Source organism: Sorex fumeus, unplaced genomic scaffold, assembly GCF_029834395.1.
Source record: "Sorex fumeus unplaced genomic scaffold, SorFum_2.1 ptg000122l, whole genome shotgun sequence".
Taxonomy (NCBI): Eukaryota; Metazoa; Chordata; class Mammalia; order Eulipotyphla; family Soricidae; genus Sorex; species Sorex fumeus.
In genome coordinates this window covers 10,354,276-10,491,406 of record NW_026606179.1, presented here as the reverse complement: position 1 = coordinate 10,491,406, position 137,131 = coordinate 10,354,276, and the positions used below count along the sequence as shown (strand labels likewise).

General features: G+C 52.9%; 10 protein-coding genes and 2 pseudogenes across 10 annotated transcripts in view; all 12 read right to left on the bottom strand.

The window, feature by feature from the left end:
- Positions 1–3,870, bottom strand: part of LOC130043304 (blarina toxin-like) — a 4,651-nt pseudogene extending 781 nt beyond the window's left edge.
- A 20,713-nt stretch (positions 3,871–24,583) lies between these two features.
- On the bottom strand, positions 24,584–28,501 carry LOC130044124 (blarina toxin-like). Its single transcript, XM_056136720.1, has 5 exons — positions 28,456–28,501; positions 27,065–27,245; positions 25,684–26,006; positions 25,112–25,254; positions 24,584–24,739 (listed from the first exon to the last, which is right to left on the bottom strand). The coding sequence occupies exons 1-5, from the start codon at positions 28,499–28,501 to the stop codon at positions 24,584–24,586; spliced, it is 849 nt and encodes a 282-aa protein (XP_055992695.1).
- Positions 28,502–36,306: 7,805 nt separating this feature from the next.
- Positions 36,307–40,166, bottom strand: LOC130043349 (blarina toxin-like). Its single transcript, XM_056135603.1, has 5 exons — positions 40,121–40,166; positions 38,723–38,903; positions 37,359–37,681; positions 36,837–36,976; positions 36,307–36,462 (listed from the first exon to the last, which is right to left on the bottom strand). Exons 1-5 carry the CDS (start codon positions 40,164–40,166, stop codon positions 36,307–36,309), a joined length of 846 nt encoding a protein of 281 aa, XP_055991578.1.
- Positions 40,167–48,067: 7,901 nt separating this feature from the next.
- Positions 48,068–51,641, bottom strand: LOC130043350 (blarinasin-2-like). The gene is made up of 5 exons (XM_056135604.1): positions 51,596–51,641; positions 50,264–50,438; positions 49,127–49,452; positions 48,580–48,722; positions 48,068–48,223 (listed from the first exon to the last, which is right to left on the bottom strand). The coding sequence occupies exons 1-5, from the start codon at positions 51,639–51,641 to the stop codon at positions 48,068–48,070; spliced, it is 846 nt and encodes a 281-aa protein (XP_055991579.1).
- Positions 51,642–52,140: 499 nt separating this feature from the next.
- On the bottom strand, positions 52,141–53,513 carry KLK15 (kallikrein related peptidase 15). The gene is made up of 4 exons (XM_056135556.1): positions 53,472–53,513; positions 52,899–53,047; positions 52,378–52,615; positions 52,141–52,239 (listed from the first exon to the last, which is right to left on the bottom strand). The coding sequence occupies exons 1-4, from the start codon at positions 53,511–53,513 to the stop codon at positions 52,141–52,143; spliced, it is 528 nt and encodes a 175-aa protein (XP_055991531.1).
- Positions 53,514–63,860: 10,347 nt separating this feature from the next.
- Positions 63,861–67,437, bottom strand: LOC130043354 (blarina toxin-like). The gene is made up of 5 exons (XM_056135607.1): positions 67,392–67,437; positions 66,083–66,257; positions 64,945–65,264; positions 64,393–64,529; positions 63,861–64,016 (listed from the first exon to the last, which is right to left on the bottom strand). The coding sequence occupies exons 1-5, from the start codon at positions 67,435–67,437 to the stop codon at positions 63,861–63,863; spliced, it is 834 nt and encodes a 277-aa protein (XP_055991582.1).
- Positions 67,438–69,277: 1,840 nt separating this feature from the next.
- LOC130043301 (kallikrein-15-like) lies at positions 69,278–76,155 on the bottom strand. The gene is made up of 5 exons (XM_056135555.1): positions 76,082–76,155; positions 71,171–71,281; positions 70,604–70,887; positions 70,346–70,482; positions 69,278–69,430 (listed from the first exon to the last, which is right to left on the bottom strand). The coding sequence occupies exons 1-5, from the start codon at positions 76,153–76,155 to the stop codon at positions 69,278–69,280; spliced, it is 759 nt and encodes a 252-aa protein (XP_055991530.1).
- Positions 76,156–78,908: 2,753 nt separating this feature from the next.
- On the bottom strand, positions 78,909–82,536 carry LOC130043352 (blarina toxin-like). The gene is made up of 5 exons (XM_056135606.1): positions 82,491–82,536; positions 81,182–81,356; positions 80,045–80,364; positions 79,488–79,624; positions 78,909–79,064 (listed from the first exon to the last, which is right to left on the bottom strand). Exons 1-5 carry the CDS (start codon positions 82,534–82,536, stop codon positions 78,909–78,911), a joined length of 834 nt encoding a protein of 277 aa, XP_055991581.1.
- A 1,840-nt stretch (positions 82,537–84,376) lies between these two features.
- LOC130043357 (kallikrein-15-like) lies at positions 84,377–88,584 on the bottom strand. The gene is made up of 5 exons (XM_056135611.1): positions 88,542–88,584; positions 86,294–86,450; positions 85,727–86,010; positions 85,469–85,605; positions 84,377–84,529 (listed from the first exon to the last, which is right to left on the bottom strand). Exons 1-5 carry the CDS (start codon positions 88,582–88,584, stop codon positions 84,377–84,379), a joined length of 774 nt encoding a protein of 257 aa, XP_055991586.1.
- Positions 88,585–96,355: 7,771 nt separating this feature from the next.
- Positions 96,356–99,998, bottom strand: KLK4 (kallikrein related peptidase 4). The gene is made up of 5 exons (XM_056135612.1): positions 99,938–99,998; positions 98,819–98,978; positions 97,567–97,817; positions 97,351–97,487; positions 96,356–96,508 (listed from the first exon to the last, which is right to left on the bottom strand). Exons 1-5 carry the CDS (start codon positions 99,996–99,998, stop codon positions 96,356–96,358), a joined length of 762 nt encoding a protein of 253 aa, XP_055991587.1.
- Positions 99,999–103,928: 3,930 nt separating this feature from the next.
- On the bottom strand, positions 103,929–110,360 carry LOC130043300 (aurora kinase C-like; annotated as a pseudogene).
- Positions 110,361–130,079: 19,719 nt separating this feature from the next.
- The window catches only part of KLK5 (kallikrein related peptidase 5), a 7,064-nt gene continuing 12 nt past the window's right edge, over positions 130,080–137,131 (bottom strand). Inside the window, exons 1-5 of the mRNA XM_056135602.1 lie at positions 137,080–137,131; positions 135,124–135,379; positions 134,290–134,546; positions 134,056–134,189; positions 130,080–130,235 (exon numbers count right to left, since the gene is read on the bottom strand). The exon at positions 137,080–137,131 is cut by the window's right edge and continues 12 nt beyond it. Coding sequence (XP_055991577.1) covers positions 130,080–130,235; positions 134,056–134,189; positions 134,290–134,546; positions 135,124–135,379; positions 137,080–137,131 — 855 coding nt within the window. The remainder of the gene's footprint in view (positions 130,236–134,055; positions 134,190–134,289; positions 134,547–135,123; positions 135,380–137,079) is intronic.

The window sequence follows — 137,131 nt, the reverse complement described above, 5'->3', positions numbered from 1 at the left end:
TGTCTGGATAATTGATGCTCCAGCCGGAGGCATGGCACGTGCTTCCCACTTGGGGCTCATAGGTGGGCAGATCCAGAACTTGCATGGTGTTTGTTAGCTGGGCGGGCACCTCCAGGTGCAGTAGCATGAGGTCATGGCTGTGATCCACATCAATAACATTGCTGAAGTGGATCAAGTTCTCGGTCCAGCTGCTTTTTGGGAGGGTTTCTTGTCTCAGGTTGTAGAGAGGGTGTGGGTATGTACCGCTGACCCAGTTGTGCTGGGATGTGCTTCAATTCTGACCTGGCCCTGGAGCCCCAACCAGACATGGTAATTCCTGGGGAGGGAGAAGGAGCGGATGAGGAGAGAGATGTGAGGGAGACATACGAAGGGTCCTGCAGGGAAGGAAATTGTGTATGTGTGTGTGCCTGCGTGTGTGGGAGGAACAGAGACAGAGACAGAGGAGGAAAGGTGCTGAGTTATGAGGAAGAGAGCACACATGAAAGATGGGAGTGAGAGAAGGTGAAGCACAGGGGCAGAGACAAATGGAACATGAGTGAGGTTGGACAGGTGGGGAGAGACGGGGTGGGGGCTGAGGGAAGGGGGACACAGTCAGCCAGAGCCACAGGAGGGGAGGACGAGTCACAGGGGAGGAGCTGAAGAGACCAAGACAAGGTCTGGAGGACAGATCCAAGTGGGAGAGAGCAGGAGAAACTGAGGTAGAGTGGGGCAGGGGCAGGATGGGCAGCTGGGAAGGATTGTTGAGTGCAGCTGTGTTGGTAGGTGGCCTGATTCCCAGTTCCCACGTCTGATGTCTCCCCTTCTCCTCCAGCCCTGTCCTGTGTCTTGGGTGTGTGTGGGGGGAGGGGTTTCTTCCCTGGGAGGGACCTTGAGTGGTGGGAGAAGTTTCCTCTTTCTCCATGGCAGAGGCAGATACTCAGTAGGACTGGAAGAGAGGTAGTGAGGCAGAGGCCCAGAGAGGTGGACGGGTGTAGGATGACATTGCTTTGTCCTTTCTCCCTTGCCACAAGAAGCTTAGGTTTATTGGGTCACAACCATCAAAGTGCTACCGAGTCACTCCCATTCTTTTGTTTATAACTACTTCTCTATGCTTTCTTCCCCAAACAGTTAATCAGCTTATTCCCGTAATCAGTTTCTGTTAATTTGTAAGGTCAGATCTTTCTAGGACACTGAACTTATATTGTAAGTTAATATTGCCTTTCTCCTTTCCTTATATCTTTTGAATCGTTTACTTTGAAGCAATGTCCTTTTGTATAGACACAAGAAGACAATTAATATTATGCTTTTGTAACTTGGGATTTAATTGGCTTTGAATATTATTCATTCCCGGGCATCTGCTTTCTCAACTTAAGCCTCAGTTGCCCTCACTTCCTAGCACCCCCAAAAGCAGGGTCCTGATGAGGGACTGGATGGAACCAGGGCAAGCGGTAAGCTATGTGCCCTGCCATAGCTTACCTGCCATAGCTACCCTGGCACCGAGATGGCCCTGGCCAAAGCGCCACAATTCTTAACTGTAAGTTAAGAGTTTGATCATGACAAATGCTGTCATGATCCAAAAGTAACGAAGAGACTAGGACCCTGCTAGGGATAGGAAAGACTAATCTGGCCTGAGCACTGTAGTCTGAGATCAGGATGACCCCAGGAGAGCAATTCTATAAGCTTAATGCATCTCTTACTGTGTCCATACAAAATGATTAATATTTGCTCGAGCGGGCCCAGTAACGTCTCCATTAGAGACTTTGTTGTTACTGTGTCTGGCATATCAAATACTCTCGGTAGCTTGCCGGGCTCTCGGAGAGGGGTGGAGGAATTGAACTCGGGTCGGCCATGTTGGCCGCTTGTAAGGCGAACGCCCTACCTCTGTGCTATGTTTATATGTTTGTTGGACAAGAAGAGGAGAAACACACCTATGGAATTCCCTTGGGTGGATGGTCCTGCTGAAAGAGAATCTGTCCTAGAAGCAGCATCCCCTGAGGGGAAGAACTTTAACCCTATTGATTGTGACCACACCTATGTGTAAACTCAGTCCCTCAAGGGGATTTAACTAGACTGTAAGAGTGGGCTGAGGATGAGTGAAGATCAAGAGCAGATCCAGAGTCAGAGCCAGAAGGAGAAAGGGGTTCTAGATCGGGGTCTGAGAGAGAAGGTGAGAGAGAGAGACAGGAGTGAAGGGGGATGAGAATGGAATAAGCGGCATCTGATCAATCAACTGGCTTCACCCTCGCTTCCTCTGCTGTCTGCCCCATGGCCCGAGCCGCCCTGGAACCTGGGCGGCCAGGGGAAAAGCCTTCGGAGCTACCCCCTGGTCTCCCTCTGAGTTTTTTACAGACGGGGAGAGGGAAGGAGACAGAGAGAGGAAAAGGGTCCCTGTTCACACAGGCGAATCCCCCCAGTCAGGCACCAAAAGGAGACATAGCCTCAGACCTACCATCATCCCACCTCCCCCCAGGTATCCTGCCCTCACTCATTCTCCAAGGCAGTGGGCTGCTGTGAGAACCCACTTGGGGTGCACAAGGACACCCGCACACATTGCAATATTCTTGCGGTTGAAGTACAGAGCCACCTACCAGGGCTGGGATGATTTCTCACATTCACAGTTGCTGTTGAGTCCACACTGGCCTTGGCACACGGAACCTATAGCTGGGGGGCAGGGGGGAGTAGAAATATGGGTCAGGGATACAGGGACAGGAGAGGAAGAGGAGGCTGGACTTTGGGGTGAAGGGAAGGGGCCCAGGACCAGGGCTGGGAGTCTGCAGATGTGCATGGGGACTTGGGACTGTGGGTGAGTAGTGAGACAGCCCTGTGAGTATAGCCCGTTTAAAGATCAGAGAGAGAGGAGGCTGGGTCTTGGAGTTGGGTGTTTGAGGTCTTGGTCCGGGATATAGGGGACCCTCCTGTTGAGAAGGGAGATTAGAGAGAGCAGGAAGAAGCTGTTGGAAGTTAGGGGGAGCACTTGGGGTATGACGGGGATCTGGTTGGGCAAGTGATCAAATTTTGGGGGTTCTGGAAAGGATGAAGATTTGGGTAATCTGGAAGGAGCCTGTGGACTGCAAAATTTGAGGTCCTGAATTTGGGCCTGAAGGTGAAGGTATCAGCGGGATCAGAGGATTAGGGAAATCTGGGGTTCCCACTGATATGTATAAAGAAAGGGGTGGCCTAGAAGAGGGATCCTATGAGCCTGTGAGATAATTTTATTTAGGAATGGCATTTTAAGTGGGGTCCCTGGACAGACTACAGATGGAGGTGCTACCCTGAAATCTGTAGAGCCCTATAGGGGATGCATTTCCTGGTCTGGGACCCTGTTCTCACTTGTTGAGTCCTGGGGGAGGTGGGGCAGATCACTGGGCTGGGAAGGAATTTGGGATCCTTGTGTGTTACAGGGAAAATAGTCAGGGAAAGGGTGTTTTCCAGCACCACCCTCCCAGGGTGGGGTCCCTGCTGGCAGCATAGACTGACTGGGAAGTCTGGGAAGGCTTGTGGGGGCATCAGTCAGAATATAGCGTCAATCTGAGAGCTGGCAGTGAATGGGAATCCTCAGAGGAGAAGAACTTGGGGACTCAAAGGACAAGAGTCTTAGAGGGTAGATGAAGTCCCAGTGTATAGTGCCACTGTGGAAGGCTCTGCACAAGAGTTGGGGTTCCCCAGAGAGCCACTGAAGGGAGGGGTCTGCCCCTTGGGCAGAGCAGATGGGTGTAGGTGAATGGGATACAGAAGATGATTATAGTTAAGGAACATTCTATATCTGATATAGAATGCTAGATATTCCCGGAAAGGGGAAAGTGCAGGGATTGGGAACCAGGGTTTCCTCCTACCCTATTGCTCACCAATCCCTAGGAGAATCAGGACCAGGCACAGGAGCAGGGAGCACATGGTGGCAGAGGCATCTGTTTGGGTCAAGCATGTGGCAAACTTGGACTCCCCCTGAGGCTTTAAGATCCCTTCACCCTCAGAGCCTGCCCCTGTCTTGCTGGCACCCAGATGTTTCCTGGCTCCAACTCTGGATTGACCCCCCTTCCCTGCTGTGCCCTGGGAGGCGGGAGATTGCATCTGTGACTTGGCTGGTCCAAATAGGTCCTGGCACCCTACTCGGGGACAGAACCTGCCAGGGAATGTGGGGGATGGCAGTGAGTGGAGCCACAGAGGAGAGTAGAGAAGACCAGTACTCCCATGCCTGACTCCCAAGAGCCCATGTACCTTTAAATACGCTCCCTTCCTTCTGCCGGCACCTTGGGAGGCATCCTTGGTGCTTCCCAGAGATTTCAAGATGCCCCAATTTGTTTACTCTTTCCCCATCCTTGCAATTGAGATATATAGTTTTCCAAATCAACAGCTCCTACTATAATCCAATCCTTGGGACTCTCATTAGCACCACTATAGCACCTCAGTCTGAAAGTGAAGCACATAGTCTCCACAAGTAGTTTCCTAAAACTAAAAATCCAGCGTGGTTCCCTGCATCTTTCCCAATGTCAGGGTTGCAGAGAGTCCTCCCTGCAGTGTTCCCAACACCAGGGATCCCCAAGTTCCAGAGAGCCTGAACTAGCTGTGCTTCCAGGCTAAGACCATCATTCTCCCAAATTCCAGCCCCTTCCTCCTGCTAAGGGAAGATGTAGGTCTTAGGAGCCGGGTTCCTGTGCATTAACAGTATAAAACCTGGGAAACCACACTGGGGGTACCTGGAAGCTCCATAGACTACATTCTGTCATTGTAAACTTGAGGATTCTGCATGTTCTCTCGGATCTTTCAGTCAAATCAAGTGAGACGCATGTCCCTACCTTTGCTGCATGTCAGGAACCTGACTCAAAACCCAAGAGTAATTTGTTTTGTCTGTTCTTTTTTAATTACACCTTATGGTGCTCAATGTTTACTCCTGACTCTGAGCTCAAGGATCACTCCTAGAGGGCTGGTGGGGGGGGTGGTGGGGCTCTCTGCTGTACCCATATTTAAATTTTTTTTCACCATTTAAACATTTTTTTTTTTTTGGTGTTTGGGCCACACCTAGTGGTTCTGAAAATTTACTCCAGGCTTTGAGCTCAGAAATCACTCCTCGTGGGATTGGGGAGCCTTATGAGTGCTGGGGATTGGAGCCTGGTTGGCCATATGCAAGACAAACACCCGACCCACTGGACTGTTGTTCCTACTCATTTTGGCTGTATCCACCTAAGAGTGAATCTTGGAGCAAATGCAGCCTCTGTTTTGTACATTTCTGTGTTCTGGGTCCTTGCTCACTCTGGTGCTCTAAGATCCTGAGTCAGACACAGTCACTATTCTTTAAGAAAAAATTTTAGGGGGTATGGTGCCGCCAGCAGGTCAATCTGTACGTGTGAGGTGAGTGCATCAGCAGCCTGATGGCAACGTCAGACTTTCAGATACCCCAAAATTGCTGCTGTGCCTTTGGCCAGACCCCAAAAACTTGGGGCAAAGTTTACCAAGAAAGTAAACGGCCAAAAGTTAGGTATGTGGGAGATACACCCACAAACCACCTCCGGCTCAGCTATATAATTGGAGGCATGGCCTTTCTGGTTCCTGATCGAACTGCTTAATGGCCATGATCCCAGAGACTCAGAAGTGAATCTTGAAACCCAAAGGCTTTTGGCAGAAATGCGTCCTGTTCCTGCAGTAGGTTACTGGCGCTGGGCCACTCCAGGTGGGAATAGGTTTTGTGCCTTGGTCTGTTCCCCCTGGCGGCCTGGTGACCACCATCCTCCAGAGGCCACTGGACAGTCAGGTTTGGGCCTGCAGTGAGAGACACATGGGGCCTCACCACATGGGGGTGGAGCCGACTCTTTCTCCCCATCCCAACGAGACCCTGAGTCGCCACCTACAAATGGCCTCTCTGGCTCCTGATCAAGTTGATTAATGGCCATAATACCGGAGACTCAGAAACAAATCTTGAAACCCAGTGGCTTTTGGCAGAAGTGCATCTGGACTGAATACAAGGTGGCTGCCGGCTCAGAGCTTATTGGAGAGCCAGGTATGAGCGGCGGTGACGGGGCAACTGCAGTCTCATGGGAAGGGGGGGTGGTACTGACTCATCCTTCACGCCCTACCGAGGTCACGAGTTACCCCCCACAAGTGGCTCTCTGGCATGGCCATGGCTCCAGAGGCAAAAGGACTTAGTCCAGAGCCCAGCAGCTTGCAGAAGAAAAGTGAATAGACCTGTGTTAAACTACAGTGCCATGCCTCCCCAGGAGGGAAAGAGTGTTGCTCCCTTTCGCCTTTTTCCTCCCCCGGCAGCAAGGTGGCCACCACCTCAGAGCTTATTGGAAAGCCAGGTATGAACCGGTGGTGAAGGGGCAACTGCAGTCTCATGGGAAGGGGGACGGTACCGGCACATCCTTCACGCCCTACCGAGGTCATGAGTTGCCCCCTACAAGCGGCTCTCTGGCGCGGCCATGGCTCCAGAGGAAAAGGACTTAGTCCAGAGCCCAGCAGCTCGCAGAAGAAAAGTGAATGGACCATGCATTAAACTATGGTGCCATGCCTCCCCGGGAGGGAAAGGGTGTTGCTCCCTTCCATCTCCCCCCCCCCCCACAGCCCCCGCAGCAAAGTGGCCGCCGCCTCAGAGTTTATAGGAAAGCCAGGAATGAGCCAGCGGTGATGGGGCAACTGTAGTCTCATGGGAAGGGGGGCGGTACCGGCACATCCTTCACGCCCTACCGAGGTCACGAGTTACCCCCCACGAGGGGCTCTCTGGCACAGCCATAACACCAGACACACAAAAACCAATCTTGTAATTATCTGGCTCTTTGCAGAAATCCAGCTGCAATAGGCTGCAATAAGGCTGGAGCAATAGCACAGCTGTAGGGCGTTTGCCTTGCGTGCAGCCAGCCGGCCGAGCTGGGTTCGATTCCTCCACTCCTCTCGGAGAGCCTGGCAAGCTACTGAGAGTATTCAATATGCCAAACACAGTAACAAGAAGTCTCACAATGGAGATGTTACCTGAAAGCTTAGTAACTTTTCCCATGGTGATTCAATAAATAAATATAAAAAGAAAAAAAATAAAATAAATAAAGGTGGAGTTCATGCCCAATTCAATCAGCTAATCAGTGGCTGAATAAATAGCAGTACTCTTACAAAAAATTATTTTGGGTGACATCTGGCAATGCTCAGGTGTTACTCCTAGCTCTGCACTCAGGTATTATGCCTGGTGATGCTTGGAGAACCATATTGTATGCTGGGGATTGAACCTAGATCAGCTATGTGTAAAGCAAGTGCCGTACTCTCTGTACTAACACTTGAGTACTCAGTCACTGTTCTGGTCAGCTCATTTTCTCCTCCCAACATCCAATGATGAGCTTAACAATCTGAGGAGCCCTTCTATCTGAGATGGGGATACTGAGGCTGAGTGAGGTTGGGTCTGAGACTCAAGTTTAGGCACAGCCCTCTGGCCCCTGCTTCAAGCTTTGTCTTGAAGGAACAGGAAGGAGCTGTAAGGGAACCATGCAGTGGTTTGATCAGCCCCCATCTCTGACTCCCGTTAACCCTCACCCACCCCCAGAAGAAACACACAAACTCCTGCAGACAAGTATGTACTAGCGTTTTGTTATCTTGGGGTTCACAGGTGAGTCTGAGCCCCAGGGGTGGTTTTGGACGAGGCGAGTCCTTAGAGAACATCTGGTCTTTGGACAGTTCTGGAGGAGGCCCATTCTTGCCTGGTCAGACATGGGAAGTAGCCACAACACTCAGTTCCTATTCATGGTGTTGTAAGGGTGTAACTGATGCCATGACAGGCAGCAGGAATCAGCAAACTCAGCTAGGCCTCAGGTTCAGTTCCAGGAACTGAAACAGTCTCGGTTTCCCAGCAATGAGACAATGCGTAACTAGCCAACCTGAACCCACCTGAGAAGTTCCTGGGTCCAGTAAGTGGACTCAATCAATCAAAATGCCTCAGAAATTGTCCTGCTAACCTTAAAGAATGAGTAGCTTATGTAACCATAAACTGTTGCCGAAAACTATTGTTTAACTGCTGCCTGACCACTGTTGCCTGACACTGTTATCATAGTGCTTGCTTAACTTTGAAACCTATATAAACTGCTTGCAACTTGGAGTTGGGGTCGCTATCAAGAGACCACTCTGTGGATGAGATAGTTGACCCCAGTTAACTGGAATAAAACTCCTTTTGCCTTTTCATTGACTTGTGTGTGCCTCTGTCCATTTCTTCACTTGAGAATCCATAATCCCGGGTATAAAGTGCCCCTGATCCACTCAGGTAACTCTAGACTGTAGTGTAAATGCTCTTGGTGGTAGTTTTTTATGAAACCTCACCCCAACCACAAGAAACAATACCCTACAGGATGCCCCTACAGATCAGAGGCCCCCGGAATCAACCTCTAGGGGGGAGGAGAAACGTGAGAGGGAATCTTCCCCACTCAGTGCCCCCACCCCCAACCTCATTAATATCACAGTACAGTTCCAAATACACCCCAATTCCATCTGCCCCATTCTCCCCAACACTGCCCCTGGAATGAATCCCTTCTAATTTAACCCAACTTGCCAACCCAGGCCTTCCCCTCAGACCCTCACCCCATCCCAGTTCAAAACCAACCTAGGTTCACACCATCCACTGCCAACACAACAACCCCCTTACCCCATGTCTTTTGCAACTCAAATTAAACCTACTTCATCCTCAATACATCCCTGTTCATCCTTCTATTAGTGGCCCCGTTCATTCTCAGTTCCAAACCCAGCACACAAGCCCTTCCTGCCAGCCTGCCCAAACCCAACCCAGCCCCACCCAACTGAACCCAACCCAACCCAACCCAACCCAACCCAACCCAACCCAACCCAACCCAACCCATCTCTTGGCTGCAGACCGAGGTGCTTGCCCTCATTCTCACTGTTCTTCCTTTTCTAGGCCTAAACTCACCCATGGCATCATTGCTGTGCCAAAGCAAATCAAATACCACTTTCCCCTTACCCCCACTGGTGACCCTGCCCCTATCTTTCATCCATGCTTCCTTGGGCTCTGACCTTGAGGGAGTCTGTGCCTCTTGCCCTCCACCCAGGATGTGCCCTGGGTGATCCTGCTGCACGTCGGAGACAATGCTGATGTCGGCACAGTGCAGCATGTCTGGTAGGCTCCCTGGAGACAACAATGGATGTGGAGTGAACCCCGGACTATCTGGGCCCCTCTCCTTTCTCTGGAGCTCTGCAGCCTGGGTTCCCAGAGATGTGAGATCCAGCTCAATCATCCCACACACCTCTGGATGTGGAGTTTCCTGTGGCCCTGGCCTGCTGCTGGACACCAAACCCCAACTCGAAACCACACAGGCAATGGGTCCAGCCTCTTGCCCTCAGGTGCCAGGAGTACCAAGTCTCACTGCACACAATGGGAGGCTCCCCCACGTGCTTGGTGAACGCCCCCAAGCGGAAAAGCAGCCCTTGCCTGCAGCTCTTTCTTTCTTCCTCAGCGCGGGCGGGGGGGGGGGGGGGGCTCCTGAACCCCTTCCCTGCTACCCACCACCAGACCCCAGACCCTAGGCCCAGCTCCTACCGGGTCTGGCAGTGCGCACGGAACAGCACCCAGCTGGGGGCGATCAGAGAAGCTCCGCAGTTGAAGCGGCCCCGCTCAAAGAGCGCCACCTGCCAGGGCTGGGAGTGCGGCTCACACTTACAACATCACCTTTTCTTGTCTCCCTGGGTCGCTGTGACAGGGGTGAGAGGGATGGTGTGGGTGACTGAGCAGAGGCAACCATGCCCCCCACCCAACGCCACTGGTCTCAACCTGGGTCTCCCTCCACTTTCTTAGAAGGCCCCTGGCTATGGATATCTGTAGGTTTTGGGGTTTGGGATCACACCCAGGGGTGCTGTATGTGTACGATTGTGACCCCCAGCTTGTTGTTGCTCGGGGACCTTGGGGATGGATGGTCTCTGGTGTTGGACGCCAGCATGGCTCATGCTCCACCTCCTTGAGCTATTTACCTGGGACCTCATTTGAAAAAATTAATTTTTTTGATTTTGTTTTCAGGCCACATTTGGGTATGCTCAGGATTTACTCCTAGTTCTAGGCTCATGGATCCCTCCTGGTGGTGCTTGGCTAACCATGAGGGGTGCCAGGGATTAAACTTGTATTGGCTGTGTGCAAATCACGCACCCTTCCTGCTGTACTATATCGTCTGGATCCAAGACTTCTTATTTTTGTTTGCTCTCTGTTTTTGTTTTGGGCTTACTTACTCCTAGCTTTGTACTCAGAGGTCACTCCTGGTGGTATTTGGGAACTATACGTGGTGCTGGAGACTGAACCCAGGTCAGGTATGTGCAGGGCAAGTGGCAGGCGCACAGGTGGCCTGGTGTCAGGTGTCCATCTTTGGGCCTGTCAGCATGACCTTATCTCTTAGCCTTGTGGTACTTCCTTTCAATTTTTGTCATTTGGGAGCGGGGGAGCCGACTCTGACAAACATGCGGTTACTCCTGCCTGGGGCTTGAGCGTTGCTCCTAGAGGTGCTCAGGGGACCTTGCAGGGCCAAGGATTGAGCCGATGTGCATGGATTTCTTCCAGCCCTTTCACCCATTTTCCCTGACCTTTTGGTTAATACTTTCAGTTGTTTCTAGCAGATCATTTTATTAGAGTCCAATATTCCAATGAACATATTTTATGTGTATTTTGGCAACAAAAGCAATTGTTTTATTGGAAAAATGTTCTGCTTTTGACCTTTATTTATATTTTATTATATTTTGATTTTTGTCCACACCCATCAGTGCATAAAGCTTACTCCTGACTCTGTGCTCAAAGATCCCTCTTGGTGGGGCTCAGGGGACCACATGTTGTGCTGGATACTGATCCTTGGTCAGCGCATGCCAGGCAAGCATTTAAGCACTGAACTCTTGCTCCATTCTCTGATGCTGACCTTAGTCCCCGGCCCCTCTCTAGCTGGCACAAATGCTGTTGCGTCTCCTTGGAATTGACCCCAAGCCCTGCACCTCATCCTTAGTTCCAGGACTCTGGGAGGCAGGAAAGTGGTGTCAGAGAACAAGGTGTCCATGGTGGCCTGGAGTCATGACAGAGCATGTAGTTTCACAAGATGATCCCTTAAGTCACTTGTGAGTCACCTACCTCAAGGGGATGCAGCTGCTCAGACTGTCTCACACCCGCAGTCTTGGTTCCAGAGTCAGAACATCACTGTCAAGTGCAGCGTGAATATAGGAACAGGGCTGTGTTCATTTGAAGTCGCAGACAAGCAGGAACACGCCACCCTGTCCTTGGGGGGTGGGGGGACAGCACTGTAAATATACACATTTACTTCCTTAGTTTTGTTTTTTGGGCCACACCTGTGATACTCCAGGGTAACTTGGCTACACTCAAGGGACCCCAACACTGGACATGTCCACAGGGCACAGCCTCCAGAGTGAGGAGGGGACAGTTAGGATCTGGGTGTGTTCCCGCACACATGCACACACGCACCGTCCCTACACCCCCCACCCCGCAAACATCTTCATAGTCCCAGACACAATCATGCATGCAAGGCCTTACCTCAGTCTCATGCCTGCAGAGGGGGCCTGGACAGACAAGGAGAGTGTCCTTCTGTTTGTTTTTTTGGATAGCTCCTGGGACTTACTCCAGGCTTGGTGCTCGGGAATCACTCCTGGTGGGGCGTAAGGAACCATAAAGGATCCTGGGAATCAGACCCATGTCTGCTGCATGCAAGGGGGATAGTAAAAGTAAAAGTAAAGGCCCTCCTGTTGATCATCGACTTGCTCGAGCGGGCCCAGTAATGTCTCCATTGGAGACTTTGTTGTTACTGTGTTTGGCATATCGAATACGTCACAGGGAGCTTGCCAGGCTCTGCCGTGCGGGCGAGATACTCTCGGTAGCTTGCCGGGCTCTCCGAGAGGGGTGGAGGAATCGAACTCGGGTCGGCTGCGTGCAAGGCAAACGCCCTACCGCTGTGCTATCACTCCAGCAGGGGGATGTAGGTTGCAAATGGTTGTTTCTGATCAAACCACAGGGTGCACTGGTGTCGAGGGTGACAAGAGCCAGGGCCTTGAGTGCCATCTTCTCTTGCCCCTTCCCTTCTTGGTTCTCCCTCTTAGTTTTGCTCTTTCAAATGTCCTGTGTCCCAGGAAGTCAGGTTTCAGGCAGCCAAAGCTCATTTAGCAGAAATCTCAGGGCAGAGCTTGACAGGTGGCCTGGTGTCAGGTGTCCATCTTTGGGCCTGTCAGCATGACCTGAACTTGGACACTGATTGGCTTAGCAGAATCACGTGGCTTTGTTTACATCCCTTCACCCTCTCTCTTTCGCAGGGAAGTTGTGGTGGGTAGAGGAGGTATACTATGAAAGACCTTGAATTGGGATTTTGTGACTGGTACCCAGAGGCCATACAGTTCTAAACATGTGACTTTGCTTCTGCTTTCTGGTTAGCTGTTATATATATGCAGTTTGCCAAAACGAAGCAAAGTTTGTCAGGCTCGGAATGTGTTTCTCATTCCCTGTTGCTGGTGACCTGGACACTGGGATGGGGGGGTAGGCTGAAGCACCGGTTTTGGGAGACTCTGGGTCAGGGGGGCAGGGACAAGGCCCAGGCCCAGGGCTGGGGGTTCTCTGGAGATGGGCAGGGGCAGTTTGGACTTTGGGTAAGTGGATAGACAGCACTGTGAGCACAGCCCCTAAGTACTGAGAGAGAGGAGGTTTGGTCTTGGCGTTGGATGTTTGGGGTCTTGGTTTGGGTAGGGGGGACATCCAGGGCTGAGAGAGGATATTTTCAAGAGCAGGAAGAATCCTGACAGGAATTATAAGGAATGTTTGGGGAATGAAGAGGGTCAGGCTTTGGGGGTTCAGAAATGGATGCAGATCTGGCAGTCAGGAAGGAGCCTGCCAATGGGGGAATTTGGGGTCCTGGGATTGGAGCAGAAGATGTCAGTGGAATCAGAGCGTGGGAGATCTTGGGGGTTCCTAGGCAATGTGTGAAGAAGAGGTTGCCTAGGAGAGGGGCTCTATAAGCTAGGAATGAGGTTCTAGGAGGGAGCCCCAGAGTGCACGGGGCTCAGAGGAGGGGGGCTAGTGAGTCCTTCCGGGAGCCTAAAATCTGATAAACCTCACAGGGGGGTTCATTTACTGGTCTGTGTCACTGGATTCACATGTTGAGGTCCCTTGGGGGGCAGCAGGTAAAGGAATAATTTGGTATCCTGGGTGTCCCCTCCAAAGCAGGCCTGCTGAGGAGGGGTTTGGCTGGAAGGATAGAAATTCTCTGAGAGACGGAGCATGAGATCTGGGGTTCTGGCGTTCTTGCTGGGCAAGATGGGGGTTCCAGGGCATGAAATCAGAGGAAGGATATTTTCCTGCTCTGCCACCAGGGGTGGGTGGTGGTGGGTGGTATGGAGGGGAGGAACTGAGGGCTGTGAGCCATATGGAAGGAATCCCGGGATGGATGACTTGGTATCCCAGAGAACGCAGGGCTAAGCAGGGAGATGAAATCCCAGGGTTCAGTGCTGTTGTGCGGTCTCTTGAAAGAATGGGGTTCCCCAGGAATCAACAACAGAGGGATCTGCTTTTTGTGGGTGTGGGTGAGTGGGGCACAGAGCATTCTGGCTGTTCTGGGAAAGAGACAAGGGCAGAGGCTGAGAATCAGGGTCTGCCACACCCCACCCCCAGCTGCTCTCCTGTCTCCGTCAGAGTCAGGGCCAGGCACAGGAGCAGGAAGCGTCCAATCGTGTCTAGCAGGAGACAAGCTTAGAGCTGGGCGGGGAGGCTCCCCTGGGCTTTAAGAACTCTTTTACCCCACAGGGCCTGCCCCTTCCTTGCTGGCACCCAGATGAAGCCTTTGCCGTACTCCTGCTCTGGGACTGGAGACCCCCACCCCCCAAAGCCATGGAGGAGGGAGAGCTTGACACTGGCTTGGCAGGCCCAGGGTGGAATTGCTTGACAACTGGCTGCTTTCCTGGGGCTGCAGGCCAAGAAGGCAGTGCTGGAGCTACCAGGGCCAGTTCCCAGGGACAGAGTCAGCCAGAAAAGGTGGCAGGTGATGGTGAGCAGGAGTTGCAGGAGGAAAGAGTAGAGATCTGGATTCCCAAGACAAAACCTCATGTCTGAACCTCGACTTCACACATATTTATTTCTTTAGTTTTGTTTTTTGGGCTGCACCTGTGATGCTCCAGGTAACTGGGCTTTGCAGTCAAAAATGAGTCCTGGGTGTGCTCTGGGGTCATATGAGATTCTGGAGATCAAACCCGGGCTGACCATGTGCAAGGCAAATGCCCAACCCGATGTACTAACACTCCAGCTCCTCATATGTCTTTAAATACTATTGGTGAGTATACAATACCTTTAAATATTCTCACACCGTTTCCCTGAACCCCCGGGAGCATACTTTGGAGGTTCCAACTTCCCTTTAAAATAGAAGCCTGGGGCCAGAGCGATAGTAAAGTGGGTAGGGCATCTGCCTTGCACGTGGCCGACCTGAGTTCAATCACTGGCATCCCATATGGTCCTCCAAGCACTGCCAGGAGTAATTCCTGAATACAGAGCCAGGAGTAATCCCTGAGAATATCTGTGTGTTACCCAAAAAGCCATAAAACAAAAAGAAGCTGTGGGGCCTGGAGTGATAGTACAGCGGGAAGGGTGTGTTTGTCTTGCACTCTTGCACGTGACTGACCTGGATTTGATTCCTGGCACCCCATATGGTCTCCAAGCACCACCAGGAGTGATCCATGAATGTGAGTATAGAGCCAGGAGTAATCCCTGAGCAACGCTGCGGGTGGCTTCCCAAATAAAAAAAAATGAATGTGACCCGACAAACCAAAAATAAAGAAAGAAAATAGAAGTCCTGAGCTTTCAGAATACCCCAATTCTTGCAACACCCTTTCTGAACTCAGGATCTTGGTATACAAATCAATGGCTTCTCTCATAATTCAATTTTTTTCCTTTTTGGGTCACACCCAGAAATGCATAGGGTTTACTCCTGGTTCATGCACTCAGGAATTACTCCGGGCCATGCTCAGGACCATATGGGATGCTAGGAATTGAACTCAGGTCGGGCTGCGTTCAAAGCAAACGCCCTACCTGCTGTGCTATCACTCCAGCCCCTTATAATACAATCTTGAGGTTCTCATTAGCACAACTGTAGAACTCCAGTCTACGAAAGTGAAGCTCAGGGGTCTCCAGAGACAGTTCTCTAAAAATTCAAATGCAATGTGCTTCTTCTCATTCCTCCAAAATATCAGGGTTGCAAGCAGCCTTCCCGACTGTTTCCTGAGATCTGGGGGTTCCCAAGTCTCAGAGACTCCGGGTCAGTTGTTCCCCAAGGCCAACACCATCTTCTTCACATTGCCCAGCTTAAGTTTGTGCTCAGGACTGACAACAGGCTTAATGCTCTGGGGTCACCCCGGAGGTGCCAGAGATGGAATGTGATGCCAGGGATTGGACCCAGGTCAGCTAAATGCAGGGCCAGAGGCTGACCCACCTCACTAACTCTCCAGAATATGGTCCTTCCTTTCCATTTTATTATTTGGGGGCTGGGACAGACCCTGAAGAGCACAGGGGCTCTTCCTGAGTGAGGCTTGGGGGTCAATCCCGGAGATGTTCAGGGAAACTTGCTGTGACGAGAATCAAGCCCCGGGTGCCTGGATTTCTTCTAACCCTTTGAGCCAATTTCTCTGCCCATTTGGTTCATAATTTTGAGTGGTTGTTAAAGATCATTTTATTGGTGTCCCTCTGTTCCAAGGACAATTTTATATGTCTTTTGGCATTGAGACAAATTGTTTATTTTTAAAAGTACTGCTCTTGACATTTATTCCTTGCACAAGGGCTGCTGCCACCCCCTAGATGTGACTCCTGACTCTGTACCCAAACTTATTTCAGGGACTCTGGGAGAGGGGAAGGGGCACCAGAGAACAAGGTGTTCTCGTGACCTGAGTGGTGGCAGCAGAGGACACAATTTCACACAGATGAACCATCAAAGTGTCCTAGTGGGCCTGGCATGGTGACAGGAGGGGAAAGAACTTCACACAGAGGACACAAAGTGGGAATCATCCTCCTGATATAAACCCCAAGACTGAAATACTCCTCTAGGTAAAATAGTCTAGATTTTAGATACAGATGTGCACCCTGGAAGGAATATTATAGCAGGAAAGATTAGGATAGATGATAGATGTCTTCTGGCTACAAGAAGATATTAGGATAGATGACAGATATCTTCTGGCTTACCTGTGCGCCAGGTAAGCATAGAATAAGACTGTTTAGGGTCTTTTAGATGTCAGGGAAGCACAGGCAAAAGTAGAACAGGAAACTGTCAGGACTTTAAGGGAACCTGCCCATAGTTGAGTAAACTCCCTCAGCCTCTGCTCTTTGTGTACCTACTGAGTGTTGATCTGCTCACTAACTGTTCTTAATGTCTCCCTATGTCAACAGTGACTCACCTGATGGAAGTCTGGTATTATGGGCAGGGGAGCAATACTATACTGTGTAAATGGCAGACCTGGGAGCTCAAGGACAGCTGCCCAGGTGACCTAAGCTTAGCCAGTCAGAGGATGTTTGTCTGTCTCCTTATGTGTTTGTCTCATTCTTTGTGGCTGACCTCCGCTAGATGGAGATCAAAAGTACAAATCTGATTGGCATTAAGCAATATAATCAGGAGTGACCCCAAACATCAAGCAGGAAAAGAAAACTTGAGTACTAGCAGGTGTGCCCCCCCCCCCCAAAAAAAAAGCTTTGACCTAATAAATGCAGAAATACTCCTAATCCAGCCTCCACCCTCCACCAACCACCTCTGCATGCAGCCTATGAACTCAACTCCCAGAGACCCAGGCCTGGGAGGGTCATGTGGGTACAGTCCACTCCCACATTTACCAGGGTCCTTGAAGAGTGGCCCCTGCTAGAGCTGTGCGGGGAATGTAGAGTCAGGAGTGGGAGAGCCTCAGGGAGTCCTTGGTTCCATGAGGGAGGTCAGGGGATTCACAGAGGGAGTGGGAGTAGAAAGAGCAGACCCAGAGGGAGCTCTGACTGGGGCAGGGAACCTTTCAGGGAGAGTTGTAGAGGAAATGGACTCTGAGTCTAAGGGCAAAGACATGAGCGAGCTGGTCCAGGGCCAGGAAGTCAGTAGCCACTCCTGCCTGAAGGTAAGGTTGGGGTGGTCAGAGATAGCACTTGCCTTGTGTACTGTTGCTGTCTCTTTAATGATGTCCTTTGAGTTTCAAAAGAAAGGCATGGTCGTGAGGGAGACTCCAGCATTTGGTGGCCAAGAACTGTTTCCCTGGCCGGTCCATGGCGATGGACGGGTGAAGAACCAGGGGAACGGAGAAATAGGGGAACAGGCTGGTTAGTAATCAGCTTATTTCTCCTCCCCAGTATAGTCGGATCTCTCCCCTTACAGCACAATCATAGTTGTAGTTTTGGTCATAGTCCCAGTCATCATAGTTTCATCATCCTAGTCTCCTTGTAAACCTTGAAGCCCTCTCCCCCTCTTACCCGTTACAGCATATTTATATAGAAATCATGAAGGGTGGGGTACACATAGGTTGGGTTGAACATTGTCAGAAGAGCAAAGGTAAAGCCATTCCTTCAGGGGAAGTTCTAGGGGATTAACTCAAGAACAAAATCTCATCTGAGGGTTCAGCACTCCAGATTACTAGGAAATTCTCTCAAGGGCGAGATTCCATCCAGAGTGTATTGCTTTCTCCTTTCCGCAGCTAGTAATTCATTTAAACAAATCACGAATCACGACCATCCTGTTATTCGTCGATTGCCTCGAGCAGGCCCCAGTAATGTCTCCTTCATTCTAGCCCTGAGATTATATTCAAGGCTCTTTAGGAGAATGGGACCCATCATTGTTACTGGTATTTGGCATATTGGGTACGCCACGGGGAGTTTGCCAGACTCTGCCGTGTGGGCAGGCTACATTCGGTAGCCTGCCAGTTTGTCCAAAGTAGGAATGAGATAATAAGATGTCATAATAAGATGTTGCGCGGCTGCGCGGTTCCGGGAGCTGGCCAAGTCTCTGAGTCTTGGCTGTTGATGGGATTACACAGTGCCAGGGGGCCAGTTGGTGGGTGTGACCCCTGTCTACTGGAATTCGGAGGATCTGGGTGGAGGATGCTCAGCTCCGATCCGAGTAGGCTTGGAGATCTCAGCCCCGGGTCCCACTTGCCTTTGTCCCTCTGCCGGTACCTTCAGGTGTGCGGAGAGTGGTCTCAGCATGGTGGTGGCTGGTCTTGGAGGTCTTCGGCTGCCGGAGCCTTGGTCTGGGCGGGGAGGAAAGCTCAACCCGCTCCCTTCCAAGGGGCCCCGGCGAGGACAGCCAGGCGCGGGGGCAGAAGACTGCACTATTCTCTTCATTTAAACAATCATAGTAAATTTACTTCTTATAACATTTCTATTAATTTTGTATGAACACAGTAAGAGATATATTAAGCTTAAAGGTTAGTTCTTCCTGGGGACATCTCGTTATATATCCCAGACTACAGACCTCAGGGCAGGTTAGTCCTTCCTAACCCCAGCAGGGTCCTTATTCAGTTACTTCTTTTTGGGTCATGAAAGAATTTGTTCCATGACAATGCTCTTAGCTTATTATATTTACGGTGCTTAGCTTGTTCCCTTTCAATGCCAGGGTGATTTACAGCTTGCCCTGGGTCCATCCAGTTCCTTCGTTGAGACCCTGCTTTGGGCATGCTAGGAACTAAGGGCAACTGAGGCTTAAGTCAAGTAAATACGGATGCCCAGGAGTAAATATTATTTTGGAGTCAATTAACTCCCATGTTACAAAGCATATCATGAACTGTCTTTCTGTGTTTACACAAAGAGGACATTGCTAAACCATGCAAATGACATTAAAGGAAAGAGAAAAGCAATATAGGATTATTAGTGCTTGATGGAATTGGATGTGCCACAGAGTCGCTGTTGTGGGAGTAACTCAATAAACCTAAGGCCCCTGTGGGAGAAGCAAGGACACCCCAGTGTTATCCAACATCACCCTGTAGTAGGAACGATGAGCCTTGCACCCCTAAGCACCACATCTGGATCTTCTCAGCACACTGGGGGAGCTCTGAAGCACAGAGCCAGACGCAGCCCCTGAGCACAACCAGGTATGCCCTCTAAACCACAAATGAAACTGGGGCCAGACTTTATTCTGGGGGAGCTAGCAAACCATGAGAATGTTGTGGGAAGGGGACAGGGGACACTCTGGGTGTAAATATGGTAGAGAGCAGGCCCAGTCATGGACATGACTAGCCCGAGACCAGGGGTGAGACCCTAGCACTTCTAGGAAAGCAGAGAGAGACACAGAGGGATAGACAGAGGCAGACAGACAGGTAGACAGACAGATAGGATGAGACAAAGAGACTCTGGGAACAATAGGGAAAGAGGCAGAGTCAGGAGAGTTGGAGGAGGGTCAGTGTGTTCATGGCTGGAGACCAAAGTCCAGGGAAAGGCTGGGGTTAGGTCTGGGAAGACAAGGAGCTTCCACGCAGGTCACTGGGGATGAGGGAGTGTTCTGGGACCACGTGGAAGATGCTGGGTGTTGGGGGTCTGTGATACCATAGAGTTCTGGAACCAGTAGGAAAAGCATCTGGGGGTTGGGAATGAGACTAGAGGAGGTCCAGCAGGGGCAGAAGGGGAACCCTCTCATGATTCATGATTCATTCACTCCTATTTTATCCCCCGACTTTAGCCCAAGTCCTGGTGCCCCCTCTGCAAGGTGGCCTCTCCTTGATGCTTCCCTCCTCCTGGTGAGGTGGGGTGTGGTCAGGAGGACTGGGTGCCCTCCATCACAGGACATCCAAGACTTGCACTGGATCAAAATCCTCCTCCCCTCTAGCCTTCTACAGAATCCCAGACTATCTTGGGGGGAAGCTGGGGCATTCTTCTTTTTTTTTGGTCACACCTGGCAATTCTCAGGGGCTACTCCTGGCTTGGCACTCAGGAATTACTCCTGGAAGTGCTCAGGGGACCATATGGGATGCCAGGGATTGAACGCGGGTCGGCTGTGTGCAAAGCAAACGCCCTCCCCGCTGTCCTATCACTCCAGCCCAAACTGGGGCATTCTGGAGACCTTATGTCCCCTGAGGATTCTTCCAGGCTTGGAATAGAGCTTTGAGGCTTCCCCTTCCTCACTGTGTGGTTGTTAGAGAATGAATCTACCTCTCCAGGCCTTTTTCTACCTTCCTAGTCCATGCTGGAGATATCCCTCTAGATAAAATAATTCCAATTTTAGAATACAAAGTGTTGCCCTGTGCACCCAGGAAAGACTAGAAGAGCTGACAAGTATCCTCAGACAAGTACAGAATAAGACTTTAGGGTCCTTCTGGAGGCAGGGAGGCAAATGCGATTTGGAAGTGACCATTGGTGGAGGAAAGGAACTCTGGTAAAGGGGTTGGTATAAAACATGATATGCCTGGAATCCAAATTAAATAACTGTAGTTTCACGGAGACTAAGTTAAAAAATTAAAGGAAAAAATAATAAATTAACTTCCCTAAAAGACTTTAGGATGTTTCAAATGCAGGAGCACCATGGATAAAAATAGACTAAGAAACTGCTCATAGTTTACTCTGGCAGAAGTGTGTCTTCTGACCGCTGTGTAGAATCCCCAGCCCCTGCTCTCCATGTGCTGTCGTTGATATGCTCACTAACTGTCCTTAATTTGCCTATTGACACTCATTCCCCTGATGTGAGTCTGGTGGGAGTGAGTGAGTGATATTGTATTGGATAAATGGCAGCTGGGGGTTTGCTTTGGGGTAATGCGGGTGAATCCCATTGAGGAATGTGGGGATGGCTTTGAGTTGACTATGACAGACTCAGGTTGATTTTGTGAGAGTATGTGCCCTTTTGAGGGTTGCTCCAGATAAATATTGGGGAAGGCGGTGGGGGGCGATGTCTATTGAGTTGTTCACAGATGTTAGTAGGGTGAATTTGGAGGTGATCTTGAAAAACGTCTGGGGATGACACTCAGGCATTTCCCTCTTTGCCTCAGTTCTCATACACGTGAGTATGGGCCTTCTGTGTCTGGCTCTTGCCCAGAGCTTACTGGTCCTCCATTCTGTCTCATGAATCTCTTTCCTCATGCTCTTCCACTGGTCTAGAAAGGTTGATCTGGCCTCCAGTGTCTTCAGCTTTGCATGGATAAGTACCAGCATAGGTTAAGGGGCACTTCCCCAGTCCCAGCCTCTCTTCTTTTTTTTTTATTTTTTTATAATTTTTTAAATTGAATCACCATGAGAGCAGTTACAAAGCTTTCTGGTTTAAGTCTCGGTTCATACAATGAAACACGCGTACCTTCACCAGTGCCCATTCTCCACCACCAAAAACCCCAGTATACCCCCCAACCCACACCCGCCTCCTACCTGTGGGGCAGATGATTTCCACATTGCTCTCACTCTACTTTGATTATTTCAATATTTTGACACCAGATCCACCATTATTATTTTTTTTATAATTTATTTATTTATTGAATCACTGTGGGAAAAGTTACAAGAGCTTTCAGGTTTAGGTCTCAGTCATGTAAATATCAAACACATTTCCCTTTACCAATACTTATTTTTCACCACGAAGAACCCCAATAGAACCCCACCTCCCACCCCTCCCAATTCCTGTGAGGCAGATGAGTTCTAGTTAACACTCTATCTACTTTGACTCGATTCATTGTTTCGATAAAAGATGCACCATTATTATTTAGAGTTTACGACCCCCCCCCCAAATCAGACATGCTGAAAAAGCGTTGTGAAATGATTTGCTTTCTACAGCTGGGTTTTAAGAATTAAATGATGTCCGCGGCCACGCGGTTTTGGTTTTCTGCTATTTTACTTATTAACCCTGGAAGTATTTCTATTAAAAGTTAGATAGTTAAGAGATTGGTTTCTGTGCTCTGGAGTCGTGGCCGTGCTGGAAAGCCGCTCGTGGGGGGCAACTGGTGACCTCGGTAGGGCGTGAAGGACGGACCGGAACGCCCCCCTTCCCATGAGGCCCCTGCCGCCCCTGACCCAAGGCTCAAACCTGCTGTCCACGAGGCTCCCTGGTGGCCGCCATCTTTCTTTCCAGAGAGGAGAGGGCGAATGGAGCAACACCCTTTCCCCTCCGGGCAGGCACGATGGCGCGGTTTAACACATAGTCCAATAGCTTTTCTGCTCCAAACGGCTGGTTTTCTGCGTTAAGTCCTTGAGCTTCTGGGGCCGTGGCCATGCCGGAGAGCCGCTCGTGGGGGGAAACTGGTGACCTCGGTAGGGCGTGAAGGACGGACCGGAACGCCCCCCTTCCCATGAGGTCCCTGCCGCCCCCACCCCTGGCTCAAACCTGCTGTCCACAAGGCTCCCTGGCGGCCGCCATCTTTCTTTCCAGAGAGGAGAGGGCGAATGGGGCAACACCCTTTCCCCTCCGGGCAGGCATGATGGTGCACAGACCCACCATTATTTGGGATTTTACCCCAACACTCAGATCTGCTGAAAAGGCAACAGTAGACAATTTGTTTTCCATTGCTGGTTATGAATAACATATGATGTCATATGGCTGCAGTTATGGCTGCGCGATATTGAAATTATGAAATTTTAACACTTAAATCTGGAGGGATTTCTGCCAAAACTGCTGGGTTCCGAGATTTGTTCCTGAGTCTCTGGGATCATGACCATTAAACAGCTCAATCAAGAGCCAGAAAGGCCGTTCATGGGCGGCAACTTGGGGTCTTGTTGGGACGGGGAGGAAAGGGCTGGCTCCACCCCCATCCCGTGAGGCCCCACGTGTCTCATCACTCAGGGCCCAAACCTGACTGCCCAGTGGCCTCTGGAGGATGGCAGTCACTGAGCTGCCTAGGGGGATCAGGTGGAGGGACAACACCCTTTCCCCCCTGGGGTGGCCTGGTGACAGTAACCTACTGCGGGGTCCGGACACATTTCTGCCAAAAGCCGCTGGGTTTTGAGATTTGTTTCTGAGTCTCTGGGATCAAGGCCGTTAAGCAGCTTGATCGGGAACCAGAGAGGCCATTCGAGTGCGATGACTGGGGTCTCACTGTGGTGGGGAGGAAAGGGCCAGCTCCACCCCCATCCCGTGAGGCCCCACGTGTCTCCTCCTTGAGGGCCCAAACCTGACTGTCCAATGGCCTCTGAAGGATGGTAGCCACCGAGCCACCTAGGGGGAGCAGGAGGAGGGACAGCACCCTTTGTCCCCTGGGGTGGTCTGATGACAGTAACCTACTGCGGGTCCGGAAGATTTCTGCCAAAAGCCACTGGGTTCCGAGATTTGTTTTTGAGTCTCTGGGATCATGGCCATTAAGCGGCTTGCCAGCCTCTCTCCTTGAGTCTGTTTGTGGCTTGGCAGTTGTGTGTCTCAAATTTTCAGTGTCTTTCTCTGGTGTGTTTGTTTTGAACATCTGTTTAGATCCCTGCTCTTCTTTCTCTCTTGGGTGCTCCCAGCTTTTCTTTCTCTTTTTCAGTAGGGGTGAGTGGGTGACTTTCCATCTGTCGTGTATGTGTGTGTGTGTGTGTGTGTGTGTGTGTGTGTACAGAGTATAGGCTTAGATGTCCTTTCTGTCTCTCTTCTGTGGGGTACAGTGTCCCTGCTAGCCTTATATCCATCTCTCGTCTCTGATTGGTGGCAGATTCTTGATTATCCTCATCCAGTTGCTCTTTGCAATAAATGAACTGTAAAGGCTGGGCTGGAAGCCACAGGCATCCCACATAGTGACCCTGTGCTGGGGCGCTTGCTCCCTGACACTGTGTTGATGAGAAGGGCTTTCTGCAGGAAGAGGGGTGGTCTCTGCAGGGAAGGGTGTGGTTTCAGTGAGGCAGGGGCCAGGGCTTTGGACAAACTTCCAGGAAGATCCTGGGAATGAGACTGAACCTAGGGTGAGTGGCGGGTCTGATGTCCAACCATGCATGCCCAGCCTTCGTCAATCTCCAACTGTTTAAACCACTTGGGCAAGGGACAGAGTGACACTACAGCTGGTAGAGCATATGCCTTGCACGCTGCTGAGTTGGGTTTGAACTCAGGCTGCCCATATGACCCCCCAAGTACTGCCAGGAATGATTCCAGAGGGCAGAGCCAGGAGTAAGCCTGAGCATCGCCAGGTGTGTCCTGCTCCTCCAAATAAATAAATAAATAAATAAATAAATAACTTCCTCAGACATGTGCATCAAAGGAAGGCCATCTACAGAGCTGTGGGCTTGGTGACCACAGTGAGCCCCCATTCAGAGCACTCATAACAGAATCCAGACTGCCCACAGAGGACGATTCAGGAAGCACACCCTGTCCCTGACCAGTCCACTCACTTTCTACACCTCCTCTGTACTCTCCTTTCGGCACCACACCCCGAGCTTCACGGGAAGCTGCTAATGCCCAGTGGGACCCAGCCTGCCCCCATGTGGTGACAAGGAACTCAGGAGGAAGCTCTTCATGGTGCTCCTCAACTTTCAGGCTGCCCAGGAGCTTCCAGGGCTGATGACAAACCCAGTGTCTCAGCTGTTCTCAGGGATCACTCCTGGAGGGATGGGGACCCAATGTGGTACAGGGGATTGAACCCAGGGCAGCCACATGCGAAGGAAGCACTTCTCACTGGACAGTCTCTCTGCCCTAGTATGTGAATCTTGACGTGAATAAGAAGGCCCCGAAACTTAATTTGAATTTGATTTTATTGTGGGTAAGGGGCTAGACTGGGCTGGGTTGGGGTGAGGTATTTAGCTGTGTGTCGCAATGATCTCCCGGATCCAGTTGATGTATGAGAATACTTTAACGTAGACTCCAGGCTTTTTCGGTTGAGCACATGGGGTAGAGCCCCAGGATGCGACTCCTTGAAATACCCCATCACAGATGAGTGGACCCCCGGAGTCACCCTATAGCACAGAGGGGAGTGGGAGGGAGAGGTCAGGAAGGGGGTCGGCTTGCAGAGCCCAGGAGCTCTCAGATGGGGACTCTCGGAGGCCACTGCCAGCAAAGGGGAAATGGAACATTGTCTCTGAGTGAGATTCCAGGAGCGGGGCAGTGGGCAAGTGCTGGCTAGGCTGGAGGGCACTTGTGGATTGGGGAGACAGGTCAGCGGGAAGAGCAGTGGCAGCCTTGTCGGGGACCCCAAGCCCTTCTAGCTGAGCTCCTGCTCACAGCTGTCTCGGTCTTGTGACCACTATGCATTTGAGGAAAAGGGGGATATGGGGACCGTTGGGGGGGTCAGATGCTGACTGGGGTTCCCTGGGGGATGGCAGGCTCACCGTGCAGCTATCCTTGCCGCCCTTCATATATCCAGCACACAGCATGACCTCAGTCATCTTAAACATGTGGACGCGGGAACATACATCATTGGACAGGAGCGTGAGATCCACACACTGGAGCTTCTCAGGACGAATGTTGGAATCTACAAGGCCAGAGAGACACTGTTTTTTTTCTTTTTGGGTCACATTTGGCGATGCTCACGGTTACTCCTGGCTCTGCACTCAGGATTTACTCCTGGCGGTGCTCGGGGGACCATATGGGATGCTGGGGATCGAACCCAGGTCAGCCGCGTGCAAGGCAAACACCCTACCAACAGTTCCATCACTCCAGCCTCCAGTGAGACACTATTTTGACGCTGCTTCCCCACTCTTCTTCCAGACTCAGAGTTCCCGCCACACCCTCACCCCTTCTCTCACCCCCTTTCCTCACCCAATCCCTTCATACTCAGAGGACCTCACTCTGTCCATCCTAAAGCCTTCACGCTGTCCCTAGACCCACAGGCTCTATTGCTTGGCCCCCCACAATCCGGCCCTCCACTTCCTGATTTGCAGAAGGGCTGTCCGTGTCATACTTTCATAGTTTGGATCGATGCTGCCCCAGCCAGAGGCATAACACATGCTCCCCACTTGGGGCTCCTGGGTGGGCAGGTCCAGAACCTGCACTGCAGGCGTTAGCTGAACAGGCTTCTCCAGGCGCAGCAGCATGAGGTCGTGGCTGAAATCCGCTCCAGAGAAGGTCTTATGGTAGTAGGTCCAGTTCATTTTGTTATTCTGCAGGAGGTTCCGGAGAGTCATGTTGTAGAGAGGGTGCGGGAAGCTGGCGCTGACCTGGGCTTCCTGGACTGTGCCATCATTTGAGAAACGGTCGTGAAGCCCCAACAAGACCTTATAATTGCTGAGGAGAGAGGATGGAGGGCAGAGGCAAAAGGCACTGTGAGGGAGACAGGCGAAGAATCTGAAAGAGAAAGCCTGTGGTGGGGGAAAAGAGAGAGAGAGAGAGGGAGAGAGAGAGAGAGACAGAGAGTCAGAGAGACAGAGAGACCGAGAGAGACAGAGCGAGAGAGAGAGAGTAAGAGGGAGAGAGAGACAGAGAGAAAGATGTAGAGAGAGACAGAGAGACGTACAGAGACAGAGAGGGAGGGAGGGAGAAGGAAGACAGATGCAGAGTTAGGAGGAAGAGAGCGCATGTGCAAAGATAAGAGCTAGAGAAAGTGAAGGACAGGGACAGGGACAAAGGGAACACAAGGGAGGATGGATGGGGGAGGGGCCGTGGTGGGTTGGACATGGCAAGTTAGTTAGAATCACAGAGCAAAGGGTTGAAGACGACAATGAGTCACAGAAAAGAAGCAGGGATGAGACCAAGACAGAACCTGACAGAACCAGGCCAGGGAGAACAAGGGAAACGGGTGGAGAAGGTAGACCTGTGGGCCACGGGGAGGAGGTTCTGGGCATAGCTGCAGCTTGCTGGGGGTCAGAGCCTCTACGAGGCAGGTGCCTGGCCCAAAGCTCCCAGCTCTGCCTCCTCTGGAACCATCTTCCCTGTCCTCCCCCATCCCTGTCCAGTGCCCCGGAAGGAATGACCACCCAGGATGGTAGGCTGAGGGGGATGAGAATTCCCATTTCCACACACTCTCTGTGGAGCCTGAGGACACACATGAACCAAAGCAGGGGGAAGTTACTCAGGAGGGCTGTGGGCAGAGGTAGTGAGGTTGAGACCCAGAGAGATGAATGAAATGAAGAAGAAATGAGAGAGAGTGAAGAAATGAGAAGAAGAAATGAGAGAGAGTGCGGGAGAGATGGAGAAAGAGATAGAGAGACAATACACAGGGGCAGAGAGATATGGGATTCCTAGTCACACGGGACAGGAACCCCTACAGCCAGAGCCCCAAAACTGACACAGTCACAAAAGGCACTGTTGTCCCCTGATTCAGCATGTCCCTTGTCCCCACTCACGTCTTTTTGCAGTGGGCTGCTGTGAGCACCCACTGGGGGTGCACGAGGACACCCCCACATATTCCATGGTGCTTGTCCGTGAGGGTCAGAAGTGCCTGCCAGGGCCGGGAATGTTTGTCACATTCCCAACCTCCTATAATCCGGGAATGGATCTGGACACCTGGATGCGGGGGTACAGCGCCTGTGGGGGTAACTCTGGGTTAGGGGTGCCATGGCAGGACAGGGAGAGGGGTCTTGACTGCTGGGCTGGGGGTCTGCATGTGGAACTGAGGTGAGGGCAGACAGTGCTGGGAGCACAGAGCCCCGCCACCACCAAACACGAGGAAGGAAAAGAGGCTGGGTCTTGGGCTTGAGGCTTCGGGGTGTTGGTCTGGGGGAGAAGAGACCCCCAGTGCTAAGTAGGGAGGTTTGGGAGAGCAGGAAGAATCCTTACAGAAAGTAGGGGAGCATATGGAGGAGTGAAGATAAGGTCGGGCACGTGATTGGGCTTTGGGGATTCTGAAAAGAATGCACCCTGGGCCATCAGGATGGGGGAATCTGGGGTTCCATGATTTGTGCCAGAAGGTACCAGCCAGCTCAGTCGGATGGGGAACTTGGGGTTTTGAGCCAATGCATGAAAAGAAAGGGGGGCTGGGGAGCGGGGTCCTATGAGGCAGGTATGGGATTTTCAGAGGGGACCCTGTGCCAGGATTGAAGGTGCTAGGGGTAGGGAAATCAGGAAGTCTTCCTGGGACCCTGATTCTTTCGGGGACTCACAGAAGACTCATTTCCATCTGGGCCTATGGCTTCACATGTTGGGGCCCTGGGGTCTTGTGGTGCAGGACCCCAAGGATGGTGAGGGATTTGGGACCCATGAGTGTCCTCCAAGGAGGTGCAGTTAAAGAGGGATTCAACTGGAGGAAAGATGGAAATTCTCCAGGAGAAGGAGCATGTGGTTTTGGGTTCTGGGAACTTTTGCAGGAGAGAATTTTCTAGATGGGGGGTTCCAGGGGAAAATGACAGAGAAACGATGATTTCCAGACCTCCCAGGATGGGTACCAGCTGATGGCAAGAACCAGACAGCAGTCAGGGAGGACTGGCAGGGCCCTTGGGTGGGGAATGGAGGGTCCAGCTTTAAGCCGGCAGGGGACGGGAGGAGTCCGGGGAGAGGAGGCCTTGGAGATCCTGAGGACAAGGATTAGGAAGGGAACAAAGTCCCAGAATCAATGCCATTTGGGGTGCTCCTAGGAAGAGTCAGGGTCCCCAGAGAGCCAAGGAAAACCCGGGGTCTGCCCCTGGGCAGAGCAGATGGGCGTGGATGAGCAAGGCACAGCATTCGGGCAGTTCCAGGAAGGAGGCAAGGGTAGAGGCTGCGAATCAGCGGCTGCTCCCCCCACCCCCCACCTGCTCACCCGTCCCCACTAGGGTCAGGGCCAGGCACAGGAGCAGGAAGCACATGGTGGCAGTGGCGTCCATCAGTGTCAAGCAGGTGGCAAGCTCGGAGCTGGGCAGGGATCAGCCCCCAGGCTTTAAGAACCTTTACCCCCTCCCCTCCAGGGCCCCTCCCAGTCTTGCCTGAACCCAGATGAAGCCTTGGCCCCCCCTCGGCTTCAGGACTGGAGACACCCCTTCCATCTCCGGTGGAGCATTGCAGGTGGTTCAGCTTTGCACTGTGGCTTGGCTGGTCCAGGCCGGCTGACCTTGACCGCTGGCTTTTTTCCTGGGGCTGCAGGCCAAGTGTGCAGGGCTGGAGCTCCCGGAGATGGGTTCTTGGGGCTGAGGCAGAGCCAGAGAAGGCGGGGAGGGGGCATCTGATGCTGGACCCTAGTCCCCAGCCCGGCAACTCGACAGGTGTGGGAGGTGTCGCACACCTTGTCCTGAGAGGCCCAGGGGACAGCAGGAACCACAGCAGCATGAGGTCGTGGTGGTAGCAGAGAGGTCCGGAGCCCGGGTGCAGGACGTCTGGCGCTGCCGTGTGCACGTGCTCAGATCTGGCGCACTTGTGCAGGGCTCGCCAAGGGCACTCCCAGGAGGCTGAGAGGTGGGGGCGAAGGAGAACACAAAGAGCGAGCTCAGGGCATCCAGGTGGCCCAAAGTCCCTCAGGAACCAAGAGGGACTATTCCAGCTTAGGGCTTGGGAGTCAACCTCGGGGAATAAGGGGATCTTGCGGTGCTCAGGATTGAGCCCCCAGTACCTGAATTCCTTCCCAACCTTTGACTTGTTTTCTTGGCCCTTTTGATTTCTGCTTTTATAAAAAACCCTTCCCTGTCACTAGCTGTCACAAGGGCTATTGCTTCTCTCCAGAACTGACTCTTGGCCCTGTGTCGCCCAACCCCTTACCCTTCAGGGACTCTGGGGGAGGGAAGGAGGCACCAGAAACAAGGCGTTCTAATGGCCTGACCGCTGACAGTCAGAAGGCGCAATTTCACACAGATGAACCATCAAAGTGTCCTGGGACGCTGGCATGGTGACAGAAAGGGGATGTATTCCATACAGAGGACACAAAGACTGAAGACTGAAATATTCCTCTGAATAAAATAGTTCAGCACAGCGGTAGGGCGCTTGCCTTACAAGTGGCCAACATGGCAGACCCGAGTTCGATTCCTCCGCCCCTCTTGGAGAGCCTGGCAAGCTACCCATGACGTACTCGATATACCAAACACAGTAACAACAAATCTCATGATGGAGACGTTACTGGGCCCGCTCAAGCAAATCAACGAACAACGGGAGGACCGTGACCATGAAAATAGTTCACATCATAGAATTCAAAGGGTTTGCAAACATATGCCCTGGTGGGTTTGAGCAATGCTACAGTGGGTAGGGCAGTGCCTTGCATGTGGCCAAGCTGGTTTTGAATCCTAGCACTCCCTGTGTTGCCACGAGCACTGCCAGGAGTAATTCCTGAACATTGTGGGGCATAGCCCTGTAACACACAAACAAACAAACAAACTACCGCAAAACACAACAACCTGCACACAGGGAAGAAAATTAGAGCATGAAAGACAAGGATAGATGACAAATAACTTCTGACTGCAAATGGGCGTTTGAGATGCATAGAATAAGACTGTTTAGTGTCTGTCGGGTGTTGGGTGGTATGGGCAGAAATAGAAGGGAAACTCTCAGTGTTGTATGGTTCAGTCAGAGGCTCAGAGGTGCAGAGACACGACACGTGAGAGGAATGAAGAAGCACAGCGGGCCAAGGCTTGCTCAGGGACCTAGCCCAGCTTTCACAGCCCCCTTTTATTTGATCTCCTATAGTAAACACCTCCATGAAATTTAAGAGAGCAGAAAGGATCAAAATAAAGATTGGGAGGTACAGGATGAGCATGTATCAAACTATACATTTCCCCCCCTGTTTAAGAAGCAAAGAGTTACAATCTCCAGGAAGGGAAGCATGGTCAGTTACAATTTCTGCGGGACGAAAACATAGTCCAGCACTAGGCCCCGCAGGTCATGAATTCCTCACACCTGGGGTCTGTGATAAATAGGAGGGGACATTTACATGTAAAGGTTAGCTAGGTCTGAGGTATGTGGGAAGGGGAGGGCTGCTTCTTTGTACAGAGAACTTGCTGATGCCAGAGAGTGGGCTTGGCCTTTTGTAGATCAGACTCACAAGCTTCAAATGGCCGACTTAGATCAAAGTGGGGTACTGGTTCTGCTTCCTGATTGCAGGGCAGCGTCCAAGGACCCAGTCTCATGATCTGGTTGGGCACCACCATGTCAGGACTTTATATTACAAGGGGCCTGTTGGGTAACATTGCTTTGTCCTTCAAGAAGCTTAGGCTTTATCTGGTTACACCCACCTCAGTGCTCCTGAAGCACTTCCACTTCCATTGTGTTTATCTGTAAACAGTCTTCCCTATGCTCTCCCACCCAGTTAATCAGCTTTCCCCTTAATCAGACTTTGTTAATTTGTAAGATCAGTTTCCCAGAAATCTATGATTTTATATGTATGAGTGAAATATTGCCTTTCTCCTCTCCTTATGCCTTATGAACAGTTTACTTTAAAGTAATATCCTTTTTGTATAGATACAGGAAGACCGTTAACATTATGCTTTGTAATTTAGGATTTGATTGGCCTTGAATATTATTCACTCCTGGGCATCTGCTTTCTCGACTTAAGCCTCAGTTGCCCATAGTTCCTAACACCCCAAAAGCAGGGTCCCGACGAGGGACTGAATGGACCCAGGGCAAGCAGTGAGCTACCCTGGCAGCGAAATGGGCCAGGCCAAAGTGCCACGATTCTTAACTATAAGTTAAGAGTTTGATCATGGACAAATGCTGTCATGATCCAAGGTAACGACAAGACTAGGATCCTGCTAGGGGTGGGAAAGACTATCTGGCCTGAACACCGTAGTCTGAGATCGAGATGGCCCTAGGAGAGCAATTCTATAAGTTTAAGATATTTCTTACTGTATCCATACAAAATGATTTATATAATATTTTATATGCTTGTCGGACAAGGAGAGGAGAGGCACGCCCATGGAATTCTGCTCTAGGGTGGGTCCTCCTGCTAAGGAAGGATCTGTCCTAGGAGCGGTCTTCCCTGAGGCTAAGATTTCTACCCCTGTTCATCTCCACCCCTATTGATTGTGACCACACCTATGTCATTGTCTTCCCGAATTGCTCTTGGAGGGGGATATAGGGACAGTAGATTGGGCAAAAGGGAGGGATAGAGAGACGGAGGAGAAGAGGAAGGAATCAGAATAAACTACGACTAATACCAACCAGCCTGGCCCTCGTTCCTTCCTCCGCCTGACCATCGCCATCGACCTCTCCGGGGTGGTAGAAGGGTGAGACTACCGAACGCGGGTGGCGGGAGAGATAGAGCCGCCGCCGTGTGGGTGCCGAGCCCCCCTATACTTGTGTGAGTTTACACAGGGGCCTCTCCATAGTAGAGTAAATTCCACGGCCTCTGCTCTTTATGTACTTACTGAGTGTTGCTATGCTCACTAACTGTCTTAACGTGTCTCTCAGTGATGGCTCACCGGTTGGTTGTCTGGTGAGGTGAGCGTGGGGAGTGATCTTGTGCAGACTGAATGTGAATTCTAGGGTGGCTGCCCGAGCCACCTACATCTTGGACAGTCCTTGTGTGTGTGTTTCTCTCTTTATGTGTTTGTCTCCCTGTATGTTCATTCTCTATGGCCAACCATGGGAAGGAGGTCGAAGGTGCCAATCTGATTGGCATTAGACAACCCAGCCAGGAGCGACCTCAAGCCAGAGCAGAAAGAGAAATTCTGACCACCTGCAGTTGAAGCCACCCTCAAAAGAGTCACAACATAATAAATGCAGAAATACTCCTTACCCATTTCTCTGCCCCACCAACCTGTGATCCCAACTCCCAGGGACATGCCAGCCCTCATAATCCACCCTCCACACTGGGTGGGGCCGGCACCTTGTAAATTCAGGTATTCTGTTTGCTGTTCCCTTCTTCTGTCATCCAAACCACCTTTGATACTGCTGTAGAATCTGGAGTGGGTGAGATCTCTGAGTCAGGGGACAGTAAACTATGCGGGGAGGGGTGGAGAGGAACTAATGGACCGTGTCTGCAAGAGCAGAGGCAGGAGTGAGGCTGCCCCGAGCCAGCCCAGAGCAGCCCAGCAAGAGGAAGACCAGATCCACTCCTGCCCTGAAGGTGAAGCTGCAGTGTCCCAGGTCGCACAGGCATCAAAGCTCTGGCCTCTCGTGCAGTTTCTGCCTCGCTAATGATCAAATCTTGACACCGTTATGTCCGCCTGAGTATGAATATGATATCCTGAGTGCCACAGATGACCCCGAGCACCAGAAAGAGGAGCTCTAGAGCACAGAGCTAGATACGGCTCTTGAGCACAACTGGGTGCGCACCCAAACAGAAAAGTAAAGAATAAAACTGAAGCTGGGGGAAGAGCATTTGATTCTGGGGGAGCTGGCAAACCGTGTGGAATTTGAGAGAAGGGGACACGGGACACTCTGGATGAAAAAGACTCCAACGGCGGTGGAGAGGCAGCTCAGCTGTAGGCATGTTGGGTCTGAAATCTTGGGTGAGACCCTAGGAAAGCAGAGAGTGACACAGACAGAGTAACAGACAGAGGCAGACAGACAGGCAGGACAAGGAAAAGAGAATCCAGGAACAACAGGGTTGAGGCAGAGTTAGGAGAGTTGGAGGAGGGTCAGTGTGTCCATAGCTGGAGACCAAGGTCCAGGGAGAGGCTGGGTTAGGTCTGTGGAGACAGGAGCTCCCACGCAGTCCACTGGGGATGAGAGAGTGTTTCGGGACCAAGTGGAAGATGCTGGGTGTGGGAATCTGTGCACCCAAGGGATTGGGAATCTGGGAGGAAAATCAGTCGGGGGCTAGGGAGTGAGATTGGAGGGGTCCAACTGGGGCAGAAGAGGGACCTTCACCCAATTCATGATTCATTCATTCTATTCTCTTCCGAGACATCAGCCGAAGCCTAGTGCCCCCTCCAAAGTGTGGCCTCTCCTCATTGCCTCCTTCCTGCTGGAGTCTGCAGGTGTGTGTGTGTGTGTGTGTGTGTGTGTGTGTGTGTGTGTGTGTATCGGTAATAGGAATTGGGTGCCCTCTATCTTAGGACATCCATGTTTTCTTGGGTCATCATCCCCCACTACACCCTGATATTCTACACCACCCCAAAGTATCTTGGGAGGAGAGCAGAGGCATTCTGAGGCCCGTGTCCCATGAGACCTCTCCCAGTCCTGGGCTTAAAGCTCAGGGGTTGCCCCTTCCTCTCTGACTAGCCTGGAGAAAAGTGAATCCACTTCTCTAGGCCTTTCTCTTGGATTCGCCATCCCAATTCAAGGTAGGGATATCCCTCTGGATAAAACAGTTCAGATCTTAGAGCGGGAGGGGTTTGCATTTTGCAACCAGGAAAGACTAGAAGAGATGACAAGTATCTTCTGGCTGTAGATGTGCACCAGGCAAGCACAGAATAAGACTTTAGGGCCTTTCTGGTGGGTGGAAGATAAATGAGTTTCGGGGGTGGGCATTGGTGGACAGAGTGGCCACTGAGAAGGGGTCTGTGTTGAAACATTGTATTCTTGGAACCCAAATTGAATAAGTTTGTAGGTTTTATTTTCTTTTGGGTCACACCCAGCAATGCTCAGGGGTTACTCCTGGCTCTGCACTCAGGTATCACTCCAGGGGGTGCTATGGGATGCCGGAGATTGAACGGGGATTGAACCCGTTGGGTTGGCTGCGTGCAAGGAAAACACCCTCCCCACTATACTATCACTCTGGCCCCATCTTTGTAGTTTTACAGTGACTAAGTTAAAAATTAAAAATTATAATAAACTAAAAATACGTTTTAGGGCCTTTTATGTGTAGGGGCACCATGGATAAAATTGGAATAAGAAACTACTCATGGCTTACTCTGGCAGAAGGGTGTCTTCTGATCGCTGTGTAGAATCCCCGGCCCCTGCTCTCCGTGTGCCTGTCCTTGATGTGCTCACTAAATGCCATCAATGTGCCCATCGACACGCATTCCCCTGTTGTGAGCCTGGTGGGGGTGAATGAGTGATACTATATTGAATAAATGGTAGCTGAGGGTTTGCTTTGGGATGAGTGGGGGTGACAGGGAGGCTCTGAAGACTGTGGGCAATACTTTGAGTTGACTGTGATGGACTCAGGTTGATATTGTGAGTGAAAGTAAGTAACTTTGAGGGTACCTGTAGCAAAACTTTGTGGGAGGAGGGTGGTGTCTGTTGGGTTGTTCACAGTTGTCAGTAAAGTGAATTTGGAGGTAACCTAGGAAAGTTTTGGGAATGGTTCTGAGACATTGCCCTCCCCAGGTTCTCATCCATGAGTCTGGGTTCCTGTGTCGGCTGGCCATAAGGTTACTGCTCCTTCATCCTGACACTGGTAAGTGCCGGCATGGGTGAAGGAGCTCCTCCCCTGGCTGGGCCTCTCTCCTTGGGTGTCTTTGTCTTTGTGGCTTTGGGGTGGTACCTCTCATATTTTCGGTGTCTCTCCACTGGGTCTGTTTGTGAATGTCTGTTCTGATTTCTGCTCTGCTGTCTTGGGTTCTCTCAGTTGCTCTTTCTCTTTGGCAGGCGGGGAGGTTGGGTGCCTTTCTGGTAGTCGTGTGTGTGTGCGCGCTTGCACAGGCGCGTACTGCATGCACGGAGTTTGGCTGAGGATGTCTCTTCTCTCTTCTTTTGAGGGCCCCCGTGTCCCTGCCATCTGCCGCTGGCTTCTTGTTGGTGCCAAGGTTCCTGATTATCCTCAGCCAGATGCTCTTTGGGATGAACTGTGAAACGCTGAGTGGCACAGGCATCCCTCTTAGTGACCCTGTGCTGGGGCATCTGCTCACTGACACTGTGTGTTGGCAAGGACAGGTCCTCTGCAGAAAGGGGCGTGGCCTCTGCAGGAAGAGACGTGGTCTTGTCAGGAAGGGGTGTGGTCTCGGCCGGACAGAGATGGGACCTGTGGCAAACTCCTGGAAGGCCCTGGGCCGGGTGGGGTGAGCCCGAGGGAGAGCTGAGCATCTGCTGTTAAACCTATCAAGCCTGACCTTTGAGGATCTCTAAACTATTTAAACCACTTGGGCAGGGTCAGAGCGCATGATCAGGACACAGTTGACTTGGGTCTTGGCATCCCATATCATCCTCAAGCATTGCCTGGGGTCATTTCTGAGTGCAGAGCCAGAAGTAATCCCTGAGAATGGCTGGGTGTATAAATAAATGAATAAATTTCAAAAAATGAAACCTCAGATATGTGTAGTGAGAGAAGGCTGTCCACGGAACTGTGGGCTGAGTGACCACAGTGAGCCTCCATGCAGAGCACTTGTAACAGAGTCCAGACTGCACACAGAGGACAACCCAGGAAGCATATGCTGTCCCTCTCTACACCTCTCTCACTACACCTCCTCTGTACTCTCCTTTAGGCATCACACCTGAGCTTCCCTGGAAGCTGCTAATGCCCAGTGGGAACCAGCCTGCCCCCATGTGGTGACAAGGAACTCAGGAGGAAGCTCTTCATGGTGCTCCTCAACCTTCATGCTGACCGGGAGCTTTCTGGGATGGTGACAAACCCGGTGTCCCAGCTGTACTCAGGGATCACTCCTGGAGGGATGGGGACCAATGTGGTACAGGGGATTGAGCCCAGGGTGACCACATGCAAAAGCGCCACGGGGAGGCGCTTTTCACTGGATAATCTCTCTGCCCTAGGATGTGCATCTTAAAATGAGTGAGGAAGCTCTGAAACTTGATTTGAATTTGATTTTATTGTGGCTAAGGGGCTACGCTGGCCTGGGTTGGGGTGAGGTATTTAGCTGTGTGTTGCAATGGTCTCCCGGATCCAGTTGATGTATGAGAATACTTTGACATAGACTCCAGGCGTATTTGGTTGAGCACATGGGGTAGAGCCCCAGGATGCGACTCCTTGAAATACCCCATCACAGATGAGTGGACCCCCGGAGTCACCCTATAGCACAGAGGGGAGTGGGAGGGAGAGGTCAGGAAGGGGGTCGGCTTGCAGAGCCCAGGCACTCTCAGATGGGGACTCTCGGAGGCCACTGCCAGCAAAGGGGAAATGGAACACTGTCTCTGAGTGAGATTCCAGGAGCGGGGCAGTGGGCAAGTGCTGGCTAGGCTGGAGGGCACTTGTGGATTGGGGAGACAGGTCAGCGGGAAGAGCAGTGGCAGCCTTGTCGGGGACCCCAAGCCCTTCTAGCTGAGCTCCTGCTCACAGCTGTCTCGGTCTTGTGACCACTATGCATTTGAGGAAAAGGGGGATATGGGGACCCTTGGGGGGGGTCAGATGCTGACTGGGGTTCCCTCGGGGGATGGCAGGTTCACCTTGCAGCTATCCTTGCCACCCTCCATGTGTCCAGCACACAGCATGAATTCAGTAATCTTATACATGTGGACGTGGGAACATACATCATTGGACAGGAGCGTGAGATCCACACACTGGAGCTTCACAGGACGGATGAAATCTACAAAGGATAGAGAGACAACTTTTTTTCTTTTTGGATCACATCTGGCGATGCTCGGGGGACCATATGGGATGCTGGGGATCGAACCCAGGTCAGCCGCATGCAAGGCAAACACCTTACCCATTGTGCTATGGCTCTAGCCCCTTAGAGATACTATTTTGGGCCTGCTTCTCCACCTTCTTCCAGACCCAGAGCTCCCGCCACACCCTCACCCCTTCTCTCACCCGTTTTCCTTACCCCATCCCTTCATACTCAGAGGACCTCATTCCTCCTGTCATCCCTAACCCTTCACCTTGTCCCTAGACCCACAGGCTCTATTGCTTGGCCCCCCACAATCCGACCCTCCACTTCCTAACTTGCAGAAGGGCTGTCCGTGTCATACTTGCATAGTTTGGATTGATGCTGCCCCAGCCAGAGGCATAACACATGCTCCCCACTTGGGGCTCCTGGGTGGGCAGGTCCAGGACCTGCACTGCAGGCGTTAGCTGAACAGGCTTCTCCAGGCGCAGTAGCATGAGGTCGTGGCTGAAATCCGCTCCAGAGAAGGTCTTATAGTAGTTGGCCCAATTCATTTCGCTACTCTCCAGGAGGTTCCGGAGAGTCATGTTGTAGAGAGGGTGCGGGAAGCTGGCGCTGACCTGGGCTTCCTGGACTGTGCCATCATTTGAGAAACGGTCGTGAAGCCCCAACAAGACCTTATAATTGCTGAGGAGAGAGGATGGAGGGCAGAGGCAAAAGGCACTGTGAGGGAGACAGGCGAAGAATCTGAAAGAGAAAGCCTGTGGTGGGGGAAGAGAGAGAGAGAGAGAGAGAGAGAGAGAGAGAGACAGAGAGACAGAGAGACAGAGAGAGACAGAGAGAGACAGAGGGAGAGAGTAAGATGTAGAGAGAGACAGAGAGACGTACAGAGACAGAGAGGGAGGGAGGGAGGAGGAAGAAAGATGCAGAGTTAGGAGGAAGAGAGAAGAGAGCGCGTGTACAAAGATGAGAGCTAGAGAAAGTGAAGGACAGGGACAGGGACAAAGGGAGGGACACAAGGGACAGGGACAAAGGGAGGGACACAAGGGAGGATGGATGGGGGAGGGGCCGCGGTGGGGTAGACATGGCAAGTTAGTTAGACTCACAGAGCAAAGGGTTGAAGACGACAATGAGCCACAGAAAAGAAGCAGGGGTGAGAGACCAAGACAGAACCTGACAGAACCAGGCCAGGGAGAACAAGGGAAACGGGCGGAGAAGGTAGACCTGTGGGCCACGGGGAGGAGGTTCTGGGCATAGTTGCAGCTTGCTGGGGGTCAGAGCCTCTACGAGGCAGGTGCCTGGCCCAAAGCTCCCAGCTCTGCCTCCTCTGGAACCATCTTCCCCTGTCCTCCTCCATCCCTGTCCAGTGCCCCTGGAAGGAACGACCACCCAGAATGGCAGGCTGGGGGGGGGGGATGAGAATTCCGATTTCCACACATTCTCTGGGGACCCTGAGGACCCACTTGAACCATAGCAGGGGGAAGGTGCTCAGGAAGGCTGTGGGCAGAGGTAGTGAGGTTGAGACCCAGAGAGATGGAAGGGAAGAAGAAATGAGAGAGAGTGTGGGAGAGATGGAGAAAGAGATAGAGAGACAATACACAGGGACAGAGAGATATGGGATTCCTAGTCACATGGGACAGGAACCCCTATAGTCAGAGCCCCAAAACTGGCACAGCCACAAAAGGCACTGTTGTCCCCTGATTCTGCATGTCCCCTGTCCCCACTTACTCTTTTTTTAAGTGGGCCGCTGTGAGCACCCACTGGGGATGCACGAGGACACCCCCACATATTCCATGGTGCTTGTCCGTGAGAGTCAGAAGTGCCTGCCAGGGCCGGGAATGTTTGTCACATTCCCAACCTCCTATAATCCGGGAATGGATCTGGACACCTGGATGCGGGGGTACAGCGCCTGTGGGGGTAACTCTGGGTTAGGGGTGCCATGGCAGGACAGGGAGAGGGGTCTTGACTGCTGGGCTGGGGGTCTGCATGTGAAACTGAGGTGAGGGCAGACAGTGCTGGGAGCACAGAGCCCCGCCACCGCCAAAGACGAAGAAGGAAAAGAGGCTGGGTATTGGGCTTGGGGCTTCGGGGTGTTGGTCTGGGGAGAAGAGACCCCCCAGTGCTAAGAAGGGAGGTTTGGGAGAGCAGGAAGAATCCTCACAGAAAGTAGGGGAGCATATGGAGGAGTAAAGATCAGGTCGGGCACGTGATCAGGCTTTGGGAATTCTGAAAAGAATGCACCCTGGGCCATCAGGAAGGAGCATGCAGACGGGGGAATCTGGGGTTCCATGATTTGTGCCAGAAGGTGCCAGCCAGCTCAGTCGGATGGGGAACTTGGGGTTTTGAACCAATGCATGAAAAGAAAGGGGGGCTGGGGAGCGGGGTCCTATGAGGCAGGAGTAGGGTTTTCAGAGGGGGCCCCAGGCCAGGATTGAAGGTGCTTTGGGTAGAGAAATCAGGAAGTCTTTCTGGGACCCTGATTCTTGGGGTACTTACAGAAGACACATTTCCGGTCTGGGTCTATGGCCTCACATATTGGGGCCCTGGGGGCTTGTGGTGCAGGACCACAGGGATGTTGAGGGATTTGGGGCCCATGGGTGTCCTACATGACGGTGCAGTTAAGGAGGGATTCAACTGGAGGAAAGATGGAAGCAGGGGAAGGAGCATGTGGTTTTGGATTCTTGGGGCTTTTGCAGGAGAGAAGTTTCTAGATGGGGGTTCCAGGGGAGAATGACAGAGAAACGATGATTTCCAGACCTCCCAGGATGGGTACCATCTGATGGCAAGAACCAGACAGCAGTCAGGGAGGACTGGCAGGGCCCTTGGGTGGGGAATGGAGGGTCCAGCTTTAAGCCGGCAGGGGACTGGAGGAGTCTGGGGAGAGGAGGCCTTGGAGATCCTGAGGACAAGGATTAGGAGGGGAACAAAGTCCCAGAATCAATGCCATTTGGGGTGCTCCTAGGAAGAGTCAGGGTCCCCAGAGAGCCAAGGAAAACCCGGGGTCTGCCCCTGGGCAGAGCAGATGGGCGTGGATGAGCAAGGCACAGCATTCGGGCAGTTCCAGGAAGGAGGCAAGGGTAGAGGCTGCGAATCAGCGGCTGCTCACCCCACCCCCCACCTGCTCACCCGTCCCCACTAGGGTCAGGGCCAGGCACAGGAGCAGGAAGCACATGGTGGCAGTGGCGTCCATCAGTGTCAAGCAGGTGGCAAGCTCGGAGCTGGGCAGGGATCAGCCCCCAGGCTTTAAGAACCTTTACCCCCTCCCCTCCAGGGCCCCTCCCAGTCTTGCCTGAACCCAGATGAAGCCTTGGCCCCACCTCGGCTTCAGAACTGGAGACACCCCTTCCATCTCCGGTGAAGCACTGCAGGTGGTTCAGCTTTGCTCTGTGGCTTGGCTGGGCCAGGCCGGCTGACCTTGACCGCTGGCTTTTTTCCTGGGGCTGCAGGCCAAGTGTGCAGGGCTGGAGCTCCCGGAGATGGGTTCTTGGGGCTGAGGCAGAGCCAGAGAAGGCGGGGAGGGGGCATCTGATGCTGGATCCTAGTCCCCAGCCCGGCAACTCGACAGGTGTGGGAGGTGTCGCACACCTTGTCCTGAGAGGCCCAGGGGACAGCAGGAACCACAGCAGCATGAGGTCATGGTGGTGGCAGAGAGGTCCGGAGCCCGGGTGCAGGACGTCTGGCGCTGCCGTGTGCACGTGCTCAGATCTGGCGCACTTGTGCAGGCTGTGCTCACCAAGGGGCACTCCCAGGAGGCTGAGAGGTGGGGGTGAAGGAGAACACAAAGAGCGAGCTCAGGGCATCAAGGTGGCCCAAAGTCCCTCAGGAACCAAGAGGGACTATTCCTGCTTAGGGCTTGGGAGTCAACCTCGGGGAATAAGGGGATCTTGCAGTGCTCAGGATCAAGCCTCCAGTACCTGAATTCCTTCCCAACCTTTGACTTGTTTTCTTGGCCCTTTTGATTTCTGCTTTTATAAAAAACCCTTCCCTGTCACTAGCTGTCACAAGGGCTATTGCTTCTCTCCAGAACTGACTCTTGGCCCTGTGTCGCCCAACCCCTTACCCTTCAGGGACTCTGGGGGAGGGAAGGAGGCACCAGAAACAAGGCGTTCTAATGGCCTGACCGCTGACAGTCAGAAGGCGCAATTTCACGCAGATGAACCATCAAAGTCGGTGAGATTTCTGAGTCAGGGGACAGTAAACTGTGCGGGGAGGGGTGGAAAGGAACTAATGGACCGTGTCTGCAAGAGCAGAGGCAGGAGTGAGGCCGCCCCGAGCCAGTCCAGAGCAGCTCAGCAAGAGGAAGGCCAGATCCACTCCTGCCCTGAAGGTGAAGCTGCAGTATCCCAGATCACATTAAAGTCTGTCCTCCCATGCAGTTGCTGCCTTGCTAATGATCAAATCCTGACACCGTTATGACCCCCTGAGCATGAATATGATATCCTGAGTGCCACAGATGACCCCGAGCACTAGAAGGAGGAGCACAGAGCTAGATATGGCTCTTGAGCACTCCTGGGGTGCCCCCCCCCCCAAATAAAAAGTAAAGAATAAAACTGAAGCCGGGGAAGCAGTACTTGATTCTGGGGTTTCAAGCAAACCGTGAGGAATTTGAGGAAAGAGGATGGGGTCACTCTGGGTGTTCAGGACCCCAAGGGGTCAATGAGCCAGCTCTGTCATGAGCTTGCCAGGTCTGAAACCCTGGGTGAGACTCCAGCACTGCTATGAAAGGAGAGAGAGCAGGAGACACACACACACACACACACACACGCACGCACGCACGCACGCACGCACACACACACACACAGAGGGGAGGAAGGGAGGAGAGGGAGCGAGGAGGGGGTGATAGGGAAAGAGAAGGAAGACATAGACAGGGAGAGAGAGGGAGAGTGAGGGGAGAGAGAGAAACATAAGACAAATGAGACAAAGGGTCTCTGTGGGCAGCAGAGAAGCAGTATCAGGGGGTTGGAGGAGGGACAGTGTGTTCATGGCTGGAGCCCATGAAGCCAGAGCAAGATCTGGGGACATAGGACCCTGAAGTCAGGGTTCTGGGGATAAGGGAGTGTTCCGGGAATGAGTGGAAGATGCTGGGTGCGGGAGTCTGCGGCGCCCCAGGGGTCAGGAATATAAGCGGAAACGTACCTGTGGCTGGGCTGTGAGAAGGGGGATCCTTGTCCAATTCATGATTCATTCACTCCTCCGTCCCCAGACACCAGTCCAGGCCCTTCTGCTCCTCAGTGTGGCTCCTCCTCGATGCCTCCCTCCTCTGGTATCTGCAGGTGAGTAGGTCATGGTGAGAGGGACTGGGTTCCTCCATCCCAGCACATCCATGGCTTGCTCTGGGGCAGCTGTGCTGCTGAGCAGCTGAGCAGCTACCGTGTCCCCTGAAGCCTCTCCTAAAACTGGGCTTAAGCTCTGCAGCCTTGAGAAGATGAATTCACCTCTCTACCTTCCCATTAAGCCAGCCTACCTGGGACAATGATAGTGACCAGGTCACAGTCATATCAAAGAGCTGTGGCAAGCTCCTTCTGTATGGCTGTGTCATACATGACTTGACTGTGTTGGGGGTGTATTTGTGTGGGCATGGGAACGGACCAGATTCTTTATTTGCGTGGAACCACACCCAGCGACAGTCAGGGGTAACTCCTTGCTCTGCACTCAGGAATTACTCCTAGTGGTGTTCAAGGGACTATATGGGATGCCAGGGATCGAACCCTGGTCGGCTGTATGGAAGGCAAACACCCTATTCCCTGTGCTATCACTCTGGCCCCGACACCCAGATTCTAAATCCTCGCACAGACTCTGGAGTTTGTGCCCTGTGTACACGTCCAGTGAATATCAATGCATTGCTGTCCCTTCTGTCCCCGGGAATAAGGTGGCTTATACCTGCTTATCTGTGACCTCCTGTGGCCACATGCCCATCCTTGTGCTCACACTACACATGGTGGCAAGGTCCCAACTCTGGAGCTAAGACTGTGTGTCTGAGCAGCCTCGGCCACTGGAGATGATGACACATGGGTTGAAAACTTTGTTGTTGTTGTTGTTTTGCTTTTTGTGTCACACCCGGCGATGCTCAGGGGTTACTCCTGGCTCATGCACTCAGGAATTACTCCTGGCAGTGTTCAGGGGACCATATGGTATGCTGGGAATTTAATCTGGGCAAACGTCCTACCCGCTGTGCTATCACTCCAGCCCTCTGGTTTGAAAACTTTTGTATTGTAATTTTGTAATTCCCTGTCATGGTGATAGAGGCAGAGTTAAGCAAAATATTGATGGAGCTAAAATTTTAGAATTTGGTGTCTGGAGCGAAGTTACTTGGTTCTAGAGTCACACATCAGTGTCTAATAGAGGGTTCTGATTCTGATTATCAAGAGTGGATTCTGATCTCATCAGCAATTCTAGATCCTGAGTGATCCATACCACTTGATGTTGGACCCAGAACTCTTATCTGAGTCTAGGGTTCTGCATCTCTAATTCTGCTTCCCACCGTTCAGAGAGTGACCTAAAATCCATAGGATCTGGAGTCTGAGTTCTGGAGTTCATGTTTGGAATTCGGAGTCTGGTCTTTGAGCGACAGATCTTACACTTGGAGTCTAGACCTTGATTTTCATCTAGAATTGGGCCCTTTCATGCTAGACTAAGAGTTTAGGGCCAGGTGCTTGAGATCGAAACCTGAAGTTGAAACCTTTTCTTTCTTTCTTTTTTTTTTCCTTTTTGGGTCACACCTGGCGATGCACAGGGGTTACTCCTCACTTTTCACTCAGGAATTACTCCTGGTGGTGCTCAGGGGACCATATGGGATGCTGGGAATCGAACCTGGGTCGGCCGCGTGCAAGACAAACACCCAACCCACTGTACTATTGCTCCAGCCCATGTTGAAACCTTTTCACCTGCTGTGGTGAAACCTGGGGCTTGGAATACAAGTGGTTTTGAATTTTGAGTTTTGCAGCCTAGATTCAAGATTCTGAGGTCTGGTAGGTTGTTTCAGAGTGAGAAGTCTGGGATTTCCAAATTTGCCCTGTGCTCTTATGAGACTTCCTGGGCCTGTGGTCTGAGATTCCTCCAGTGTTGGATCTATCTAGTAAAGGAATTCAGAGTCTGGGAGACTGAAGTCTATTCTGTGTCATCTGTTTTGATTGTGTACTCTGAGGTCTAAAATCTGAATTATGCCTTCTGGAAATCAGTGTATTCTTGTGTGTCAGAACCGAAGAGGAACTGAGAAATCTTCTAGAGTCTTTTGGGGCTTGTTCCCTCAAAAGGAGATACAAGTGGGAGGGACTGACTTCTGGTCACACAGGAACAGTAAAATCATGGCCTCTCCCCATGTCTGGCAAGCTGTCACATCAATGGTAGGTGCTGCATGAGTGGGACTGTCTAGACCACTGGTCAATCTGGGGCTCCTTGGTCGATGATCTCTTGACAGATAATGTGTGTGAACAATGACCTCTATGCACCTAGATCCTTTCCAGCTATTCCACAACCACAGATCCTCAGTTTTCCCACAATATATGGTTGGGTCATCCAGAGTTATAGTCCCACAATCCTCTGGAGTATCTGACGAGATCTGATATTCATAGGCCCTAAGATGGTCTGTAAGTAGAGGTTCTCAAACAATTTAGAATTCAAGTTTACAGGGCTGGAGTGAAGTACGGTGGGAAGGACCTTTGCTTTCAGGTATCAACCTGAGTTCCAAGTCTGGTACCATGTATGGTTTCCCTGAGGCAGCAAGGAATGATTTCTAAGTACAGAGCCTGGAGCAAGCAATTAAATAGCTCAAGTGGGACAACACATGTCTTGTGTGTGTGAGAGAGACCCCAGGCTCGATCCTTAAACCTGATGGCACTACCAGACATGCCTCTATTGGTTTTGAGCACAGTTGGATGTGGCTAATAGCATTAAAAAAACACAAGTGAAAAAACTAACCTCACAGCAAACAAAATAGCAAAAAGGTTTTAAAAGTGTAGATATAATTTTTAGTTTTAGGCTTTAATTCTTTGGGGCTTGGGGACCACAACTGGGGATGCTCAGGGCTTACTCTTGGTTCTGCACTCAGGGATCATTCTTGGTGGGCTCGCCCCCAAGGTGTCACAGTGACGACCATGTGGGGTGTGAGGAATCAAACTTGGGTAGGCTGCATACAAAGCAGCCCGAATTCCTGGAATGTGAATGTAGTCACCAGGAACTTGGGGGTGAGCAAAAGAGTCATAACAGAAAAGATAACGTTGGATCAAAGTTATAGAACAAATACCTTGAGTAACCTTGAGAGTTTGTGTCAGCGATACTATTAATATGAATTTCTGAGAAAATTTTTCTTGGTAATAGGAAAGTGTGACTTTAGGGGTGTCTATTAGGGTGTCTTGGGGAAACACATGGTTCTATTATGTGACCTGGATGAAGTGAATTTAGGTGAATCAAGGGTCATCTGTGAGGTGAACTTTGGGGTAGGGTAGGGGTGAATTTGATTGTGAAGGTAGCTGGACATTTACTTTGGGATAAACAGAGGTAAATGGGATGCCTTGAGGGCCAGTGGGGAGTTGACCATGAGAGACTCAGGTTGATTGTGAGTGAGAGTATGAGCTATTTTAAGATATCTGTAGTCAAACTTCAGGAAGTGAGACATCTTTTGAATTGTTCACCAATATCACTAGGACGAATTTGGAGGTGACCTTGGAAAGTGTCTGGGGATGATCCTGAGGCATTTTCTTCCTCCACCCAGTTCTCATCCTCATGAGTTTGGGCTTCCTGTTCCTGGTTCTGGCCCTGAGCTCACTAGTCCTCCTTGCATCTCATTCCCAATGGTCTTCCAAAGCCAGAGAAGGACTGATCTTGGGTGGAGCAATAGCGCAGCTGGTAGGGTGCTTGCCTGACATGCTGCAGACCTAGGTTAGATCCTCCCGTCTCATATTGTGCCAGCCAGGAGTGATTCCTGAGCACCGGGCCAGGAATAACCCCTGAGCATCCATGGGTGTGGCCATACAATAAAATAATAATAATAAAAAAATTGACCTGAACTCCAGTGTCCTCGGCTTTGGTATCTGTAAGTGCCAGCATGGGTGAACGGGAGTCCTCCCCAGTCCCAGCCTCTCTCCTTGGATCTCTGTGACTTTGGGGTGGTGTGTCTCAGATTTTCAGTGTCTCTCTCTGCTGGGTCTGTTTGTAAATGTCTGTTCAGATCCCTGCTCCACTCCTTGTATCCTCTCAACTCTTCTTTCTTTCTCAATCGGGAGAGCAGGTGGCTTTCTGCCGTACGTGCGTGCGTGCGTGTGCGCGCGCGCGGGCGCGTGTGTATGTTTGTGAGCGCGAGAGCGCATTGAATATGGACGACGATGTTCCTTCTCTTAATCTTTTTCTGGGGTCCCAGTGTCTCTATCTAGCCTCGTGTTGGTCTCTGGCTCCTCCCGGTGCAGGGTTTTTGATTTTCCTCAGCCAGACGCTCTTTGTAATCAACTGTAAAACGCTAAGCTGAAAGTCAGAGGCATCCAACCCTTCCTTGGTGGCAGCCTGCAGAACAGGTGCGCCGGTCAAGGGTGGGGCCAGGCAAGGAAGCCGTCCAGCAGGTGGAGGGGGCCTGAGAGGAGGTGGGGCGGATCAGAGGCTTTAGCGGGCTGGGGCCGCTGTCCAGGGCAGCACGCTCCGCCTTCTAGGAACTCTCAACTACTTAAATCACTCAGGCAGGTTCGGCAAAAGAAGGCCGTCCACGCAAGGGCACGGCCACGATGCAGAGCAACTTGAGCGATTCCAGACTGCACGCAGAAGCCGATCCATGAATCCTGTGTGGGACCAGTACACTCACCCTCTAGGTCTCCTCTGTAGGCTCCCCTAGGGAACTGCACCGGGGCTTGTCCGGACCCTGGTAACCACGTAGAGGGACCGCGGTCCACCCCATGTGTGACCAGCAAGTCCAAAGGAGACTTTTTGTGGTGCTTCACACCCTGTAGTTTGCCCTCACCAGACCGAAGACATTCCCTGTCTGTCCAGCGGGTCCCCAGCCCTCTGTTCCTGCCACCTGTCGGACTCCTGCGGGCATTCTGGGTACTTCCAAGCCCCGCCTTCCCTCAGGCGGGCCTGGAGCTGGTGGGCGTGGCCCCTCCCAGCCTGTCTCAAGCCCCGCCTCGGGTGGCTGTGGGCGTGGCTTCCGCCAGCATCTCTCAGGTCCCCCCTACCTCTCAGGTGGGCAAGGCCTCGCCTGGATTTTCTCAGGCCCCGCCCCTGGTGGCCGTGTCAGGCCACGCCCCAGCCTCTCTTTCTTGGGTCTGTTGGAGGCTCCCTTGGAACTGCTCATGCCTCAGCTGCGCCCTCCGCGACCCAGATCCAGTCACCCCACTGGCTGTTCAGTCTTGCCTGCAGTGACCCTACACTGCCCGGCCTTGGGGATAGACCTGCTTCTGCGCGGAAGACGCCCCGCCCCGGGCAGGCGTGACTGCGAGAACTTCCCTCTGCCTCTTTCTTGGCTTCTGTGTCACAAAAACCAGTGCGCGCCACTGCCTTCTGCTCCTGCTGTCCTCCTGTTAGCGCGCGTCTCTTCTCTCCACTTGGCGAGGCTGAGTACAGCGTGTGCTGCTTTGCCCTTCGGGTCGTGGGCTTTGGGTGACTATGGACAAGCCCCTGGTGAACAGGACTGCAGAGTTCTTTAAATTTTTGTTTTACGTGGTTTTCTTGTGTTTTGTTTTTGGCTCTTGGGTGACACCCTGAGGTGCAGGCTGGGGTGGGCTCGTACTCCCTGCCAGGTGCTAAGCCGCTGCAGCTGCATACTTTTCAGAGCTTTGAGCCCCAGCCCAGGTGGCGGTGGAAATGTTTTGGGTAGGTGGGTCCCCAGCACACAGACCCCCATATCTGGATATATTTTGGGGAGTGGGGAAGCATATATCTGGTGGTGCTCAGGGCTTTCTGACTTTGAGCTCAGGGATCACTCCTGACAGGGTTATAAAGACTCAGCTGATTGCATGGCAAGTGCCTTCACACTGGGTTTTCTCTCTGGTCCCAGTATGTGGATTTTGTTGCAAATGAGACAGCCCCAAACTTGACTCAGACTTTAGAATTTGATTTTACTGGGGGTAAGGAACTGGGTGAGGTGGGCATTTAGCTGTAAGTCGCAATGGTCTCCCGGATCCAGTCCACATATAACAATATTTTGACATAGAGGGAAGGTCTTCGGCGCGCTGCACATATGTGATAGCCCCAGGATGTGATTCCTTGAAGCACTCCATCACAGATGAATGGGCCCCCCGAGTCGCTCTACAGCACAGAGGGGAGTGGGAAAGAGAGAGGTCAGAGGCTACTGCCAGCAATGGGGACATCATTGTCCAGGTGTGAAATTCTAGGACCCAGGCTGAGGCAAGTGCTGGCTAAAGTGGGGAGTAATTTGGGATTGGGGAACAGACATGTCATCGAAAAGAGGAGTGGCAGCCTTGTAGGGGGACCCCAAGCTACTCGTCCCAAGCCCTGCTGGGGAATCCCCCGCCTGCTTGCAGCTTTCAGACTGGTGATAATATATGTTAGAAGGAGAAGGAGGGTAGAGGAGCGGGGTGGGGCTTCAATCTGGACTGGGATTCCCTAGTGGTGGCGGGGGCGGGGGGAGGGTTCTGACTCACCGCACAGGTGTCCTTGCCTCCCTTCATGACTCCAGCACACAGCATGAACTCAGTCACCTTGGCAATTTGGGCAATGGCACAGTTGGCGTTGGGCAGGAGGTCGAGATCCACACACTGAAGCTTCCTTGATAAATTAACTGTGGAAATTAAATTAGAGAGACTCCAGCCACTCCTGTTTCCGGGGTCTGCACCCCGCACCCTACCTGCCCAGCCAGACCACCCTCCACAGCCCCCACGGCAGCAGATCCCTTACCTCTCGCCTCCCACTGGGAGACACCCTCTCATCCACTCCACCCCGCCTTAGACCCTGTCAGCTCCTGTCAGCACCCTCCACCCCCCCAGATCTTTGCCTTGCCCTACTTAGTCAAGGGACCCTGGTATATGCTTTTTGGTTGTTATTTTTTGTTTGTACTCAGCTGTGTCAGGGCTTACTCCTGATTCTGCTCAGGGGCCACTCCTGTCAGGCTTGGGGGATCATATAGAATACCAGGGATGAAAACAGGTAAGGCCAGCGCCCTCCACCCGCTGTACTCTCCCTCTCCTGGCATCATACCCTTATAAGGATTGATGCTGCCCCAGCCAGAGGCATGGCACATGCTCCCTACTTGGGGCTCCTGGGTGGGCAGGTCTATGACCTGTACTGCGGGCGTGAGGTTCGCAGGCCTCTCCAGGCGCAGCAGCATGAGGTCATGGCTGAAATCCACTCCCGTGAATATCTTATAAAACTCTTCCCAGGTCTTATTCTCTTTGTATATGATGGGTAGGATACTCATGTTGTAGTGAGGATGCACGATGCTTTCATTGACCTCGAAGGACTGGACTGTGCTTTCAGGAGAAATATGGTCCTGGAGTCCCAGCTTGACGTGATAATTGCTGTGGAAAGAGAAGAAAGGTGGGGTGAGGGGAGAGGAGATTTGAGGATGAGAGGCGAAGGAAAAAAACCAAGAAGGGAGGAGAGAGAGATAAAGAGAGAGAGATGCTGAGTTATGAGGAAGAGAGTATGCATGGGAAGATGAGAGAGAAAAGGTGAAGGAAATGGACAGAGACACAGGGAATACGAGGGAGGTCAGACAGTTGGGAAGAAAGGGCTGGGGACGCTGTGAGCTGGAGCCACAGGAGGGAGGGGTGAGGAGGAGAGAGCCACAGGGCAGGAGCAGGATGAAGACCAAGACAGCTAAGAAGGACAGAGCCAAGAGAGAGCAGGGGAAACTGAGTCAGAGGGGGTTGGGTGTAGGATGGGAAGCTGGGAGGGGTTGTTGAATGCATCTACATTGCGACAAAGGGGAGTACCCATCAGGTATATGACTTGGTCTTCATCCCCCTTCCCACACGTCGGGGGGGGATTCTGGGTGTCCCTTCAGTTCATAGCAGAGGTGGTTACTCAGCAGGGCTGGGGCAGAGGGAGTGAGGCAGAGACCCAGAGAGACGGGGCAGGAGAGGAAGGAGATACAGACGCAGAGAGAAAGGGAGAGAGAGGAGAGGGAGAAGGAAAGAGACAAAACAGAGGGAGAAGGAGAGAGGACAGTGAGGAGAGAGGGAAAGGAAGAGAGCGAGAGAGGGAGAGAGAGAGTGAGACAGAGGAAGAGGAACCCTAGTCACAAAGAAGGAATCACCAGTTACCTGAAGGAGATGAAGCCCTAGTCAGCATGTCCTCTCTCCTCTCAGGTCCCCAGTCCCCACATACCTGGTATAGCAGTGAGCTGCTGTGAGTACCCACTGAGGGTGCACAAGAACACCCCCGCACATAAATTTTTCGAAGTAGTACACAGCCGCCATCCAGGGCTGGGAGTGTTTCTCACACTCCCAACCTCCAATGACCCGGGGGATCTGGACACCAGGAGGATAAGGGAGTACAGCGCCTGTGGGGGAGTCAGCTTTTGAGTCAGCGGTGCAGGATCAGGACCCAGGACTGGGGCTGGGGTCTCTGCAGATGGACGGGGCAGTTGGAACTGTGGGTGGGTGGAGAGACAGTGCTGTGAGCACAGACCCCTCAAGAAGAGGGAGAGAGGAGGCAGGTCTTGGGTTGAGTGTTGGGTGTTGGTCTGGAGTACAGGGGACCCTAGATGCTAAGAGGGGAGATTTAAGAGAGCAGGAAGAAGCTGTTGGAAATTAAGGGGAACATTGGGGGGGGGGGCGTGATGTTGCTCAGTTTTGGCAAATGATCAGCCTAACCTTTTCAGGGTTCTGAAAAGGACGCAGTTTTGGACAGACTTTGGGGCCTGAATGTGCCATAGGGCTCAGAGTATAGGGGAACTTAAGGTTCTGAGCCAATGTGCGAAGAGAACAAGGTAGCTCTGGAGAGGAGTGGTGGCCCTGGGCCAGGGCGGGATGGAGATGAATGGAGTAAGGGTTGTGGCGGTGAGTTTTTCTGGGACCCCAGAAAAACTGGGGAGTAGGGTTTTCTGGGGAAACTCACAGGGGACCCATTTCTTGGTCTCAGCTTCTGGCTTCCCCTCCGGGGAGAGGGGGCAGTAAAACCAGGACTGCGAAGGAGTTTGGGATCCTAGGGTATTTCTGAAGACTAGGAGTTGAGGGATCCCATGGAGGAAGAAATATGTAGCTTGGGGTTCTAGTGTTTTTGCTGGGCAAGTAGGTGCTTGCCTTCCTGGATGTGGGTCCAAGGGCAAAATTTCTGGAGAAGGAAAGTTTTACAGCACTCCAACCCAGAATGGGGTGCCCAGATGGTGTTATTAACCAGAAAGACATCTGGGAGGACTTGTGGGGACTAGCTGTTGGGAATAGAGGGTGCAGCTGAGAGCTGGCAGTGGGCGGGGAGGAGTCCCTGGGTGGAGGAGGATTTGGGACCCAGAGAACACGGGACAAGGAAGAGAAACAGAATCCCCAGTGTCCAGTGCCATTGCGGTGGTGGGGCATTTTGGAAGAATCAAGATTCCCCTGAGGTCCACCCCTTGTGGGTGTGAGTGAGTGGGGGAGAGGACATTCTGGCTGTTCCAGGAAAGGGGAAAGGGCAGAGGCTGAGAATCAGGGTCCCCTCCACCCCACCCCTTCTGCTCACCTGTCCCTGTCAGGGTCAGAGCCAGGTACAGGAGCAAGACACACATGGTGGCAGAGACGTCCATCCGTGTCAAGCAGGTGGCAAGCTTGGAGCTGGGCATGGAGTCTTCTCTGAGGCTTTAAGAACTCTCACCCCACTACAGGACCCGCCTCGATCTTGCTGCCACCCAGATGTGGGCTGTTCCCAACACTGGACAGACATCCCTCCCCATCACTCCAGTGTACCTTGGGAGGAAGGAGAGTCTGTCTGTGACTTGGCTGGTCCAGAGTGGCAGCCCTTGATTGCTGGCTGTTTTCCTGGAGCCACAGGCCAAGTGGACAGGTTGGAGCTCCTGGCACCCTACTCAGGGACAGATCCAGCCAGGGAGGGTGGTTAGGGTGGCAGTGAGTGGTGCAGCGAAAGGAGGACAGAGGAAACCAGGACTCACAACACAGTTTCCCCCATGACTCAAGCCCAGAATTGTGCAGCTTTATTTTTAAAATTTATTTTAATTTGTTTTGGGGTTCCCACCCAGTAGTACCCAGAGGTTATTCCTGGCTCTGTGATCAGAGATCATTCCTTGTGGGCTCCCTGATGATGCTGATGATGGCACAGTGCAGCGTGTCTGTGAGACTTACTGGAGGAAAAAGTGGACATGGGTGAACCTTGGCACTTCCGGACCCCTCTCGCCCTCCTCACAGGACTCTGCAGCCGGGGTTCCCGGAGGTGTGGGGTCCAGCTCCGGCGTTCCACGCACCTTTAGACTTGCAGCTTCCTGTTGTCCCCGGTCTGCTGCTGGCCACCAGGCCCCAGCCGGACACCACGCACGGCTCTCCGGGTCGTGGGCAGTGCGTGGGCAGCGTTACGGGGCTCACTTGTCTGGAGAGGCGTGCGGGCTGCGCGAGCCGCAGCAGCATGAGGTCGTGGCGGTGGCTGAGAGGTTCATAGCCCGGGTGCGGGATGACCCGCACCACTGTTCGCAGCTGCTCAGAGCCTTCGCGCTTGCGCAGATTATGCTTGCCCAGGCGTACTCGCATGAAGCTGAGCAGGTGGGCGCAGGGAGAAAAACGCAAAGAGCGAGCTTAGGGTATCTGGGTATCCAGCCCTGCCCCCACGGCCCAGGAGGCAGTGACTTCAGCCTCCTGCCCTTAGAAACCAAGGACTGCAAAATTGTGCCGCTGGCCTGGCGTGGAGAGCTCCCACGTGCTTGGTGACCGCCCCGGGCAGAAACGCAGCCCTTGCCTGCAGCTCTTTCATCCTCAGCCCGGGGGCTCCCGAACCCCTTCCCTGCCTCCAGGCCCCAGTCCCTAGGCCCAGCTCTTACCGGGTCTGGCAGTGCGCAGCGGACAGCACCCAGCTGGGGGCGATCAGAGAAGCTCCGCAGTTGAAGCGGCCCCGCTCAAAGAGCGCCACCTGCCAGGGCTGGGAGTGCGGCTCGCACTCGGCCCCGCGCATCACCTTGTCGCCATCTCCCTGGGCCGCTGTGACAGGGGTGAGAGGGGTGCTGCCGGTCACTGCCCTCCTCCCTCCAACGCCCTCCGCCTCTGCCTGCACCGCCTCCCACACCCTGGCCTCCCTGGCTGCACTTTCGTTTTGGTATTGGGGTTTGGGACCACATCGGGGAAGCCGGGGTGCGTGGAGAGGATAGAGGGGATGCAACTCCCGAGTTGTGTTGCTCTGAGTTCATTGGGGGTCGACAGTCTCTGGCATTGGGCTCCAGTGCGCCAAGCACGAGCTCAGCCCCTTGCGCTATCTCCCCAAACTTCCTTTTCCTTTTATTAATTTTTTGGGGGGGGAGTTGTGCTTGCGGCTTGCTCGTGGTTCTGTGCTCAGCAGTCCTTCTTGGTGGTGCTCAGGGACTGAAAGTGGTGCCAGGGACTGAACCCAGGTCAGCTACCTGCAGGGCCAGCTGCGGGCCGTCTCTGTCTCTCTGGCTCATAGTACCTTTTATTCATTTTTTTGTCACTTGGGGCTGGGGACTGGGTCCTGATAAACATGAGGACTTGGGGTTGGGGGTCATTCCTGCAGGTGCTCAGGGATCCTTGCAGTGCCAAGAATCGAGCCAAGGGCACCCGGATTTCTTTCAGCTCTTTGACTTATTTTCTCTGTCCTTTTGCTTTCTACTTTTCAAGCCTTTTCATTGGTCTCATTATTCCAGTGCAAATATTTGTATATGTCTTTCGCATTAAACTTAATTGGGTGCTTTGTTTTGGTTTTGGGGTTTTGGTTTCTGGGCTACACCCCATGGTACTCAGGGCTTATTCCTGGTTCTGTGCTCAGGGATCACTCCTGGCAGGGCTCAGGGGACCAAACGGGTGCCAGGGATAAAACCCAGGTCCTGGCTGCATGTAAAGCAAGTGCCCTTAGTGCTGTGCTATCTCTCCAACCCTGAACCTAAATGCTTTATTTTCAGTTCTTTAAAATCCGGCCCTTAGGTTTCATTTCCCACCCTCTCTCTAGCTGCCACGAGCACTTTCTCCCCAGAACTGTCACCCGCCCTGAACCCCATCCTTACTCCTTGGGTTCTGGGGAGGGGAGGAAGCACCAGAGAACAAAGTGTCCTCGGTGGCCTGGAGTGGTGACAGGCAGAGAATATAATTCCACCCTGATGACCCCTCAAGTTCCCCAGCGTGTCACCCACTTCCTGGAAAGTGGCCACTCAGACTGTCACCCACAGCCTTGGCTCCCTTAAGACTTTGTCACCAAGTGCACGGTGAGACAGGACCGGAGCGTGGCCACTTGCAGTCTCAGACAAGCAGGCGAGCCAGTCTGATCCTGGCAGAGGGAAGGAACAGAGCTGGAGGCTGAGGTCCACTTGCCAACCTCACCAGCATCCCTCAAGGGCACAGTTGAGCTCATGGACAGGAACTGCACAGCCAGACCAGGTGCCCATGCTCAGGGTCCAGCATAGATTGGTGATGTGGTGGGAGGTATGTGGATGTGGTGGGCGAGGAGTTCCACAGGAGGGCCTTAGCTCAGGGGAAGGGCAGGGGCCGCAGACGGGGCTGCGGGGCACTTGGGATGCATCTGGCCCGACTAAGCGGGAGGAGGTGGAATGTGGAAGCTCTAGCTGGGTGCAGTGGGCACAGAGAAGGGCTAAGGGGAGGCCAGCAGAGGGTGATGGAGCCCAGCGTTCAGGGGGGCATGGCTCAGGAAAGCTTACTCTCAGCAATCTGGACTCCAGAGAGCACGTCATAAGAAATTTCTGCCCGATGTGCCTCTCCCGCCTCCTGGGGTGCTCTTGATCTGGCAACCCCACTCTGTGCACACCCTCGAATCCCATTTAGAAGAGGTCCCCCCAGCCCCACCCTGCCTGAGCTGGGCTCACCCACAGACCTGGACACTATTGTCTGAGATAGGTGCTGGCTTAAAGGTAAGACAGAGGAATGCCCAGAGAGGTGAATCCATTCTCTCAAGGCCACACAGCAAGGACAGGACAGCCCCACAACTCCAATTTAGAACTGAGAGAAGCCTCAGGGCACCTGGGGATGCCCCTGCTAACCAGACATTTAGTGGTGCTATAGAACAGAAGACGTTGGGAGTAGAAGGGGGTCGTGCTCGATGGAGGGCACCCAGTCCCACTGACCACTCCCCTCATCATCTGTAGATGCCAGCAGGTCGGAGGCAGTGAGGAGAAGCGAAATTATGGAGGGACCACCAAGGCTCAGCTGACTTCTGGTGAGAGAGTAGGACAGAATGAATCAGGGACCCATGAGGGTCCCCTCCCGCCCCTGCTGGACCCCCCTCGTCTCACTCCCCAGCCTCCAGATGCTTTTCCTCCTGGATTCCAGACCCCTGCATGGCGACAGCCCCCAACACCCAGGATCACTTGTTTCTGGAACACTCCTTCATCCTCAACGCCCTGCGCGGGGGGTCCTGTGTCCCCTGGCCAAGCCCCAGCTCTCTCTGGCCTTTGGGGCTCAGCCACGGACACACTGTCCCTCCCTAGGCCCCTGACTCTGCCTCTTCCTGCTGTCCCCAGAGACTCTTTGTCTCACTCTGTTGTTTCTCCATCTGTGCCTCTCTCTGCTTTCCTGGCAGCGCTAGGGTCTCACCCGGGGTCTTGGACCCAACATGTCCACAACTAAGCCAGCTCTTGGGGTCTTTTACACCCAGAGTGACGCTGCCCCCTTCTGCCTCACTGGAACCCCCAAAATCAAGTCTTGGTCTCCTGGCTTCATTCTTTTTATGGGGGGTCGCACCCTCAGTTGTTCTCAGGGTTCATGCCTTGTGCTCCTCTCCAGAATTCCCCCTAGGGGTGCCTGGGGACTGTCCATGGTAGAGGCAGAAACTGCTGGAAAGGCAAGTCAAGTTTCCTGTGCAGCTTCTGCCCTGGGCATCAGCACTGCTGCCTTGCTCCTTCCAGGTCTGTGCTTCCTGTCAAGCACACACCTTCCTTGGGCTCCCGAAACCCCGCAAACCCCTTGGGACAGAGGACTCGCTGAGGGTCTTCCACTCCCCTACCCAGCCGTAGCAGGGTGTATCTCTGGGGGATCCTGGAGAGTGTGGGATACACTGAATCCCGTGCACCCTCTAAGGCCCAGCGCCCAACTCTCCTGAAGGGGGACCCTTGTGTCTTCCCCGTCTCCACCAAAGTCCAGAGCCCCGAGAATGCTCACCTAGTGCCGGCAGCATGCCTGGCACTGCCTTGGCAAGCGAATGTTGCACGAAGCTGCACCCCTGGGAGCAGCTGGTGTGATTCCTGGCTCTGGGACAAACCTCTGCTGAGTCACTCTGCCGCCCCCTCCCCCAGATTGTGCAAATCCCTTTTTCGACCCTGGGACATTTTCTTGGATCACGCTCCAATTTGGGCCTCAGTGGAGGCCACAAGGGTCCATCCAGGCTCCCAGGTGCCCTTGACACTCACCACTGCTGCCCCTTGCTCAAAGGTGTCACCTGCTTCAGATCCCCCAGCAGCATCGAAGACGGTGTGAATGACAGAGAAGGGGGCAAGCACCCAGATACCCTCATTTATAACTCCCGCCCCCCCCCTTCCCCAGTGAAGGGGTTGGTAAGGGCAGGTTGGGTGTTGGGTTTTACAGGCTGGACGCTGAGGTGGTTGGTGGAGCGGGGGACAATGGATAATGAGCATTTCTGCATTTATTAGGTTGAAGCTTCTTTGGGGAACTACACCTTGTGTTGCTCAGGGGTTCTCCTCCCGCTCTGTGCTTGGGGTCAGTCCTGATGGTATTTGGGGAACCAAGTGGTGCAAGGATTGAACTGGGGTTGGTCACATGCAAGGCAAACTCTTAATCCCTTCCCCAGATCTCAGGCCCCATTTGAAGCTTTTGTCTCTGAGGATTATCTTCTTGTCATCCTGAGAGAGGTACAATGGTAAAAGCAAGTATTGGAGGCGATAAAAATGCAGAATCTGGGGTCCAGAGCATATAAACTGGGGTAAGTCACATGTCAGTGTCTGGAAGAGGGTTCTCGATGTAGGGTCCTGATTCTGTGTTCTGGAGAGTGGCTTCTGATCTGATCAAGGTTCTGAGTGCCAGGTGGCATCCCTAGCTCTCCTGGCTCTGCACACAGGAATCACTCCTGGAGGAATGATTGTACCCCATATGATTGGGGAATCATATGGGGTACAGGGAATTGAATCCAGCTTGGACACATGCACAGAAAGCTCTGCCCCCTTGATTCTAGATGCTGAGGTCTAGTAGGTTGTTTCAGAGTGAGAAGTCTGTGCTTTCCAAATTTTCCATGTGCTCTTATGTTATAGTCCAACGCTATATATATATATATATTTCAATATGATAAGATAATCTGGGGATGCATTCTGAACATCTAGGTCCTTGAATATTCTTGAAATCACGAGTTGAAGAGCAAATGGGAACACGAATGTCCAGAGAATCCAAAACCCCAGAACTTCAGATGTTGTAGATTCTCCAGACCTTTCAAGAGTCTGTATTCCAGGCTGGAAGTGATTCCAGAATGCTTTCGTTCCATCACCTGGACAAAGATGAGTGCTGCCTGACCCTGCGACTCACTGTGGGCCAGTTTCAGACGTGCAGCGTCTGATGGGTGTTGGCTCCAGGCCACCCTCGTTGCTGAGAGCTCTCATTGTTCTGTCACAAGTCTCACCTCCCTTAATGATGGGGCACTTTCTGAGAAATATGTTGTGGGGTGATTCATCCTTGTCCCAAAGTCAGGGTAGAAGAACAGAGCCTTGACACTGGAGCCTGCTACCACTTAGGCTTGGAGTTGGGGCCAACCGGGACCTCCGTTGGACATTTTGGGATTCCTCAAGGCTTGGGTGCAAGATCTGGTGTACCCCCGACCGGCCCTGCGAAGGGCTAAGTGGCACAGCCTTGCCTTCCGAGAACAGGCCATGCAGTCTCCTGGAATCAGGGGAATGCTGCCTTCAGACCCCAACTCTCGGGCACTGGGCAGATGAGAGCAGAACTCTTGTTCCCATTTCGATGGCCTGTGCTTCTGATGCAGTGCTGCCAGAGCCCTGAAGGCACTGAAGGCACAGATAGGCGAATGGAGGAAGTTCCCAGCAGGTGAATGGACTCCAGGTAGATTCCAAGAGGGAGACAAATCCCCGCCCCTCAGTGACATCACGGCCCGCCCTGCCCTCAAGCCCAGGGCCATGTGCTTCACGGAACTTCTGAACTAAGTGCTCAAAGCCAGTCAAAGGCTCTTGGGGTCCCCATTCCCAGCCCCCAGCTCTGTCACACTGTCCTAAAGTATTCCTCTCTGTCTCCACTAAGCCCCAAGTCCTCCACACTGTGTGCGTGTGTGTGTGTCTGTGTGTGTTCGGGTCATACCCCGTGATGCTCAGGGGTTACTCCTGGTTCTGCATTCAGGAATTACTCCTGGCGTCTCTTTCAGTGTCTCTCTCTGCTGGGTCTGTTTATAAATGTCTGTTCAGATCCTTGCTCCACTCTTTGTATCCTCTCAACTCTTCTTTTTCAGTCGGGAGAGCAGGTGGCTTTCCGTCGTGTGTGCATGTGTGCTTGCGTGTGCGCGCGCGCGGGCGCGTGTGTATGTTTGTGAGCGCGAGAGCGGATTGAATATGGACGACGATGTTCCTTCTCTTAATCTTTTTCTGGGGTCCCAGTGTCTCCATCTAGCCTCGTGTTGGTCTCTGGCTCCTCCCGGTGCAGGGTTTTTGATTTTCCTCAGGCAGACGCTCTTTGTAATCAACTGTAAAACGCTAAGCTGAAAGTCAGAGGCATCCAACCCGCTGAAGAACTACCTTATTTGGTAGCAGCATGCGGAAGCTGTGCGCCGTCGGGGCGGGGCCAGACTGGAAAGGGGCGGGGTCTAGCAGGAGGGGGTGGGGCCTGAGGCGAGGTGGGGCGGATCAGAGGCTTTAGCGGGCTGGGGCCGCTGTCCAGGGCAGCACGCTCCGCCTTCAAGGAGCTCTCAACTACTTAAATCACTCAGGCAGTTCGGCAAAAGAAGGCCGTCCACGCAAGTCCCTAGCGGTGCCTGGGGACTGTCCATGGTAGAGGCAGAAACTGCTGGAAAGGCAAGTCAAGTTTCCTGTGCTGCTTCTGCCCTGGGCATCAGCACTGCTGCCTTGCTCCTTCCAGGTCTGTGCTTCCTGTCAAGCACACACCTTCCTTGGGCTCCCGAAACCCCGCAAACCCCTTGGGACAGAGGACTCGCTGAGGGTCTTCCACTCCCCTACCCAGCCCTAGCAGGGTGTATCTCTGGGGGGCCCTGGAGAGTGTGGGATACACTGAATCCCGTGCACCCTCTAAGGCCCAGCCCCCAACTCTCCTGAAGGGGGACCCTTGTGTCTTCCCCATCTCCACCAAAGTCCAGAGCCCCGAGAATGCTCACCTAGTGCCGGCTGCATGCCTGGCACTGCATGGGCAAGCTAAGGTGGCACGAAGCTGCACCCCTGGGAGCAGCTGGTGTGATTCCTGGCTCTGGGACAAACCTCTGCTGAGTCACTCTGCTGCCCCCACCCCCCCCAGGTTGTGCAAATCCCTTTTTCAACCCTGGGACATTTTCTTGGATTATGCTGCAATTTGGGCCTCAGTGGAGGCCACATGGGTCCATCCAGGCTCCCAGGTGCCCTTGACACTCACCACCGCTGCCCCTGGCTCAAAGGTGTCACCTGCTTCAGATCCCCCAGCAGCATCGAAGACGGTGTGAGCGACAGAGAAGGGAGCAAGACCCAGATACCCTCATTTATAAGCTCCCGCCCCTCCCACCCCCAGTGCAGGGAGGTGGGAAGGGCAGGTTGGGAGTTGGGTTTTACAGGCTGGACGCTGAGGTGGTTGGTGGAGCGGGGGACAATGGATAATGAGCATTTCTGCATTTATTAGGTTGAAGCTTCTTTGGGGAACCACACCTTGTGTTGCTCAGGGGTTCTCCTCCTGCTCTGTGCTTGGGGTCAGTCCTGATGGTATTTGGGGAACCAAGTGGTGCGAGGATTGAACTGGGGTTGGTCACATGCAAGGCAAGCTCTTAATCCCTTTCCCAGCTCTCAGGCCCCATTTGAAGCTTTTGTCTCTGAGGATTAACTTCCTGTCATCCTGAGGGAGGCAGAATGGTAAAAGCAAGTATTGGAGGAGATAAAAATGCAGAATCTGGGGTCTAGAGCATAGAAACTGGGGTAAGTCACATGTCAGTGTCTGGAAGAGGGTTCTCGATGTAGGGTCCTGATTCTGTGTTCTGGAGAGTGGCTTCTGATCTGATCAAGGTTCTGAGTGCCAGGTGGCATCTCTAGCTCTAGATTTTGGATCTAGAACTCTAGTTCAGAGCCTTTGTTTTGCATCTCCAGTTCTGTTTTCTGCAATTCAGAGAGTGAGACTTGGGCGCATTGCCTAAAATCCATCAAGTGTTTTTAAGTTTGAATTTGTGCTTGCACTTTGGAGTCTGATCTTTGACAAGTCTCACACTTGGAGTACAAGTGGTCTATTTGAAATTTGAATTCTGAAAGTTTTGGAGCCTTGATTCTAGATTCTTATTTTGTTTTTTGGGGAGGTCACACACAGCAGTGCTCTGGAGTTACTCCTGGCTCTGCACACAGGAATCACTCCTGGAGGTGCTTGGGGAATCATATGGGGTACAAGGAATTGAATCCAGCTTGGACACATGCACAGCAAGCTCTGCCCCCTTGATTCTAGATGCTGAGGTCTAGTAGGTTGTTTCAGAGTGAGAAGTCTGGACTTTCAAAATTTTCCATGTGCTCTTCTGTTATAGTCCAATGCTATATATATATATATATATATATATATATTTCAATATGATAAGATAATCTGGGGATGCATTCTGGACATCTAGGTCCTTGAATATTCTTGAAATCATGAGTTGAAGAGCAAATGGGACCACGAATGTCCAGAGAATCCAGAACCCCAGAACTTCAGATGTTGTAGATTTTCCAGACCTTCCAAGAATCTGCATTCCAGGCTGGAAGTGATTCCAGAATGCTTTCGTTCCATCACCTGGACAAAGATGAGTGCTGCCTGACCCTGCGACTCACTGTGGGCCAGTTTCAGACGTGCAGCGTCTGATGGGTGTTGGCTCCAGGCCACCTTCGTTGCTGAGAGCTCTCATTGTTCTGTCACAAGTCTCACCTCCCTTAATGATGGGGCACTTTCTGAGAAATATGTTGTGGGGTGATTCATCCTTGTCCCAAAGTCAGGGTAGAAGAACAGAGCCTTGACACTGGAGCCTGCTACCACTTAGGCTTGGAGTTGGGGCCAACTGGGACCTCCGTTGGACATTTTGGGATTCCTCATGGCTCGGGTGCAAGATCTGGTGTACCCCCGACCGGCCCTGCGAAGGGCTAAGTGGCACAGCCTTGCCTTCCCAGGACAGGCCATGCAGTCTCCTGGAATCAGGGGAACGCTGCCTTCAGACCCCAACTCTCGGGCACTGGGCAGAGGAGAACAGAACTCTTGTTCCCATTTCGATGGCTTGTGCTTCTGATGCAGTGCTGCCAGAGCCCTGAAGGCACTGAAGGCACAGATGGGCGCATGGAGGAAGTTCCCAGCAGGTGAACGGACTCCAGGTAGATTCCAACAGGGAGACAAATCCCCGCCCCTCAGTGATGTCAAGGCCTGCCCTGCCCTCAAGCCCAGGGCCATGTGCTTCACGGAACTTTTGAACTAAGCGCTCAAAGCCAGTCAAAGGCTCTTGCGGTCCCCATTCCCAGCCCCCAGCTGTCACACTGTCCTAAAGTATTCCTCTCTGTCTCCCCTAAGCCCCAAGTCCTCCACACTGTATGCGTGTGTGTGTGTCTGTGTGTGTTTGGGTCATACCCCGTGATGCTCAGGGGTTACTCCTGGTTGTGCATTCAGGAATTACTCCTGGCGTCTCTTTCAGTGTCTCTCTCTGCTGGGTCTGTTTATAAATGTCTGTTCAGATCCTTGCTCCACTCTTTGTATCCTCTCAACTCTTCTTTTTCAGTCGGGAGAGCAGGTGGCTTTCCGACGTGCGTGCATGTGTGCTTGCGTGTGTGTGCGCGCGGGCGCGTGTGTATGTTTGTATGTGAGCATGCGCGCGCGTTTGCGCAAGCGCGAGGGCGCACTGAATATGGACGACGATGTTCCTTCTCTTAATCTTTTTCTGGGGTCCCAGTGTCTCCATCTAGCCTCGTGTTGGTCTCTGGCTCCTCCCGGTGCAGGGTTTTTGATTTTCCTCAGCCAGACGCTCTTTGTAATCAACTGTAAAACGCTAAGCTGAAAGTCAGAGGCATCCAACCCGCTGAAGAACTACCTTATTTAGTAGCAGCATGCGGAAGCTGTGCGCCGTCAGGGCGGGGCCAGACTGGAAAGGGGCGGGGTCTAGCAGGTGGGGGTGGGGCCTGAGGCGAGGTGGGGCGGATCAGAGGCTTTAGCGGGCTGGGGCCGCTGTCCAGGGCAGCACGCTCCGCCTTCAAGGAGCTCTCAACTACTTAAATCACTCAGGCAGTTCGGCAAAAGAAGGCCGTCCACGCAAGGGCACGGCCACGATGCAGAGCAACTTGAGCGATTCCAGACTGCACGCAGAAGCCGATCCATGAATCCTGTCTGGGACCAGTACACTCACCCTCTAGGTCTCCTCTGTAGGCTCCCCTAGGCAACTGCACCGGGGCTTGTCCGGACCCTGGTAACCACGTAGAGGGACCGCGGTCCACCCCATGTGTGACCAGCAAGTCCAAAGGAGACTTTTTGTGGTGCTTCACACCCTGTAGTTTGCCCTCACCAGACCAAAGACATTCCCTGTCTGTCCAGCGGGTCCCCAGCCCTCTGTTCCTGCCACCTGTTGGACTCCTGCGGGCCTTCTGGGTACTTCCAAGCCCCGCCTTCCCTCAGGCGGGCCTGGATTTGGTGGGCGTGGCCTCTCCCAGCCTGTCTCAAGCCCCGCCTCGGGTGGCTTTGGGCGTGGCTTCCGCCAGCATCTCTCAGGTCCCCACTACCTCTCAGGTGGGCAAGGCCTCGCCTGGATTTTCTCAGGCCCCGCCCCTGGTGGCCGTGTCAGGCCACGTCCCAGCCTCTCTTTCTTGGGTCTGTTGGAGGCTCCCTTGGAACTGCTCATGCCTCAGCTGCGCCCTCCGTGCCCCAGATCCAGTCACCCCACTGGCTGTTCAGTCTTGCCTGCAGTGACCCTACACTGCCCGGCCTTGGGGATAGACCTGCTTCTGCGCGGAAGACGCCCCGCCCCGGGCAGGCGTGACTGCGAGAACTTCCCTCTGCCTCTTTCTTGGCTTCTGTGTCACAAAAACCAGTGCGCGCCACTGCCTTCTGCTCCTGCTGTCCTCCTGTTAGCGCGCGTCTCTTCTCTCCACTTGGCGAGGCTGAGTACAGCGTGTGCTGCTTTGCCCTTCGGGTCGTGGGCTTTGGGTGACTTTGGACAAGCCCCTGGTGAACAGGACTGCAGAGTTCTTTAAATTTTTGTTTTACGTGGTTTTCTTGTGTTTTGTTTTTGGCTCTTGGGTGACACCCTGAGGTGCAGGCTGGGGTGGGCTCGTACTCCCTGCCAGGTGCTAAGCCGCTGCAGCTGCATACTTTTCAGAGCTTTGAGCCCCAGCCCAGGTGGCGGTGGAAATGTTTTGGGTAGGTGGGTCCCCAGCACACAGACCCCCATATCTGGATATATTTTGGGGAGTGGGAAGCATATATCTGGTGGTGCTCAGGGCTTTCTGACTTTGAGCTCAGGGATCACTCCTGACAGGGTTATAAAGACTCAGCTGATTGCATGGCAAGTGCCTTCACACTGGGTTTTCTCTCTGGTCCCAGTATGTGGATTTTGTTGCAAATGAGACAGCCCCAAACTTGACACAGACTTGATGAGAATTTGATTTTACTGGCGGTAAGAAACTGGGTGGTTTGGGCATTTAGCTGTAGGTCGCAATGGTCTCCCGGATCCAGTCCACATATAACAATATTTTGACATAGAGGGCAGGTCTTTGGCGCGCTGCACATGGGGATTGGCCCCAGGATGTGATTCCCTGAAGCACCCCGTCACAGATGAGTGGGCCCCCCGAGTCGCCCTACAGCACAGAGGGGAGTGGGATAGAGAGAGAGAGAGAGAGGTCAGAGGGTACTGCCAGAAATGGGGACATCATTGTCTGGGTGTGAAATTCTAGGACCCAGGCTGGGGCACGTGCTGGCTAAAGTGGGGAGTAATTTGAGATGGGGGCACAGACTCATAATCAAAAAGAGGAGTGGCAGCCTTGTAGGGGGACCCCAAGCTACTCGTCCCAAACCCTGCTTGGGTATCCCCCTCTTGCTTGCAGCTTGCAGATTTCAAACTGGTGACAATATATGTTAGAAGGGGAAAGAGGGACAGGGGAGCAGGGTGGGACTTCAATCTGGACTGGGATTCCCTAGTGAAGTCTGGGGTGGGGTGGGGGGCTTCCGACTCACCACACAGGTGTCCTTGCCTCCCTTCATGACTCCAGCACACAGCATGGACTCGGTCACCTTGGCAATTTGGGCCTTGGCACAGTTGTCGTTGGGCAGGAGGTCGAGATCCACACACTGAAGCTTCCTTGATAATTTAACTGTGGAAATTAAATTAGAGAGACTCCAGCCGCTCCTGTTTCCGGGGTCTGCACCCGCACCCTACCTGCCCAGCCAGACCACCCTCCACAGCCCCCACGGCAGCAGATCCCTTACCTCTCCCCTCTCACTGGGAGACACCTTTCATCCACTCCACCCCCCCTTAGACCTTGTCAGCCCCTGTCAGCACCCCCGCCACCCCCCAGATCTTTGCCTTGCCCTGCTCAGTCAAGGGACCCTGGTATATGCTTTTTGGTTGTTATTTTTTGTTTGTACTCAGCTGTGTCAGGGTTTACTGCTGATTCTGCTCAGGGGCCACTCCTGTCAGGCTTGGGGGATCATATAGAATACCAGGGATGAAAACAGGTAAGGCCAGCGCCCTCCACCCGCTGTACTCTCCCTCCCCTGTCATCATACCCTTATAAGGATCGATGCTGCCCCAGCCAGAGGCATGGCACATGCTCCCCACTTGGGGCTCCTGGGTGGGCAGGTCCATGACCTGCACTGCGGGTGTGAGCTTCGCAGGCCTCTCCAGGCGCAGCAGCATGAGGTCATGGCTGAAATCCACTCCCGTGAATGTCTCAACAAACTCCTTCCAGGTCATTTTGTTATTGCCCAGGACATCTAGGAGACTCAGGTCGTAGAGAGGATGCACGACACTTTTAGTGACCTGGAAGGACTGGACTGTGCTTTCAGGAGAAACACGGTCCTGGTGTCCCAGCTTGACCTGATAATTGCTGTGGAGAGAGAAGAAAGGCGGGGTGAGGGGAGAGGAGATTTGAGGATGAGAGGCGAAGGAAAAAAACCGAGGGGGGAGGAGAGACAGATAAAGAGAGAGAGATGCTTAGTTATGAGGAAGAGGGTACGCAAGGGAAGATGAGAGAGAAAAGGTGAAGGAAATGGACAGAGACATGGGGAACACGAGGGAGGTCGGACAGTTGGGAAGAAAGGGCTGGGGACACCGTGAGCTGGAGCCACAGGAGGGAGGGGTGAGGAGGAGAGAGCCACTGGGGAGAAGCAGGATGAAGACCAAGACAGCTAAGGAGGACAGAGCCAAGAGTGAGCAGGGGAAACTGAGTCAGCGGGGGTTGGGCGTAGGATGGGAAGCTGAGAGGGGTTCCTGAATGCATCTGCATTGCGACAAAGGGGAGTCTCCCCATCAGATATGTGACTTGATCTTCATCCCCCTTCCCACACGTCGGGGGGATTCTGGGTGCCCCTTCAGTTCATAGCGGAGGTGGTTATTCAGCAGGGCTGGGGCAGAGTGAGGCAGAGACCCAGAGAGATGGGGCAGGAAAAGAAGGAGATACAGACACAGAGAGAAAGGGAGAGAGAGGAGAGGGAGAGGGAAAGAGACAAAACAGAGGGAGAGAGAGAGGACAGTGAGGAGAGAGGGAGAGGAAAAGAGTGAGAAAGGGAGAGAGAGAGTGAGAGAGAGAGAGAAAGACAGAGGAAGAGGAACCCTAGTCACAAAGAAGGAATCACCAGTTACCTGAAGGAGATGAAGCCCTAGTCAGCACGTCCTCTCTCCCCTCAGGTCCCTGTCCCCACATACCTGGCATAGCAGTGAGCTGCTGTGAGTACCCACTGAGGGTGCACAAGAACACCCCCACACATAAAGTTGTTGAAGTGGTACACAGCCGCCATCCACGGCTGGGAATGTCTCTCACACTCCCAACCTCCAATGACCCGGGGGATCTGGACACCAGGAGGATAAGGGAGTACAGCGCCTGTGGGGGAGATTCTGAGTCAGGATGCAGGATCGGGACCCAGGACCGGGGCTGGGGTCTCTGCAGATGGACAGGGTATTTGGATCTGCAGGTGGGTGCAGAGATAGTGCTGTGAGCACAGACCCCTCAAGATTAGGGAGAGAGGAGGCTGGGTCTTGGGGTTGAGTGTTTGCGGTTAGTTTGAGGTACAGGGGACCCCCAGTCTAAGAGGGAAGATTCAAGAGAGCAGGAAGAAGCTGTTGGCAATTAGCGGGAGCATTTGGGGGGTGTGATGGGGATCAGGTTTGGCAAATGATCAGCCTAACCTTTTCCGGGTTCTGAAAAGGACACAGCTTTAGATAGACTTTTGGGCCTGAAGGTGTCATCAGGATCAGAGTGTAGGGGAAGTTGGGATTCTGAGCCAATGTGTGAAGAGAAAGGGGTAGCCTAGGAGAGGGGTGGAGTCCTGGGCCAGGGTAGGGATGGAGATGAATGGAGTGAGGGTTGTGGTGGTGAGTCATTCTGGGACCGCAGAACCTGGGGAAACTCACAGGGGACACATTTCTTGGTCTCAGCCCTCTGGCCTACCCTCTGGCGGAGAGGGGGCAGGAAAACCAGGACTGGGATAGAGTTTGGGATCCAAGGGTGTTTCCGAAGAGCAGGGGTGCTGAGGTATCCCCTGGAGGAAGGAATTTGTGGCTTGGGGTTCTAGTGGTTTTGCTGGGCAGGTAGGTGCTTGCCTCCGTGGATGTGGGTCCAAGGGCAAAATTTCTGGAGAAGGAAAGTTTTACAGCACCCCAACTCAGAATGGGGTGCCCAGATGGTGTTATTAACCAGAAAGACATCTGGGAGGACTCGTGGGGACTAGCTGTTGGGAATAGAGGGTGCAGCTGAGAGCTGGCAGTGGGCGGGGAGGAGTCCCTGGGTGGAGGAGGATTTGGGACCCAGAGTACACGGGACAAAGAAGGGAAACAGAATGCCCAGTGTCCAGTGCCATTGCGGTGGTGGGGCATTTTGGAAGAATCAAGATTCCCCTGAGGTCCACCCCTTGTGGGTGTGGGTGAGTGGGGCAGAGGACATTCTGGCTGTTCCAGGAAAGGGGAAAGGGCAGAGTCTGAGAATCAGGGTCCCCTCCACCCCACCCCTTCTGCTCACCTGTCCCTGTCAGGGTCAGAGCCAGGTACAGGAGCAAGACACACATGGTGGCAGAGACGTCCATCTGTGTCAAGCAGGTGGCAAGCTTGGAGCTGGGCAGGGAGTCTTCTCTGAGGATTTAAGAACTCTCACCCCACTACAGGACCCGCCTCGATCTTGCTGCCACCCAGATGTGACCTGTTCCCAACACTGGACAGACATCCCTTCCCATCACTCCAGTGTACCTTGGGAGGAAGGAGAGTCTGTCTGTGACTTGGCTGGTCCAGAGTGGCAGCCCTTGATTGCTGGCTGTTTTCCTGGAGCCACAGGCCAAGTGGACAGGTTGGAGCGCCTGGCACCCTACTTGGGGACAGAGCCAGCCAGGGAAGGTGGTTCTGGTGGCAGTGAGTGGCGCAGCAAAAGGAGGACAGAGGAAACCAGGACTCACAACACAGTTTCCCCCATGACTCAACCCCAGGACTTGTGTAGCTTTATTTTTTAAATTTATTATTTTTTATTTTGGGGTTCCAACCCAGTAGTACCCAAGGGTTATTCCTGGCTCTGTGATCAGAGATCATTCCTGGTGGGCTCCAGGCTTTGAACCTGGCTTGGCTGCATGCAAGGCAAGCACCCTACCTGCTGTACCCAGCCAAATATGAATATTTAAATACCAGTTGTGAGTATTCAGTATCTTTAAATACACTCACTCCCTTCCCCTAGCATCCCTGCAAACCTCCCTGGAGATCCCAACTCTCTACTCAAATAGATGCCCTGAGATTTCAGAATATCCCAATTCTTGCAACCCTCTCCCTGCACCCAGGATCTAAGGCTACAAATTGGGGGCTCCTCTCATAATACACCCCGATCTAGAATGTGAAGTTCAGGGTATCCAGAGGCAGTTCGCTACAAATTCAATCCAGTGTGATTCCCCACATCTCACCAATGTCAGGGTTTCAATGAGTCCTCTCTGCTATCCCCAATACCTAGGGTTCCCAATTTCCAGCAACCCCCAGACCAGCTTCTCTTTAAGGCTAAGTCCACCATCTTCACAAATTCCAAGTCCTTCCACCCGCTATCAAAGGTGTAGGTCTCAGGAGCCGGGTTCATGCACATCAACATTGAGCAACCTCAGAAACCACAGCCCGGGGTGCCTGGAAGCTCCACAGACAAGATTCTGGCAATACCCATGGTAAAGCGGAGGAATCCACCAGGTCTCTTGGCTATTTCATCAAATAAGGCAATTTTGGGTTTTCTGCCTCTGTGGTATGTCAGGAACCCACGACATCCAACACATGTTTTACACCTAAGAACCACAGAATCTTTACCATTTTTTCACATTGTTCTTCTTTTTGGCTATATCCACCAGGAACCTAAGAGCAAATCTTGGAGAAAACACAGTTTCTGTTCTTACGCATTTTGCGTGTTTTGGATCCTCACTCTGGGGCCTGGAGATACTGAACCAGACCTCATTGTTATGCTCATCACTCATTTTCTCCACCCAACAGCCTAATGATGAGATTAACAATCTGTGGAGTCCTTCTACCTGAGATGGGGAAACTGAGGCTGAGTGAGGTTGGGTCTGAGGCTCAAGTTTAGCCTAGCCTTCTGACTCCTGCTTCAAGCCTTGTCTCCTCACCCAGGATCAGGAAGGAGCTGCAAGGGAACCATGCAGTGGTTTGACCTGTTCCCACCTCTAACTCCCGTTAACCCTCACCCACTCCCAGAAGAATCACACAAACTCCTACAGACAAGTATGTACCAGCGTTTTGTTATCTTGGGGTTCACAGGTGAGTCTGAGCCACAGTGGTGCCCTTGGTGGGGGTGAGTCCTTAGAGAACATCTGGTCCTTGGACAGTTCTGGAGGAGGTCCATTCTTGCCTGGCCAGACATGGGAAGTAGCCACACACTTAGTTCCTCTTCATGGTGTCCCTGATCCACTCCAGGTAGTCGCAGACTTTGGTATAGACTCCTGGCTTGGTGGTAGTGTCACAGGGAACATCATCCCAAGACACAACACCCTGCATGATACCCCCGCAGACTAGAGGGCCCCCAGAGTCACCCTGTAGAAGAAAGAGAACCATGAGAGAAAAACTTCCCCACTCGGTGCTCCCCAAACCCATCCTTATCACATCACAGGCCAGAAAAATGTACCCCAATTCTACCCCCAACCCTTCCCAACCCAGCCCTACAGCCCCCAACTAGTGGCACCTAAACCAAGATGCCTTAACTCAACCCAACTCAGCCAACCTAAGCCTCTCCTCAGACCCTCAACCATTCCCCATTCAATACCAAACTAAGCACAAACTATCCTCACTGCCAACACCACAACCAACCCCCACAGATGTCTTTTGCATCTCAAACAAAACCTACCTCCCATCTACAACCCTGTTCACTCTAAGTTCCAGGGACTGGAGAGATAGTACAGTGGGTAGGGTGTTTGCCTTACACATGGCTGACCCGCTTTTGATTCCCAGCATCCCATATGGTCCCCAGAGCACCGCCAGGAGTAATTCCTGAGTGCGAATCCAGGAATAAGCCCTGTGCATTGCCAGGTGTGACCCGAAAAAAAACTTGCACTCTAAGTTCCAATCCCAGTGTACAAGCATTCCTGCCAAATCTGCCCAAACCAATATGATACCACCCAACTGAACCCATCTAAATTCAACCCAACTCAGCCTAACCCAAACCAACCCAACTCAACCAAACCCAACCCAAACCAACCCAAGTCGACCCAACCCAACTTAACCTAACCCAACTCAACCCATCCAAGTCAACCCAACCCAACCCTACTCAACCCAACCCTCTCTTGGCCTCAGACCAAAGTGCTCACCCTCACTCTCATTGCTCTTCATTTTTAAGCCCCCAAATCTATCCTTGGCATTGTTGCTGGGCCTAAGCAAGAGCCCCACTTCCCCTCCCCCACCCACTGGCGATTTTGTTTCCTGTCCTCCATCCTCCCCCACTGGTGCTCTCACCTCACAGGAGTCTGTGCCTCCACCCTCCACGCCTGCGCACACCATGGAGTTCCAGACGTGCCCTGGGTAATCCTTGCTGCAGGTGGCATCCGAGATGATGCTGATGTTGGCACAGTGCAGTGTGTCTGGGAGACTTACTGGAGGAAAAAGTGGACATGGGGTGAACCCTGGCATTTCCGAGCCCCTCTCGCCCTCCTCACAGGACTCTGCAGCCGGGGTTCCCGGAGGTGTAGGGTCCAGCGCCAGCGTTCCACGCACCTTTAGACTTGGAGCTTCCTGTTGTCCCCGGCCTGCTGCTGGCCACCAGGCCCCAGCCGGACACCACGCACGGCTCTCCGGGTCGTGGGCAGTGCGTGGGCAGCGTTACGGGGCTCACTTGTCTGGAGAGGCGTGCGGGCTGCGCGAGCCGCAGCAGCATGAGGTCGTGGCAGTGGCTGAGAGGTTCATAGCCCGGGTGCGGGATGACCCGCACCACTGTTCGCAGCTGCTCAGAGCCTTCGCGCTTGCGCAGATTATGCTTGCCCAGGCGTACTCGCATGAAGCTGAGCAGGTGGGCGCAGGGAGAAAAACGCAAAGAGCGAGCTTAGGGTATCTGGGTATCCAGCCCTGCCCCCACGGCCCAGGAGGCAGTGACTTCAGCCTCCTGCCCTTAGAAACCAAGGACTGCAAAATTGTGCCGCTGGCCTGGCGTGGAGAGCTCCCCCGTGCTTGGTGACCGCCCCAGGCGGAAATGCAGCCCTTGCCTGCAGCTCTTTCATCCTCAGCCCGGGGGCTCCTGAACCCCTTCCCTGCCACCAGGCCCCAGTCCCTAGGCCCAGCTCTTACCGGGTCTGGCAGTGCGCAGCGGACAGCACCCAGCTCGGGGCGATCAGAGAAGCTCCGCAGTTGAAGCGGCCCTGCTCAAAGAGCGCCACCTGCCAGGGCTGGGAGTGCGGCCTTGCGCATCACCTTGTCCCATCTCCCTGGGCTGCTGTGACAGGGGTGAGAGGGGTGCTGCCGGTCACTGCCCTCCTCCCTCCAACGCCCTCCGCCTCTGCCTGCACCGCCTCCCACACCCTGGCCTCCCTGGCTGCACATTCGTTTTGGTTTTGGGGTTTGGGACCACATCGGGGAAGCCGGGGTGCGTGGAGAGGATGGAGGGGATGCAACTCCCGAGTTGTGTTGCTCTGAGTTCATTGGGGGTCGACAGTGTCTGGCATTGGGCTCCAGTGCACCAAGCATGAGCTCAGCCCCTTGCGCTATCTCCCCAAACTTCCTTTTATTAATTTTTTTGCAGGGAGGGGAGTTGTGCTTGTGGCTTGCTCGTGGTTCTGGGCTCAGCAGTCCTTCTTGGTGGTGCTCAGGGACTGAAAGTGGTGCCAGGGACTGAACCCAGGCCAGCTACCTGCAGGGCCAGCTGCGGGCCGTCTCTGTCTCTCTGTCTCATAGTACCTTCTATTCATTTTTTGTCATTTGGGGCTGGGGGCTGGGTCCTGATAAACATGAGGACTTGGGGTTGGGGGTCATTCCTGCAGGTGCTCAGGGATCCTTGCAGTGCCAAGGGCACCCGGATTTCTTTCAGCTCTTTGACTTATTTTCTCTGTCCTTTTGCTTTCTACTTTTCAATCCTTTTTATTGGTCTCATTATTCCAGTGCAAATATTTGTATATGTCTTTTGCATTAAACTTAATTGGGTGCTTTGTTTTGGTTTTGGGGTTTTGGTTTCTGGCTACACCCCATGGTACTCAGGGTTTACTCCTGGTTCTGTGCTCAGGGATCACTCCTGGCAGGGCTCAGGGGACCAAACGGGTGCCAGGGATAAAACCCAGGTCCTTGCTGCATGTAAAGCAAGTGCCCTTAGTGCTGTGCTATCTCTCCAACCCTGAACCTAAATGCTTTATTTTCAGTTCTTTAAAATCTGGCCCTTATGTTTCATTTCCCACCGTCTCTCTAGCTGCCACAAGCACTTTCTCCCCAGAACTGTCACCCACCCTGAACCCCATCCTTACACCTTGGGTTCTGGGGAGGGGAGGAAGCACCAGAGAAAAAAGTGTCCTCGGTGGCCTGGAGTGGTGACAGGCAGAGAATATAATTCCACCCTGATGACCCCTCAAGTTCCCCAGCGTGTCACCCACTTCCTGGAAAGTGGCCACTCAGACTGTCACCCACAGCCTTGGCTCCCTTAAGACTTTGTCACCAAGTACACGGTGAGACAGGACGGAGCGTGGCCACTTGCAGTCTCAGACAAGCAGGCGAGCCAGCCTGATCCTGGCAGAGGGAAGGAACAGAGCTGGAGGCTGAGGTCCACTTGCCAACCTCACCAGTATCCCTCAAGGGCACAGTTGAGCTCATGGACAGGAACTGAACAGCCAGACCAGGTGCCCGTGCTCAGGGTCCAGCAAAGATTGGTGATGTGGTGGGTGGTATGTGGATGTGGTGGGCGAGGAGTTCCACAGGAGGGCCTTAGCTCAGGGGAAGGGCAGGGGCCGCAGACCGGGCTGCGGGGCACTTGGGCTGCATCAGGCCCGACTAAGCGGGAGGAGGTGGAATGTGGAAGCTCTAGCTGGGTGCAGTGGGCACAGAGAGGGCCTAAGGGGAGGCCAGCAGAGGGTGATGGAGCCCAGCGTTCAGGGGGGCATGGCTCAGGAAAGCTTACTCTCAGCAATCTGGACTCCAGAGAGCACGTCATAAGAAATTTCTGCCCGATGTGCCTCTCCCGCCTCCTGGGGTGCTCTTGATCTGGCAACCCCACTCTGTGCACACCCTCGAATCCCATTTATAAGAGGTCCCCCCAACCCCACCCTGCCTGAGCTGGGCTCAGCCACAGACCTGGACACTATTGTCCGAGATAGGTGCTGGCTTAAAGGTAAGACGGAGGAATGCCCAGAGAGGTGAATCCATTCTGTCAAGGCCACACAGCAAGGACAGGGCAGCCCCACAGCTCCAATTTGGAATTGAGTGAAGCCTCAGGGCACATGGGGATGCCCCTGCTGACCAGACATTTAGGGGTGCTATAGAACAGAAGACGTTGGGAGTGGAAGGGTGTCGTGCTGGATGGAGGGCACCCAGTCCCACTGACCACTCCCCTCATCATCTGTAGATGCCAGCAGGTCGGATGCAGTGAGGAGAAGCGAAATTATGGAGGGACCACCAAGGCTCAGCTGTCTTCTGGTGAAAGAGTAGGACAGAATGAATCAGGGACCCATGAGGGTCCCCTCCCGCCCCTGCTGGACCCCTCTCGTCTCACTCCCCAGCCTCCAGATGCTTTTCCTCCTGGATTCCAGACCCCTGCATGGCGACAGCCCCCAACACCCAGGATCACTTGTTTCTGGAACACTCCTTCATCCCCAACGCCCTGCGAGGGGGTCCTGTGTCCCCTGGCCAAGCCCCAGCTCTCTCTGGCCTTTGGGGCTCAGCCACGGACACACTGTCCCTCCCTAGGCCCCTGACTCTGCCTCTTCCTGCTGTCCCCAGAGACTCTTTGTCTCACTCCGTTGTTTCTCCATCTGTGCCTCTCTCTGCTTTCCTGGCAGCGCTAGGGTCTCACCCGGGGTCTTGGATCCAACATGTCCACAACTAAGCCAGCTCTTGGGGTCTTTTACACCCAGAGTGACGCAGCCCCCTTCTGCCTCACTGGAACCCCCAGAATCAAGTCTTGGTCTCCTGGCTTCATTCTTTTTATGGGGGGGGGGCACCCTCAGTTGTGCTCAGGGTTCATGCCTTGTGTTCCTCTCCAGAACTCCCCCTAGCGGTGCCTGGGGACTGTCCATGGTAGAGGCAGAAACTGCTGGAAAGGCAAGTCAAGTTTCCTGTGCAGCTTCTGCCCTGGGCATCAGCACTGCTGCCTTGCTCCTTCCAGGTCTGTGCTTCCTGTCAAGCACACACCTTCCTTGGGCTCCCGCAACCCCGCAAACCCCTTGGGACAGAGAACTCGCTGAGGGTCTTCCACTCCCCTACCCAGCCCTAGCAGGGTGTATCTCTGGGGGGCCCTGGAGAGTGTGGGATACACTGAATCCTGTGCACCCTCTAAGGCCCAGCGCCCAGCTCTCCTGAAGGGGGACCCTTGTGTCTTCCCCGTCTCCACCAAAGTCCAGAGCCCCGAGAATGCTCACCTAGTGCCGGCTGCATGCCTGGCACTGCCTGGGCAAGTGAATGTGGCACGAAACTGCACCCCTGGGAGCAGCTGGTGTGATTCCTGGCTCTGGGACAAACCTCTGCTGAGTCACTCTGCCGACCCCCCCCCAGGTTGTGCAAATCCCTTTTTCGACCCTGGGACATTTTCTTGGATCACGCTCCAATTTGGGCCTCAGTGGAGGACACTTGGGTCCATCTAGGCTCCCAGGTGCCCTTGACACTCACCACTGCTGCCCCTGGCTCAAAGGTCTCACCTGCTTCAGATCCCCCAGCAGCATCGAAGACGGTGTGAATGACAGAGAAGGGAGCAATTACCCAGATACCCTCATTTATAAGCGCCCGCCCCCCCCCCCCCAAGTGCAGTGGGTGGTAAGGGCAGGTTGGGAGTTGGCTTTTACAGGCTGGACGCTGAGGTGGTTGGTGGAGCGGGGGACAATGGATAATGAGCATTTCTGCATTTATTAGGTTGAAGCTTCTTTGGGGATCCACACCTTGTGTTGCTCAGGGGTTCTCCTCCTGCTCTGTGCTTGGGGTCAGTCCTGATGGTATTTGGGGAACCAAGTGGTGCGAGGATTGAACTGGGGTTGGTCACATGCAAGGCAAACTCTTAATCCCTTCCCCAGCTCTCAGGCCCCTTTTGAAGCTTTTGCCTCTGAGGATTATCTTCTTGTCGTCCTGAGAGAGGTAGAATGGTAAAAGCAAGTATTGGAGGAGATAAAAATGCAGAATCTGGGATCCAGAGCATAGAAACTGGGGTAAGTCACATGTCAGTGTCTGGAAGAGGGTTCTCGATGTAGGGTCCTGATTCTGTGTTCTGGAGAGTGGCTTCTGATCTGATCAAGGTTCTGAGTGCCAGGTGGCATCTCTAGCTCTAGATTTTGGATCTAGAACTCTAGTTTAGAGCCTTTGTTTTGCATCTCCAATTCTGTTTTCTGCAATTCAGAGAGTGAGACTTGGGCGCATTGCCTAAAATCCATCAAGTGTTTTTAAGTTTGAATTTGTGCTTGCACTTTGGAGTCTGATCTTTGACAAGTCTCACACTTGGAGTACAAGTGGTCTATTTGAAATTTGAAGTCTGAAAGTTTTGGAGCCTGGATTCTAGATTCTTATTTTGTTTTTTTGGGAGGTCACACACAGCAGTGCTCAGGAGTTACTCCTGGCTCTGCACACAGGAATCACTCCTGGAGGTGCTTGGGGAATCATATGGGGTACAGGGAATTGAATCCAGCTTGGACACATGCACAGCAAGCTCTGCCCCCTTGATTCTAGATGCTGAGGTCTAGTAGGTTGTTTCAGAGTGAGAAGTCTGGGCTTTCAAAATTTTCCATGTGCTCTTCTGTTATAGTCCAGTGCTATATATATATATACAGAAATATATATTTCAATACGATAAGATAATCTGGGGATGCATTCTGGACATCTAGGTACTTGAATATTCTTGAAATCACGAGTTGAAGAGCAAATGGGACCACGATTATGCAGAGAATCCAGAACCCCAGAACTTCAGATGTTGTAGATTCTCCAGACCTTTCAAGAGTCTGGATTCCAGGCTGGAAGTGATTCCAGAATGCTTTCGTTCCATCACCTGGACAAAGATGAGTGCTCCCTGACCCTGCGACTCACTGTGGGCCAGTTTCAGACGTGCAGCGTCTGATGGGTGTTGGCTCCAGGCCACCCTCGTTGCTGAGAGCTCTCATTGTTCTGTCACAAGTCTCACCTCCCTTAATGATGGGGCACTTTCTGAGAAATATGTTGTGGGGTGATTCATCCTTGTCCCAAAGTCAGGGTAGAAGAACAGAGCCTTGACACTGGAGCCTGCTACCACTTAGGCTTGGAGTTGGGGCCAACTGGGACCTCCGTTGGACATTTTGGGATTCCTCACGGCTCGGGTGCAAGATCTGGTGTACCCCCGACCGGCCCTGCGAAGGGCTAAGTGGCACAGCCTTGCCTTCCCAGGACAGGCCATGCAGTCTCCTGGAATCAGGGGAATGCTGCCTTCAGACCCCAACTCTCGGGCACTGGGCAGAGGAGAACAGAACTCTTGTTCCCATTTCGATGGCTTGTGCTTCTGATGCAGTGCTGCCAGAGCCCTGAAGGCACTGAAGGCACAGATGGGCGCATGGAGGAAGTTCCCAGCAGGTGAACGGACTCCAGGTAGATTCCAACAGGGAGACAAATCCCCGCCCCTCAGTGATGTCAAGGCCTGCCCTGCCCTCAAGCCCAGGGCCATGTGCTTCACGGAACTTTTGAACTAAGCGCTCAAAGCCAGTCAAAGGCTCTTGCGGTCCCCATTCCCAGCCCCCAGCTGTCACACTGTCCTAAAGTATTCCTCTCTGTCTCCCCTAAGCCCCAAGTCCTCCACACTGTATGCGTGTGTGTGTGTCTGTGTGTGTTTGGGTCATACCCCGTGATGCTCAGGGGTTACTCCTGGTTGTGCATTCAGGAATTACTCCTGGCGTCTCTTTCAGTGTCTCTCTCTGCTGGGTCTGTTTATAAATGTCTGTTCAGATCCTTGCTCCACTCTTTGTATCCTCTCAACTCTTCTTTTTCAGTCGGGAGAGCAGGTGGCTTTCCGTCGTGTGTGCATGTGTGCTTGCGTGTGCGCGCGCGCGGGCGCGTGTGTATGTTTGTGAGCGCGAGAGCGGATTGAATATGGACGACGATGTTCCTTCTCTTAATCTTTTTCTGGGGTCCCAGTGTCTCTATCTAGCCTCGTGTTGGTCTCTGGCTCCTCCCGGTGCAGGGTTTTTGATTTTCCTCAGCCAGATGCTCTTTGTAATCAACTGTAAAACGCTAAGCTGAAAGTCAGAGGCATCCAACCCGCTGAAGAACTACCTTATTTGGTAGCAGCAAGCGGAAGCTGTGCGCTGTCAGGGCGGGGCCAGACTGGAAAGGGGCGGGGTCTAGCAGGAGGGGGTGGGGCCTGAGGCGAGGTGGGGCGGATCAGAGGCTTTAGCGGGCTGGGGCCGCTGTCCAGGGCAGCACGCTCCGCCTTCAAGGAGCTCTCAGCTACTTAAATCACTCAGGCAGTTCGGCAAAAGAAGGCCGTCCACGCAAGGGCACGGCCACGATGCAGAGCAACTTGAGCGATTCCAGACTGCACGCAGAAGCCGATCCATGAATCCTGTCTGGGACCAGTACACTCACCCTCTAGGTCTCCTCTGTAGGCTCCCCTAGGCAACTGCACCGGGGCTTGTCCGGACCCTGGTAACCACGTAGAGGGACCGCGGTCCACCCCATGTGTGACCAGCAAGTCCAAAGGAGACTTTTTGTGGTGCTTCACACCCTGTAGTTTGCCCTCACCAGACCGAAGACATTCCCTGTCTGTCCAGCGGGTCCCCAGCCCTCTGTTCCTGCCACCTGTTGGACTCCTGCGGGCATTCTGGGTACTTCCAAGCCCCGCCTTCCCTCAGGCGGGCCTGGAGCTGGTGGGCGAGGCCCCTCCCAGCCTGTCTCAAGCCCCGCCTCGGGTGGCTGTGGGCGTGGCTTCCGCCAGCATCTCTCAGGGCGCCCCCACCCCACCAGGGCTACCTCGCAGATGGGCGAGGCCTCGCCTGGATTTTCTCAGGCCTCGCCCCTGGTGGCCGTGTCAGGTCACGCCCCCAGCCGCTCTTTCTTGGGTCTGCAGAGGCTCCCTTGGAACTGCTCATGCCTCAGTTGCGCCCTCCGCGACCCAGATCCAGTCACCCCACTGGCTGTTCAGTCTTGCCTGCAGTGACCCTACACTGCCCGGCCTTGGGGATAGACCTGCTTCTGCGCGGAAGACGCCCCGCCCCGGGCAGGCGTGACTGCGAGAACTTCCCTCTGCCTCTTTCTTGGCTTCTGTGTCACAAAAACCAGTGCGCGCCACTGCCTTCTGCTCCTGCTGTCCTCCTGTTAGCGCGCGTCTCTTCTCTCCACTTGGCGAGGCTGAGTACAGCGTGTGCTGCTTTGCCCTTCGGGTCGTGGGCTTTGGGTGACTTTGGACAAGCCCCTGGTGAACAGGACTGCAGAGTTCTTTAAATTTTTGTTTTACGTGGTTTTCTTGTGTTTTGTTTTTGGCTCTTGGGTGACACCCTGAGGTGCAGGCTGGGGTGGGCTCGTACTCCCTGCCAGGTGCTAAGCCGCTGCAGCTGCATACTTTTCAGAGCTTTGAGCCCCAGCCCAGGTGGCGGTGGAAATGTTTTGGGTAGGTGGGTCCCCAGCACACAGACCCCCATATCTGGATATATTTTGGGGAGTGGGGAAGCATATATCTGGTGGTGCTCAGGGCTTTCTGACTTTGAGCTCAGGGATCACTCCTGACAGGGTTATAAAGACTCAGCTGATTGCATGGCAAGTGCCTTCACACTGGGTTTTCTCTCTGGTCCCAGTATGTGGATTTTGTTGCAAATGAGACAGCCCCAAACTTGACACAGACTTGATGAGAATTTGATTTTACTGGGGGTAAGAAACTGGGTGTGGTGGGCATTTAGCTGAAGGTCGCAATGGTCTCCCGGATCCAGTCCACATATAACAATATTTTGACATAGAGGGCAGGTCTTTGGCGCGCTGCACATGGGGATTGGCCCCAGGATGTGATTCCCTGAAGCACCCCGTCACAGATGAGTGGGCCCCCCGAGTCGCCCTACAGCACAGAGGGGAGTGGGAGAGAGAGATTGAGAGAGAGAGAGAGAGAGAGAGAGAGAGAGAGAGAGAGAGAGAGAGAGAGAGAGAAGTCAGAGGGTACTGCCAGAAATGGGGACATCATTGTCTGGGTGTGAAATTCTAGGACCCAGGCTGGGGCACGTGCTGGCTAAAGTGGGGAGTAATTTGAGATGGGGGCACAGACTCATAATCAAAAAGAGGAGTGGCAGCCTTGTAGGGGGACCCCAAGCTACTCGTCCCAAACCCTGCTTGGGTATCCCCCTCTTGCTTGCAGCTTGCAGATTTCAAACTGGTGACAATATATGTTAGAAGGGGAAAGAGGGACAGGGGAGCAGGGTGGGACTTCAATCTGGACTGGGATTCCCTAGTGAAGTCTGGGGTGGGGGGGGGACTTCAGACTCACCACACAGGTGTCCTTGCCTCCCTTCATGACTCCAGCACACAGCATGGACTCGGTCACCTTGGCAATTTGGGCCTTGGCACAGTTGTCGTTGGGCAGGAGGTCGAGATCCACACACTGAAGCTTCCTTGATAATTTAACTGTGGAAATTAAATTAGAGAGACTCCAGCCGCTCCTGTTTCCGGGGTCTGCACCCGCACCCTACCTGCCCAGCCAGACCACCCTCCACATCCCCCACGGCAGCAGATCCCTTACCTCTCCCCTCTCACTGGGAGACACCCTCTCATCTACTCCACCCCCCCCCCCTTAGACCTTGTCAGCCCCTGTCAGCACCCCCGCCACCCCCCAGATCTTTGCCTTGCCCTGCTCAGTCAAGGGACCCTGGTATATGCTTTTTGGTTGTTATTTTTTGTTTGTACTCAGCTGTGTCAGGGCTTACTCCTGATTCTGCTCAGGGGTCACTCCTGTCAGGCTTGGGGGATCATATAGAATACCAGGGATGAAAACAGGTAAGGCCAGCGCCCTCCACCCGCTGTACTCTCCCTCCCCTGGCATCATACCCTTATAAGGATCGATGCTGCCCCAGCCAGAGGCATGGCACATGCTCCCCACTTGGGGCTCCTGGGTGGGCAGGTCCATGACCTGCACTGCGGGTGTGAGCTTCGCAGGCCTCTCCAGGCGCAGCAGCATGAGGTCATGGCTGAAATCCACTCCCGTGAATGTCTCAACAAACTCCTTCCAGGTCATTTTGTTATTGCCCAGGACATCTAGGAGACTCAGGTCGTAGAGAGGATGCACGACACTTTTAGTGACCTGGAAGGACTGGACTGTGCTTTCAGGAGAAACACGGTCCTGGTGTCCCAGCTTGACCTGATAATTGCTGTGGAGAGAGAAGAAAGGTGGGGTGAGGGGAGAGGAGATTTGAGGATGAGAGGCGAAGGAAAAAAACCGAGGGGGGAGGAGAGACAGATAAAGAGAGAGAGAAGCTTAGTTATGAGGAAGAGGGTACGCAAGGGAAGATGAGAGAGAAAAGGTGAAGGAAATGGACAGAGACATGGGGAACACGAGGGAGGTCGGACAGTTGGGAAGAAAGGGCTGGGGACACCGTGAGCTGGAGCCACAGGAGGGAGGGGTGAGGAGGAGAGAGCCACTGGGGAGAAGCAGGATGAAGACCAAGACAGCTAAGGAGGACAGAGCCAAGAGTGAGCAGGGGAAACTGAGTCAGAAGGGCTTGGGGCAGGATGGGAAGCTGAGAGGGGTTGCTGAATGCATCTGCATTGCGACAAAGGGGAGTCTCCCCATCAGATATGTGACTTGATCTTCATCCCCCTTCCCACACGTCGGGGGGATTCTGGGTGCCCCTTCAGTTCATAGCGGAGGTGGTTATTCAGCAGGGCTGGGGCAGAGTGAGGCAGAGACCCAGAGAGATGGGGCAGGAAAAGAAGGAGATACAGACACAGAGAGAAAGGGAGAGAGAGGAGAGGGAGAGGGAAAGAGACAAAACAGAGGGAGAGAGAGAGGACAGTGAGGAGAGAGGGAGAGGAAAAGAGTGAGAAAGGGAGAGAGAGAGTGAGAGAGAGAGAGAAAGACAGAGGAAGAGGAACCCTAGTCACAAAGAAGGAATCACCAGTTACCTGAAGGAGATGAAGCCCTAGTCAGCACGTCCTCTCTCCCCTCAGGTCCCTGTCCCCACATACCTGGCATAGCAGTGAGCTGCTGTGAGTACCCACTGAGGGTGCACAAGAACACCCCCACACATAAAGTTGTTGAAATGGTACACAGCCGCCATCCACGGCTGGGAATGTCTCTCACACTCCCAACCTCCAATGACCCGGGGGATCTGGACACCAGGAGGATAAGGGAGTACAGCGCCTGTGGGGGAGATTCTGAGTCAGGATGCAGGATCGGGACCCAGGACCGGGGCTGGGGTCTCTGAAGATGGACAGGGTATTTGGATCTGCAGGTGGGTGCAGAGATAGTGCTGTGAGCACAGACCCCTCAAGATTAGGGAGAGAGGAGGCTGGGTCTTGGGGTTGAGTGTTTGCGGTTAGTTTGAGGTACAGGGGACCCCCAGTCTAAGAGGGAAGATTCAAGAGAGCAGGAAGAAGCTGTTGGCAATTAGCGGGAGCATTTGGGGGGTGTGATGGGGATCAGGTTTGGCAAATGATCAGCCTAACCTTTTCCGGGTTCTGAAAAGGACACAGCTTTAGATAGACTTTTGGGCCTGAAGGTGTCATCAGGATCAGAGTGTAGGGGAAGTTGGGATTCTGAGCCAATGTGTGAAGAGAAAGGGGTAGCCTAGGAGAGGGGTGGAGTCCTGGGCCAGGGTAGGGATGGAGATGAATGGAGTGAGGGTTGTGGTGGTGAGTCATTCTGGGACCGCAGAACCTGGGGAAACTCACAGGGGACACATTTCTTGGTCTCAGCCCTCTGGCCTACCCTCTGGCGGAGAGGGGGCAGGAAAACCAGGACTGGGATAGAGTTTGGGATCCAAGGGTGTTTCCGAAGAGCAGGGGTGCTGAGGTATCCCCTGGAGGAAGGAATATGTGGCTTGGGGTTCTAGTGGTTTTGCTGGGCAAGTAGGTGCTTGCCTCCGTGGATGTGGGTCCAAGGGCAAAATTTCTGGAGAAGGAAAGTTTTACAGCACCCCAACTCAGAATGGGGTGCCCAGATGGTGTTATTAACCAGAAAGACATCTGGGAGGACTCGTGGGGACTAGCTGTTGGGAATAGAGGGTGCAGCTGAGAGCTGGCAGTGGGCGGGGAGGAGTCCCTGGGTGGAGGAGGATTTGGGACCCAGAGAACACGGGACAAGGAAGAGAAACAGAATCCCCAGTGTCCAGTGCCATTGCGGTGGTGGGGCATTTTGGAAGAATCAAGATTCCCCTGAGGTCCACCCCTTGTGGGTGTGGGTGAGTGGGGCAGAGGACATTCTGGCTGTTCCAGGAAAGGGAAAAGGGCAGAGTCTGAGAATCAGGGTCCCCTCCACCCCACCCCTTCTGCTCACCTGTCCCTGTCAGGGTCAGAGCCAGGTACAGGAGCAAGACACACATGGTGGCAGAGACGTCCATCCGTGTCAAGCAGGTGGCAAGCTTGGAGCTGGGCAGGGAGTCTTCTCTGAGGCTTTAAGAACTCTCACCCCACTACAGGACCCGCCTCGATCTTGCTGCCACCCAGATGTGACCTGTTCCCAACACTGGACAGACATCCCTCCCCATCACTCCAGTGTACTTTGGGAGGAAGGAGAGTCTGTCTGTGACTTGGCTGGTCCAGAGTGGCAGCCCTTGATTGCTGGCTGTTTTCCTGGAGCCACAGGCCAAGTGGACAGGTTAGAGCACCTGGCACCCTACTTGGGGACAGAGCCAGCAAGGGAAGGTGGTTCTGGTGGCAGTGAGTGACGCAGCAAAAGGAGGACAGAGGAAACCAGGACTCACAACACAGTTTCCCCCATGACTCAACCCCAGGACTTGCGTAGCTTTATTTTTTAAATTTATTATTTTTTGTTTTGGGGTTCCAACCCAGTAGTAACCAAGGGTTATTCCTGGCTCTGTGATCAGAGATCATTCCTGGTGGGCTCCAGGCTTTTAACCTGGCTTGGCTGCATGCAAGGCAAGCACCCTACCTGCTGTACCCAGCCAAATATGAATATTTAAATACCAGTTGTGAGTATTCAGTATCTTTAAATACACTCACTCCCTTCCCCTAGCATTCCTGCAAACCTCCCTGGAGTTCCAAACTCTCTACTCAAATAGATGCCCTGAGCTTTCAGAATATCCCAATTCTTGCAACCCTCTCCCTGCACCCAGGATCTAAGGCTACAAATTGGGGGCTCCTCTCATAATACACCCCGATCTAGAATGTGAAGTTCAGGGTATCCAGAGGCAGTTCGCTACAAATTCAATCCAGTGTGATTCCCCACATCTCACCAATGTCAGGGTTTCAATGAGTCCTCTCTGCTATCCCCAATACCTAGGGTTCCCAATTTCCAGCAACCCCCAGACCAGCTTCTCTTTAAGGCTAAGTCCACCATCTTCACAAATTCCAAGTCCTTCCACCCGCTATCAAAGGTGTAGGTCTCAGGAGCCGGATTCCTGCACATCAACATTGAGCAACCTCAGAAACCACAGCCTGGGGTGCCTGGAAGCTCCACAGACAAGATTCTGGCAATATCCATGGTAAAGCGAAGGAATCCACCTGGTCTCTTGGCTATTTCATCAAATAAGGCAATTTTGGGTTTTCTGCCTCTGTGGTATGTCAGGAACCCACGACATCCAACACATGTTTTACACCTAAGAACCACAGAATCTTTACCATTTTTTCACATTGTTCTTCTTTTTGGCTATATCCACCAGGAACCTAAGAGCAAATCTTGGAGAAAACACAGTTTCTGTTCTTACGCATTTTGCGTGTTTTGGATCCTCAGTCTGGGGCCTGGAGATACTGAGCCAGACCTCATTGTTATGCTCATCACTCATTTTCTCCACCCAACAGCCCAATGATGAGATTAACAATCTGTGGAGTCCTTCTATCTGAGATGGGGAAACTGAGGCTGAGTGAGGTTGGGTCTGAGGCTCAAGTTTAGCCTAGCCTTCTGACTCCTGCTTCAAGCCTTGTCTCCTCACCCAGGATCAGGAAGGAGCTGCAAGGGAACCATGCAGTGGTTTGACCTGTTCCCACCTCTAACTCCCGTTAACCCTCACCCACTCCCAGAAGAATCACACAAACTCCTACAGACAAGTATGTACCAGCGTTTTGTTATCTTGGGGTTCACAGGTGAGTCTGAGCCACAGTGGTGCCCTTGGTGGGGGTGAGTCCTTAGAGAACATCTGGTCCTTGGACAGTTCTGGAGGAGGTCCATTCTTGCCTGGCCAGACATGGGAAGTAGCCACACACTTAGTTCCTCTTCATGGTGTCCCTGATCCACTCCAGGTAGTCGCAGACTTTGGTATAGACTCCTGGCTTGGTGGTAGTGTCACAGGGAACATCACCCCAAGACACAATACCCTGCATGATACCCCCGCAGACTAGAGGGCCCCCAGAGTCACCCTGTAGAAGAAAGAGAACCATGAGAGAAAAACTTCCCCACTCGGTGCTCCCCAAACCCATCCTTATCACATCACAGGCCAGAAAATGTACCCCAATTCTACCCCCAACCCTTCCCAACCCAGCCCTACAGCCCCCAACTAGTGGCACCTAAACCAAGATGCCTTAACTCAACCCAACTCAGCCAACCTAAGCCTCTCCTCAGACCCTCAACCATTCCCCATTCAATACCAAACTAAGCACAAACTATCCTCACTGCCAACACCACAACCAACCCCCACAGATGTCTTTTGCATCTCAAACAAAACCTACCTCCCATAGTATTCCTCCACCCTACCTCCCATCTACAACCCTGTTCACTCTAAGTTCCAGGGACTGGAGAGATAGTACAGTGGGTAGGGTGTTTGCCTTACACATGGCTGACCCGCTTTTGATTCCCAGCATCCCATATGGTCCCCAGAGCACCGCCAGGAGTAATTCCTGAGTGCAAATCCAGGAATAAGCCCTGTGCATTGCCAGGTGTGACCCGAAAAAAAACTTGCACTCTAAGTTCCAATCCCAGTGTACAAGCATTCCTGCCAAATCTGCCAAAACCAATATGATACCACCCAACTGAACCCATCTAAATCCAACCCAACTCAGCCTAACCCAAACCAACGCAACTCAACCAAACCCAACCCAAACCAACCCAAGTCGACCCAACCCAACTTAACCTAACCCAAGTCAACCCATCCAAGTCAACCCAACCCAACCCTACTCAACCCAAACCTCTCTTGGCCTCAGACCAAAGTGCTCACCCTCACTCTCATTGCTCCTCATTTTTAAGCCCCCAAATCTATCCTTGGCATTGTTGTTGGGCCTAAGCTAGAGCCCCACTTCCCCTCCCCCACCCACTGGCGATTTTGTTTCCTGTCCTCCATCCTCCCCCACTGGTGCTCTCACCTCACAGGAGTCTGTGCCTCCACCCTCCACGCCTGCGCACACCATGGAGTTCCAGACGCGCCCTGGGTAGTCCTTGCTGCAGGTGGCATCCGAGATGATGCTGATGTTGGCACAGTGCAGCGTGTCTGGGAGACTTACTGGAGGAAAATGTGGACATGGGGTGAACCCTGGCATTTCCGGGCCCCTCTTGCCCTCCTCACAGGACTCTGCAGCCGGGGTTCCCGGAGGTGTGGGGTCCAGCGCCAGCGTTCCACGCACCTTTAGACTTAGAGCTTCCTGTAGTCCCCGGCCTGCTGCTGGCCACCAGGCCCCAGCCGGACACCACGCACGGCTCTCCGGGTCGTGGGCAGTGCGTGGGCAGCGTTACGGGGCGCACTTGTCTGGAGAGGCGTGCGGGCTGCGCGAGCCGCAGCAGCATGAGGTCGTGGCGGTGGCTGAGAGGTTCATAGCCCGGGTGCGGGATGACCCGCACCACTGTTCGCAGCTGCTCAGAGCCTTCGCGCTTGCGCAGATTATGCTTGCCCAGGCGTACTCGCATGAAGCTGAGCAGGTGGGCCCAGGGAGAAAAACGCAAAGAGCGAGCTTAGGGTATCTGGGTATCCAGCCCTGCCCCCACGGCCCAGGAGGCAGTGACTTCAGCCTCCTGCCCTTAGAAACCAAGGACTGCAAAATTGTGCCGCTGGCCTGGCGTGGAGAGCTCCCACGTGCTTGGTGACCGCCCCGGGCGGAAACGCAGCCCTTGCCTGCAGCTCTTTCATCCTCAGCCCGGGGGCTCCCGAACCCCTTCCCTGCCTCCAGGCCCCAGTCCCTAGGCCCTGCTCTTACCGGGTCTGGCAGTGCGCAGCGGACAGCACCCAGCTGGGGGCAATCAGAGAAGCTCCGCAGTTGAAGCGGCCCCGCTCAAAGAGCGCCACCTGCCAGGGCTGGGAGTGCGGCTCGCACTCGGCCCCGCGCATCACCTTGTCGCCATCTCCCTGGGCCGCTGTGACAGGGGTGAGAGGGGTGCTGCTGGTCACTGCCCTCCTCTCTCCAACGCCCTCGCCTCTGCCTGCACCGCCTCCCACACCCTGGCCTCCCTGGCTGCACATTCGTTTTGGTTTTGGGGTTTGGGACCACATCGGGGAAGCCGGGGTGCGTGGAGAGGGTGGAGGGGATGCAACTCCCGAGTTGTGTTGCTCTGAGTTCATTGGGGATCGACAGTCTCTGGTATTGGGCTCCAGTGCGCCAAGCATGAGCTCAGCCCCTTGCGCTATCTCCCCAAACTTCCTTTTATTAATTTTTTTTGGGGGGGGGAGTTGTGCTTGGGGCTTGCTCGTGGTTCTGGGCTCAGCAGTCCTCCTTGGTGGTGCTCAGGGACTGAAAGTGATGCCAGGGACTGAGCCCAGGTCAGCTACCTGCAGGGCCAGCTGCGGGCCGTCTCTGTCTCTCTGTCTCATAGTACCTTCTATTCATTTTTTGTCATTTGGGGCTGGGGGCTGGGTCCTGATAAACATGAGGACTTGGGGTTGGGGGTCATTCCTGCAGGTGCTCAGGGATCCTTGCAGTGCCAAGGGCACCCGGATTTCTTTCAGCTCTTTGACTTATTTTCTCTGTCCTTTTGCTTTCTACTTTTCAATCATTTTTATTGGTTTCATTATTCCAGTGCAAATATTTGTATATGTCTTTCGCATTAAACTTAATTAGGTGCTTTGTTTTGGTTTGGTTTTGGGGTTTTGGTTTCTGGGCTGCACCCCGTGGTACTCAGGCCTTACTCCTGGCTCTGTGCTCAGGGATCACTCCTGGCAGGGCTCAGGGGACCAAACGGGTGCCAGGGATCAAACCCAGGTCCTGGCTGCATGTAAAGCAAGTGCCCTTAGTGCTGTGCTATCTCTCCAACCCTGAACCTAAATGCTTTATTTTCAGTTCTTTAAAATTCGGCCCTTACGTTTCATTTCCCACCCTCTCTAGCTGCCACGAGCACTTTCTCCCCAGAACTGTCACCCGCCCTGAACCCCATCCTTACTCCTTGGGTTCTGGGGAGGGGAGGAAGCACCAGAGAACAAAGTGTCCTCGGTGGCCTGGTGTGGTGACAGGCAGAGGATGTAATTCCACACTGATGACCCCTCAAGTTCCCCAGCGTGTCACCCACTTCCTGGAAAGTGGCCACTCAGACTGTCATCCACAGCTTTGGCTCCCTTCGGGACTTTGTCACCAAGTGCAGGGTGAGACAGGACCAGGGTGTGGCCACTTGCAGTCTCAGACAAGCAGGCGAGCCAGTCTGATCCTGGCAGAGGGAAGGAACAGAGCTGGAGGCTGAGGTCCACTTGCCAACCTCACCAGCATCCCTCAAGGGCACAGTTGAGCTCATGGACAGGAACTGCACAGCCAGACCAGGTGCCCGTGCTCAGGGTCCAGGAAACATTGGTGATGTGGTGGGAGGTATGTGGATGTTGTGGGTGAGGGGCTAAGCCCAGGGAAAGGGCAGGGGCGGCAGACGGGACTGCGGGTCACTTGGGCTGCATCTGGCCAGTCTTAGCCGGAGGAGGTAGAATGTGGAAGCTCTAGCTGGGTGCAGTGGGCACAGAGAGGGCCTAAGGGGAGGCCAGCAGAGGGTGATGGAGCCCAAGGTTCAGGGGAGCAAGGCTCAGAAAAGCTCACTCTCAGCAATCTGGACTCCAGAGAGCAGGTTATAAGGAGTTTCTGCCCGATGTGCCTCTCCCGCCTCCTGGGGTGCTCTTGACCTGGTACCCCCTCCGAATCCCATTTAGAAGGGGATTCTTCTAAACCAAAACCCACCCCTCCTGAGCTGAGCTCAGTCACACACAGCTGGATACTATTGTCTGAGATAGGTGCTGGCTTAAAGGGAAGACAGAGGAAGGCCCAGAGAGGTGAACCCATTCTCTCAAGGCCACACAGCAAGGACAGGGTAGCCCCAGAAATCCAATCCAGGGCTGAGAGAAGCCTCAGGGGACATGGGGAAGCCCCTGCTAACCAGACATTTAAGCGTGCTATAGGACAGCAGACATTTCGGGGTGAGAAGAGCATCATGCTGGGATGGAGGGCACCCAGTCCCGCTGACCACTCCCCCCATCACCTGCATACGCCAGCAGGAGGGAGGCAGCAAGGAGAAGCCACATTGTGGATGGGCCACCAGGCTCGGCTGACTTCTGGGGAGAGAGTAGGACAGAATGAATCAGAGACCCTTGAGGGTCCCCCTCTCGCCCTTGATGGACCTCACCTGCCTCACTCCCCAGCCCCCAGATGCTTTTCCTCCTGGATTCCTGACTCTTGGGTGGCCATAGACCCCCCACACCCAGGATCATTTGTTCCTGGAACACTCCTTCATCCCCAGTGCCCTGTGTGGGGGTTCTTGTGTCCCTTGGCCAAGTCCCAGTTCTCCCTGGCCTTTGGGGCTCAGCCATGGACACACTGTCCCTCCCCAGGCCCCTGACTCTGCCTCTTCCTGCTGTCCCCAGAGACTCTTTGTCTCATTCTGTTGTTTCTCCATCTGTGTCTCTCTCTGCTTTCTGGCAGTGCTCGGGGTCTTGGGCCCAATGTGCCCACAACTGAGCCAGCCCTTGAGGTCTTTTGCACCCAGAGTGACCCTGTCCCCTTCTGGCTCACTGGCACCCCCAGAATCAAGTCTTGTTCTCCCAGCTTCATTCTTTTTATGGGGGGGCACCCTCAGTTGTGCTCAGGGTTCATGCCTTGTGTTCCTCTCCAGAACTCCCCCTAGCGGTGCCTGGGGACTGTCCATGGTAGAGGCAGAAACTGCTGGAAAGGCAAGTCAAGTTTCCTGTGCAGCTTCTGCCCTGGGCATCAGCACTGCTGCCTTGCTCCTTCCAGGTCTGTGCTTCCTGTCAAGCACACACCTTCCTTGGGCTCCCGAAACCCCGCAAACCCCTTGGGACAGAGGACTCGCTGAGGGTCCTCCACTCCCGACTCTGGGTCCCCTGCCCAGCCCTAGCAGGGTGTATCTCTGGGGGGCCCTGGAGAGTGTGGGATACACTGAATCCCGTGCACCCTCTAAGGCCCAGCCCCCAACTCTCCTGAAGGGGGACCCTTGTGTCTTCCCCGTCTCCACCAAAGTCCAGAGCCCCGAGAATGCTCACCTAGTGCCCACTGCATGCCTGGCACTGCCTGGGCAAGCGAAGGTGGCACGAAGCTGCACCCCTGGGAGCAGCTGGTGTGATTCCTGGCTCTGGGACAAACCTCTGCTGAGTCACTCTGCCGAGCCCCCCCCCCCCAGGTTGTGCAAATCCCTTTTTCAACCCTGGGACATTTTCTTGGATCACACTCCAATTTGGGCCTCAGTGGAGGACACATGGGTCCATCCAGGCACCCAGGTGCCCTTGACACTCACCACCGCTGCCCCTGGTTCAAAGGTGTCACCTGCTTCAGATCCCCCAGCAGCATCGAAGACGGTGTGAATGACAGAGAAGGGAGCAAGCACCCAGATACCTTCATTTATAAGCTCCTTGCCCCACCCAGTGCAGGGGGTTGGTAAGGGCAGGTTGGGAGTTGGGTTTTACAGGCTGGACGCTGAGGTGGTTGGTGGGGCGAGGGACAATAGATAATGAGCATTTCTGCATTTATTAGGTTGAAGCTTCTTTGGGGAACCACACCTTGTGTTGCTCAGGGGTTCTCCTCCCGCTCTGTGCTTGGGGTCAGTCCTGATGGTATTTGGGGAACCAAGTGGTGCGAGGATTGAACTGGGGTTGGTCACATGCAAGGCAAACTCTTAATCCCTTTCCCAGCTCTCAGCTCCCATTTGAAGCTTTTGTCTCTGAGGATTAACTTCCTGTCATCCTGAGGGAGGCAGAATGGTGAAAGCAAGTATTGGAGAAGATAAAAATGCAGAATCTGGGGTCTAGAGCATAGAAACTGGGGTAAGTCACATGTCAGTGTCTGGAAGAGGGTTCTCGATCTAGGGTCCTGATTCTGTGTTCTGGAGAGTGGCTTCTGATCTGATCAAGGTTCTGAGTGCCAGGTGGCATCTCTACATCTAGATTTTGGATCTAGGACTCTAGTTTAGAGCCTTTGTTTTGCATCTCCAATTCTGTTTTCTGCAATTCAGAGAGTGAGACTTGGGCGCATTGCCTAAAATCCATCAAGTGTTTTTAAGTTTGAATTTGTGCTTGCACTTTGGAGTCTGATCTTTGACAAGTCTCACACTAGGAGTACAAGTGGTCTATTTGAAATTTGAAGTCTGAAAGTTTTGGAGCCTGGATTCTAGATTCTTATTTTGTTTTTTAGGGAGGTCACACACAGCAGTGCTCAGGAGTTACTCCTGGCTCTGCACACAGGAATCACTCCTGGAGGTGCTTGGGGAATCATATGGGGTACAGGGAATTGAATCCAGCTTGGACACATGCACAGCAAGCTCTGGCCCCTTGATTCTAGATGCTGAGGTCTAGTAGGTTGTTTCAGAGTGAGAAGTCTGGGCTTTCCAAATTTTCCATGTGCTCTTATGTTACAGTCCAATGCTATATATATGTATATATATATAGATAGATAGATATATACATGTATCTATATATATATATATATATATGACTGGAGCGATAGCACAGCGGTAGGGCATTTGCCTTGCACGCCGCCAACATGGCCGGCCTGAGTTCGATTCCTCCGCCCGTCCCGAAGAGCCCAGCAAGCTACCGAGAGCATCTCGCCTGCACGGCAGAGCCTGGCAAGCTACCCGTGATGTATTCGATATGTCAAACACAGTAACAACAAAGTCTCCAATGGAGACGTTACTGGGCCCGCTTGAGCAAATTGATGAACGGGAGGACAGTGACAGTGACATATGTATATTTCAATATGAAAAGATAATCTGGGGATGCATTCTAGACATCTAGGTCCTTGAATATTCTAGAAATCACGGGTTGAAGAGCAAATGGAACCACGAATGTCCAGAGAATCCAGAACCCCAGAACTTCAGATGTTTTAGATTCTCCAGACCTTCCAAGATTCTGGATTCCAGGCTGGAAGTGATTCCAGAATGCCTTTGTTCCATCACCTTGACAAAGATGAGTGCTCGCTGGCCCTGCGGCTCACTGTGGGCCAGTTTCAGACGTGCAGCGTCTGATGGGTGTTGGCTCCAGGCCACCCTCGTTGCTGAGAGCTCTCATTGTTCTGTCACAAGTCACACCTCCCTTAATGATGGGGCACTTTCTGAGAAGTATGTTGTGGGGTGATTCATCCTTGTCCCAAAGTCAGGGTAGAAGAACAGAGCCTTGACACTGGAGCCTGCTTCCACTTAAGCTAGGAGTTGGGGCCAGCTGGGACCCGCGTTGGACGTTTTGGGAGTCCTCACAGTCCCGGGTGCAAGATCTGGTGTACCCCCGACCGGCCCTGTGAATGGCTAAGTGGCACTGCCTTGCCTTCCCAGGAAAGGCCATGCAGCCTCCTGGAATTATGGGAACGCTGGCCTTCAGGCCCCAACTCTCGGGCACTGGGCAGAGGAGAGCAGAACTCTTGTTCCCATTAGGATGGCTTGTGCTCCTGGCCCCCATGGCCGTGCTGCCAGAGCCCTGGAGGCACAGATGGGCCCATGGAGGAAGTTTCCAGGTAGGTTCCAACTGGGAGACAAAGCCCCGCCCCTCAGTGACGTCACTGCCCGCCCGGCCCCCAAGCCGAGGGCCAGTTCTTACCAGGTGCTTCAGGGAAGCTATGAACTCAGCGTCCAAAGCCCAGTCAAAGGCTCTTGGGGGCCCATTCCCAGCCCCCAGCTCTGTCACACTGTCCTAAAGTATTCTTCTCTCTCTCCTCTAAGCCCTAAGTCCTCCACTCTGTGTGTGTGTGTGTGTGTGTGTGTGTGTGTTATACCCCGATGCTCAGGGGTTACTCCTGGCTCTGCATTCAGGAATTACTCCTGGGGGTCTCCAGAGGCCATACGGGGTGCCGGTGATTGAACCTATGTTCAATCAAGGCAAATGCTACCCCTCGCCCCTCACCGCCCCCACTAGTCCATCCGTTGCCTTCTCTGGCCTTGGGGGTCTGTCTAGTCCCCAGCCGCCTGTCTTTCCTGCTCCCCCAAATGGTCCCCGGAGATTCCTTGCCTGTGCTTCCCTCTGTCCCTGTGGCTTAGTGCCCATCTCCAGCCTCCTCCCTGGCCTCCCACCCCCAGTCTGTCCCTCCACCCCCCATCCATCAGCACATGGCCGCAGAGAATCCCCTCTGCCTTGGGTCACCCAGGGCTCCAGCGAGCCCCCCCCGCCCCCCGTGTCCGGGAGGTCAGGACTTCTGAGGGCATTGGCTAAGGGGGCTATTTGCCAGGAGTGGCGCCCCAGCCGAGGGCAGGAGACCGGTCCCAGGGGTGTTGGGTGTGTGGGGGGGGGGCGCCTCCGGGCTGCCCCGGGAGCGCGGAGCTTCGGAGCTGCAAAGGCGAGGCGCGGGAGGGGTTGCGGCTTGCAAGACCAGTTCACGCAAGGGTGGGCCCCGGCCCGCGGCGCCGTCGGGTGGAATCCTGCAGAATCCACGCGCAGGACTTCGCGTCTCGGTGCCCCAGTTACCGGATCGGTAAAATGGGAGTAACACTCGGCTCCACCTCCCTCGACCCCGTACTCGCCACACTCAGGGTGCCCGGGGAGTACTCCTGGCTCTACTCTGGGAGTCACTCCTGGCGGGGCTCGGGAGCCACATGAGGGTCGAACCCGGGCCATCCGCTCCGACCCTGCTGTGACACCCCTTCATTAAGACCCCCCTCCGTTTTGCCGGTGGGGAAACTGAGGCCAGGGAGAGGAAACGTGTCGTGAGGCTCCAGCTGTGACCAGAACATGAGAAGCTGATTTTCCGGGAGCCCCTGGAGGGAGACCGAGTTTTTTCAGCTCTTCTTGTCCTAGGAGGGCTCGGCCACCAGGTGGCACTGCCGTCTAATGAGGTTTGTTTAGGGTCTGAGTGAGGGTGGGTGCACACCCAGGGGTGCTCAGGGCTCACTCTGCACCCAGGGGTCGCTCCTGTCAGGCCTTGCGGGAGGACCCTGTGCAGTGCGAGGGATTGAATCCGTATCAGCTGCTGGCGAGGTGAGGGGTCTTACAGCCCTATTTGATGTATTCCCTTTCCTTTGTTGCCATGTGGGGTGGTGGGTGCTCCCTGGGCACATACTCAGGAATGTGGGCAGTATCCAAGTTCTCCTCCTGAGCACACCACCGCCGCCCTCTGCTGTCTAGAGCTGCTGCGGGGTCTGGGGTCCAGGGCGCCGCCGGCTGCCTTTCTGGATGACCCTGGGCTGGGCCCATCTGGTTTGCGGTGGTACTGGCCTCTGCCCCCAAAGCCCAGTGTGGGGCTCTCTGGAGTGGCTCAGGCTGTGGGTTGGTCTTGGCATGTGAAGAAAACAAGATACTTCACTGGCTTCAAATCCTCTCAAGGAGGGAAGGGAGGCACAGTGCGAGGGTGGGAGGGAGCTGGCTGGGTTCCATCCCCGACACCCCAGCTGGTCCTCTGAGCACCACCAGGAGTAGCTCTTGAGCACCACTGAGTTCTCCCACCCCGCCAACCCTCCCCCCGCAAAAAAAACAAACTCTCCCCTCGGGAGTAGTAGGAAAATGTTGGAGTTCTGTCTGGACAAGTAGCCCTCAGACCAGCCTTTCTGTGGAACATTGGGGGGTTTTGCTGGGGGGTGCTCAGTGGGTGCTGCTTGGGGGTGGGGAGCCCTTGGGTGGGCCTGGCCCCTCTCCATGATGGAGAAATTTGGGGGCTCACAACAGGGGGCCCAGGGCCGGGGGTGTGTGGTTCCTAGATACTATCATGGGCTCCCAGGGCTGAGAAGCTCACCCCATCAAGAGAACATTTATGACTCTGCAGCCAGGCCTGGCTTCGGGGCTTCCTCAGACCTCCCCCGTGCTCTTCCAGAGCCCCTGCCTCTCCCTGCTTCTCCCCTGCCCTTGCCCCTGCTCCTAGTCACGGGCGAAGACTGAGATGCCACCAGCTTGTAGGTGCCTGAGCTGGTCTGCTCTGCTGACAGCCATGTAGCTCGGGGGTCCCCAGGGCCCCAACTCCCACCACACTGGGTGCTGCTGGTTCCACTCCCCCTGGCTCTTTGGGGGTGTTCAGTGCTGCTCGGAGGGTTCTGTGGGAACCCTCTGAGCAGTTACCGCAATGGAGAGGGTTCTCGCTGGCACCAGCAGCTGCACCTTGGCCTGCAGACAGTCTTCACTTTCCCTCAGTTAGGACCACACCTGCCAGTGCTCTGGGGGCTGTGGGTATTGGGGGTAGACCCCAGATGCTGCGTGCCTGATCCTGGCCTGCGAGATTCTCTTTGTTCCCTTGGCTCTCACTCAGATGAACCTGCCACACTGGGACATATTTTATTTCCTCTCCTGGACAGAAGGCTGGCCTGTTTAAGGGAGACGGTAGCACTGCACCGTAACACTGTCCTCCTGTTGTTCATCGATTTGCTCGAGCGGGCACCAGTAACGTGTCCATTGTGAGACTTGTTACTGTTTTTGGCATATCGAATAGACCACGGGGAGCTTGTCAGGCTCTGCTGTGTGGGCAGGATACTCTTAGCAGCTTGCTGGGCTCTCCGAGAGAGATGGAGGAATCGAACTCGGATCAGCCGTGTACAAGGCAGACACCCTACCTGCTGTGCTATCGTTCCAGCCCAAGGGAGACAGTACCTTTTTTATTTAGGATTAAAGAGATATTATCTTGCAAGGCTGCTAGATCTGCAAACATCCTTGAAAAGATGGGTCTAGAGGGAGGGGAGAACATTTTTGAAGGGCACACTTGGGGGTGCTCAGGGCTTATTCCTAGCTCTGTGCTCAGGGATTACTCCTGGCAGTGCTCAGGGAAACTTGTTGTGGCAGGCATCAGCTGCTCCAGATGCCCTCCCTGCGGTCCTATCTCTCCAGTTGGGAATACCTTTAATGATTGGAGAAGAAACATTGAATCCTGTTTAGAAATTGATGTGCAGGGTGCAAACAGAAATCACTGTGTGCATGTTGCACACTGTTTTAACGTCCATACATGGGCACAGTACCTTCATCAACAAACAACAGCAACCAGATCAAGCTCTGGTGAAGTGAGGGGCCGAGAGAGGGCTCAGCAGGCTGGAGCGCCTGCTTTGCATTCAGAAGCCCCGGGCCCTGATCCCCAGCACCACGCGGTGTTTAGGGGACCTTGATCTGGGTGTGATCTCAAAGCTGGGACCAATCAGGAGCCCTAGGGCACTGCCAGGTATAGGCCCAAAGCTTTAAAACACAAAAAGGCATTCTTGCTTAAAATAGTGGGGGGGCAGGATGGAGTGGATACAGCAGGGAAGGTGCTTGCTTTGCGTGCAGTTGAGAGTTTGATCCCTGTCATTCCATAGGGTCCCTCGAGCCCATCAGGAGTGATTCCTGAGCCCAGAGCCAGGAGTAACCCCTGAGCCATCACTGGGTGTGACCCCCACAAAAACAAAACAAAAACAGAGTAAGTCCTGAGCACCACTGGGTGTGGCCCCCAACCAAAACAAAACAACAAAAACAGAAACACACACAAAAAAATCATTCTCTTGGCATTTGTGGACTTGACTTTTCATAAATGGACCAAACAAATCACCACCGAATCAGTTTCTCCTCACCTCCCAGATATGAGCAGAGCCTGACAGGGCGACTGAAACCTCAGGAAGAGAAGCTCACCCTGGGAAAAGAATAAAGGATGGGAGGACGCAGCCGCGCTCTTTCAGGCTTTATTGTTAGGCTTGGGGAAGGGGAGCCAACTTTCTGACCTAGTCTCTCTACCTCCAGAAAAGCGGTTCAACACCTCGCCACTAGGTGGCACTGTGGGTGGGCATAGGACAGAGAAGTGAGAGTGCCGAGAGTTGGGTAGGGTGGTCGCGCACCTGCGCCCCAGACTCTTAAACGGCTCTGGCAGCACAGCTGGCGGGGAGGCAGGGTGCTCTATTTTCTGGCCCCAGCCCAGTGGCTAGCTGGCCTGGATGGTTCTCCGTATCCAGTCAGTGAACTTGCAGAGGTTGGTGTAGACACCTGGCATGTACGGGAGGCCACACTGGGCTTGTCCAAAGGACACGAGGCCCTGCAGGGACCCGCTGCAGACCAGGGGCCCCCCAGAGTCACCCTGTTGTAAAAAGAGAGGCACAGGGTTAGAGTGTGAGGACCTTGAGGGGTAGATGTAGATGTGGGCTGAGAGAGGAACCAGAGATGAAGACAAGGTGTGTCCGTATGTGTCCATGTGTCTATGTCTGTGTGTGCACATATGTGTTTGTGTGTCTATGTGCACACAAGTGTATCTGTGTGTGTATGTGTGTGTCTCTGTGTGTGTATATGTGTGTTTCTTTGTGTCTATGTGTGCGTGCATGTCTTTGTGTCTCTGTGTGTGTCTATGTGCATGTTTATGTGAACATGTATGTATCTTTATGTATATGTGTGTGTGCACATGGTTGTCTTTGCGTGTCTGTATGTGTCTGTGGGCACGTGTGTCTTGGAGTGTGTCTGTGTATGTGTGTGTGTCTGCTGTGTTGGGGGGGGCACTGCTCCCGAGGGGCCCTTCCTTCTCTCTCCCCTGTCCCAGCTGGTTCTCTAGGCCTGTCTGCCTACATCTCTCCCAGCCCGATATCTCTGTCTCAGTCTCTGCCTCTCATCCCCTTCTTGAGTTTGCTTCTCTCCTATTTCCCTGTCCTGTTTTTCAGTTTCTGTTTTTGGGGACACACTTGGTGGTGCTCAGGGCTTACTTCTGACTCTGTAATCAGGGTTCACCTGAGCAGGACTCAGAGGATAGAACCCAGGTCAGCCTCAACTGATCTATCTTTCTGGCTCTCTACTTCTGTGCCAACTGTCTTTCTCTGTTTCTCAGCCATTGTCCTATCTCCCCAGATCTATTTCTCAAATGTCCTCAACCTATGATTCCCTTCTACCCTGACCTCTCCCCCACACCCCCACCTGCCCCTCCCCATCTCTCACATTGCAGGAGTCCTTTGGGGGCTCCCCTCCGCCGGCACAGACCATGCTAGGATGGTAAACCCAGGAGTAGAGTGTGCTGCATCCGTCCTCCGACATCACCGAGATGTTTGCACATTGGAGCACGTGTGGCTGCCTGCCTGCACCACAGAGCCGGGGTCAGATGCTTCGGTGGGCAGAGACCCCCTCCCCTTCCCCCCCGCACTCCTGTGAGCTCACCATTGGACAGCCGGCCCCAGCCAGAGACCAAGCAAGAATCCCCAGCTGTGGGGCATCTCGAGGCCACGCTGATGACCTGGATGGTGTCCGACGGGGCCACAGGTTCTTGCAACTGGATGAGCATGAGGTCGTTGGCGAGGAATGGTTTGTTAAACTTCGGGTGCCGGATGGAGACTTTGGACTTGAGCATCCTGCTGCCTGGCTCCTGGCTGGCTTTCAGATTGTGCAGGCCCAACCCGATGGTGTAAGAACTGATGGGTACAGGAGACAGGTTAGCCACGCTGGGCTTGGGGTGGCCCTTCTGCACGTGTGGCCCCGAGTCCATTCATTTCTAGTGGCACCTATAAATCTGCTATCCACATCCTCGGACTCAAACATGCCCATGTTCAGCGGGGAGTCCCCTGCCCTGCACCCAACCCCGGTTCCAGCGACAGCACAGGGTAGGACCTTTGCCTTACACCAGGTCAACCAGATTTCAATCTGATCCCTTGGCACCGCATTTGGCCTCTGGACCATCGTCAGGAGTGATCCCTGAGCCAGGAGTGAGTACCAGCCACCCCCAGAAAAAAACAAACAGGGCAGGAATGAATGCAGTGGGTAAAGCAATTGCCTTGCACAAAGCTGACCGGGTTTTATCCTGGGTATCCCATATGGTCCCCTGAGTATCACCAAGAGTAATTCCTGAGCACAGAGTCAGGAGTAACCCCTGAGCACCGCTAGAAGTGGCTCCAACACAAGAATAAAAGGCCCCCGTTGATCATCGATTTGCTCGAGCGGGCCCAGTAACGTCTCCATTGGAGACTTTGTTGTTACTGCGTCTGGCATATCGAATAAGTCACGTGGAGCTTGCCAGGCTCTGCCGGGTGGGCGAGATACTCTCGGTAGTTTGCCGGGCTCTCCGAGAGGGGCGGAGGAATCGAACTCGGGTCGGCCATGTTGGCTGCGTGCCAGGCAAACACCCTACCGCTGTGCTATCGCTCCAGCCCAGCAAGAATTAAAAAAAACCCAAAAACAAATTAAAAAGCAACCTTGCTCTCTCCCCTTCACCAGCCCTGACTCAGGAGTTGTGTTCCAACGCCCCCCACCCCACCCCGCCCAGCCCCTTTTGATGCTCAGGCTTACCCAGTCAGTACAGCCCCCACGCACTGGCCAAGGCTTGCACACAGGGGTTTTCGTCTGCACCAAGACCCGCGTTCCCCCACCACCCCTCTCTTCGCGGACCCACCACCTTGCCCCCCTGCCCCTCACTCACTTCTGGAAACAGTGTGCCGCCGACAGCACCCACTGCGGATGCACCAGGACGCCCCCGCAGAGAAACTCGTCTTCCAGGAATAGGGCTGCCTGCCAGGGCTGCGAGTGCGGACCACAGACCTCGCCATTGATGATGTAGCCGGCCCCAGAGCCACCGCATCCTAGAGGGAGTCAGGGCGGGGACCCGCTATGGGTGGGGAGGGGGTGGGCCTAGGTAGGCCGCAGGGGCGTGGCCAAACGGAGCCTAGGCTTGGGAGGTGGAGCTAGAGCTTTGGGGCGTGGCCAATGTGGACGTGGCTTCAGGGGCGGGGCTAGCGCTTTGGGGCGTGGCCTAGGGGCGTGGTTACAGTCTGGGCGTGGCTTTCTGGTCCAATCAGGGTGGAGTCAAGGATTTTGTCTGAGGCATGTTCCCTAGGGAGCGTGGTCTGGGCGTGAGTTCAGGACATAATCAAGGTGGAGCCTGGGGTTTTAGGGGACCTAAGTGTGGCATCCAGTTGGGGGCAGGGTCAAGAAGCTGAACAAGGGGTTCAGGGCTATGGAGCAGCATTAAAGAACTTGCCTTACATGCACGAGGCCCTGGGTCCTTCAAAAATAGCAAAAGATGAACAAAAAAGAATAAAACTGGACAAGTGCTCCTGGGGTGAGGCATGGACGAGGGGCATGGACCGGTCTTGGGTGTGCGGTCAGCAATGCGGGACCGAGCCCAGAAGCAGGGCCAGCCCCCCAGACTTGGCATGCGACTGGGATTGGTAGGATCAAGCTCCCTATGGGAATTGGGGTTCAGCACCCACACCTGGGGCCCCAGCGCCAGCGCAGGGTGGACGCAGCAGGTTTGCCCAGCAGCCCTCCCGGGCAGGCTCAGCCTTCGCCACAGTCGCCCAGGGCAAGGGGCTGACTCACCTGCTGCCTGCGACGTGAGTCCCTTGATGCCAGAAACAGATCACAGAAAACAATTGCCCCTTCTTAGGTTCCCCGGGCCCCCATGTTCCTCAGAGCACCCCTCCCCCCGCCCACTTTTTGTCCTGTTATGCCCAGAAAGCCGAGTCAGACCTAAGGACTCCAGCCCACGCGCATCCACACACGCGCCTACAGGTTCATGCACGCGCGCACACTTGGGTACCTGTGACCCCCAGGAGGAGGGCCCCCAGGAGCCAGCCCCAGAGGGTTCCTGCTGCAACCATTCTCTCAGCGCCTGGGGGAGAGGGTCAGGGCCTGTCTCAGGCAGAACCTTCCTCCCACCCTTTCTCACCCCCCAGATTGTTCCCATAACAAACACCCCGGACCCCCGCCCCCAACACACACACAGACAAACATGGCCACTGAACCTAAGATCCCAATTGGAGACCAGAACCCAGAGAGATTTAGAGCCTGAAAGAGAGCAAGAGAGAGGAGAGAGAGAGTGGAGAGGAAGGGGTCAGGGGCATCCTTCCTGGCCTTCGGGTGATAGAGTCAGATGGATCCAGAGCACCAGAGAGGGGAGACACCCAGAAGGGGCTCTTGAAGGAGTGGGCTGCAGCCCAGGGCAGGGAGCATGGGCTCTCACCGGCAGGGTCTGGATCCTGGGCACTGCGTGAGTCTCGTCTGTGGCTTTGGCTTTGGCAGGGCTTATAAGCCTCCCCAGCCTGGCCTGCCCAGGGGGTGCGCCGGGCTGGGGAGCTGAAGTGCCGGGCTCAGCTCTCCCCGCTGCATTCAGGGCCAGGCTGTGGTCAGAGGGCCCCAGAGCCCAGCCCTTATTGTGTTCTCTCCCCTCCCCCTCCCCGTCTCCCCCTTCCCTCTGCTCCCCCCCCCCCCCCCCCCCGCCTTGGTTTTGGGTCACACAGACTGATGCTCAGGACATACTCTTGGCTCTGCTCTCAGAGGTCACTCCTGGCAGGTTTGGGGGCCCATATGGAGCCCTGGGGACTGACTGCTGACTGCTGCCTGTGAAGCAAATGCCTTAGCCTCTGCGTTCTCTTTGGCTCCAGGAGGAAGAATTTTCAGTGTGGAAGGGATGGGAGGGGACACTCTGCTTTCCAAAGTCGTGGGGCTTAGAGATCAGACAGTGGGGCTGGGTGATGCTGTGGGGGAATAAGAGAAGAGGGGACAAGAGACTCCCGCGCGGTGGGAGCAGCACGGGGGCTCAGGAACTGCTCTGAAGTGCTCCTGGGAAGGGGCAGCCAGAGAGAAGGGACCTGCTGGCCCCCATGGGCAGCTGCAGTTCGGGGGTGGGAGGCCAGCTACTGGGGGCGGGGTTGGCTGTCGGAGTGCCAGGTGCAGACAAAGGTCGGTCGGTCGGAGTGTTGTGGGGGGGTCCAGGGGAGCCGCGGTGTTTGGAGCCACGGGGCTGGATGAGGTCAGCTAAGGAGAGGGTGCGGGCAGGACGGGTGATGAGGGGTTGTGGGGCAGAGCAGGAGGATGGTGACGTGGGTGTCTGTGCCTCCCGGCTCTCCAGCCTGGCCGCCCCTCTCTGCCTGCCCGCCTTACCCTCTGCCTGCTCTTTTGTCTGCTTTTCTTTTTCAGGGGCCGTGGGGTGGGGAGTTTGGGCAACACTTGGCAGTGCTCAGGGCTTACCCCTGGCTCTGTGCTCAGGGATCATACCTGGAGGGGCTGGGGGGACACTCTGGGGTGCCTGATCTGGCCTAGATGGGCTGCAGGCTAGGTGCATGCCTTAACCCCTCACACTCCTCCAGCCCCATCCCTTCCTCTCTTTCCTTGACTCCCCTCCCCTTCTCCCCTCCTCTCTTCCCTATCCCCTCTCTTGTCCTCCGTCTCCCCTCTCCCTCCTCCTCTCATCCTCTCTTCCCTCTGTCCTCCCAATTCCCCTCTCCTCCCCTCCCCTCCCCTCCCCTCCCCTCCTCTCCTTTCCCCTCCTCTCCTCTTTCTTTCCTCTCCTTTTTCTTGCCTCTCTGATTCTTGCTGTGTCCCGGTCAGAACTCTTTCTTACTGTCTGTCTATCTCTCGAGCTCTGCCTGCATCCATCTGCTGCCCCCCACCCCCAGCTCTGACCCAGGGCGGTGCAGGCTGGACTCACTTCTCATCGCTGCCTAGACATGACTCAGGTCTGGCAATGGGTGCCGTGCAGGGGGTGGGGGTGAGGGCAAGGAAAGGAGGGAGCAAAGTGGGGACACTCACTCCCCCTGGTCCCAGGATGTCATGCCCACAGCGAGGAATTCAGGCTGTCCTGAAAGAGTTGTCAGGAGGTGGAGGCAGGGAAGGGGGCTGCTTCCAGCCTGGATGTGGCTAATGACTCGACGTGTAGGACACACCCCCACTCCAGGAATGGGGTCTGTCTTTTCCATTTGGGGGAGTCAGCCAGTGGTACTCATGGTGTGGCTTCCCCACCAAATAAAAGTGAAAAAAAAATGCAAAAACAAAGCAGACTATGCTATTTATATAACCAGACTAAAACAAGACCAAGTTTCCTTTCAAAACCGACACAGTAACTGTGATCACCCCCACCCTATAGGTGTTTAAAACGCAGTCCAGAGTTGGCCTGAGGTCAGGAGCAACTGCTGACTCGGACCTGGGAGAAATCAGTTCCCCAGGGCAACGCAATGTCTTTAATTACCCGCTGCGCTGCACGGCTCCCTGGTGGTGCCAGGGGAACGCACAGGGCTGGGAAGAGGAGCTGGAGGTTGGTGGGGGATAAGGTCAAAACAAAGAAAGGCCTCTGGGATGCCGCTCTGAAGCTCAGCACCAAGCTGGGACCCCCCACCCCAAAACTGAGCAGAGAAGTCAGGGAGACACCCCACCCGCTGAGTCTTGCACATGGTGGCCTTGGGTCTAGAATTTGACCTTGAGCCTCCTGATCCTAAAGGGGAGGACTGAGAGCGTGTCCCCTGGCACGTCCCTGAGGTGGGGCCTCGGGAGCCTCCAAGAGGGTCGGAGATCAACTGCATGTTTCCGGCCACAGCGCTCACTGCAGTGACCCCAGTTTCTGTTATGAAGGATGGACTTAAAGCTCGAGGGTTCACCATTGTCTGGGTGATCCTGGATCCCACACTGGCCGCCCAGATACCCAAGGACTGAACGACCGTGTTGCTAATAAAAATGATCAAGATACTACTACTACTACTACTACTACTAAGCATGACCAAGGAGATAATGCAAAGGATTGGCGCACTCGCTTTGCATGCAGGTGCTTCAGGATTTGGACCCTGGTTCCACACGATCCCCTGAGCACTGCTAGGGATGGCCCTGAAAGCCAAGAATGAATCACTGACTCCACTGAGCAAATGGAGTCAGCATCATCGTTTGACTTAATGCTACTGTACTTGCTCTAGGACTAAAAGCATGGAGTCATCTTTAAAAAAAGCAGAAATAAATTCAGGGGAAAAAAATCTTTTCATGATATAAATAAAATCCTTGCCCACTGAAGCGAGAGGGAGAGAGGGAGACAGAGAAAGAGAGAGGGAGGGAGGGAGAGAAAGAGAAAGGGAGAAGGGAGAGACAGAGTGAGAGAAAAAGGGAGAGAAGAGAGAGAGAGAGAAAGAGAGGAGAGAGCGAGAGAGACAAAGGGAGAGAGAAGAAAGAGCGAGAGAGCGAGAGAGTGCATGGTTAGCTTTGCGTCAGAAGGCCACCTAGTGGTTGTTCTTGGCACTGCACGTTCCCCTGAGCCCCAAGCCTGGGGTCCGTCCTGGTGTGACCCAAAAGCTAAAAGCCAAACCCCAAAGCCCAAGCCCAAGCCTCACCTCCCACCCCCCGAAAAAAACTCAAAACCAAGCCAAAAATATCTTGAAGAAAATTCTTTTGACTAGATTTGTGGATGAGGGAAAGATGATAATCAAACACCTGTTTTGTTTTTTAAAAAAAGTTTATTTGAGGCTGAAGAGACAATACTTACAACAGGGAGTGTGCCTTGCATGTGGCTGCCCTGGATTCGATCCCTGGCATCCCATATGGTTCCCTGAGCACTGCCAGGAGTAATTCCTGAGTGCAGAGCCCTCCTCCCCCACTCCAAAAAAGAAAGTTTCTCCCTTGTCACACCAACCCACTCACTAGATCTGGTGAAAAATGACTCAGTTTTTATTAAAACTTTAAAACTCAGCTAAAATTTTCGAGAAGAACACGCAGAGCATGGTGCTCTAGCACAGCCAGAAGCACTCCTCTGCTGCTGACGCTCAGGACACCCGCTATGAGGATGGAGGCAGCACCCTCAGAGAGTCTGCCTTCACCCAGGGGTACTCCAGGATGCCAACAGGGGCAGGTGCGCTGAGGGCTGGAGTCTGAGCAGTCTGGATACCAGGTCTCTGGCACCAGCAGGGATGGACTGGGAGAACCGCACATCCACCTAATAATGCCAGGAGAGGAGAGGAGGCTGGTTCACTCCATTGTCCAAGTTATCTTCCTTCCCTGAGTTGGTTTATCTTTTTCTTATTCATTGGTTTTGGGGTCACACTCTGTAGAACTCAGGGATCATCATCAGGGATATGCGGTATGCAGGGATTCAACTGGGCTCAAACATGCACAAGGTATTAAGACTTACTGTGCTTTTCTGGATTCTGGAACTAGTCTTTGGGGGGTCCCTGAGAAGCCACTGACCCAGCAATCACTTGGCTCCAGGAGCACCCAGTGTGAACCCACCTTAAGGATGCGTCTGTATGTCTCTTTGTAGAAAGCACTTTCAAAGGGCGGACTACCCACCAGCAGCTCATAGAACAGCACACCCACACTCCACAGATGGACTTTCTCATCATATGTTCTTCCCTCGATCATTTCTGGAGGCAAGTAATACAGGGTCCTGCACATTGTGTTTCTCCTAGAGGAAATCGGGGAGGGAGCAGTGCACAGAGGCCTGGATTAAGGAAAATCTTGCCCAATTTCCAGAGAGATAGGATCCCAAATTCTCAGAAGTGCCCTAGACAGGAGTTTGGAGCCAGTGTGTTCTCCCAACAGGTCAACATTCAGAGAAGTAAGGATGGGAATCCACAATTTCTCTTGGAATTACTCATATAATTATTCAGCTCACACATTGCAGAATATTTGGATACGAATATCCTCAGTGTGTTTGTGTGTGGGGGGGGGGGGCGGTGTGGGTGTGGAGGGGTGTAGCACTTGCCCTTTCTGTATGAAGCCTGGGTTAAATAGGTGGCATCACACACACACACACACACACACACACATATAAAGGATACTGCACATTGGGGTAGGAAAGACAGCCCTGGGAGTGTACGCCCCCTCTCTTGTCTGCCTGGTATGTCGGGGTTTTTCATTCCTACTGGAGAGCTGAAAAAATTTTTTTTTCTGGGTGTGGAGCACGATTTGGAACATCCTAAGGATGCCTCAATAAGAACCAGGTAAATGGGTATTATTATTACTATTATTTTTGCTTTTTGGGTCACACCCGGGATGTATTAGGGGTTACTCCTAACTCTGCACTCAGGAATTACTCCTGGTGGTGCTCAGGGGACCATATGGAATGCTGGGAATTGAACCTGAGTCAGCCACGTGCAAGGCAAACACCCTACCCGCTGTGCTATTGCTCCATCCCCAGTGAGTATTATTTTTTAGATTACTGACAAATAAAATATATTCCTGAAATTCACTGTCACTTCCTGAAATTACTGAACAATATTCTTTTTGTTTGTTTGTTTGTTTGTTTTAGTTTTTGTATTTATTTTTGGGCCACACCCATCATTGCTCAGGGTTTTCTCTTAGCTCTCTCCTTAGGGATTACTAAAGGCAGGCCTAGGGGACCATATGGGATGCCAAGGATCGAACCAGGGTGAGTCTCATGCAAGGCAACCACCATACCTGCTGCACTATCACTCTGGCCCTGATTCTTAATTTATTTTCACGGAAATTTATTGATAAAATTATGTTGAGATTTTTTTTAAATGTAGGAGTACTGCTATTTATTCAGCCACTGATTAGCTGATTGAATTGGGCATGAACTCCACCTTACCTTTTTTTTCATAATTTTATTTATTTTTCTTCTTATATTTATCTATTGAATAACTGGGAAAAGTTACAAAGCTTTCAGGTTTAAGTGTCAGACATACAATGATCAAACACCTTTCCCTTCACCAGTACTCATTTTTCACCACCAAGAACCCCAATATACCCCCCTCCCACCCCTCCCAATGCCTATGAGGCAGATGATTTCTACTTAACTCTCCTCTATATTGATTACATTCATTATTTCAACAAAAGATGCACCATTATTGTTCAGAAATCCCCCCCCCCCAAACAATCAGAAGTGCTGAAAAGGCATTGTGAAATATTTTGTTTTCTATAGTTGGTTATGAGAATCATATAATGATTTTAGATTTCTGCAAAGAGCCAGATAATTACGAGATTGGTTTCTGAGCATCTGGTGTTATGGCTGTGCCAGAGAGCTGCTCGTGTGGGGCAACTCGTCACCTCGGTAGGGTGTGAAGGATGAGCCAGTAACTCCCCACTTCCCATGAGACTACAGTTGCCCTGTCACCACCGGCCATACCTGGCTTTCCAATAAGCTTTGCTGCGGCGGCCACCTTGTATGTGGTCCGGATGCATTTCTGCCAAAAGCCGCTGGGTTTCGAGATTTGTTTCTGAGTCTCTGGGATCATGGCCATTAAGCCTCTTGATCAGGAGCCAGAGAAGCCATTTGTAGGCAGCGACCCGGGGTCTTGTTGGGATGGGGAGAAAAGGGCCAGTTCCACCCCCATCTGGTGAGGCCCCACGTGTCTCGTCACTGCAGGCCCAAACCTGACTGTCCACTGGCCTCTGGAGGATGGCGGTCACCAAGCCGCCAGGGGGAATAGGCCAAGGCACGAAACCTATTCCCACCTGGAGTGGCCCAGCACCAGTAACCTACTGCAGGAACAGGACGCATTTCTGCCAAAAGCCTTTGGGTTACGAGATTCCTTTCTGAGTCTCTGGGATCATGGCCATTGAGCAGTTTGATCAGGAACCAGAGAGGCCATGCCTCCAGTTATATAGCTGGGCCAGAAGTGGTTTGTGGGTGTGTCTCCCACATACTTTTGGCTGTTTACTTTCTTGGTAAACTTTGCCCCAGTTTTTGGGGTCTGGTCAAAGGCACAGCAGCAATTTTGGGGTATCTGAAAGTCTGACGGTGCCATCAGGCTGCTGATGCACTCGCCTCACAGGTACAGATTGACCTGCTGGCGGCACCATACCCCCTGTTGAGATATTTTTTAAAAAAAAGATATCACTGAAACACTTTTTTGTTTTTGTTATTTTGCGTTGGTGCTAAGGATAGAACTTGGTCTTGCAAGGTGTGTATTTTTTGGTTTTTGTTTTTGGGCCATACCCAGTAGTTCTCATGGTTTACTCCTGGCTTTGTGCTCAGGGATCACTCCTGGCTATGTGATTGAGGGGACAAAAAAGGATGCCAGGGATCAAACCCCGGTCAGATACTTGCAAGGCAACTGCCCTGCCTGCTGTACTATCACTCTGGCCGCCAAGTCATGTACTTTACCAGGAGGCCACATCCATGGCCTGTAGACCATATTCTTTTCTTTCTTTTTTTTTCTTTTTGGGTCACGCCCGGTGATGCACAGGGGTTACTCCTGGCTCTGCACTCAGGAATTACTCCTGGCGGTGCTCAGAGGACCACATGGGATGCTGGGAATCAAACTCAATCGGCTGTGTGCAAGGCAAACGCCCTACCCACTGTGCTAGCTCTTCAGCCCCTAGACCATATTCTTTACATCTAAAAACACATACTATACAGATGCTTGTGGAAAGGCAGTATTCAAACACACACCTGAGTTGATATCTGAATGTTAGATGTGAAAAAAAAAACAAAAAACAAAAACAAACAAACAAACAAAAAACAGCTGAATCATTCCTAACCAACACCCAAGCCTGGTGCCCCACCAACCTATCTCAGAGAAGTCTCATGGGAGAGATCAGCCAAACTCTGCGATCTCTCCCATGAGACCCAGTAGCAGGTTCTTTGGCTTGATACCCCTGTGAATGACATTATTCTCATGGCAGTATGTCAGGGCATCTGTCAACTCCTCCATGAGCTGGTGGACAGAGAGAATGCAGTAGAAATGAAGCCTGCCACAATTACCCTATGAACGTAAATCATGAATTTGACTTGATTTTAATTTTGTTCGTATTGGGGGGGGGTCACTCCTAACTGTGTTCAGGGCTTACTCCTGTTGGTGTTTGAAGAAGTCTATGTGGAGTTGGGGATTCAACCCGGGGTTTGCAGAGGCAAGGCAAGAGACTCAATCCCTGAACTCTCTCCAGCCCTCAACACCATGGATTTTTTTTTATTGTAGTAGACTCTTTTCCAGTTATCAACTCTAATTTTTTGGTTTTAGGGTCCCCTCGAGCAAATCGATGAACAAGGGGAAGACAGACAGACAAAGCAGTGCAGGGTCATGCCCGGTGGGGCTCAAGGTTTGTAGCTCTGTGCTCAGGGACCACTCCTGGTGGGCGTGGGGCTACTGTAAGAAGTGCTAGGGCTTTTATACGGCTTGCGTTAGCCCCATTGGCTAAATGGGTAGTCCAGGGCTGATTCCTATTGGTTAGGGAGGCTGGACCACACCCAGCGTGCCAATAGAGGAGCGGGAGTGGTGGAGGCGCGGGGCCAATGAGCTGCAAGGGGCGGGATGGCAAGTTGGGTCCTAAAGGGCTGTGATAGGGTGGGGCCTGTTTGCATGATCAACAGCTTTATCCAGTTCGGTAAAGGAGCACCACCCTGTTAACAAAATGAGCAGTAATGAGCCCTCAAGAGGCAAAGCTGGCCAGTCAGAGCTACTACAATAGGCTGGAGCGCAGGCTTTGCGAGCAGGAAGCTTGGGCTTGTTCCGGGTCACAAGATGGTCCCACAAGAACTGTGTCCGGTAATAGTCCTTTCGCTCCAGTTCCTTCATTTCCTTGTGTATTAGCAGGAAGAATGAACCATCTTATTTAAAATTTAATTAGCATTTACTCAGTTGCAAAGCACACCCATATATCAAGGTTTTTATGTATATACAGTATTTACAGTATTTTATGTATATACAGTATATACAGTATTTAAATATATACAGTATATTATGTATTTAATAATGAAGTCTTTTTTTTTCTTTTTGAGTCACACCCGGCATTGCACAGGGGTTATTTCTGGCTCTGCACTCAGGAATTACTCCTGGCGGTGCTCGGGGGACCATATGGGATGCTGGGAATCGAACCCCGGTCAGCTGCATGCAAGGCAAACGCCTACCCACTGTGCTATCGCTCCAGCCCCTAATGAAATCTTTTTTTTTATTAAAAAAACCTGTTGCCTACTGACCAAGTAAAAGAATGCTTGATTTTTCATTCCCCCTTTGTCCTGCTTAAAGCTGGGCAGCTTTCCAGTACAGGAGGTTTCAGTTTGGGGAAAATGCACCCTCGTAAATGATTTGTAAATGATGTATGAGGAACCACACAGTCTCTATGGATATGTCAAAACTGTGACAAAGCAGGCCGCTCCGACCGGTAGCATTAGGTCGAAAGGGTCACCAGGTGGCTGACCAATGGTGCATGGCTCTGCTCATTGTCCCATCCACTTTCCCACGTCCCATTCCCTTTCTTTTCTTTTGGGTGGGCTGTGGAAACATACTTAAGTCTGTACCTATGCTCTGAATAAACGCACGCATTCATGCCATCTCCTGAATGACAGAGCCCTGTGTGACTCGAGTGCTGATTTCACCCTGACGGCCCTCCACTGACTCGGCCCCGCAGCGCCCGACGCGGCAAGTGGAGGTTCCACCGAGATCAGGTATGAGGGAGAACCGGACAGGGCTCACCTGCGCATAGGCAGGGGGAGAGCCTGCGTATAGGCAGGGGAAAGACCGCATATAAGCGGGGGATTAAACAGTTTATGGTGCACCATGGGAAATTCTGACTCAAAAACTCGCCTGGCCACCGAGTTGACTGAGTTACTGAAACAGCAGGGTACTGCTATTAAGTTTAGGACCGCACTCGAGTTCATTACAGTAATAGGGGAAGTCAGCCCTTGGTTCCTGACAGGGGGAGAATTCAAAATCTGTGACTGGGAACAGGTTAAGATAGATCTACAGAGAGCCCTCAGAGATAGGGGGTCGGATAGGGTTCCCGTCGCTACATTCTCCCTCTGGAGATTGGTTAAAGATGCGCTGTCAACCACCCGTGTCCGGGTGCAGGAACAGCTGTGTGACCTCCAAAAAACCTTCCGGGAAATCCAGGAGGAGGAAACAGGGCGCTCTCTGCAGGGGGACGCTGGCAATGATATAGCAGGACATGAATCTGCTGAAGCCCCCGTGATTTCTGAATGTGGGAGCCAGACTCCTCTTGCCCCCGATCTAGACACAGAAGAAAGGCAGCTCCTCTCTGATATAGAGGATATTAAGAATAAAATTAAGCAATTGGAAACCAAAACCTCGGACGGGGCAATCTCCCTAGAACCGCCCCGGTCCTCCCAGTCCCCAGTCTCTCCAATTGCCCCACCACCATATATAGAGCCCCCTGCTACTCAGCTCCCTCCCCCGCGCATCGACCTAACCCGTGAAGGACGTGAGCCTAAGGGAGTAACCCTCCTCTGCCATCAAGGCTTCCCGGTGCTGGAACGCCTTGACGCACAGGGCCGTTCCCAACGGCGGCATGAACCCATTGGTTTTAAAGAACTTAAAGGCGCTAAGGAAGCAGTGACAAATTACGGTTCTCAGGCACCATTTACCCTCTCTTTGATGGAATCTTATCAAGCTGATTGGCTGACTCCTAGTGACTGGCAACAACTCTGCCGAGCAGCTCTCTCAGGAGGAGATTACCTCCTGTGGCGCAGTGAATTTCAAGAGTGCTACTCAGAGGTCGCCAGGCTTAATATCCAAGATGGCAGGCCTCAGCATAACACGGACATGTTGACGGGCTCGGGACAGTACTCCTCAATCGATGCTCAAATAGATTATGAGGGAGGCACTTATGCCCAAATTGCAGCAGCTGCCATCAAAGCTTGGAAACGCCTCCCCTCTGGCAGCCCCAGAGAGCAAATCTCCAAAGTCCTTCAGGGACCGTCCGAGCCCTATGCCGACTTTGTTTCAAGATTGCTGCAACTTGCAGGGAAAATTTTTGGCAATATAGAACAGGCCATGCCCATAATTCAGCAATTGGCTTATGAGAATGCCAACAAATTCTGCCAAGAGGCCCTTAGGAACAACCGTAGAGGGACCCTTAATGACATGCTCCGCACATGCCGTGACATAGATGCTACTCACATCCAGGGCCAGGTTATGGCCGCTGCCATTAAACAAGGTTTCCAGGCTTTCAGGGATTCCCCACAAAAACCCAAGCAAGGCTGCTATCAATGCGGACAGCCAGGCCATTTCAAAAAGGAATGTCCCAACAACCCCTTGAGGAAGAAGGGGGGATCACCCGGGCTATGTCCCAGATGCAACAGAGGCAATCACTGGGAGTGTCGCTCCAGATGGGATAACTTAGGCAATCCACTGCCAGGGAAACGGTGGGAGGGGCCTGCCTCGGGCCCCGCAAGCCTTCAGGCAGGAGGCCTATCAGACAGCGGGTCAAAGTATCAGCCCGCTCCTGATAGCTTCCCTCCCTCTGTCAGGGGCTCCTCAATCCCCAGCTCAGGTCTAGACCTTTATGCCTCTGTCTGGGCGGTACTAACACCATCTATGGGAATTCAAAGTTTGGAGACGGGGGTCTATGGCCCCCTACCGCCCGGAACCACTGGCCTCATTCTAGGGTCAGAAAAGGCTCTCCTGTAAGGATTGCAGATATATCCAGGATCTATCACAGAGAGCTACATAGGACAAATTCATGTCTTGGCAGATTCCCCCAGTGGCATTGCGACGATAGAAAAGGGACAGCTGATTGCACGCCTGCTCCTCCTCCCGATGTGGCAAGGCCCCACCTCGACGCTCTCGGTCCAGGGTCAGACAAACGGAGACTGCTCAGATAATCCAGCCCAAATATTTTGGATTGCCCATATGGCTTCCCGACCACGCTATGCGCTAAGAATCAACTCAAAGGAATTCTCTGGGCTATTAGATACTGGGGCGGATGTCTCAGTGATATCCAGTAAATATTGGCCTGCCAACTGGCCTGCCACAATGGCTACAGCCTTTTTGCAAGGACTTGGCCAAGTCCGACCCAGCCGTAGCGCCCAAGTATTGACCTGGGAGGACGCCGAGGGCCATAACGTCCAGTTCCAGCCTTATATTGTCCCAGACCTCCCCACCAATCTTTGGGGACGAGATATACTCTCAGCTATGGGAGCGGTTCTGGTTACATCACCCAGTCGCTCGCAGACATCCCCAGTCGCTTTAAGACCATAGCCCATATCACTAGTGACTGCCCATCCTCCAGGCAGGAAAATCCCGTGACCTTAATGCCCATCGAGGAACTGGAAGAAACTAACCCTTTTTAATCAGGGCCACTGTCGAGCGACCTCCCCGCACTCCAATTACCTGGAAATCAGATGATCCAGTCTGGGTGGAGCAGTGGCCCCTACCTAAAGAGAAATTACAGGCCGCACATGCCCTAGTATCTGAGCAATTAGAAAAGGGGCACATTACCCCATCCACATCTCCCTGGAATACCCCAATCTTTGTTATAAGGAAAAGGACAGGCGGGTGGAGATTATTGCAAGATCTCAGAGCAGTCAATGCCACCATGCATCCAATGGGGGCCCTGCAGCCAGGGCTCCCCCATCCCTCTGCTATACCAAAGTCCTGGCAATTGTTAGTGATAGATCTTAAAGTTTTTTTTCAAAATTCCATTAGCTCCTAAAAATTGTCAAAGATTTGCCTTCTCTCTACCTTCCCCCAATTTTCAGGAGCCCTATCAGCGCTACCAATGGGTAGTCCTTCCCCAGGGCATGACTAATAGTCCCACTATGTGTCAGATATATGTTTCGGCAGTTTTAGCGCCCTTTTGGGCTCGTTTCCCCAACGCACTTTTGATTCATTATATGGATGACATCTTAGCCGCCTGCCCCACCAAAGACCTGTTACTTCAACTCTATGATCATGTCCGGGTCGCCCTGGAATCAGCAGGCCTTGTAATCTCCCCGGACAAGGTACAGCTCTCCCACCCATACAGATATTTAGGATATACCATAAACAAGGTGGGAATAGCGCCTCAAAAAATACAGTTTGCCACCTCCCATTTAAAGACTGCACCAATGGCAACAGTTTTTGGGAGAACTCCAATGGCTCCGACCATCCTTCTCCCTGCCCACGGGAGAGCTTAAACCTCTTTTCGAACTATTGAAGGGGGATTCTGACTCCTCCTCACCTCGTCATTTGACCCCTGAGGCACAATTGGCTCTTAGAAAAGCGGAGGATGCCTTAGAAGAAATGCAAATACACCATATTGATTACAATCTGCCACTACAATTTATAGTGCTTGCTTCAGAGTTTGCCCCAACTGGAGTTTTCTGGCAGATTAGTCCATTATATTGGGTCCACTTCTCAGCTTCCCCCACCCGAACGGTGATTCCCTATCCCACCTTAGTTTCTCAATTACTCTGGAAGGCCAGAACCATAGGGTGTTCACTCTTTGCTAAGGATATGGACATATTGGTCGTTCCTTATTCCAAAGAAATGATTAATAATCTGATGCAATATGATGATTCCTGGTGCCTTTTTTTTTTTTTTTTTTTTTTTTTTGCTTTTTGGGTCACACCCGGCGATGCTCAGGGGTTACTCCTGGCTCATGCACTCAGGAATTGCCCCTGGCGGTGCTCAGGGGACCATATGGGGTGCTGGGAATTGAACCTGTGTCGGTCATGTTGGCTGCGTGCAAGGCAAACGCCCTACCCGCTGTGCTATTGCTCCAGCCCCAATGATTCCTGGTGCCTTTTTGTCTGCTCCTTTAAAGGCCAAATTACACAGGCATATCCCAAACATAAACTTCTGCAAAGCTTCAGGATTTGCCCTATTATCTTCCCCCGAATCATTAAGACCACCCCCCTTCTGGGTGCACGGACCCTCTTTACCGATGGCTCTAAAAGCGGTCGAGCCGTAGTGGTTGATGGGCAGGATGTTCACGCCATACAGCTTGCCGAAACCTCGGCGCAATTTGCAGAAGTATCTGCTGTATTATTGGCCTTGCAGACATTCCCTAATGAGCCCCTCAATATTTACACTGATAGCGTGTATGTTGCCAATATCTTCCCCCAATTAGAAACAGCACCCCACATAGGTGAGGGCTCAAAAATTTTATCTCAATTACAAACATTGCAACTGTTGATTTGGGCTAGGAAGGACCCCCTCTTTGTGGGTCATATTAGAGGACACTCTGGCCTCCTGGGACCTCTTGCAGAAGGTAATGAACGAGCAGATAAAGCTACCCACTTAATAATGACATCCCTAGAATATGATAAGGCCATACAGCTACATAAAAAATTCCACCTTAATGCCCAGTCTCTTCGTTTTCATACAGGTTGTTCTAAAGCCGAGGCTCTCTCCATAACCACCGTCTGTCCCGCTTGCGCTCCTTATATACATTCCCCATCCCTAGGAGTCAATCCTAGAGGACTGAGAGCAAATGATATTTGGCAAATGGATGTGACCCACACTAACTCATTGGGTAACCGGCATTATCTCCATGTATTGATAAACACACACTCGGGCATGATTTTTGCCTCATTACATGACGGGGAAAAAACAAAACATGTTATAGATCACCTTACCGCCGCTTTCTCATATATGGGAAATCCCAGGCAAATTAAAACTGACAATGGACCGGCCTATACAAGCCGTGCCTTTCATTCCTTTTGTGAAACCTGGGATATTGCACATACAACAGGCATTCCCTATAACCCCCAAGGACAGGCTATCATAGAGCGAGCGCACCGACATCTCAAAACTTATATTTCTAAAACAAAAGAGGGTGAGATCTACCAAGGCTGTCAAGGGCCACAAGCGCTCCTATCCACAACCTTATTCATTTTAAATTTTTTGCTCCTCGATGATTCGGGCCGCAGTGCAGCCCAACGTCACTTTGCTACTCCGGCTCCCCTTAGGGCAATGGTGAAATGGAAGGATCTGTCCTCAGGAACCTGGCAACCACCGGCAGCGATACTTGCCAGAGTCAGAGGTGCAGTCTGTGTATATCCAACTAATGCAGAAAAACCCATTTGGGTACCGGAATGCCTGGTCAGGCCAATACATGAGCCCCCCGATCATTTGTCCCCCACAGCTGGGAAAAATAATGAAACTCACCTCCAGGGCACTTAGCCCTGAGACGAATCTCTCTTTTTTCCACAGGAACAAAATGACCATAACGACGCTTGTCACTTGGACCCTCGTTATATTATTGATGAAGGACCCAACCAAAACTCATGCCAATCGACACCAACCATTCAAGCAGACTTGGGTCATAAGAAGTGGAGAGGACTATGAGGTTTGGAGTACCACAAGCTGCGATGCAGCACCCCTTAATCAGTGCTTCCCTGACTTATATTTTTCCCTGGAAGACGCTTACCCCTTTCAGGATGGTCTTGAAAGGCCTGGGGTCAGAGCCCCTATGAGACGCAATGGCTTTTTCACCTGCCCCGGGTTCCGGACAGGCCAATGGAGGAGAACCTGCGGTGGCCCTGAATCTTACTACTGTGCCAGCTGGTCTTGCGTAGATTCTAACGATAGCTATTGGAAATGGTCGGTTGACCACGACCTGGTTAATATTTCTTATGCCGTGCCACTGAGATATGGTTCATATTCTGTACAATACCACCCCCAAATGCTTCTGGTCAAAATCTCCTTCACTGATAAGGGAAGGTCGGAGACCCGATGGGTCAATGGCCTGAATTGGGGACTTATGTGGTATAGCAGGCCACGGCATGAAGTTATCCTGCAGATCCTCTTAAAAATCGAACCCGTGCAGCAGGTTCCGCTAGGCCCTAACCAGGCACTTGAGGCTCCAAACCCCCCTCTCAAGCCCACCATCACTACCATGGCTGGCCCTAAGGTGACACCACCTCCTGTTACAGCCGGCCTATCCATCCCAAAACCCAGTTTTGGCCCAATCATTAACCCCCTCAGGAGTCTTATCGATGCCACATATCAGACTCTGAATGCTACTGCCCCAAACCTGACTGAAGCCTGCCGGCTGTGCTATAGCCCCATGCCGCAGTTTTATGAGGCTATGGGTATTAACGCCTCATACAATGTTAATTACAGAGCCCCTGGAGAGTGGAAGGTCTGCCCCCAGGGATTGACCATGACCCAAATTAGCGGCCAAGGGACATGTGTAGGTACAGTCCCCCAAAACAAGAAGGAGTTGTGTGCACAGAATGTGGAGTCCCCGGGATGGAGTAACTCCGCCTGGATCTCACCAACAATTGGAGCTTGGCGGGCCTGTTCACATTCAGGATTAACTCCCCACTTGGCAGGCTCAGTATTTAATACCTCCCAAGAATTTTGTCTTATTGTTATCCCAAAAATTATATACCACCCTGCTGAGGTACCCCTTGACTACTGGTCCAATTCCCCTTATGTCCTGCGTAGGAACTGCAGGGAACCCATATCAGCACTAACCATCGCCACTCTGTTTGGCATAGGCCTGGCAGGTGCCAGCACTGGCATCGCTGCTCTGGCAACCCAACATTCTGGTCTGTCTTCCCTAAGAGCAGCTATTGATGAGGACCTGGACCGAATAGAAAAATCTATTAGCCATCTTGAAAAGTCCTTGACCTCCCTGTCGGAAGTAGTCTTGCAAAATAGGAGGGGGCTGGACTGGCTCTTCCTTAAAAACGGAGGGCTGTGTGCAGCGCTGGGAGAAGAGTGCTGCTTTTACGCCGACCACACGGGGGTAGTCCGAGATTCCATGGCTAAGCTGAGAGAAGGCCTGGAACGGCGTAAAAAGGAGAGAGAAGCTCAGGAAGGTGGTTTGAGTCTTGGTTTAATCAATCCCCCTGGTTCTCCACCCTAATATCTACTATAGCAGGCCCTCTGATCATACTATTACTGATGCTTACATTTGGGCCCTGCATCCTGAGTCAACTTGTCTCATTTGTCAGAGACCAGATTGGCAGGGTTGATCGGCAAATCACTCAAATTCACTTTATGCAGCTGAGAGAAACTAGCAAAGAGCAGCCCTATTCAGAGAGGTATTTCTAATGGGCCTGGGAAGCCTCTTTCTTTATCTGTTGCAGTGACCTGATCCCGTGGCCGGTACCGGAAAACGCAGGAGGAGAAGGAGTGTGGACCGGACCCGTACAGAAACCCCGGATCACTGAACGAAGAGATCCCCATCACCCCTCTACCCTATCCCTGCCCCTCTTTTCTGAGCCACGCTCCATTCTGGTCAAGCCACACTGAGTCCTGCCTGGTCTGGTAGAAATGTCATCAATCCTCCCCTGTGCCTCCTCACGGTTAAGGAAGTATGCCCTTGCCCAGGATACCCAATGACGGGCAACTTCTGTCACCGCCGCGCACACCTAAGACAGGGGCTAAAGCATTCTCCCCAATGACGGGTACCACGGCGGGGCGACGGACGACCTAAGACAGGGGTCCTGGCGTGCCATAATTGGAAAAAAGGGGTGAGATGTTGCCTACTGACCAAGTAAAAGAATGCTTGATTTTTCATTCCCCCTTTGTCCTGCTCAAAGCTGGGCAGCTTCCCAGTACAGGAGGTTTCAGTTTGGGGAAAATGCACCCTCGTAAATGATTTGTAAATGATGTATGAGGAACCACACAGTCTATGGATATGTCAAAACTGTGACAAAGCAGGCCGCTCCGACCGGTAGCATTAGGTCGAAAGGGTCACCAGGTGGCTGACCAATGGTGCATGGCTCTGCTCATTGTCCCATCCACTTTCCCATGTCCCATCCCCTTTCTTTTCTTTTGGGTGGGCTGTGGAAACATACTTAAGTCTGTACCTATGCTCTGAATAAACGCACTCATTCATGCCATCTCCTGAATGACAGAGCCCTGTGTGACTCGAGTGCTGATTTCACCCTGACGGCCCTCCCCTGGCTCGGCCCCGCAGCGCCCGACGCGGCAAAACCCTTAGTTCATATAAATATATATGTAGGATTCAGTTGCAAAGCACATATCTATGCCAGGGTTTTTTTTTAAACTGGCTTCTTTATTAAATGGAATTCTACATTATGTTGAAGTAACTTACAAAAAAGCAAAAACAAATAAAATGCCCCACACCCTGAAATGACAAAAATCAACCAGAAAACAAGAAAACATGGAAAGAAAACAAATTATTAATTAGTACATTTAAATAAGTGACCTAGTAAAGTTCCCATCTGGGGGTGGGAGCAATGGTACTGTTAGGTTGGCCCAGAGATAGACACTTTGAAACCTGCATATGCAGTTCCATAAAACCAACAGAAACAGAACCTGGTTCTAAGTCAGCCGTGCATCCCTCAAGTCTCCAGGTTCCTTTACATCCGTGTAAACACACCTAAAACACAGGTGCCTATGATCTTGATTAGCCTCTCTGGAGGCTTGTGGGGTCTGCCCGGGAGCACCCTCTTTTCCAATAAACCCTGTTTGGGCCTAATCCTCCTCTTGGATTGTTTCTTCCTTTCCCCGACCTGTCTCAGACCTTTCAGGTACAGCGGGTAGGGTGCCTGCCTTGCACACAGTCGACCCCAGGTTCAGTCGACCCCAGGTTCAATCTCTGGCATGGCATATGGTCCCCAGAGCACTGCCAGTAATGATTCTTGAATGCAGAGCCAGGAGCAACCCCTGAGCATCATCAGGTGTGGCAAAAAAATAAGCTGCCAGCTAAAGTCCCATTTCACAGGCCTGGTAGGCTGAGACTGTTCCCAGGAGCTCCTGGAGACCACACCACTGCTCCATTCTGCCCCCCAGTTCCAGCACTGGCCTAGGCACCCATGCTTCATTAGTTTGGCCCAGAGAGACATAAATATATTCTGTGCCTTTGCCTCCTAAATTCCTAGAATTGAGCACATCAGGGAGAGGCTAAAATTATTTTATCATTTTTATATGATTGGCTCAGAACACTTTGCAGTGGATTCAAATTACATGTCTATATCCTTTTCATGTGCCTGGCTTAGAATATTTGATAGACAACTTACTTTCCCCCTCAAAGTTGTGTACATGCTTCCTGCTCAGCCCTCCCAGGACTAATTACGGAGTGAAGAAGTTTCCTGCCTCACACAGCCCACATCAAAAGCATCCCCTAAAAAACATGAGATGGGTCTCTCTCTGAAGGTATCAGCTGTTTCATCAGACCAGTGGACTTTCTTTTAATAAATTGACTTTTCTGCCTAAACCGTTAGCTCTTGGTAAATTTTTTTTAACACTCTATGATTTGGACCCTAAATTATTATTTAAAATAAAATCATCTAGACTTGAGAGAAAAAGGAGCCAAGGGTGTGGCTTGCAAGTGCAAATGTCTGGGTTCAATTCCTGGCACCCCAGCACTGAACCTGCCCGGGAGGTTGAATAGCATGCCCTTCCTCAGCACCATTGGAGGTGGCACTCAAAAAAACAATAGGAAGACTCCTGCAACTGAAGAGTTATTTACATGAAACATCTAAGGAAATACAAAAAAAGCTACATCAATTTAAACAGGAGAAGAAAAAGATTATTTATTATCCAATCAGTTTTCAGACATGTAGTAAAAGTACAGAGATTAACAAACTGTGATCGAAGGAGTTTTGAATATTAAGTATTTAAAACCACATGAAATTTTCTTCTAAGCCTTAAACTTCCAAGTTTGTTTGGTTTTTGCTTGGTTGGTTGGTTTTAGCCCAGGGGCTACTCCCTACTGCCATGGGGATCACTCCTGGCTGTGCTGGTGGACCTCCTGCTTACTCCTGGCCACGGAGTTCCCTGTCTGGTCCTAAAACGTCAAACATTGGTGCAAGAAAGTAAGTCCCTTCACAAGTATCCTCAACTCTCCAAATTACCTGCTCACTGTAGAGACAGCCGACTATGGTCAAGGGCATTTCCCAGCTCACTGCATGGAGTTTACTTGTGGTGGTGCTCAGGGCAAACAAAACCTGGGTCAGCTGCGTGCAAGAGGAGCACCCCCTCCCCCCATTCCCTATCTTACCTCTCTCGCCCCAGAGGAGCTCTTTACGTGTCCTGATTGGCATTCTAGCCATGCCCAGCTCAAGGCCAGACGCTGAGCACGAGATATCAGCGAGTGTCACAAGTGCAGAGAGGTGCAGAGTATGCGCCTCCCTCCCCTCCCGCCTTCCCACCATCCTCCAAAAGGGGCCGCCCGGTGGATAGCACAGCTAACTTGCATGCAGCCAACCAGGTTTGATCCCTGGCATCCCATATGGTTCCCTGAGCACCACTAGGAGTGATTCCTGAGTGCAGAGCCAGGAGTCAGCCCTGAGCATCGCCGGACGTGACCAAAACCAACGGAACAAAAAAGAATCAGGCCCCCCGGTTAGACTAGTCCAGGAGCTGGTCCCCAGGGCGGCGAGCCCCGCCCACGGCTTTCCCAGGACAATTCTTCCAAGGGCCTCCAGGTGACGCTGCAGAGCAAGCGGTGGATTCTCAGTTTTTCCTGGGTGCTGGGAAGAAAGCATCTTACACTGGGGTCCAGGATCTTTCTCCCCTCGCCCCCGCCCCCGCCCCCCCCGTCTCTCCCTCTCCCTCTGTCCCTCTCCATCTCTCCTCCCTCCCTCTCTCCCTCTCTCCCCCGCTCTCCTCTCCTTCCTTCCTTCCTTCCTTCCTTCCTTCCTTCCTTCCTTCCTTCCTTCCTTCCTTCCTTCCTCCCTCCCTCCCTCCCTCCCTCCCTCCCTCCCACCACAGTAGCAGTGCTCAGGGGCTCAGGGTTTACTCCTGGTTCTGCCTTAGAGGTAATGCTGCAGGGGAAAATCATATATGATGCGGGAGTCGGCCGCTTGCCAGGCTCAGTGTGCTATCTCTCCGGTCCCTTTGAAATGTTTATTTATCTTCGGTTTGGGGCCACCACACCCGGCAGTGCTCAGGGAAGCTCCACTAGCTCTGCGCTCAGGCGCGACGCCGGGCGGTGGTGTTGGGGATCGACTGGGGTTGGCCTCTCCAAGGCCAGCTCCTTCCGTGCTGGACTGGCGCTCCGGTCTATTTAACAAGTACCTCTTCTCCTCCCCCTCTGCCCTGTCTTCCTCCGCCCCCGCAACCGCTCTTCTAACTCCTAGCTCTAGGCGTTTGCTTTCCTTGACTGGAGTGCATTGTGGTTTGGGCAGAAGCTCAGGACTCACCTTGCCTGGGTTCACATCCTGGCTCAGTACCAGCTGCAGAAAACGACTGGGATCCTCTCCCCTCCCCCCCGCCCCCCCCCCCGCACTCCCTGACATGTAGGGTCACCTCTCCACACACTCACACTCACAGCTGTCCTGAGTGGAGCAAGGCGTGCGGCACGTGACAGGTGTCAGTGTCAACACGGCCGTCATTCTTACTGACAAAGGTCCCGCAATGAGATGTTTATCAGGAGCGCAATGCACGTGGAATGCCTCCGGCCCACGCCCTGACCTCGGCTTCCAGCCAATCCCCCTAGCGAGGGCAGTGGACGCAGGACAGACCAGCTCTGGCGTCACACCCAGGACACTTTCAGCCTTGAGTCCTTGCAGGGGGCAGGGATGGGGCGGCGTGGTGGGGAGGCGCCCGGGGCGGGGGGCGAGGGGCGAGGGGTAGGGTGCTCTCGGAAATTCTGAACCAATTCTGGGCATTTCTGGGTGGGGGGGGTGGTGACTCAACCACACTGGATTAGAGCAAGCGTTCGATTTCACCAGTCCCGGGTGTAAGACAGTGTCAGAAGGTGGCGGGAACCCATAAAATGGGGTGCAGGCTCCCAACCCACCGGGGTAGCCTCGCTCCAGTAGGAGCTGGAGGCTTCAAGCCTCCCTCCCTGCTCAAGTCTCTTCTTCCCGCTTACAAAACCTGGGTGTGGCTCTTTGGAGCACGCACCACCTTTGACTGATGTCATCGGTCTTGGATTGCACATTATTTTATTCCTAGTCACTTCAAACATCCCTGTGCTATTTTTTAAAAATTATTTTTAGAAATCTTTTGGACGATGATCAAAAAGTTAACTTGCATTGAGTGTCATTGAGTGCATAGACTAGGCAGTGTTGACTCTTTTTGGTTGTTATTTTTTGTTTTGGCGGGGGGCCACACCGGCTGTGCTCAGGGCTCACTCCTGGCTCTACACACAGGGATCACTCCTGGTGGGCTCTGGGGACCATATAGGGTGTGGGGATGGATGTAGAAATGTAGGGCATGGCAAACACCCTACCCACTGTACTACCACTCTGGCCCCATTGCTTTTTTCCTCATTTGTATTGCGTATTATTGTTTTTTATTTGAAGCAAATTGATTGACATTATAGTCAATGATAGGGTTTCATGCATACCAAGTTCCAACACTGCACCCTGCACCAAAGTCTCAGGTCCCCCCGACTCCCCCCACCCCCCATCCCCACCGCCTGCCCATGTAAGCTCATTTCTGTAGCTCAGTTCTCACATTGTGTTGATTCCATTTTTGTTTGTTTTGTTTTGTTTAGGGGACACACCTGGCAGTCCTCAGGGTTTAATCTGGCTCTGTGCTCAGGGGTCACTCCTGGCAGTGCTCTGGGAACCATGGTGGCTTCGGAGCTTTGTGCCTACCCACTGTGCTCTGTCTCTTGGCCTTGATTTCTTTTATTAAATGAAAATTTTAGGGGCTGGTAAGGGAGCTCAGTGGGCTGAACACATGCTTCCTTTGTGGGAGCTCCAGCTTTGGGACCTGAGCACCATTGGATGTGACCTTCCAGAAAAAAAAAGACACACAAAAATAGAATTTTGATGGACACTGATGAAGGAATTGGTGTTGAAACTCTGTGCTCCTGAAACCCAAACAAGAGCGACTTTTTTTTTTTTTGGTCACATCTGGTGATGCTCAGGGGTTACTTCTGGCTCTGCACTCAGGAATTACTTCTGGCAGTGACTTGGGAGATGCTGGGGATCGAGTTCAGAGCAACCATGTGCAAGGGAAAGGTCCTCCCCACTATACACTTTGACCTCTGGAATAACTTTATAATTCACAGTGATTTAAATTTTTTTTTGCTTTTTGGGTCACACCCAGCGATGCTCAGGGGTTACTCCTGGCTCTGCACTCAGGAATTACTCCTGGTGGTGCTTGGGGGGCCATATGGGATGCTGGGAATCGAACCTGGGTCGGCCGCGTGCAAGGCAAACGCCCTACCCGCTGTGCTATCGCTCCAGCCCTTATAATTATTTTTTTTAAATTTAAATAGAAGAAGAAAAAATTGGGGGCTGTTGGGGTTTTCTGTTTTGTTGTTTTGGGACCACATCCAGTGGTGTTCAGGGGCTACTCCTAAGCTCAGTGCTTGGGGGTCACTCATGGTAGTGCTCGGGGGACCATGCAGTGTTGGAGGTCCAACCCAAGACTGTTGTGTGCAAAACCTGCATTCAGCCCTGTTAGCTTCTCAACCAATAAAATAAATTTCTTTTGTTGATGTGACATCAGTTTCTAAGATTGTCTACATTTCTGGGGTGCAGTGTGGTAATTCAGCACCTCTATGCCCCACCTCATGCTTATCACCAAGTCTCTGTTCTCTGTTACCACACAGTTGATCCCTGATACCTGCCTCATCCACCCAACCCCCATGCTCTGCGGGAAACCGCCAACCTCATCTGGTTTTATTTATTTATTTATTTGCTTTTTTGGGTCACACCTGGCAATGTACAGGGGTTACTCCTGGCTCTGCACTCAGGAATTACATCTGGCAGTGCTCATGGGGACCATATGGGATGCTAGGAATCGAACCTGAGTCAACCGTGTGCAAGGCAAACGTGCATATGCCCTCCCTGCAGTCCTAGCGCTCCAGCCCTCTCATCTGGTTTTAATTGTGGGATTTTTGTTTTATTTTGCTTTTGGGTTTTGGGGGCCACACCTGGTGGTGCTCAGGAGGTCCTGTGTGGTCCCAGGGATCGAATCAGAGTCGTCTGAATGCAAGGCAAGAGCCTCATTTCCTGTGCCCGCTCTCTGGCCCCGTCCCTATGTCTGGAACACAGAGCTACACCGTCACTTTCCCACCTTAGCTCCATGCCCACAGCTGCTCTGGATCAACAGTCTCTGCAGAGACCCTCAAGCATGAACATGAGTCGGTCGCCGACTCACCACCACCACCACCACCAGAGTAGTGCCAGGAGCCTGCCATACGTTGGCACTGGTAGGGTGTGAGAATTTCCTGGGGGATGTGTAGCCAGGAGAGAAATCACACGCCCACAGGTGAGGACCACCTCGCAGAAGGAAATGCACCCGACCCCATCTCAGGACATGCCCTGGGAGGCTTAAGTGGAGCCATGACAGGCTCCACTTTAAGACCGAAACTCAGCAGGCCTAAGTTCCGACTTCTCAGAGAACAATATTACCCTGGGCAGATAAATTGCCCCGTGGCAACAGTCTATTGGAGTAGTGGTGCCCAGCCAAGCAGAGAAGGCAGAGGGAGTTGAGTCACGGGACCGGACAGGGACCAAGAATTGGAAACATATTGCCAGTTCCTAGAAAAAATGCTGTTATGTAACCAAACCCTCTATAAACTGCTTAGAATTCAGAGTCGGGGTCCTTGTCAAGACTCCACTGCGTTAGATGAGACTTGGGGCCCAGCTCAAGCTAGCGATAAAGGGGCCTTGCATTGCAGCCTCGAGTCTGGTTTGTTCAATGTGCGAACTAAACTCCCTTTCCGGGACATAACAGCCCCCTCTTGGCCCCCACCCTCCCTTGTGGGGCCACACACGCTCTCTGCTCTCTCCAGCTTCATGGCTGCCATGAGAAACTTCTCCTTCCTGTGTCTCCTGTGTCTTTGCAGGGAGTTCGCCTTCCCCTCTGGGTTTGTGCGCAACAGGTAGGGTTTTGCTTTTCCCAGTTGCCTCCTCAGATCCCAGAAAGGTGCCACTATTTATCTTGCTCATCGACACCTGTTTCTGGCATGTCCCTGTTGGACATTATAAATAACCTCTGGGTAGATTCCAGTTCACCATTCATCTGACTGGCCTTGGTTTATTTATTTTGTGGTGCCAGGATTGAATCCAGGCTCTCACACCTGTGAGGCAAGTGCTTTACCACTGAGCTCACACGGGACCCCTCATTTTACTTTCCTCAATGGACTCATGCTTCGTATGGGGGAGCCCTGGTTCTCTTCCCAAACCCATCTGTAGCACTTGGCCCCCTGAGCATTGCTGGGAGTGACCCCGAGCACTTAGCTGGGAGTAGCCCCTAAACACCTTTGGATGTGACACAAAAACAAAGTTCCCAGCTCTTAGTTTTGAAATAAAGTCACTTTTAGTCCTTTGATCTGTGCTTTTGAAATCTTAAGAAAGCCTCCCAGGAACTCAGGTATTCTTGATTTTTTCCTTCTAGTCCTTTTTCTTTTTTATTTTGTCAGGGGATTGGGAGAGGTGTCACTCTCAACTGTGCTCAAGGCTTACTCCTGGCTCTGCACTCAGGGATCACTTCTGACAAGGCTCAGGGAACCATATAGAGTGCTAAGGATTGAACCTGGGTCGGTGGCATGCAAGGCAATGCCCTATCCACTGTCCTATTGTTCCAGCCCCTTCTAATCATTTTCTAAAGGTCTTTTTACATATTTTTCTCCAGTGCTTCTGGGACCCAGCTGAGTGTGTGTGTGTGTGTGTGTGTGTGTGTGTGTGTGTGACATGGGGATCAAGGGTTCTTTGGCTCATCACAGTAAGCTGGGCTTTCTGAGATTGTGTACTGAGCATTCCACCTTCCACCCATTGTTCTGGGTCTACAATTCATCCTAGTTTACAATTCCCCATGTACAATGCAATGCTATACAGTATAGAGGGCAGTATAACAAAATGCAGTGTAGTGTAATGCGATTTAACAAAACATAGAGCTCCCACTGGTCTCTTTCTGAGCTCTCTTCTCTCACAGAGGCACTGATTTGCTTTTGCACTGAAAAAACACATTCCTATTAGCCTCACTGCATGTCTCAATACTCGTGGAGCAAGAAGCTTATTTCTTTGCCAATCTGTGTGCTCCTTACCTCTTACATCACCCTCCAGAAAACAATTCCCCACCCTTAATTGGAGCAATCTCTGTTCCTTTCCTGGTTCAGGGACAGAACTGGGAAATGCACATCCTCATCCAAACAGGGAAAGTCTCACCTGCCCAGAGAAACCTGCACAATGTTTGAGCTTTGCTGTTTAGCTTCCAAAAACTTGCTTTTCTGTGACTCTATACTTGCACCCTGAGCACTCTCCGGCCCCTGGTGGATGGCTTTTCATCCACGTTGGGCATGGGCCTGAGCAATCTTTCTAGTGGAGGCAAGGATGGCGACAGCTCAGTTTTGCCCAGTTTGCCTTGTGTTGAATCTGACAGCTACACAATGCAGGGAAGTAATCTGGTCCTTCTGGTGCCAGCTGCCCTCTCATTTCCTGTTCACCTCTGAGTTGAAACCTGAGCGTAGTCACCAGCACTCTGCCATGCAGAGGAAAAAGCAAGGAATGGGGCGGGTGGGATTCAATCTGGATTCTCCTCCTCAGCTAGCAAACATGACATCGGCACATTACCTTTGAAATTACTGGACAGACAGTCCAGTGGGGGATGGCACTTGCCTTGCACGTGGCCAACTTGGATTTGAGCCCCAGCACTGCATACATCCCCCCTGAGTCTGCCAGGAGTGATCCTTGAGCATCACTGGATGTGCATTTGCCCCCCCCCCCCCAATAGAATAAAATGGTTAAATTTTCAGTCAAGAATGAAACTAGACCATGATCCCAGAGAGTCAGAAACAAATCTCGGAACCCAGCGGCTTTTGGCAGAAATGCGTCCGGTCCCTTCAGTAGGTTACCAGCTTTGGGCCACCCCAGGTGGGAATAGGCTTTGTGCCTTGGCCTGTTCCCCCTGGCGGCCCAGTGGCTGCCATCCTCCAGAGGTCACTGGACAGTCAGGTTTGGGCCCGCATTGATGAGACACGTGGGGCCTCACGGGATGGGGGTGGAACCAGTCCTTTCCTCCCCATCCCAACAAGACCCTGAGTCGCCACCCATGAACGGCCTCTCTGACTCCTGATCAAGCTGCTTAACGCCATGATCCCAGAAAATCAGGAACAAATATCAGAACCCAGCAGGTTTTGGCAGAAATCCCTCCAGATTTAATTGTTAAAATTTCAGAATTTCAAAATTGCACGGCCACTACTGCAGCCACATGACATCATATGTTATTCATAACCAGCAATAGAAAACAAATTGTCTACTATTGCCTTTTCGGCAGATCTGAGTGTTGGGGTAAAATCCCAAATAATAATGGTGGGTCTGGTGTCAAAATATTGAGTGTAATCAAAGTATAGAGAGAGAAATGTGTAAATCATCTGCCCCACCAGTAGGGGGAGGGTGCGGGATGGGGATATACTGGGGTTTTTGGTGGTGGAGAATAGACACTGGTGAAGGTACAGGTGTTTCATTTTATGACTGAGACTTAAACCCGAAAGCTTTGTAACTGCTTTCACGGTGATTCAATAAATAAAATTATACAAAATGAAAAAAAAAGTAAGGTGGAATTCATGTCCAATTCAATCATCCTAATCAGTGGCTGAATAAATAGCAGTACTCCTACATAAAAAAAAAAAAAGAATGAAACTAGAGGGCAGGAGAGGTAGTGCAGAGGGTAGAGCTCTTGCCTTGCGTGTGGCCTGCCCCAGTTCAATCCGTGGCACCACATGTGGACCAACCCTGGCACCATAGATGGTGCCAGGAGTGATCTCTGAGCACGGATCCAGGAGTGAACCTTGAGCACTCTCCCGCCACTCCCCCCATAAAGAATGAAACTAGAGACAGAAACTAAAGAAATAGCATAAACATAAGCCAAATGCAACATAAGGATTATATAGGCAATTATCTAATTTCTAGAACTCTATGCATGTACATTCATATTGATTTGTGCCAAGTTGATAGATAGGCAAAACTTGTGAATGGAGATCACAGAAGTGACCACACACAACGAGGTACAGTGACAGTCCCCTGGCCACGTTCTCCAGCACCCTTTGGATGCTGGTTATGAGTTTCTGATCTGGTTTGCAAAATTCTTCTTATTTAAGAACTGACGAGAGGTGGACTTTGCTGATTCTATGTCTTCTATCAAGGAATTGTTCACCTAAAATATTGCTGAAAGGATGCCAAGGGTAGACTCCATTGGCTGTTTACTCAGTACTTCGCATGTTTGGTAAGAGAATCCTAAATTCCCTCCATCTGAGCCTGCGCCCTTCACTGTACACGCCGGTGGGTGTTTCAAGAAATGGAACCTGTGTATCAAGCAAATCACATTTCCACCTCAACTGTGATTGGTTTAGAGAAAGATGGACAGCCCAATCTGGCCAATGAGAATGAGGGATATTCAGCACTGATTGTTTCTGGAGCTGTGCCTGCTTTCTTAATTTAGAGGAACCATAGCACGCGGAGTAGGGCATTTCCCTGGCCCCCAGCCCACCCAGACTTGGGTTCGAGAGACCGACTACAGTTATTGGGCCTGAGCCCATCCTGGGGAGATGCAAGTGAGGTCCAGAGAAACGGAACTGGCGCCCTCGCTTCCTTTTCCTGGAGCTGTCCTTATCTTTATCGCTTGGTATATAAGTCAAACCTTATCAAAACGGAATTTTTGCCAGAGGATATTAACATAGTTTTGGAAAAATAGGCTCAAGGTTGCTCCTAAGCTAAGGCTTCCACTCGGATCTAGATCCCTCATTGCTATTCTGAATGTGAATTTACCTGCGCCTGGAATTGCTCTGCACTCCTCACACCTCCCTGCAGTTGAGCAACACATGAATCATTGCCTAGCCAGTATCCCCACCTTGGCACCCTCACCTTCCCCGTGTCCCCTCAGACTGCTGTGGGCCACAGGGAAGGTGAGGACGGTTGCTGTACCAACACTCTTGTCTTTCTCCACAAGAGCCACCTGTCACCCCCTTATTCCACAGCTTCCTTTCTGTCAGAGGTTACACCCCACAGCAGAGACTGGAAGTGCTGTGTTCACATTCTCCCAGCTTCCCTTCCTCTGCTGCAATGGGCATGTGTCTGACAGGGGAGGAGGAAGAGACCAGCACTGGGGAAAGATTTTCTTTCCTTAAAAGAGTGTTGCCAGGGCTAGAGCGATAGTACAGCGGATAGGGCATTGGCCTTGCATGCGACCGACCCAGGTTCGAATCCCAGCATCCCATGTGGTCCCCTGAGCACTGCCAGGAGTAACCCCTGTGCATTGCCGGGAGTGACCCAAAAACACCAAAAATAAATAAATAAATAAATAAATAAATAAGAGTGTTTCCAGGGGCCATGCAGTGGTAAAGAAGCACAGGCCTTGCAGTCATGAAACTTGGGTTCAGTCCCTGGCCCTAAAGAAGAAAAACAAACAAAACAGAAAAAAACAGGCCAAAGAACTAGCACAGGATCTAAGGTGCTTTCCCCGAATGTGCTACACCCAGGTTGGAGCCCTGGTATCAAATATGGTCTAAGCACCACCAGGGCTCACTCCTGAGTTGGAGCATCACTGGATATGACCCAAACTGCCCCCTAAAAGTACTCCTCCCTCGTTCCCTCCCTCCCTTCCTTCCCTCTTTCCTTCCTTTGTTCCTTGCTTCCTTCTCTCCTTCCCTCTCTCCCTTTCTTCCTCATTCCCTCTCTTTTGTGTTCCCTTTCTATTTCTTCCTCCCTTCCTTCTTTTGGACCACACTCAGCTGGGCTCAAGGGTTACTCACATCGGGGCTGGAGCAATAGCACAGCGGGTAGGGCGTTTGCCTTGCGCATGGCCGACCCGGGTTCGATTCCCAGCATCCCATATGGTCCCCTGGGCACCGCCAGGTGTAACTCCTGAGTGCAGAGCTAGGAGTAACCCCTGTGCATCGCCAGGTGTGACCCAAAAAGAAAAAAAAAGGGTTACTCACATCATGGTTGGGGATCACCCTTGGAGGAGTGTGTGGTGCTGGGATGGAAGCTGAGTCAACAACCTGCCATCCCTAAGTCCTTCCCAGCCCTATCAGCTGTCTCTGTTCAAAGATGCTTGGCCAGTCAGAGGCAGTGAAGGAGTCACCAGGAACTTATTCTCAGACTCTTTATTTCTAGGACCAAATGTGGGTTGTGGCTACAGAGATGGGAGTGGGCTCTGAGCCCCAGGGGTGAGTGGGGGGCACTGCACCCCAGCCATTTCAGAAACTGTTTCAAGGACAGCTAGAGAGGCAAGTTCAGCCTGCTGTTGACAGAGCAGGAATGCAGAGCCCAATTCTAGGACACTCAAGGGGCTTCCTGGGGAGAGGAGTATCTCTACCATCTTCAGGAAGGAGATGGCAAGGAGGGGATCCAGAGGGCGGGTCAGGGTGGGCAACTGGAGGGTATGCCACATCAGGGTGCTGGGTCCAGTGTTGACTCACGAGTTGGAGCGGATGGTGTCCTGGATCCATTTGGTGAAGCGGCAGAGGTTGGTGTAGACGCCGGGCTTGTTGGGCTTGCCACATGGGAAGTCTCCCCATGACACAAGGCCCTGGAGGGAGCCATTGCAGACCACGGGGCCCCCGGAATCACCCTGCAGAGTGGGGGGGGTCACAGTGGAAGTAGGGGTGAGTGGAGGGAGGGATAACAGAGAATGGGGGTGGCAAGATGGGGACATGGGTGTGAAAGGGGAAGGTGGGGAGGCAGGTACGGAGGGAGAAGACTAGCACTGCACCTGCCCCCCCCACCCTGGCCCCTGACCTCTGCCCTTCCCAAGGCTCCTCCTCAAGCTATGCCCTCTGGTTCCGCACCCACATCTGACCCCACTCCCCTTGTTCTCATACCTCTCTTCCGTAGAGAGACAGTTAAGGAGTCCCTGCAAGGGTCTGACATTGGGTTGAATGACTCCATGTGGGGGGCCATTGTGGGGCCCCCAAGAAGTGGAGCAGTGTCCCTGGGCATTTACCCACTAAATGCCAGTCACCACTTTACCCCTCAGCCACAGTGAGGCAACCAAGTCTTTGGCATTGCTGGGGCCAGAGTGGCCAGCAGGTCGCTTGCCTGCATGTGGCCAACCTGGGTTTGATTCCCAGCACCCTGTATGGTCTCCAGAGCCCTGATGTGAGTGATCCCTGGGCACAGAGCCAGGAATACCACTGGGTGTGGCCGTTCCCTACAAATAGACTTCAGCATGTCTAATGATGTCTAGATGAGACCCACTATCTTGGTCTAATTTGGGGGTCCTGGCCTGTATTTTCCAGCGCTCCCTCCCCGTATCCTTCTAGAAGTACTGTCCTGTTCTTTGTCACTCCTTAGTTCTGTTCGTGCAGACAATGAGTGGCCGTGGAGCCCTGGCATCAGCTCTGAGGAGGCGGAAGACAGGCGTCTGCCCCTCTCAACGTCCCCCCGCCTCCACTCCCGCACCCCAAGGACTCAGCTTCCGGGCAAAGGGGCTTGGCTGTCTGGATGGGTGAATCCGGTGGCTCCACTTTGCCATTATTATGTTTGGTTTAACATGGCAGAACATCATTTGCCAGGACTGCAGCTAACTGCCTCGAGCCTCAGCGGCTGGTGATAAAATGGAGCTAGAAATCCCGTGTGGAGTTCATGGGCAGGTACACGAGAACCTGCAAGCATCCTGCAATTAGCTGGAAACTTGGTTGCTATCCGGTTGGTATTTGTGCTATTGTAGTGGTTATTTTTTACTTTTGTTTTTTTCCGTAAGGGGGGGCATAGCTGGTGATGCTCAGGGGTTACTCCTGGCTCTGCACTCAGGAATCACTCCTGGCACTACTCAGGGAACCATATGGGATGCTGGGGATCGAACCTGGGTTGCTGCCTGCAAGAAAAGCACCCTCCATACTGTACTATCGCTCCGGCCCTGTTTCTTGCTTTTAATGGCCATACTCTGAACACTCTCCAAAGGACAAAAAAGGGACAGAAGGCTGGAGAGAGAGAGAGAAAGTCCGAAGTTGTGAGTTCAGGCTTTGGGGGTCAGCTGGCTTGATCCCCAGCTCCGCCTGGTTCCCAGATCACCTTTAGATCACCTTCTCTCTGGGTCCTCCTGGTGTGGACTCCACCCCGAACTGGTGGGGACAGATTAGAAACTGGGCAATCTGGGAAGTTGCTGCAATTGTCAGGTTTATAATAATAATAATAATAATAATAATAATAATAATAATAATAAAAAACCCCAAAACTTGGCAGTGGGGAGGAGTCAGGTGGTCAGGGTCATCAGGATGGAACTGACTCTGCTATGTGACCTCCCAGCACAGGGCAGCCAGCATCATGGGAACATGGACAATGTGCAGCGACCTGGGGGTCGGCCCAGGTGGAGGCACTGCAGCCTCAGCCTCCCAGCTGCCACCAGCGCTGCCATCTGTGTTCATTAAACCATGTGCAGGTGTGCTGGTGTGAATGGGCTCAGTCTCCCTCAACGGAGCTCAGCATTCCCCAAGAACATGGAGACTGTCTGCACCAGAGAGTCCAGAATTATCTGTGCCATGTGTGACTCTTCCGCCTCTGCAATCTGTGCTCCCAGGGATCTCTCCAGGCAGTGCTCGGGGTCCATGAGTGGTGCCGAGGATGAACTCCAGGGTGGCCATGGGCAAGGCCAGCACCTTAACCTCTGTGTCATCTCTCCAGCCCTGCCATGTCCCTCAAACAGTTTACTGGGGGTCTGGATGATGACGCAGACAGCGAGAGAACCAGCGTCACACTCAGGAGGAGTTCAGTGCCTGAGTTCAGTTCGGTATATATATATATTTTTTCCCTTATGGAAATATATATATATTTTTTTCCGTAGGGGGAAAAATATATATCAATTTGTTCAAGCTGGCACCAGTAATGTCTCCATTGTGAGACTTGTTGTTACTGTTTTTGGCATATTGAATACACCACGGGGAGCTTGCCAGGCTCTACCATGTGGGCAGGATACTCTTGGTAGCTTGCCGGGCTCTCCGAGAGGGATGGAGGAATCAAACCCAGGTCGGCTGCATGCAAGGCAAACGCCCTACCCGCTGTGCTATTACTCCAGCCCTTATATATATATTATATATAATAAATATAATGGAAATTTATTATACTTGGTTTTATGGTCTTTTGGGAAGCCACACCCAGCGATGCTCAGAGGTACTCCTGGCGCTGCACTCAGGAATTACTCCTAGCAGTGTGCAGGAGAACCATACAGGATACCGGGGATCGAACCCGGGTCAGCCACATTCAAGGCAAAAGCCCTCCCCACTGCATTAACACTCCAGCCCCCTATATTTGCTTTTATAATTGACTTAAAGAATGTACTTTGGGGCCGGAGCAATAGCACAGTGGTAGGGCGTTTGCCTTGCACACGGCTGACCCGGGTTTGATTCCCAGCATCTTATATGGTCCTCTGAGCACCGCCAGAGGTAATCCTGAATAGGGAGCCAGGAGTAACCCCTGTACATCGCCGGGTGTGACCCAAAAAGAAAAAAATACAATGTACTTTAAGGAGATAACTTTTGCTTATGAGTGGAAAGTTTTTTTTTTTTTAAAGGTGCCACCTTATTTGCACTTGGGATGAATTTCTCTGTTCCACATGAAAACAATGCTGATTTTAGGAAACTGTCACCAGACTGATCAGGAATCATTCTTGCCTACGCCCCCACAGGGTGTGAGCACAAAACAAAGGAATGGTGCATTACAGTGATGCCCACTAGAAACATGCTCGGGAAGCCCTGAGCTTGGGCTAAGGCTTCAGGTGTTGATCTAGCCTTGACCCACCAGTTTGACCAGCAGGTGTAATTAAGCCCTCCTTGTTCCCTTAGTATGGATGGTCTCAGTGTGCTTCATTAAAAAAATATCCAGTACAACATCTGTAGCAACAGTGAGTGACCCTTGAATACCAGAAGTAGCCCCCAAGCATTACTGGGTGTGACACAAAACCAACGAATCCACCAGGCAACAATCCCCTCCAAAACCAAAGCCTGACAATCCCCTCCAAAACACCAAAGCCTGGGTTTATTTCACCTGTTGCCCCCCCCATTCTCTCTCTCTCCCTCCCTCGCCCTTCCTTTTTCTTTTTTGGCTTTTTGGGTCATGCCTGGCAATGCTCAGGGTTTACTCCTGGAAGTGCTTGCGGGACCATCTGGGATGCTGAGGATGGACCCTGAGTCAACCACGTGCAAGGCAAATGCCAAATTCTTTACCCACTATACTATCACTTCCATCCCACCTTTTCCTTTTCTTCCTTTCTAAAAAGTTTCTACTAGGAAATTTAGCAAGACATGACGTATCTGTGGGTAGCAGTGCTCCAAAGCAGGAACTCCAAGAAAACAGGGCTCTTCATGGACCTGGCATTTGGTGGCTCTTAGCAAAGTTCCCAGTGTCATAGCTGCCACCGAGGCTGTTTGCCCTGAAGCTGAGATAGCGAGTCTTACCTGGCAAGAATCTCTGCCTGCTTCATCGCCTGCACAGAACATGGTGGCATCTATCTGTCCTGGGTAGGCCGAATTGCATTTGTCCTGACTTAGCACGGTGACATTCAAGCACTGGAGGACGTTGGGGAAGCTCACTGTCAAAGAGAGATGTGTAGAGAAGAGTGAGTGACCCAGGGCGGAATGCTGAGAGGCAGAGATGGGGGGGCCAGGAGGCAGCTGTGGACAGAGACTCACCCTGGGGACTGGTGGTTGTTCCCCAGCCCGACACTTCGCAGTTGGTTCCAGCGGAGGGACACTGGGTGGCGATGTGGATGGGTTTGACAGAGTCACTTACAACGATTCTTTTATTCAGTTTGATGAGCATGAGGTCATTGGAATGGCCAGGGTGCTTATAGCCGGGGTGGGGGATGGATTTGATCCCCTGGAACAGCTGCTGCCCAGATTCATAGGCGGAGGACAGGGAATAGTGGCCAAGGCGGATTTTAACAAATCTGAAGAAGTTAGTGGTACAGATTGGCACCAGCCCTGATCCCATCCAAGCCCAGCCCCACTCTCGGCCTCAGTGCAAACATCACATGGCCCTGTGCCTTCCCCCCATCCCCCATCAGAGCTCCAAACCCATCCCATGTCCCAATATAAAACAACAGATGTGCTCCGAATCCCAAACCTTCAACCCCAAATCCAACATCTCCAGGTCAAGTTCAAATCCAACTACCCCTAGCACCACCCATGACTCTAATCCCAGCCCCGTGTGCACTTCTGTATCCACTCCCAATCTCGACTCTACTCCAGCTTTGTCTTTATCTCCACTCCACCACCCCCGCCTCCCAAACCATCCACAGAGGGATGCCCACCTCACACCCAACTCAGACCCAACCTTACACCCAACGCTAACCCCTCACTCAAATCAACACCTGCATGCCCAAGCCCAAATCCAGCCACCTTCAATCCCCTGCCGAACTCCAACCCACTCCGTCTTCCATCCCGCATCTGTTTCCTGGTCCTGCCCACCCCTGGGTCACACCCCATTCTGCAGCCCGCACAGCGCCCCTGATAGCTTCCACTCACTGCTTGTGGCAGTGCGCCGCAGTGAGTAGCCACTGAGGATCCACCAACACAGCCCCGCAGTAGAGCGTGTTGGACTTCAGCAGCAGGGCGCCCTGCCATGGCTGGGCGTTCTCGGTGCAGTTCTTCCCATTCATGATGCGGTTGCTGTCCGACCGGGTGTCCTCCCTGGTCCCAGCGGCAAGATTCTGGGTGCTCCAAGAAGGCCCATTGACAGAGGGGTAGTTGCAGGATGAGGCAACATTCGCAGGAAAGGGCTCTGGGATTTTAAAAGGTGAGTGGGGCTTGGGTCAGGAGCAGGGCCAGCTGGAGGATGCCTGAGTGCTGATTGGCTCGGAATCTGGGGGGGCAGGGCCAGGGCTTCAGGAGGCGGGGCCAGGTTGGGCCCTGGCCAATCAGCATGGAGTGGCTGAAGCGCGGTGGAGGCTTAGTTCTTCAGGTTCGGGTCGTGATACTGGACTAAAGGGACCTCAGGATGTCTATTAGTGGGCAGCCACTGGAGCGGAGCCAGCATGTGGTCGTGATACTGGACTAAAGGGACCTCAGGATGTCTATTAGTGGGCAGCCACTGGAGCGGAGCCAGCACGTGGGGGAGGGGCAATGATGAGGGGGTGGGACCTGAGACGGGGGTAGGGTGGGGGGACTTGGAGTCCACTTGGGAGGTGTGGATGGCGGCTTAGCTGCTCCATCCACACCATGAGCCGTGATTTTAGGGGAGGGTCCAGGAACGGACAACAGGGGAGCCTGAGGGCCTGTTCAGATCACAGAGAGGGGCTCTAAAGGGAGGAGCCGCGGGCCCAGGGACCCCGACTTCAGTGGAGATCCTGCCTTTGAGGAAATGAGGTGGAGTGAGAGTTGGGGCCTGGGGAGAACCAGGCCAGAGCCCAGTGAACTCTCCAGCAGAGTGCTACCTGGCTCCCACGTCAGGCACTCAGACCACGGACAGACAGACCCTCGAGCAGCCCCCAGCCCCCCTCCCCACCGCTTTCCTCTGTGCTGCCCCCTTGGGGGCTATGCGCCCACATGGGTTGCCACAGACCAGCACACACACAGTACTGGGGCTCCACAGCTGCAAATACTCGCGGTAGCCGCAGGCACTGCCTCATGCACACATGTGTGGGCATCAGGCCGCGTGAGCCTGGCAAGAGGCGGGATCACCCACCTGGGTCACCCGCCTTCACACAGCCACTGTCTCCACACTCGCTCCCTCCCGCAGGCTAGGGACAGCGCACCAGCTGCCCATTATGTGGCGTTCCAGCCAACCACCTGGACATAGCCTCTAGTGGTCACACGGGCCCCACAGGTCATCCATTCGCTGCTTGCATATGACCCCCAGTGGTCACCCAGCCACAATGTTCACCACAACGAGCCCTTTTGTTCCACTCAATCCTGTGAAACAGGATGCGACTCCCAGAGGTCAGCAGACACACATAGAGGGTGTCACAGCACAAACCATTAGACAGTCTCAAGCAACCAACACCCAGCCACGTTATTACAGAGGGTCACTCACTAGGGGACAAGGATATATAACACACACAAGCACAGCCACAGCCACACACAACCACACATGGTCACATACAACTATAAGCAGAGCCACACACAACTGCACACAACCACAAACAACCACAAACACAGCTACACATACTCACACAGCCACATAAAATCATACCCAATTACACACAGAGTCACATACAACCACATACTACAATACACAATCACACAGCCACACATAATCATACAAGTACACACACAGACTCACACTCCTGCGTCTGGGACTCCTGTCGGTTCTCCCAGGGTCCCTGATGGGCACTGCATGTTTCGGGGATGCCCGGGTCTCTGATGGGCACTGCAGTGTCTCCGGGATGCCCGGGGTCCCTGATGGGCACTGCCTGTCTCAGGGATTCCCGGGTCCCTGATGGGCACTGGAGTATCTTGGGCTGCTCCAAGGGGCCTACTTACCCGTCAGCCCCAGAGCCAGGCTGGTGGTCAGGACGCCTAACATCCAGGGCAG

What these genes read in the sequence shown, in the direction of transcription:
- LOC130044124 (XM_056136720.1), bottom strand. Translation starts at nt 28,501, where the DNA reads ATGTGCTTCCTGCTCCTGTGCCTGGCCCTGACCCTAGTGGGGACGG. An exon ending in CCTGACCCTAGTGGGGACGG is followed by an intron (nt 27,246 to 28,455) that starts GTGAGCAGGTGG and finishes TTACCCCCACAG; the next exon opens with GCGCTGTACCCCCGCATCCA. An exon ending in GCAGCCCACTGCAAAAAGAC is followed by an intron (nt 26,007 to 27,064) that starts GTGAGTGGGGAC and finishes CTCTCTCCTCAG; the next exon opens with CAATTATAAGGTCTTGTTGG.
- LOC130043349 (XM_056135603.1), bottom strand. Translation starts at nt 40,166, where the DNA reads ATGTGCTTCCTGCTCCTGTGCCTGGCCCTGACCCTAGTGGGGACGG. An exon ending in CCTGACCCTAGTGGGGACGG is followed by an intron (nt 38,904 to 40,120) that starts GTGAGCAGGTGG and finishes TTACCCCCACAG; the next exon opens with GCGCTGTACCCCCGCATCCA. An exon ending in GTGGCAAGGATAGCTGCAAG is followed by an intron (nt 36,463 to 36,836) that starts GTGAACCTGCCA and finishes TCTGTGCTATAG; the next exon opens with GGTGACTCCGGGGGTCCACT.
- LOC130043350 (XM_056135604.1), bottom strand. Translation starts at nt 51,641, where the DNA reads ATGTGTGTCTTGCTCCTGTACCTGGCTCTGACCCTGACAGGGACAG. An exon ending in TCTGACCCTGACAGGGACAG is followed by an intron (nt 50,439 to 51,595) that starts GTGAGCAGAAGG and finishes ACTCCCCCACAG; the next exon opens with GCGCTGTACTCCCTTATCCT. An exon ending in CAATCCTTATAAGGGTATGA is followed by an intron (nt 48,723 to 49,126) that starts TGCCAGGAGAGG and finishes CTAATTTAATTT; the next exon opens with CCACAGTTAATTTATCAAGG.
- KLK15 (XM_056135556.1), bottom strand. Translation starts at nt 53,513, where the DNA reads ATGAGCCAGAGAGACAGAGACGGCCCGCAGCTGGCCCTGCAG. An exon ending in GCCCGCAGCTGGCCCTGCAG is followed by an intron (nt 53,048 to 53,471) that starts GTAGCTGACCTG and finishes ACAGCGGCCCAG; the next exon opens with GGAGATGGCGACAAGGTGAT. An exon ending in TGGTGTCCGGCTGGGGCCTG is followed by an intron (nt 52,240 to 52,377) that starts GTGGCCAGCAGC and finishes GGAAGTGCCAAG; the next exon opens with GTTCACCCATGTCCACTTTT.
- LOC130043354 (XM_056135607.1), bottom strand. Translation starts at nt 67,437, where the DNA reads ATGTGTGTCTTGCTCCTGTACCTGGCTCTGACCCTGACAGGGACAG. An exon ending in TCTGACCCTGACAGGGACAG is followed by an intron (nt 66,258 to 67,391) that starts GTGAGCAGAAGG and finishes TCTCCCCCACAG; the next exon opens with GCGCTGTACTCCCTTATCCT. An exon ending in GCAGCTCACTGCTATGCCAG is followed by an intron (nt 65,265 to 66,082) that starts GTATGTGGGGAC and finishes CTCTCTCCACAG; the next exon opens with CAATTATCAGGTCAAGCTGG.
- LOC130043301 (XM_056135555.1), bottom strand. Translation starts at nt 76,155, where the DNA reads ATGAGAGCTCTCAGCAACGAGGGTGGCCTGGAGCCAACACCCATCAGA. An exon ending in GCTGCGCACTGCCAGACCCG is followed by an intron (nt 70,888 to 71,170) that starts GTAAGAGCTGGG and finishes CCACCTGCTCAG; the next exon opens with CTTCATGCGAGTACGCCTGG. An exon ending in GAGGCACAGACTCCTGTGAG is followed by an intron (nt 69,431 to 70,345) that starts GTGAGAGCACCA and finishes TTTCTTCTACAG; the next exon opens with GGTGACTCTGGGGGCCCTCT.
- LOC130043352 (XM_056135606.1), bottom strand. Translation starts at nt 82,536, where the DNA reads ATGTGTGTCTTGCTCCTGTACCTGGCTCTGACCCTGACAGGGACAG. An exon ending in TCTGACCCTGACAGGGACAG is followed by an intron (nt 81,357 to 82,490) that starts GTGAGCAGAAGG and finishes TCTCCCCCACAG; the next exon opens with GCGCTGTACTCCCTTATCCT. An exon ending in CAGCATCGATCCTTATAAGG is followed by an intron (nt 79,625 to 80,044) that starts GTATGATGCCAG and finishes TAATTTCCACAG; the next exon opens with TTAAATTATCAAGGAAGCTT.
- LOC130043357 (XM_056135611.1), bottom strand. Translation starts at nt 88,584, where the DNA reads ATGTGGCTTCTCCTTGCTGCCTCCCTCCTGCTGGCGTATGCAG. An exon ending in GCTGCGCACTGCCAGACCCG is followed by an intron (nt 86,011 to 86,293) that starts GTAAGAGCAGGG and finishes CCACCTGCTCAG; the next exon opens with CTTCATGCGAGTACGCCTGG. An exon ending in GAGGCACAGACTCCTGTGAG is followed by an intron (nt 84,530 to 85,468) that starts GTGAGAGCACCA and finishes TTTCTTCTACAG; the next exon opens with GGTGACTCTGGGGGCCCTCT.
- KLK4 (XM_056135612.1), bottom strand. Translation starts at nt 99,998, where the DNA reads ATGGTTGCAGCAGGAACCCTCTGGGGCTGGCTCCTGGGGGCCCTCCTC. An exon ending in CCTCCTCCTGGGGGTCACAG is followed by an intron (nt 98,979 to 99,937) that starts GTACCCAAGTGT and finishes GACTCCCTCTAG; the next exon opens with GATGCGGTGGCTCTGGGGCC. An exon ending in GCGGCACACTGTTTCCAGAA is followed by an intron (nt 97,818 to 98,818) that starts GTGAGTGAGGGG and finishes TGTACCCATCAG; the next exon opens with TTCTTACACCATCGGGTTGG.